This window comes from Sceloporus occidentalis, unplaced genomic scaffold, assembly GCF_023333645.1.
Source record: "Sceloporus occidentalis isolate IW3139 unplaced genomic scaffold, rSceOcc1.0.p SCAF_7, whole genome shotgun sequence".
Lineage (NCBI taxonomy): Eukaryota > Metazoa > Chordata > Lepidosauria > Squamata > Phrynosomatidae > Sceloporus > Sceloporus occidentalis.
Genome location: NW_028316987.1, coordinates 82,557,217 through 82,701,395, shown reverse-complemented (window position 1 = coordinate 82,701,395; position 144,179 = coordinate 82,557,217).

The window sequence follows — 144,179 nt, the reverse complement described above, 5'->3', positions numbered from 1 at the left end:
GGCTTTTAGTCCAAACTTTAGTCTAAGATGCAGAACCTATTTTTGAAGAAAGGATTCATCCACTTGGATAACTCTCTTTAAAGTTGGAACTAAAATCAGGAGCAGATTCGCTATTCACTATCATGGAAGCCACCCCCTGTCACTGGATCTTAACAAGACAAAATCCAAAACATCATAAAATGCAAATACTAAATAGGGCGCATGATTTGAAACACTGGTGCATCATTACAAGGCATCCAAATGAAACATCTCATAATACAGATATATCAGCAAATTATAAAGATATTGGTGAATTTAATAGTCTGTATTGTGAATGTTTGTCCACTTCATGAACAATGCACAATGCAAGGTTCGCTCTCTCGCACTCGCTTTTTCTCTCTCTCCCTTCCTTCCCCACCATCTACTGCTTTTCTTATTGCTTCCCCATTTCTTTTTCTCTAACATTTGAAGCACTAGGGGGAAGTGCTGTAGTAATTATTTCTCTGAACAGCTGTCACAGTAACCTTTCCCGCACACTGTGGGAAGCTGGTACACAAGAGCTGGAATTCTAGGTGTATTGTCGAGAGAATTTGCTAGCAGAAGGTAGTCTAATTCTGTAACATTTAAGCAATAAAGCAAAAAATTGATATGGTTTTTTAATGCTTTGTGTGTCCATTTATTTACATATTATAATAAATGGTTTGTTGGTTTGTGCATGTGTGTATGTGTAAAATGACTGGGGGAAATAATATAGTCCTGTGCAACTGGAGGACACCACTCTGGAGAAGCATATTCAATGCTGTGTGTACTTTGTTTCCCTTGTAACAAGTGATATTTGTCTTTGTGCTATGAGAAGAGTCACATTTTGATTTCTGAAGACCAACAGGCTGGTAAAAACAGACGGGCTGCTCAGTATAGTCAAGCTTTCTATAAAATGCCATAAACCAATAGTCAAGCTTTCTATAAAATGCCATAAACCAATCTCTCTCTCTCTCTCTCTCTCTCTCTCTCTCTCTCTGAGTCCTATGCACACTGCTCTTCCCCAAGAAATGTCATTAGTCTTATAAATAGAAGCTCTTTTGGATTCCAGTGAAATTCCCCAGATGTTTCACCCAAGCAACAACTGTCAAAGTTGTTTTGAATCTTGCTTAAAGTGAAATTTGAAGTATGCAGAACAAATAGATAGGACATGCTCTCTTGCTCACTCTCTTTCTCTCTTTCTCTTTCACACACACACACATACACTTTGAGATCCTACATTGGTGAGTGTAGTGTAAGAGTGCTAAGGCTTCCCTGTTACTACCTCCAAGAATCATTGTTGAACTGTGCCCCCTGCCCCTGGCAGCCATTCTGTTGCTTGTAGAGGGAGAAGTGGGATCAGAGAAATGTCTGGTTCCATTCCCAGGGCCACACACAGTTCCATCAACATTCACATCCATCAGCATCCACTGGGGCTGTGTGTACATCTCAATGGATTATGTCATTGGTTTCTGTCTCATTATGGGAACATAGCCAGATACTTCTCCATCCCAACTGCAATGGAATAGGAATGAATGGTGCTACACAGCAACATGGAGAGTCTGGAGTGGAGGATCAAGTATTTATGCGAATTCCCCCTGTCCATGCTATAAATTTTGGGATGCAACTAAAAACTTACTTATATTGGATAAAATTGTTTTTTACATAATATGAGGTGAGAGCCAGTATGATCTGAATGTTGGATTAAGACTCTGGGAGACCAGGGTTCAAATCCCTGTTTGGCCGCAGAATGCTGCTGGCTGACTGTGGGCAAGTCCTGGTCTCTCAGTCTCAAAGGAAAGCAAACTGACTGAAGAAACTGTGCCAAGAAAACCCCAAGAGAGGTTCACCTTAAGGTTGCCATATGCAGGAAATGGCAATGACAGTACAGGTGTAGGAAACCATTTTTGGGATGTGGGGATTTCTCCCTTCAACTCCTCATAAGAGATATGATATCCAAGGGAAGGCATCATGTCTCTGGTCAAAACACTGCCTGGAATTTCTCTAACCCATGACTCAAGCAACGGACCCAGCTTTGTTTTTCCTTTGCCATCCTTAAGCATAGAATAATTGTTATAGTGCTGATCACACTAATAGCAACAGGCAGTAGCTCCTGTGTTATTGGAGAGCAAATCTACTTTGAGTTTTAGTCCAAACTTTAAAGGACCTATTTGAAAGGGTGAAAGGTTCAGCACTTTGGATAGCTTCCTTCAAGTTCATATGAAAACCTGGAATGGACCTCCTTTGGCATGTTACCAGCTACCACTGCAAATTAATGATACAGCCGGCCCTTGGTATCTGCTGGGGTTTGCTTCCAGGATCCTGCATAGATATCAAAATCCATGGATGTTGAAACCCCATTAAATACAATGGTGTATAAAATGGCAAAATCAAGGCTTGCTTTTGGGAATTTATATATCATTGTGAACATTTCCAAACTATGGATGGTTGAATCCAAGGCTAAAGAATCTGTGAATACTGAGGACCAATGGTACAACTGATGCTCTCCCCCTGCCAAAATAAAACACAATACTGAACATGCCATCCCCAATTATCTTCATATATTTTTTAAAAAGGTAGACCAGAATGTTTTTGTCTTCCTCCATTTATCTATATGACCCTTACAGTAATTGGGTGAGACAGGATACTATTACACCTAATACATCAGCCAGGGAAAGCTATGCAGAGATTGTCATTGATTCAGACCAATCCAATTTAAAAAAAACAAAAACAAAAAACTTTTGATTTGAATGCAAAATGCTAAGTGTCAAATAAATGCAGTTGTTAAATAGTGTGGCTATGGCATAATGAAAAACATCTTCCCCAAGTCCAGTATTAGTCGGCTACTGTCATAAGTAGAGTTGTTTCAACATTATTATTTTAGAATAACAAGAAAGATGAGCACCTTTGGCTCACAAAGCATCAGCCTAATTGTGTTCATTTAGCATTTTCACAGGGAAGAGGAAGAGAGAACTAAGGAATCCACTTTGGTTGCTCACAGCTCTTGCTACTTTTTCTTGTTGAAGAGAAAAAGCAACACACCATCTAGGAGCGAAAGTACCTGTATATTTTTAGCTCTCTCCCACAGAGAATAACAGTGGTAATGTAGGGCAGTTGAAAAATATAACACATCAGTGGTCTCCAGCCAAAATGATTTAATGGGCTCAGGAACAATGTTGCCCGAGACAGAAATTGTAGCTTTGAGCATGGTAGAGAGAACACACACAGACATATACACACAGGCAACATATATTTACTTTGCAGGGAGGAGGCAGCATTACAGATCAAGACTGGAAACACTGCAGATCTAGGCTCGGTGTGCTCTTTGAAGCATGAGGAGCCAAGTCAGCCATGTTGTCCTAGTAGTGAGCAATGGAGAAAAGAAACACCCACAGAGAGTTGAAGGAACACATAGGCAAAACTAGTTACATATTAAAAAAACTGAGAAAGAAGAAGAAGAGGACGACGAGGACAAATGCATCACCAAAACGACAACAATAAAAGAGCAATGAAGGGCACATCCAGGCTGATTAAAATGACCAGAAAATCCAAGATTTTGTTCCTGTTCTTACTGATTTTATTTCGGAGATCCATACCCATTTTGTTTATCCGAGAATATTTTTTGCTATCTCCCTGAATAGTAATTGATGTTTTAGACCAGTGCCCTAGCTTGGCTTACTTTAACCTAACAGAAAATCAGAAAGAACAGGGAACAAAAAATCTGGGACTTTTCAATCAGTCTGAATCTGCCCACAAGTAAGCTAAGAGCAAAGGGGGAAAATGGAAGAAGAGAGGAATTGGGACATTTTAAAAGCAGCCAAAATAGTGGGAGGGCAGGGTATCAATTGGGACTGTCCCTGTCAAATTATTACAGTTGGAGGATATGTGATTTTGAATGCTGATGAAAATCCCAGCACCTGAAATTTTCCACAGCGGTGCATTGATTTGTTTCAAAGAAAAAGAACCATCAAATGAGCACATCGCCAAATGAATCTGGGAAAGGATGGGGAGGGGGAAAACTGTGCAATTGGAGCTTTTTATTGTGTGTGTGTGTGTGTGTGTGTGATGTGAGATGCTTGCACATAGTGAAGATTAAACACAAAGAGAATAGAGGCCTCTTGCATGAACCTTGATGAAAACCAAGCACCTGGAAACATTTTGAAGTCCAGCAGCTGTTGTTGTTTTTGTATTTTAAATTAAATGGATAGACAAAAGAAATTATTTTATTTTATCTTGGGGTAATTTGCCAAAATGGTACCCAGAGCATGCTTTTCAAACAGAGCCCCATCCAAATCAAAGGTGAATTAAAAGTTATCTAGCAAAGCTTGTTATCAACTACAATCCATTTGACTTGATTGCACATCTGGACGAAAGAGTATCTGAGACCTCTGAATTAAGAGCAGAGGTTTTACTGCAGATAGCTAATTAACCAGAAAATAGACTAAATGAACAAGACTCAATAGCTGAGCAAGCTGAACATCCAAATCAAATGTGGATTAATTCATAATTGCATTACACAATTGCAACTGGTTGATAATTTGCTCTCCGGAGCTTTTTCACATTCACATTTATAACGCTATATTCTACTTTTGATACTCCCACACTGCACAGTTTGATACCGCTTTAACTGCCATGGCTCTACTCTATCGAATCCAGAGATTTGTAGTTTGTTGTGGCACCAGAGCGCTCTGACAGAGAAGTCTAAATATCTCACAAAACTACAAATCCCAGAATTCCATAGCATTGAGTCATGACAGTAAAAGTAGCATCAAACTGCATTAATTTTGCAAAGTAGATGCAGTCTTTAACTCCCAAGGCAACGTTCTATGGAATCCTGGGATCTGAAGTTTAGGAAAGGGTGTAGAACAGTCTCTTCCAGAGAGCTCTAGTGGTTCACCAGACTATATGTGCCAGGATTCCATAGGTGGCATGCTCCCCTCTGGGGATAGAAACAGTATAGGGGTATAGAATAATAGAATTATAGAGTTGGAAGAAACCCTCAAGGGCCACCCAATCCAAACCCCTGCCATGCAGGAAGACACAATTAAAGCACAGTCGACAGCCTTTTCTTGATACCCTCCAAAGGAGATTCCACCTCTCTTTGGGGCAGTACATTCCACTACTGAACAGTTCTTTCCATCTGGAAGTTCTTCCTAATGTTTAGGCGGAATCTTTTTTCCTGTAGCTTGGATCCATTGCTCCATGTCTTAGGGGCTCTACAGATGGATGGCATGTAGTCACCCCTTTTAGCCCCAGATCGTTGCCATGGCAACCACACGCCACGGCAAAGATCCGCTCCCTCTAGGGAGCAGAAAGAAGCTGCTCTAAGCAACTTCCTGGAAGGAGCGTCATAAACGCTACGGCGTGGCATCATGATACCCCTTCTGTCTAGCACTGTTTGGGTGTTCTGCTTGGCATGTGCCATCATGGTGCTTGTCATGTGGATGGGCATGCATCATAATGATGGTCGGGTGGCACGGTAAGGGCTTGGATTGTGGGGATGCTCATCCCAGTCTTTAGAGCCCCTTAATCTCTGGATCTGTCGAAAATAAGCTTGCTCCTCATAAGGCTTTTTTTCCAGTCCTTTCACCATTTTGGTTGTCCTCCTCTGGACATGTTTCAGCTTCTCAACATCCTTTTTGAATTGTGATACCCAGAACTGGACATAGTATGGTGAGGTCTGATCAAAGCAGAATAGAGTGGTACTATTAGTTCTCTTGATCTAGACTAGTGATTCCCAAACTTTAGTCTTCCAGATGGTTTGGACTTCAGCTCTCAGAATTCCTGTCTGTTGGTAAAGTTGGCTGGGGCCTCTGGGATTTGAAGTCCAAAAGACCAAGCTTGGGGATATTATTGAGTATTTAGAGAGGAGCACAGCCCAATATTAGTTGCTGATGCCTCATCCATTCTCACTGAAGAATCAACCTGCCAATATAAAGCAGCCAGCAACAAGATGCTGAAAGCAACATTTATCACTCACCTTGTGTGAAAGATATCCAACCCATCTCAGAGATGTTGCCCTGCTTTCTAGACCTTTATAACTGGACCGTGGAGATCACATGGCCTTTATTCCGTTGTTTTCCCAATGGGATAAATGTGCATTTAACGTTAAAGATAGGTCTTACTGCATTCTCCCATCTGGTGCCTGTCAGCAGCCTGTATATAACCCATGCTTGTCCTGTGGTTTTTCAAGCATCAGATTTTCGTGTGTTTGAAAAGCCATGAGATAAGCCTGGGTTTTAGACAGGCTGTATATGGGCTACAGACAGGTGAATGTGGTAAGACCTGTCTTTAAAATTAAACACGTGTTTTATTCCGATGGGATAAAAGCCTGTACAATAGTCTCCATTGACTACTCTTTTGCACATTCATCTGGCCTATTCTATCTTTGTTTTCCTAGTGTTCCCTAACCTTTCTAACAGACAGCCAAAATAATGCTGCTTCGAGTCACAGTGGAGGTATGGTGTTTCAATGATGCATTGGGCTGGAACGTGGCTTTGGTGCGACTTCTGGACTCTTAGGACGCATGCATCATTGAAACACCATACCTCCACTGTGACTTGAAGTAGCTTTATTTTGGCTGTCTGTAACAGGCCTAAGTTTCCCACCCCTGTTCTAAATCCTGCTGCATTGCAAGACATGGAGATGAATATGTAATTTTATTCTATATTGAAAAATAAACATGTCCATGTTCATTTTTGTTACAGTGATCAAAACAGTTTGTGAGCATTTTTCGATTGCTTGCATTTTAATATGTCTACTTGATTTTTGTGTGTGATTTATATCTCTGAAATGCACCATGAGCCTTGCAAAATTTGGAGGCAAGGTCTGGGATAATGAGCCTCTGGAGGTAGGAAATAGATGTATCAAGAATCTTAAACCCAACTAAATTATTTTCTACTTGGAACATGGATGTTCTAACTAGCTTGCATCACTAATATCTGATAGAATTGATTGTGTGTCTTCAAGTTGTTTCCAATTTATTGTGACCCTAAGGGGTTTTCTTAGTAAGATTTGTTTGTGGGGTGGGGGCTTTGCCTTCATCTGAGGCTGAGAGACAGTGGCTTGCACAGGGTCATCCACTAGGTTTCCATAACTGAACTGGGCTTTGGAGCCTGGTCTCCAGAGTCATAGTCCAACACTCAAACCACTACAAAATGCTGGGTCTCTTTAATAGACATATGGTCCATTAATCGGCCAAACTGAGCTAACTATGCATTCTGAATTGCCTGTTTGCCTTGAATTCTGGGAGCTGTATTCCAAAATAGCAACTTTTCTAAATTCTGAGGAAAAAGAAAATTACACTATATACTGATTTAAAATTGAAGGCATGGATAATTTATCCCCCAGCCAAATTAGCTTAAAATTCATCCTTGCTAGTTAATCAGCTAAACGTTTAATTAACCATCATCCTGATTAATCTGAGTTTAAGTCTGAAATCAGACAAAATATGTCTGCAAGGAAGTAAGCTATTTTTCCAGGATATGTTCAGATAGAAGCATTTCCAAAAAGTGGTCCCAAATATGAATTATAATGGGTGGGAAAGCTTTGGCCCTCTAATTATTTGGTTTACTACATATACCCTTTTCCTTGGTGATCTGGATGGGTCTGATTTGAGTTGTAGTAACAAACATCTAGAAGTTTTCCACACCTCCATCATAAAGTGGCAGAGCCTGTCTTATTGCCACTGATTGAACTAAGAGCAAATAAAACACAGAGCAAGGCATACAGAAGGATGGCCTGTAGCAAGAATGTCTTGGCAACAGGCCTCAGGTTCTGAACACCTGGGTGCAATGAAGGACCTTGGACAGTTCCAACAGTAGCCAAGACTCAACTGAGAAGTCAAATACTCTCAGACCTCCATGTCCACAGATTCTTTATCCATGGATCCAAGTATTCATGGCTTGAAAAAAAATACATAAATTCCAAAAAGCAGACCTTGATTTTGCTGTTTTACAAAAGGGACATCATTTTATTATCCATTGTATTTAATGGGACTTGAACATCAACAAATTTTGTTATCTATGGGGGGCGGGGGTCCTGGAACCAAACCCCAGTAGATACCATGGGCGTACTGTAGCGATGTTAATTTGCTTGGTGCTCATAATCCACCCAGGAAGAAGGATGATGATGTTTTCTCTTAGAACTCTATATAAATTTAATTTATATGGTAGAAGGTGACCTGAGTTTTTAGTGAGGTGTTAGAGCTGCAGATTCAGATTCTTCAGCTAATAAATCAGGACCAGGGGCATGGAACTGATCTTCTTCCTTGGAGAAATTCACATACTATTGTTCGCCAAACATAAGGCCTTTCCACACTATGCACTTATGGCACTATATTGTACTGTAACTGCCATGGCAAGATCCTATGAAATGCAGGGATTTGCAGTTCAGTGAGGGGTATTTAGAATTTGCAGCCAGAGTGCTCTTGTGCCTCCTCAAACTACAAACCCCAGGATTCCATAGGATGTAGCCACAAGAGTTAACATGGAAATATTTTGGATTTCTGCTGACTCATATCTAGAGCTCAGAAATAATATTGTTGTTTGTTGTTATATTAATTTTATTAAAATGTTTATAATCTGCCTTTTGTCAAAAAGAACTAAGAGTAGATTGTTATTGTTGTTGTTGTGGTTGTGTGCCTTCAAGTTATTGCTGACTGATGGAGACCCTAATGGAAACCTACCACAGTGTTTGCTTGGCAAGATTTGTTCAGAAGAAGGTTTCTGCTTCCTTCCTTTGACTCTACCTAACTTTAGATGTTGTAGTTTTAAAAATAATTGTTTAACATTCTGCCCACATCTGTCAGGTTTCCTTCTACTTCAGAGTCAGTGTTTGGAATGTGCTAAAAGAGAAATATACCACATCTGAATTGATTAATTCTAGTAAGCATGAGACTAAAATATCGGTTGTGCCATCTACCAACTTCTTCCATTAAACCTGGTTTTCCAATGTGGCATAATATTGGCCTGTTACAGACTGCCCAAATAAAGCTGCTTCGGGTCTCTTTGGAGGTATGCTATTTAAATGATGCATGGGTCCTAAGAGTCCGGAGGTCGCGCCAAAGCCACACTCCATTCCTAAGCACTAGAGTGCAGCTTTGGTGCAGCTTCCGGATTCTTAGGATGCATGCATCATTTAAATAGCATGCCTCCAAAGAGACCCGAAGCAGCTTTATTTTGGCAGTCTGTAACAGGCCTCTATGAGTACAAGAATTTAGAGCACACATATTTTAAAAGTCATGTTCCCATAGTAGGCAAATCAAAGGTAAGGAATCAATGCGTTGTCTAATTTTAGACATATTCTTTAAGCTGCTCAGCCTTTCATGGAAATGAGGCTGCCACTGAAAGTCAAATCTATTCCTCTATCATTAATGTAAACTTATTTTTAGCAATCAACCTATCTTCCCAGCATGCGTGCAACAATTTGGGCAAATAGGTGTGCATTAGAAATGTGTGTCTTGTTTGGATCATTTCTCCCTTAGAATAATTTATTTCTAACCTTAGTTATTATGTGGTCTATTAGCGATGTTAATTATGGTATTTTGTCATATCCAGATGGAGTACAAAATCTAGCCTAATGGACCAGAGAACATGGGTGAATGCTGTGCAGAGAACCCGTACAGCGATTTCATGTGCTGTTCAGGTATTACTCCATTAAGAAAGCTGAGTTGAATGTTTTGGCAGATCAAAATCTGGAACTTTTTATGTCTGGGCCATGGTGATGCCATGTGAGGCATGTTCAAGTAGTTCTCAAAGGATGTGTTCACCAGAGTTCTTGGAAATGCTAGTCTTTTAGATTACTATTGCCAGATGGTGGGGGGACTCTGGGAGTTGTAACCCCAAAGTCCCTGTTCTAGGTTTTGATCCAAGATTAAATGCTCAGTGCTCCAGCAATGCTACGGCTTTCATCTTGAAGGTATGCTCAGAACCAGTGGTGTCACCCGATACAGTAACTCATGGTGTCACCCCCCATCCCATTGACCTCCTCCCATCCCACATCATACAGAATCCTTAGTACAGTGGGCCCTCTCCTTATGCATTCCGGAGCCCCCTGTGTAAGGGAAAATCCGGCTATGCTTGAGCCCCATAGGAGATAATGGGGCGTGTACATGTGGCGGCATGGTGCATGCGCATGTCATTATTCTTCTCCCTGCATGGCTTCTGCATAAGCTGGAAGCTGTGTAAAATGCATTCGTGCATGGCGCGGGCGTGCTGTAATGTTTTTGTACTAATATCATAATTCCCATATACCATTGAATCTAATGGTAATAGTTGTGACATAAACAACTAGCAAAATTAAAATTATACCTTTAAATTACAATACCGTATGCACAACCTAACTGTATTTACATATTCATAGTTTCATGTGATTAAAGTGAAAATTTGGTAAAATGTGATGTTTTAAAATAAAATTTAAAAAATAATTAAAAATTATTTTTTTTTAAACATTAAACATTTTAAAGATTTTGAAATTTTATATTGATTTTTTTTAAAAAAAAATCTGTGGCCTCTCCTTTCTTCTCTCACAGAGCCTCACCTCTTATAGCATTTTAAACAGAAACAGGTGAATGCCAGGGCCCGTTTCTGCCAAAACGCAGATATTTGAGGAGTGGTGGTGTCACCCCCCCTTTAGGGTATCACCTGGTGTGGTCCGCACCCTTGCACCCCTCTGAACCTAGTTTGAGGACCTTAGGCAACGAAATGCAATACTGCTAGGACTGGCAAAGGGGCTGTATGCATGGACCAAAAGGCCCGTCTCACTCCACGGCATGGTGTTGTCCTGTTTAGATGGGCCAAGAATAGGTAGACTGAATGCTATTTCGGTAAATCCAGCCCAACTAGTCCTTGACCCAGGTGAAGTTTTCCAGGAACTCCATCATGACAGCCGGTAGTGCAGATGCCTACACGTCCCGTTACTTGCCACCACTGTTGCTGTTCTCTTTGTAGGCCCCAGTTGCAGGTTATGATGTAAGAATGGGGTGCCTGGCCATGTGGGTGAGTGTCATGGCCAGCCAAGAACAGCTCTTGGAGGATGAGGAGGAGGATGAGCCTCCTCCAGAGCAAGAGCTAATTGAGGCTACACCAGGTGATAATCCTGCTCTGCCAGGTCCCAGCTGCGCTCTCCCAGCCCCAGAGGAGGAGGCCCAACCAGGTCTTAGTGCTAGTGAGATGCCTCCTGTGGTGCAACAGCCTAGTGGTGACTCTGGGGAGGAAGCTTGCCTGGATGTGCCTACTTACAAACAGACAAGGGCTGAGAGTGCTTGCAGGCGCAGATCCAGGAGGATTGCAGAGAGGCAATTAGCCAACCAGCCTCAGGTGGCATGGGGGAGAGTTTCCCTTACTTAAGCTGTAGAGAGGCCTCAACTCAGTCCCAGAGTTTATTGCATGATTCTTTGGTGTGATTGCTGCTGGCATTGGCTCCTTGTATCTTGACTCCTTGTTACTTTGATCTTGGAATGGACTGGACCCTTGTTATCTTCTTGCTGCTTTGACCCTGGACTGACTTGACTACTCTGACTCCCGGTATCTGACTTCGGTTTGGCTTTCGGACTGCTCTGACTTCTGCTATCCTGACTTCGGCTTGGCTTTTCAGACTGCTCTTACACTTACTCCTTGCAAGGTCTGTGCTCTGCTTCCACTTGCTGGGCTAAGCCATTCTTATCGTGTGTCTGTGTGTGCTGGCTGTAGTCCAGGACAGTGAGGCCAGGTGCCCTATTTCTGCCCTTTATGGGCCATGGCAAGAATGAAGAATGGTGGAATGGAGAATGGAAGTGATGGCAATGGGTGAGTCATTATCATCATCGTCTACTCCACAGCATGGCAGCAGATGGGCATCTGAACTCGATCCTGTTGCTGCATTAGACCAGGTAAGTGCTGGGGATGGGAATGAGCCAAATCCATGGGCAGAATGTGATGTGGTTGGTCCATTGCATCTTGTATCTGTGCATCCTTTTTCACCTGACCTCATATAAGAACTAGTACCCATTCCTTCCTTGAATCTGTATTTCCCCCATCTCACTGTTGGTTATGTTAGGACTTGTTTTAACAGAATTAGTAGTTAAATTTTATTGTAAACTATTATTGTTATATGTTGTGTATTTTACTGGTTGTGATCCCACCTTGATCCATCTGGGAGAGGTGGGAAAATGTAAATAAAAATTTATTTATTTATTTATTTATTTATTTATTTATTTATTATCCAGTGCCTAACTGTCTCTTTCTACTGAAAGAAGAAGACGTCATGGTAAACCCCTGCTTCCAATTTGGACTAGGTCATGGCAGTGGACAATGCAGGTTAAACTCTCTCACATCCACCCTCTACCCAATACAAATTGACTACCTTGAACTTGCTATTTGCCATGAAAACACAGAGATATTTCAATTGGCCTGTGAGCTATTCAGTGGTAAATGACAGATTTAGGGGAAGAATTTGCCTCTGAAAACAAGAGCCCAGAAGAAGATTAATTCCACCTTACAGTCCCCCACCCTATAATGGTCTTGAGAGAGATTAGGTTTCACAACTGCTTTTAGGAGAATAAAAAAGGCATTGGCCCTAATATCAGAGTGGGAATAGTGTGCTCTCCAGATTTTCTACGCTATTCTTTGTGAACTGCCCCTCCAGAAAGCTTTTAGGAGGAACAATTTACCCTTTTAGTACATTTTAGCCTCCTTGCATGCTTGAACCATTTTAAAATGATTCTACACCTTTCAAAATTAATAGCATCGTAATTCACTACCTTTGTGTTTTTACCCTTTTATCACCAGGTTTTTAAGCTTTATCTTGCTGTAGCCTTGTCCTTAGCCTCCTTGAGTTTCATATCAAGAGAAAGACAGGATATAAATGAAATAAATAAGGCATTGACAAGGCCATGATTGCCAACACCAGAGGTTGATATCTGGCTGCTGGTTTTGTTTTGCTTGCCATTTTGGACAGTCCATGTGGCTCCCAGAGATTCTCAGACACAAAAAGCTGGCCCTTGGGCACAACATAGTTGACCATCTCTTGCATGTCTGGGGAGAGGCAATTGAATGTCCCTTGCCAAGCTCCCCCCTCCCTTGCAATCCTGAAGTAAGAACTGAGTCTGAGAACTCAGGCTGCATTTGCACTACAGAATTAATGCAATTTGACACTGCTTTAATTACCAGGGCTCAGTGCAATGGGATTCTGGGATTTATAGTTTTGAGAGATATTTAACCTCTGTTAGAGAGCTCTGGTGCTGCACCAAACTACAAATCCCAAGATTCCATAGCACTGAGACATGGCAGTTAAAGCAGTGCCCAGCTGCATTATTTCATCAGTACAGATGCAGCCTCAGTCATCTGAGTCATCTATGCTTTCTGTTGAATAGAAAGGCTGTCACTTCAGACACACATCAGCTTTGGGCCTATTCAGATTCAAATTTTGAAATACATTTGCACATCACTAAAAGGTGCCTCTTTGAGATATGGAAGGAAGAGCAAGATGCCTTTCATTTGTTACATTGCAAGCGATCACTCATGACTGGAAAGGTTCATTGTTAGTTCTCTGCCCCATTATGAATTACAATAACATCTTGTATGGTAACATCCTGTAAACAATCATTTTGCAGAAGGGAGAGGGGAAAAAATCTGCCTTTTTCCTGCAGCTCTACCAATTAAAATGGTTGTCTACCAATTAAAATTGCCTCGACACAATTAGTCAAGAAAGGTTCTAGTTGATTAATCTACCACTTAAGGCATAACACTATGATCCCTGGAACAAGAAGATCACATGTCTCTTTACAAGACTGGAGGCAGAGGCCTAAATGTGATTGCTTAGTCCCAACTACAGTAAACTATTGAATGAATAACTAAATTGTCAACCATCAGTAGGTAAATCCTATTGATTGAATGGCTTTACTCTAAACTAAGAATAATTTTTGAGACTAGAGCTCCTGCCATGGAGAGAAAGAGCCAACCTGAAATGTCATTCTGACCCCACTGAAAGATCCTTACCCCAAACCCTTCCAAAAATGATTCTTGGATGACAGAAAGAAGGAGGTTTAAATAAAGGAGGGGCAAAGTACATGAAGTTTTGGATTTTCAGGATCCTATGCTGTTGAAAGCCAGTATGGTGTAGTGATTTGAGTATTGGATGATGACTCTGGAGACCAGGGTTCAAATCCCCACTTGGCCACGGAAAACCACTGGGTGATCTGGGTAGCCACACTCTCTCAGCCTCAAAGGAAGGCAAAGACCAGTGGCATCACTATGTTAACATGCCTAAATGATTAAAATTTGGAGCCTTGTACAAACTGTGTGCCATGTGGGATTGTTGTTTTCTGCAGTGTAGGACCTTCCAGTTGCTGTGTGCATCTTTGGCCCAAACATGCAGCACTTCAGCATGTTTTGTCAGAGGTTTCCAGGGCAAAAAGGCACTATTTTGCAATTGGTCCAGGACTTTGGAACAAGGAACACACTCCAGGTCTTTAAGCATGGATCAGCCACGTGGAATAAAGCTTTCTGTTGGTAGCCATGGATAGTAAGTCATGTTTAAATCTGTGTTTACACTGATTTAGCCTTTTCAAAGGCCAGGTGAAGCCCTGCCAAGGCTTAGTGCAACTGTCCTCTAATGTTTGCTCTCCTCCTGCAACCAGCTGCCTTGAAATAAACTCCAAAGAGCTTATCTGCATGGACCCTGTTTGTAGTCCATCCATGTACATACAGCAGTTCCCAGGCAATTTCCATACCTGAGCATTGGCTTCCACAAATCTCAGCTGAGTTCTGTATATAAACATAGACTCAGCATCTCCACATTCCAAATGCACTCTGCATGCACCAGAGACACTTCTGGAAAAGGCAGGCTTTTGTACCTTTGCATCAGAGCTTAGAAATGTCAAAGATTTGGGAATACAACTCTCAAAATCCACCAGCCAGGACTGGGAATACGTAATAGTTCCAAAACAGTAAATCTCCTGAGTTCTGCCTTGGATTATGCCCTTGGCAGTGCCAAGGAGAGTCTCCCTAATCCAAAATGCTTGGGACCAGAAGTGTTTTGGGATTTTATTTATTTATTTATTTATTGGAACATTTGAACATACATAATGAGAAAGCTTGTGACCCATGTTTAAACATGAAATTCATGTAAGTTTTGTAACAAGGCCAATGTGATTTTAGGCTGCATCAATAGAAGTATAATGTCTAGATCAAGGGAAGTAATAGTGCCACTCTATTCTGCTCTAATCAGGTCCCACCTGGAATATTGTGTCCAGTTCTGGGCACCACAATTTAAAAAGGATGTGGAAAAACTGGAGCGTGTTCAAAAAAAGGGCGACTAAAATGGTGAAAGGTCTGGAAACGATGCCCTATGAAGAATGACTTAGGGAGCTGGGGATATTTAGCCTGGAAAAAAGAAGGCTAAGAGATGATATGATAGCCCTGTTTAAATATTTGAAGGGATGTCATATTGTGGAGGGAGCAAGCTTGTTTTCTGCTGCTCCAGAGACTAGGACCCGGAGCAATGGATGCAAGCTACAGGAAAAGAGATTTCGCCTCAGTATTAGGAGGAACTTTCTGACATTAAGGGCTGTTCAACAGTGGAGCACACTCCCTCAGAGTGTAATGGAGTCTCCTTCCTTGGAGGTCTTTAAACAGAGGCCGGATGGCCATCTGTCGGGGATGCTTTGATTGAGAGTTCTTGTATGGCAGGGGATTGGACTGGATGGCCCTTGCAGTCTTTTATACACACAGCTTGAAGGTAGCTTTATACACAATATTTTTTAATAATTTTGTGCATGAAACAAAGTTTGTGTACTCTGAATGGCCAAAAACAAAGATTTCACTATCTGAGCACCCATGTGGGCAGTTTGGGAGTTTGGAGTATTTCAAATTTTGGAATTCTGTGTAAGAGAGACTCAACGTGTAAAATGACTTAGGATCTCACATTGCCAAGAATGTATCTTTAGGGGGTGGGTGGGAATGAGGGCATTGCACCAAGAAGAATCCTTTCCCCGTTAAACTTTCCTCCCATCCCCAAACTTCCAGCACTGCAAAAACTCAAAACTTCAGCCAAACCTTTAGAGGTACAGTTAAGACATGCACAGAAAAAGGGCAGGAAAAATTACCAAAGGAATGTGAACATAAGGTGCAAATAATTTTCAATGTCTAGATTTTGAAATGCTAGAAGTCTGGGAACTAAAGGAAATTTTCTTTTTGAAGGGGCAGAATTCTTAGTTGGGGAGGCAATGCCCAAAATCTGCCCTTCTTGTAGCTGTACCACTGCATTTTGTATACCATCCTGATATCTTTAGATGAACAATGGTGGAAAAATCTTTTTATATAACAATCACATATGGAAATAAATGTGAGATATTTTTGTATTTTACCTTGGGCCATTTATTTTGTTATTGCTTCTTGGCAAGTTTAATATGAAGGTAGAAGATAGGTATTATTTTGTAAGCAACTGTTATTTTTCTCTAGAGAATTAAAAATGGCACAATAATTGATTGTGGAATGTACACACACCTACCAGCCTTGTCAAATGGGCTGGGTAGGATTTTTCACTGCTTCAAACCCCCCCAAACCTGTTTGACCAAGTGGCAATAGTGGGAGAAAGATGTATTTCTATACCAGATTCTGAGAATGGCTTTTTGTCATGCCACTTTCTAGCTGTTGTCTTTGTCTCCAGACAAAACTTCAGAAGGTCAATGCATTGTTGTTTATGGCAGGCCCATGAGGGTTTATATATCAGTTTTATGATCAGAAAAGAAGTCTAAGGATGAATAAGAGCAGGAATCATCCAATTGTAAAAATAGCAATACTCATACATCTTTCTTTCTCTCCCTCTTGTACACACACTGAAACACAGATCATTTAATTTTGCTTGATACATTAGCTGTATTCTTTAATTATCCTGTGCAGTGAATTCCTTATTTGAATTATTTTATAACATTCATCCTGGTTCATCTTGAGCTGAATTATTTTAACTATTATTGTTGGCACTGATTCAGAGTCATTTTAAAATCTTTTCCTCCACTCCCTGCAACGTTTCCTTTCCTTGAGGAAATCCATTTCCTGGAGTTACCCATTGCATTGTTTCCTATTTTGTTTTAGACATTTACTATGAAATCATTCACACACAACACACACAATACACACACACTCTGCTGCTGGCAGATGTTTGGCTGAGAATGGGAAATGAGAACATGTTATACATCACAGGATTTAGCTCTTGTTCACAATTATGAATGACTCAAAAATATTGCTATTATTCTAGTCTAGTCATTGTTCTAGTCACAGAGCTCTTCCAGATAAGGCAAATATTTTAGGAGGTTGTGGTATTTGTTGCTATAGTTCTTGTTTTTTTATGTGAAGTCAGAGGCTTTCATGGCCGGCATCCAGAGTTTTTTGTGGGTTTTTCTGGCTATGTGGCCATGTTCTAGAAGACGTTTCATTTAAAAAAAATATCCAAGTCATCACCAGAATCCTATATCTGTTACAGTACATAACTTTAGGTATACCTAGCAATGTATCAGAGGCACCAACAAGTCCCTTTACCAAATTGCAAAGATGTATAATGAAACACTAGCAAGAATGCTTGATGGGATGATATTAGCATACCCTCCAACTATCCTGATTTGGCAGGGATAGTCCCAATTTATCCTCTTCCATTCCATTTTAGCTGCCTTTGAAATGTTCCAGTTTCTCTCTCCTTCTCCCACTTTCTCCCTTTCTCCTCAGCAAACTGAGTTCAAAGGGCGAAAGTAGTTTGCATTCAATTAGCTCAGTGGTTATCAGGGGGGAGAGAGTGGAATGGGCAGAATCTTGCATTTCCTCAAAGGCTCAGGCAAAAGTAAGCTGCTGCAACCTGTCTTTGTGTCTTCTTCCTCATTAATATCACCTTCTTGACCACACTCTGATGTTGCTTGGCTTCATGTGTCTTAGTTTTCACTTGTGAAATGCTGGAGGGTATGTATTACTACTTGAATGGAGGACCACCAAAGAATACTGATGAACCCACAGTAGAACTGGGAAATAATCATGCCCCCAAACCTGCAAAGCCATGGCTGCCAGTTAGCAGTGTCAATTGTAGGCAGGATACACCAATGATGTGACACAGTGTCAGGCAGCTTCCTACACTCCCCCTTTTATACCCTGAAGATAAAGAAACAAAGACACATGGCTTTGAATGTGGAACGCTTTCTTCATTTGCTGCAACAAGCAGGCAGACTAATAAAAGCTTTGACAAACACTATATGGGAAAAGCAGGTTACCTCTCTTATTCTCCCCCATCCCTGGCACACTCTTCTCCAAATTGGTGTCCTCAATATGCTTTGGATTACATGGCCATCACCCCCAGCCAGTTTGAAATAATGGAACCGATGGGCCAACACACCTGGAGGGGGAGCAAGGTTGCAGGAGGCTGCTAGAGAAGGCGATCAAAGCCATATTTGAACATCATGTGCCATTATCTTTGAAACCGTGGTATACTTCTGATTTTTGTATGAGCACTGCAAACCTTTTGTAAATCACAGAATATCAGATGGCATGAAACATATTCAGTATATTTTTTACAGGCAGAGAAAAAGAATAAAGAGTGTTATTCTTAGAAGGCACCATACATGGCTTGCCCTTTGATTCCTATTGTACTTCTCCGTTGCTGGAACAATTTTTTTTGTTTGTTTGTCTTATACACCACAGCTGCATATGGGGTGGGTGGGTGGGGGATGAGTGCTTTGGGATTTGTCTGTTCTTCTTGACAATGCCTTCAGCTCCTTCCTGGTCAGTATGTGACTGTACCTGAATCATCTACTACAACAAGAGTAATGTCTATAGCAGATATTTCCTGTTTCCAGTGTTTCCCCATTGTTCTTTCTCTATCTGCCTTGAACTGTGCTTGCTGTCATTAAACAAAAACATTGAAGTTATCAACAGTAATTGCACAATACTGCTTTTCTTTGCCAATGTTTGTGTGTAAGAGAGAGAAAGAGAGAGAGATGAAATGATCCCATTTTCAAAGGCACCTTGGTGCTCAAGCCCAAGCATCTGAGCTGGATATATCACTTTTTAAAATCCCTTATTGAAAAGAATTGGGGGGGGGGGGGGGAGTCCAGTTTTTCACGACTTTAACTGCCATGGGTCAATGCTATGGAATTCTAGGAACTGTAGTTTGGTGGGGCACCAGAGTTCTCTGACAGAGAAAATTGCATGTCTTACAAAACTACAATTTCCAGAATACCATAGCATCAAGCCATGACAGTTAAAGTGGCATCAATTTCTGCAGTGTGGATGCAGCCACAGTCATCTCCATAATAGGAATGACTGCAGATTTTGAATGTGATGATTTATGGAATTTATTAGAATTTGCTATTTTCTTCTTAAATAGATTGGAAAGAACAATAACATCCAAAATCCGCAAAACAATGATACCTCATATAATCAAAATGCACAAAATATATGATGCAAACGTACAAAACTGTACTGGCTTCTTCAACAGGCGGTCTTTTGCTGACATGAAGAAGTAGCATTAGTAATTTCATTCATACTTACAGTTCCCACACATGCCAGCATTTGTGCTTAAAGCAAATATTTCAAGAAATACAGGATGTACAGGTGTTTTCACATTTTTGCCACTATTTAGCATGTATCTTCGTAAACCATTAACAAGAACAGAGTAATGTGGTAGATTTCAAAGATGTAGCTGGGTTGGTCTGTAGAATCAGTACGTAGAGAGATCTTGTAGCACCTTTGAGACTAACTGAAAGAAACAAATTGGCAGCATGAGCTTTCATGGACTTCAGTCTACTTCCTCAAATGCATTAATGCTTAGTGTTGCCAGACCTGAGGTTCTTTCCCTGAGTGTACAGTTTTTGTTCCTCAACTCCAGGTGGTAGATGAGGATGCAAATTCTCCATTTTGGATGGGGGGAGAGAGGTCAACTCTCAGCAAGAGGAAATGACTGTGTGCAAATCTTCAGATCAACTAGCAGAGCAGTAGCTTTCTACAATCTGCAAGACTTTTAGCTGCGAATTGCCCAGACTCTCCAGGGGTTCTATATATTCACTAAGGGGCAGAGTGAAGGCATGGGGGCCGCATGACGCATGCTCTGACTCCACCCCCCCAAGCCACCGTCATTGACAGGTGGTGTCACAGCACTCCTTTGGCATGGCATCCCGATGACACACACCAAAAGGAGTTCTGGAAAGTGCTGCCACAGTGGCAAAGGCACCCTTTTTCCGGCTCCAAAAGGAGCAGCATTTTGCACTTCTTTTGGGGCCAGAAAAATGCCAGATCGGAGCCATGGCATGTGGTTGCTGTGGCCCCAATCCAGCATTGAAAGGGGTGGTGGGATGCCACTCCAAAAGTGTGGTCTCTTTCACCCCTAAGTTAGCTTTCTCCTTTCTTCCCAATCAATTTTATGCCAGAGCTCACCTTCTGTTCTGCTCTGGATCCAATGTCTGGCTAGAAGCAAGTAAACCAGATTAAACAGCCTTTATCCAATCTCCCTAAATAAATTAGAAGGAACAGTCCCTCCATTTCCCCTTGATCTGGGAACAACCCCTTTTGTTAAGATTTTTTATCTTAATTTCCAAATAGTAAAAAATTTTCTCTGTCTCTGTTTCTTTGAATGACTCCTAATGTATGACTACTACTCATATCACTGGGGGCAGTCCCTAGGTCTCAGGATTTGGCCTAGAACCCTCAGGTCCTGGTACAATCTTGAACTTGCAACTCTAGTAATGCTGGAAGCACTTCATTTGAAAAAGGGAAGTTTCGACCATTTTGAGTAAAATGTTTTAAACCTGTGTGCCTTCAGCTTACACTAACGGAAAAAAAATCAGATCCAGAAATGTCTTATGCAGAAGATAACATGAACAAACCCAATGGAAGAACAACTTACATCACTTGAAAAGTAACAGGAGAATAAAACTTTCTGGAAAAGCCATAACTTGGAGTTTAACTGAAACAAGGATTACACAGCAGTCCCATGAGACTGTCACTACTTCTTTTGGTTCCACTAAGTCAGGACTGGGATGTACCCAGAACTTACAAGATGTCCTTGGGCTTTAAGACAACAAAGAAACCTCCATCCTCTGTTGTTACGCTCCCAGGCCAAAATCAATGGGCAATATTAAGTTGTAATAACGAAGCTGTTACTGGTTGAAGGATTTACTGCCTGATAGCTTTATGGACAAGAGTTGGAAATCAGGGAAGAACATACAGAAAACCATCCAGGAATATATACAGCAGGCCAAATCAAGAAAGCAAACTACAGTCATCTCTCCATATTTGCGGCTTTGATTATTCACAGATTTCATTAATATGTTCTCTCTAGGACTTTCTAGGTCCTCCAGTGCAACTCTGTGGTCAACTTTAACTAAAAGTTGCACTGAAAGACCATTTGTAGCTACTCCAGTGCCATTCTATGGTCAGTGTATGTTGGACATTGACCACAGAGTTGCACTGGAGGACCTAGAGATTCCTAGAGAGGTGTCCTCTCAGGTAAAAACAGTGTTTTTGTTATTTGCGGTTTTTCCATATTCACGGGGGTCTTGTTCCCCTAACCCTAGTGAATATAGAGGGACAACTGTACTAGCCTTGCTGCAAGTACATGCCAAAGGAATAGACCTCACAAGGAAGGAGCTCAGTCTCAAAGGACATTATCTCACGAGCCCCATTTCCACTGCAATTATATTATTCAAACAAAATGGAAACATCATGGTTTGTGAGCAGCCACTATCACATGTCTTGCCAATAACACAATGGGGTCTGTCTCTGCTATCGACAATCCCTTGGACTCTCTTCACAATCCTTCTTAATCCCATCTCCCTGCCCTGTACCCTACCCAACATTCCCTTGTGGGATTCATTTTTATTTTTAATGCAACTCCCGATTTCTGCTAATGTGATTTAAATCAAAAAAGAATGAAAAAGAAAAGAAATGTCACCATGGCAGCGACATTTCACATAGGAGGTCTATTGACTGCAGCACAATTATAGGTTTATTTACCGTTTCCCCCATTAATGAAAAGGCTAACAATGTCTGATAGCAAAGTGGCAATGAGATGGAGAAGATATTGTGTGATAAGCATTGCCAAAAGTACTGTTTTCTAGTTTTAATAAGAATTTTAAAGCCTTGTGTAATAATCTTTTAAGTAGCAATCAGGACAAAATGGAGAACAAAGAAGCTCAACCCACTTTTATATTAACATTCAACAGTAGTCCAGGTGGGTGAAATTAACAAATCTGGAAGGGTAAAGGTCTGAAAAGTTCTTGGCACATAGATGTAGGTTCCCACCAAAAATTTAGATGAAGTAATCCTTGCTGCTATGAGCGAGTCTTTGATTAGCCTTGAAAAACTGCAAACAAAAGATAGCACAGGTGTTTTGAGAACATGGCATGATCTCAGGCTGTAAGAAAACAGAGTCCCTGAGCAGACAAAGAAGAGAAACATGATTTCTCTATTCATGGATTATTACCAACTATAACATCATAAAGAAATTACTCTGCTTCATAGCATGTGAATTGATCCAGCTCCTGTTCACTAATAATTTAAAAACCTCCTCCACATAGATCAGCAAAGCTATTTGCTATAAACTCAGGATCTATTCAGAGCTTCATTTGATAGCAGCAATAGAAGTCTCTTGAGTAAATATTTGTACAGGAGGCTGTTCTTCTCCCTCTCCATACACCACACAGCCTTGGACTACTAATGGCTTGGCTGTTACTATCAAAGCCTAAAGGCTGTATAGCTCAAGGCTGTCCATAGTTATCCAGAATGTAACTACAATACACACAGCAGTGTGATATACCTTGGAGAAATAGCCACCTTTCTCCTCTGACATCTCCACACTATTTAATGTTGCAAGCTGAAATTGGAATGGATTTCGTTGACACTGTTACTAGCTGATGTATACAAGATACACAACACTGGGAAAGTGAAAAATATTTTTATGTGCCACGAAGTAAGAGCAAACTGTCATTTATCCAATGCATAAGTACAGGTGTATTTAATCTGAGATCTTATAGCACTGGAATTGCATACAGGTAAGAATAAGATACATTCTACTACTGATGTGATTTCTGGAGGCAGTGGGTTTCATCAGAGCCTGTTTAGGTGTGACACAACTCAGGGGGCGAATACTAAGCAACCAAGAAGTGCCAGTTTGCTAACTTTTCTGCCACAAGAAAAATATTTTGTACTTTCACAATGCTGACTATCTTGGGTACATCAAGCAGCAGCAATGTCTGTTAAATCCATTCTAGCTCCAGATTGCAACAGAACAAAAATTCAAGAGGGTTGTGAGAGTATTTAAAATATAATTAAATAATAAAGTAAAACTTTTATTTGTATCCCGCTTTTCTGTAACGAGACAATCAAAGCGGCTCACAACACATTGAAATCCACAATTACAAAATTATGTCCCAATTTCCCCCCCTTAAAACAGGATTAAACATGTTACAATTAAAATATCTATTAAAAACACAATAAAAAATACAATGAGGACAGAGCGGTGGGTTAATACATGATGTGGGGGACAGTCATTCTGTGGCCGGGCACTTTTATTCAGGAAAGGCCTGCCGGAAGAGATCCGTCTTGACAGGTTTTTATAAGCTGTCCAAGCTGGCAATTTGACGGATCTCGTCTGGCAGGCTCTGGATTGGATCAAGTTTCCGAGTCGTATTCGAATCAGATCCATCGTTTCCATTACAAAAGGGAGCAAATGGACTCATTTTTTCTTGACCCATGTTCTCTTTTCCATTGATATTTCTCCATTGTATTTTGACGCAGGTTTTTTTGTTCCCTGTTGCCATTGCCTTTCTGGAACTGTTTTTTTAAGCTGTCAATCAAGCGCTTAGGCAATTAGATGTCACAGTGATGTCTAATCCCCCCTCTTTTTACTCCCCTTCTTCTTCAAACCACCCCAATATGCAGCAGCCAGCCACCCCTTTTCTATCTCAAAAAAGGAAACAAGGCTGGATGCAGGAACCACATTCAGGGTTTTTGGTTTTTTTCCCCCTCTCTTTTTTTCCTTTCCACTCATAAAAAGTTTTCCCCAGCCTCTTTTTCTTCTTATCCCTTCTCCTCTTTCCTTTCTTTTCCCTTTCCTCTCCAAAAAACCCAGTTTAACTTTCTTCTTTAAAAAAAAATGTTTTACAGACCACCGGGGAAAGGCCACATGAACGGGGGAAAATGGTGCTGGGAATGCCAGGAAAGAAGAAAGCTGGTGACAGCCCTAGGACAGCCCCTTGAACATTGCTCCTCCCCCGATTCAGACACCCTTGTCATTCCCATTAATTTGCCATGGATCCAACACAGCAGCTGGAAAAAAAAAAACAACCTTTGGAAAAGCGCAGTCAGAATAACCCAGGTTATCCACCGCTGATTCGGGTTTTAGCTAGAGAAATCGATCAGTTGGATCAAACGTGGATTCAAATGGGAATGATTTTCCTTAAACAAGGATCGAACATGAGTTCAAATGGGAACAATGTTCCTATAATCTGATTCTTGATTTGATTTATAGCCCAGTGGGAATGGGGCCTTAGCCTCTGGAGCAGCAGAAAACAAGCTTGCTCAATCCTCAATATGACATCCCTTCAAATATTTAAATATAGCTATCATGCCTCCTCTTAACCGTCTCTTCTCTCGGCTAAATATACCCTGCTCCATAGGTCACTCCATAAGACATGATTTCTAGACCATTCACCAGTTTTGTCATGATCCTCTGGACTCACACCAGCTTGTCCACATCTGTCTTGAATTGTGGTGCCCAGAACTGGACACAGTATTCAAGGTGAGGTCAGACCAAAGCAGAAACATGAACTCAGTAGATCTTAATCCCCTGTAAATACGTATAGCTGTGATGGCCGTGACAGGCAACAGGTTTTCCATTTTCAAGGTAGAAAGAAAGGGGAAAATCTTGAGGAAGTTCTCCTTTTTTCTACCCACAGTGGCACAAAATTAGTTGGCCATTGTTTAGAAGTCCAAGAAGTTATTCTCAAGATCAGGTAACTGAAAAGATAGGCAGTCGCTCTGGGCAACTTTATAGTATTTATTATCTACTCATTATTCTGCTTTATAGCTGGTTTGTCCCAAAGGCACACAGGCGGGATAACAGCATTTTTTACTGAAAAACAAAGAGAAAGAGTCCTGTCCCTTAAGGCTCATAATCTAACAATTTAGTAACTGGATAGTGTTTTTAATTAGCTTATTATCCATCAGGCACAAGACATTTATGTTTAGAAATCTTTAAAACAGCCACATTGCATTAGCAGCTTTATGTCTATATTGTGGCCTTGTGATTTGCCATTTCAGTTAACATTTCCAAAGGACCCTGCTATGTCTCTAAAAGCTTCACAACAGCGTCTAACTTGGGAAAGAAAGAAAAAAACACACCCTAAAGCTGTTCTGATTAACTCTGAGCTGCAGGATGCTAAACTCTGTGTGCATGTGTATTTTCTCCCTCGCTGCTCTTTCTCTCCCACAATACTAGAATCCTGGGTCATCCCCTGAAACTGAATGGTGGGAGACTTAAGATAGATAAAAGGAAGCATTACATCATGTAGCACATAATTAAACTGAGGAATTTGTTAACACAAGATGTAGCAGTGGCAGCCAACATGAAGACCCAAAAAAGGGGACTGCATATATTCATGAAGGTCAGGGCCATTCATGGCTATGACATACAATGGCTACGTAGATGCCTTTCAACACGTGGGGCCAGGTTACAACAGAGAGTGGCAAAAGTGATTAATCTTGAAGAACGGACAAGCTAGAAAAGGTTGCAGAAGTTTGCTTTTACTTTAGTCTATTGGGAAGAACAAAATTCTAACCCTTCCTCTCTTCTCCCATCCCTTTATGTTAATTGATCACAGACTACATTTGCACTTTGAATTAAGGGTGTATCCACACTGCAGAATTAAAGCAATTTGATACCATTTGAACTGCCATTACATTATGCTTTGGAATCCCTGGGGTTTGTAGTTTGGTGAGCTCTCTGACAGACCAGACTGAATACTTCACCAAGCTACAAATCCCAGGGTTCTGTAGGATACAGTCATGGCAGTTAAAGTGGTGTCAGACTGCTTTAATTCTTCTATGTGGATACATCCTATGTTTTATGCCTAGGGTTGCCATAATTCTCTAATAAAAACCAGGACAAAATGTAGGACAAAATTTAGACCAAAATATAGGACAATTGGATAAAATTTAGCCCAAAATGTAGAACATTTAAGAAAAATGGAGGACCTTAAATGTCCTACATTTTGGGCTAAATTTTATCCTACAATTGTCCTATATTTTGTTCTACATTTTGTCCTACATTTTGTCCTGGTTTTTAGTAGAGAATTATGGCAACCCTATCAACTGGAGTAAGACTGGGACAAAGGGGGAAAATAAAGAAGAGAGAGAAACTGCAACATTTTTAAAGCAGCTGAAAAAGTGCGATGATAGATCATAACATTTGGAAAGTTTATACAGTTGGCCCTTCTTATACACTGATTTTTTATACATGGATTCAAGCATCCATGGTTTGAAAATATTCAAAAAAGTATAAATTTCAAATATCAAACCTTGATTTTCCATTTTTTTAAAATAAGGAACACCATTTTGCTATGTCATTATATTTAATGGGACTTGAGCATACATGGATTTTATTATACATGGGAGATCTTGGAACCAAACCCCAGCATATAACAAGGGTCCAATGTATGTGTCACTCATAGAGACTGGAACTGGCATGTTGATACTACTTAAGTAATTATGCTTTTTTTATCTAAGTGCAAATGTGAAATACCCCCCATCATATACTGCAATTTTTTGAAATTTTCATAGGTGGGTTATAGACCGCCCATTTGGGGTGGTCTGGACCCGCCCCTTTCCCCGGAGTATCGGGGCCTCAGCGGCCAGAACGGCAGCCTCTGAGGCCCGGATCCGCCGCTTTTCAGGCTGCGGGGAAGCAGCAAAATGCCGCTTCCCCGCAGCCTGAAAAGGGGTGTCCCTGGGGCTTCAAGCCCCAAGGACACCCCGCGGCGGCGGGGAGAAGAGAAAGGGGCCACTTGGCCCCTTTCTATTTTAGTCCGCTGGGCGCAGCCGTGTGAAGGCTGCGCCCAGCGGACTAAACCAGGAAGGAGCTCCGAAACGGAGCTCCTTCCTGCTCCGTGTTCAGGGCGCACTAAGCGCCCTGGCGTGGAGCAAGGACGTCACATCCGCGCCGCCCCATCTAGAGGCGGCGCGGCCGTGACGTCCTCACGGCAGCGGCCGTATGGAAGGGCCACAGCCATTTAGTGCGTGACGAGCACGCACTAGGGTTAGGGCGGTGCGGAAGCACCGCCCTTTTGTAACCCTAGTGCGTGCTCGTCACGCACTAAAGTGCCGGTGTGTAACCGGCCTTAGAAACAATAGGAGAGCTGCCATTTTCATTTGCTTCATTTCACCACTTCTCTGTATCAGGAGTCATTCACACTACACTATAGATCAAATTTCAAACCGAATTATAAATGGGTAGTTCCCACTGAACATGGAAACCCGCTAGTTGATCTTGGGCAAGTCACACAGTCTCATCCCCAGAAAATCCAGTGATACATTCGCCTTCTGGTCACCATAACTCAGAAATTACTTGAAGGTACATAACAACAACAACAAGGCTTGCCTTAGGATCACCTGAAGAACCTGAAGGCATACATCAGCCCCACCAAGAACAATGCATAGAGGTCCAGTCATATAAGTTGTAATAAACTGTATATTATGTTCTTTGGTATATGTGAGTAAGACTGTTACCACAATGAACTCCTGCATTTCAAATCTTATCCATATACCAATGCTTAAGAATCTCACACATAAAGTTGCTTTCTCTTGGAAGCCTCCCATGAAACTCCTTATATAGCCCAGATGCTGTATGCTTTACGAGACTCAACACCCATTGGGAAGAATATATGAATTAAATTATTGTGTTCGTTCAAGCCAAACATACCTATAAAAACACTTTAGATAATAGGTGTTGCATTTCTTGATTGCCTGCTTTTATAGTTCAATAAAATAGAATGAAAAATACATAGATGAATGGTTCCACAGAAGATATTGTAGGAGTCTATCATAAAAAAAATTGTACCCAGGACTGAACATCTGTACATATAAAGTTCTTTTAACTTCTTTTAAACTTTCTTTGATCTTGGGAAGAAGGGAAAAGGAAGGCAGATTTCCCCCATAATTGGAATGTTTCTTTTTAAAAAAAGAAGTGGGGGCGGGAAGAATAATGAGCTTTCTCTCCCACAATGAAATTTGATAAATCTTGTCCAATCACCATGAAAATTAACATTCTCAACCTGTGGTAAGTTTCCAAAAGTTAGTCAAACGCAGCCAAAATATGACCACATAAGATGATTTTGTTTTGTTTTGTTTTATTGCTAATGTTAATGCTTGTAAATTATGGGTTTTAAATTGGATATATGCATGACATGTCACAATAAGCAACTTTCGGACATGGCTCATGACTTTGCCATCATCATTTATAAAATATATGAAAGGTTGTTTATGAAAACATCTTTTTTATTGGGCATTATTAAAACGCCATGTGTTTGATTTGCTTTTAGTTGGAGACATTCTCTCCCTGCACCCTGAATCTCATGAAAGAAGAAATAAATTCTAGCTTTTTGGATGGTCTCAGCAGCTGGGTAAATGAAACTGGGGCAATATAAGAGGAGCAGATTGTATTTCAAAGCCGTCATACTCATTGAAACCATTTATCCAGATAATGAAAAGGGAACCATTAAAAGGGGAATTTTTTTTAAAGGGGTGTTGAGAAACATTGAAACTATTTTTATGGTAAATACCTAAGCCTGGGGTGGAGAAAATCCAGCCCGTGGGCTACATCCAGACCTTGAAAGGCTGCTTTGTGGCCACAAGTGCAGCCCCAAGTTCTCCATTTCCCTTGCTCGATTTTTTCCCCATTAAAATTATCCTAGGAATTGTGAGGGACAATTTTGCCACACTTTTGTCTCTCTAGGCTGTTTTGGAGCAGGAAAGCTCTTAAATAAAGGCCCCTCTGGGCCTAAAAAAAAAAAAGCTGGAGGGAGGTAAATGTTGAAATTTCCAGTTACCTGTGTATATTTTTTAAAAGAATTTTTAAAAGTCTGAGGTTGAGGTTGTGGCCTTCTGGCCACCTGCAGGACCACAATATGCCTCCCTGCAGGTTTCTCACTTCAAATCTAAGGCCCGGTACAGACTGGTGCTTTGCGCCGGCCTGGGACCGATTTTAGGGCTCGGTAGGGCTGGGCGTCCATATGCACCGAGCCCTACTATTGGCACCTGTGCACAATCTGGCCATGCCCCTGTACACACGTGGCACGTGGCGATGATGTGCGGGCATCTGGGTGCCCAAACGGTGCTCACCAGAAGTGTTGTTGTCATGGTGCATGAGTGCCATTATGACACCATTCAAAAGAAGCCACCTAGAGCGGCTAGTTTTTAGGAAGTGTGTCCCCTTGAATGTCGCCCTGAATATAGGCCAATGCCTTAGAAAAGGAGGACCCTGGTCTCCCTGAATGTAGGCCAATGCCTTAGAAAAGGAGGAGCCTGGTCCCCCTGAATGTAGGCCAATGCCTTAGAAAAGGAGGACCTTGGTCTCCATGGATGCAGTCAAGGAGTCCCTCTGGGGCAGTGGTCCCCAATCTGCTGTCCTCCGCATCATTGGCGTGGCAACCAAACAGCTGTGCCAGTGATGTAGAAGAGAAAGGGGCTGGGGTGGCCGCCCTTTCCTCCTCTGTAGGGCCAGGAGTGTCTGGGGGCATGCAGCTCCAAGGACACCCCTTTTCCTGACCAAAGAGAAACGACATGGAAAAATGTCAGATTGGGGCCACAGGGCTGCCAGTGAGGTTGCCCTGGCCCCAATCTAGCAGAAAAAGGAGTGGCCTTTGGGGCGGTCTGTACCGTGCCGAAGTTACCTGGGACTAAATAATAATATGCTGTCTCATCTGCATTCAGTTACAGAGCCTCCCACTGTCCTGCTTTGGTAGAGGTAATCCTGACTACTGTTTGTCATCCTGCTTTTTTAGCTGCTTTTAAATGTTCCAGTTAGTCTCACTTCATCTTACTTTCCCCCTTTGCTGCAAACTAAGTTTAGACGGGAAAAGGGGATTGCTCTCAAAATATCCTAAAGGTACAAGATCCTATTTGATCTTGGAAGCTAAGCAGCCCTGGTTAGTACTTGGATGGGAGACCACCAACAAATTCCAGGTTGTTGGCTGTATTTGAGAGGAAGGAACTGGCATAACCCTTTGAATATTCCTTGCCTAAGAAAACCCTATGAAATTTGTGGGGTTGCCCTAAGTGGACAGGCATTTTTTTTTTAAAAGTAAACAGGGAGTGTCTGAGGCTGTGAGATCTCTGTTTCCACCATCCTCTTGTCTCCCTCTCTCTTTGTCAACCTCCTTCTTTCTCTCCCTCTCTTTTTCCCTACTTTTCCTTCCCACTTGCCTGTTGTGACCTAAATTGATGACCTGCATATTTTTTTATGAGAACAAGCAGGCCCTAGGTTGTTCAATGATAATCCCAAGGGATAGTGTGTGGACTCTGTCCTGTCGGAAATGAACAACCAGAAATTAGACAAGTAACTGTTGGGGGAGCTCCTACCTTTACTTGGACTAGCTGTTTTGAGTCCCATTTTGGGAAGAAGACAGGATATAAATGAAATCAATCAATGGATGGCCTGCTAAACTCCCTCCTAGCCCTGTAATTCTGTAACCTCTCTAAATGTCAAGGCTAGGTCACAGAGGATTGACCATTAAGATATATTTATGAATATTGAGATCTGGCCCATGCTCCCTCATGGTGCAGTGGAACAGAAGCAGTTAATGATATTTTCAGTGTTTATTTTAAAATCTTAACTTTGTGGTTTCAGAATAGGTCAAGACACATGCCAGTTAATAATCTGAGATCCAAAACTTTTTCCCTCCCTCCAATTCCTCGGGTTTAGTTTCTGACTATCTGTTAGGCTCATTAAAATCTTCCTGCGAAAGCTCCTGCAGGCACAGTAAATGAAAGATCATAAATAAGGGAATGGCTGTGGTTATATTTCTTTAGACAAAGATGGCTGCAGCAGCCTGGATGGATGCCAGTCCATCACCACCTTGTGCCTCCCCTCATTTGGATGGTTAATGCCAAGACCAGCACTATCTCTACATGAAGCTGCCTTTGTTCATGGAGGAGAATCAAGCCCTCTTCTTTTCATTACCCAATAGTTATTCATAAAGGATATTAACCCATTATTATTTAAATAAGGCCCCCCAAAGCTTCTCTTGACAGATTTGGATCTACGTATGCAGCGTTGCTTTAGGAATATGGATACATCTCGCTCGCTGGGTCTATATATAAACTGGAGATGTCAGCACAACATATGTGTAATGCTCTTGCAAATGCCATAATTACAACCCATTTGTCAACAGATGACAACTTTAATAACCGGCGCACACCCATCATCTGAAGTGTCTACATATTTCTTAAATAAATGTTGATTGAAAAATTTACTGTTGCGGCAATATGGCTTAGAATGGCTTGAGATCTCTAGTCCCCCCACCCATTCCCCCTGCCCTCGTCCAAACACCATTACCTCCTTCTTTTGGCTTGTTAGAAGCTATGAGATTCCCTGTAAAATGAAAACATATGGACTTAAGAAAACGTCCAGGCATTTGACGCAGTCCAAGTCTCATGGAGTAAATGGTGGATTTAGGTCTGCTCAAGCTAGGTCAAATGAAGTTCATTAGATGTGGGAAAATTACTTCATACCTGATGTTATAAAGCTCTTTTGATTTCCCATTGGCACCAGCACAAGGGCAAGCAGGGACAGGCTGCCGACTTCATTTCTGTGAAAGCCCCCAACCAGGACATGGGTCATGCACAGTAACAGAAATACCATGGAATTGCTTCCCATTGTGCCAGTGATACTCAAATGTTTTACCCTTGGGAGCCCCCCCCTCCTTTACATATACATGCAGACGTCATGTCCCCACTTCAATATAGAATATGAATAAAATAATTTGTATATATAATACAACATTTAGTATATTTAGTGTGAGTATTTTTATTTGCACATTCATGTATATTTTTATTTTAACATTTTATAAATAAACATCCATAAAATTGGAACAATTTTATTTAAGTAAATTTAATGTTTAATTCAATGCATATGCAAATTTTACACATAAAAAAGTTTGGGAAGAGGAAGAGGAGGGATCAGAGTCTCACCGCCCCCCCTTGATCATCTCTCATGGCCCCCCGGGAGGTTCTGCCCCACCATTTGAGAGCAACTGCATTGTGCATTTAAATGTATTTTGCAGCTCAGAGTCCTTTTTCCTGCTGTACTAAGCTGTACTTAGTATGATGTGCCATAGCATGCCAAATTTGTGTGCTGGTGCTTAGCTGAGTTCTCTGAAATTCTCAAATGCCATCAAAACCAAGTTTCTAGTTCTTATGACTGTGGTTAAAGCTTTGGAAAGAACAGAGGCAGGATTAAGGATTGTGAATGAACTGGATTATCCAATGTGAAAATAATAATGGGATTTTCATGTCGTGCAAGCTTTTCCTTCTCTTCCAGCTATCACCTGGTCTTCATTTTTCACACCCTCTGTGGCTGCTGCCACACTGCAGAATTATCACAAAACTACAAATCCTAGAATTCCATAGCATTGAGCCATGGCAACTAATGTGGTGTCAAACTGTACTAATTCTGAATTGTAGATGCAGCCTGTTTTGTTAACTGGCAAAACTGGCTTTTACCCTAAGGATAGTGAGTATTGTTTCATGATAGGAACACTGAACTGCAAAGTCCTGGGTTTAAAACCTTGTTGAGCTATGAAGCTGCCTGCAAATATTCAACCCTGTTAGACCCTGTGCAGACCAGCAATTTGGGCCAACCTGCAGGTTGGAGTCAGGGCATAGCGTCTACACAATGCATGCCCCAGCTCTGTCCCCAGGCGCTGTGACACCACATGCCACACCATACGGAGTGCAGCATCACGGTACTCCTCTGGCACTGCATCCACAAGTTGCAGTGCTGAAAGATTGCTGTATAGCTTCGGTGCACAGCTATTGCACACTTTGCAGGGTGCAAAAAGGAGCCACTTTCTGTGACTCCTTTTTGCACCCTGGAAAGGCCAGATCAAGGCCATGGCATGCGGTTGCCAGGGCTCCGATCTGGCTGAGTCTATCTCCATTTAATGTACATCACAAGAGTCTCATGAGGATAAAACTGGGCAAGACAGTAAAGTCTGTATAGCACCCTGAATTTCTTGGAGAAAATGATACTGGCTGAGATCCTGTATGGTGCTTACATAGTCGGAGGAGCTATACAGATGGGCGGCTGGACACCGCCTCTTTTTGCCCTGGACTGGGCTGCGGTAACCACATGCTTTGGCCTCCACAGGGAGCAAAAAGAAACCTCAAAAAGGGGCTTCTTATTAGCTCCCTGGAAGGGGCATCATAGCCGAAACGCTGTGCCATTTGGGTGCTCTGCGTGTTGTGCCATGATGCTGTGCACCATGTAGAAGGGCACGCTGCATCATGGGTGGATGGAGTGGAGTCATGGCATCCAGTGTGCGGACGCTAGGCTGTGACTCTGCTCATAGGCCGGCACAAAGTGCTGGTCTGTATCCCCCCTAAATCTACATTGAGATAGTTACATAGTAGTTGCACTGCTGAATGTTGACATAGAAGATTTTCACACGGCATCGTTATATCATTCCTTTATCGTCCCAAAGTGTAGTGGAATCGTCTTAACAGATAGACGATTCCAAAAGATTTTAACATGAGGCTGTTAGTGTTCTTAAATCATTGCTAAATCGTTCTTAAATAGTTGCTGTGTCCAGTGTGTGAATATAACTGTTTTGAAATCATTTTGTAATCATTTATTGCTGAATTCTGATATATCAACATTTCAAGAACACTAACAGCCTCATGTGAAAATCTTTTTGAATCGTCTATCTGTTAAGATGATTCCACTACACTTTGGGATGATAAAGGAACGATATAACGATGTCGTGTGAAAATCTTCATAGTGTAACTGGCTGTGTGTTCTGCCAGTTTACCTGCTGATAGTTCCATTGGCCTATGAGGAAGTCAAGACACCCCACCTTTATATCCATTCTAATAAATAACCTGCTTCACTCACTTGCTCCTCTGGTAAGTGGCTCTGAAAGAACTTATTTAACGGAAAGAGTGACCAATGGATTCATTAAAAATGCAATAAAAAGCCCAAAGAATGCACATCTGCAGCATCTTCTTTGTGATAAATATTGTGATAAATAATATATCATTTGTTACAGTTTTGTTCTGTCTACTTGGTAAACATTAGCAGTGTGGATGTTTATCACAGCTGCATCACCATCCATAAATCCAAGACAAACAATATAGCCATCATGAGCAAACTAATCAATGCACCTGATTTGTGAAGCATTTGATATCCTTAGTGAGAAACCATTCAATCTGGGTATAATTTTTCACAGACAAATTCAAAAAGTCAATGAAAGTTAGTGAAAGCTGGAAACCCCACCTATCGTTCGAGTTGTGGAACATTCCCATAATGGATCAAAAAGAAAATCCATATGGCTGGAGATCAGCCTTGAGTTTGGGATAATGGCTGTTCTCTACAGAAACTGGAGGATTTACCTTTTTGAATTATGGGGCTCTACAGACCAGCACTTTGTGAGGTGTTTACATGATGTTTACATGGTGTGCACCATGATAATGCTTGTTGTGTGCAGTGCCCAAACGGTGCTGAACACAAGGGGCGTCATCATGGCGTGTGAGCATGCCAGGGACGCAAAAAGAACCTGCCCAGAAGTGGGTTCTTTTTGGTCCCTCTGGAGGTTGTGGCATGTGGTTGCCACGGCCTCCTTCTGGGGAAAAACAGGCGGCATTTAGACGCCCTTCTGCACAGCCCCTATATCTCCCAGAATCTAGGGGATATTAGGTGTAGTAGTCCAAAGAAACAATTTTACCAAACTGATTTTCCTAAATTTCATATTATCCTTCTCCACAAAAGGTATAACTTAAATTTCCCACTGTGATTGCATCAGATGGGAATTAGCATTGTTCCCCAGGTACCCAATGAGCAACTTTACCTTTGATTTCAGCAGGGTTGTTGCCCAGAGTGCATGTCATTATGTCAGAAAGCAAAGGCTTTCCCAGGTGAAGCACTGTATAGACGCTGAGTAATGGAGTCTACAAATGCACATGAAGGAAACCTATTATGCTTATGACGAATCTTTCATTATATTATACGGACAAAGTGTGCTTAAATGAGGATGTGTGGAGCCCATGTGGTGACATCCATTCTTAGTAACGAGGCCATTTTACCAAGGACATGGAACAAAGCTGGAACTACGGCAGAATGAGCTCTCTCGGAGCAATTATTAAATGCCTAGCCTTGGAAACTCTCTGTGTGTGCATGTGTGTGTGTGTTTTAAAGGAGAGGGCCTATTGTGTCATTGTGTATAGTCTTTCATTCCTCTAAAGGACAGCCAATATTTCAAGCACCTTTAGGAACGCTAATGCACTGCATCCAGCTGTGCCCATTCAAGGAAAGAGAAGAAGGGGGGGGGGAAGATTGTAAGGTGTTGCAAGTGCCATTGTTTGTGTGGCAATCTTTATTTAGACTGAGATAGAAGAGGAGGTTGTAAGCCTTCAGTTAGGGAAAAGAATCGAGCTGAGCAATTTGTAAACACAGATAGGTTGTCATCTTCCTGATGAAGAGCAGTCAGGTGCTCCTCTGAAGCACAGTTAGCTCCACCATTAGGCAGCATGAGATAGCTGCCTCAGGTTGCAGATTTGGGTTGTCGTGAAAGAGGAAGAAATTGGTTGTTATTATTTGTTATCAAGTGAACTCCAACTTATGGAGACCTTGTCAATGAGACACCTCCATGAGCCCCAGTCATCAACTGCCTTGGTTTCCTTGTTTGAATCTATCCACCTATAATACATTCTTCCTCTTTTCCTGCTGGCCTCCACTTTGGTGAGCATTATCGTCTTTTGCAATGAGTTATCTTATCTTGGATATCTCCAAAGCAGGAAATTATTAGTCATTACCTTTACTGCTATCATTTTTTGGTCCCTAGGGGGCACAAAAATGTCTCATAGGCCACACTTGGCCTGCCAGTGTTTTTGGTGATGTAAGTTTCATCTGCACTGCAGAAATAATGCAGTTTGACACTTTAATAGTTTGTTGTGGCACTAGAGCTCTCCAACAGAGGAAACTAAAAATCTCATGAAATATTTTCTTTTTGTTCTTTCTGCACCAACAAAAAGGCAAATAAAGCAATTTGCATTGGCAAAAAATAAAATAAAAATAAAATAAAGTGGTCTAGGCCACTGCTTCTAAAACTATCTACCCCTGGATGTTTTGGACACCACGCCTAGAATTCCCAAAATTGGTTAAATTGCCTGGGGCCTCAGGGAGCTGAAGTTCAAAACATCTAGAGGAACAGAGTTTGAAAACCACTGCTCCAGTGTATTGGCTTTATCCATTCTAGAGAGCTGTTTTTCTACACTGAATGCAATAGCGACTGGTGTGAGACAGAAAATCACAATTTGATGCCCACCTTCCTGGAAGTCAACCCCACTGCTTACCATGGGGCTTACCTCTGACTAGATATGCATCAGATTATCCTATTATAGTCCAAACAGATATAATACATGAGAATATTAAATGCATGTACAGGTTGAGTCTCACTTATCTGGGATTCCAAAATACACCAAAATCCAACATTGTCCACATGGATGGCTGAGATAGTGATACCTTTGCTTTCTGATGGTTTGGTGTACACAAACTTTTATTTTATGCACAAACTTATTAAAATATTGTGTATAAGATTACCTTCAGGCTATATTTATAAGGTGTATATGAAACATAAATGAATTTCATGTTTAGACTTGCGTCCCATCTCCAAAATATCTCATTAAGTATATACAAATATTCCAAAATCAGAAAAAAAAATCTGTTCTCATGCGCTTTGGATAAGGAGGACTCAACCTATATAGGGAGTGGGTGCATAGATGAAATTAAAAGAAAGCAGTAGCATGAGGAAGGCGGTAAATGACCCTTCTTTTAATGCTTTTTGCCCATATTGGGGGGGGGGGAGGATACAGAAACCTCATGGTGGAAGGAAGCACTCTTGCTATTCTGGTACAATTTTCTCCTTCCCCCAAGCTGCAGCTGATTAACATTTTGCAAAAATGTCAAGAGATTCAAACACAGATTTGCAAAGGTCTGATTTCTTTGGGCCTGGAAAGATAGCTTTGTCTCTTAAAAAAGAAATCATCCAAAGCAGCAATAATTTTCATAAACAGAGGAATAAATAACTGTCAGAAAACAGGCATTGTTTACTTTTAGTACTGGACTGGACTTGTGGAAAAAGCAAACAAAACTGATATTTAGAACAGCTGTCCCATTTTCCACACCCCACAAATCTCCACAAGCCATAGCTGTCCCCCTTTTCTCTAAGCTAATTTTGGAAATAGGCTACAGTATATCTGTCCCCCACCATCAACCCTGTGCAGGTTGGGATGGAAAATATATTTGTAATTATTTGCTCCCAGGTTGAAAAATGGGGTACCTAACAATTTAAAACCCTGCTGTAAATAATAAAAAAAAATTGTGCAATTTTCTCCTCATATTAAAACACCACAAAATGGTGAAGAGGGATTATTCTGCAGAGCAAACATGTTAGTTTTTTGGTGCAAACCTCACATCAACCCCCTTGTGTTTTTCCTATATGGAAGAATTCCTCTGTGACATTTAGCAACATTTAGATACAGGGAAAATACCTCTGGAGGAATACATTGTTTCCCACATTTCACAGATGAAAACTAGGACATGTGCAGCCAAACAACATTAGAATATGGGGAAGATAACAAAAATATTAATGAGGATAATAAGAGCTGCAGCAGTTTGCTTTTACCTGTACCTATTGGGAAAGGCAATAGACCTTTTGTTCTTACATCACTCCAGTGAATTAAATGAATACAAACTACTTTTGCATTTTGAACTCAGTTTGCAACAACTGAAGTAAGCTGAAGACAAAGGAGGAAAGTGGGAGTGAGAGAGAAAAAAAGAGACATGTTAAAGACAGCTGAAAAGTGGGATGATAGAGGATTAATTAGGACTGCCCCCCCCCCCCCCACAAAAAAATCAGGACAATTGCACGGTATTGGAATGTCTATTTTTTCAGCCAAGAGAAAACTACTGAAATTACATGCCCTTGTATGTGAGGACTAAATAATCATTGATCTACACCCTTAGTGCAGGCAAAATAGTGAAATAACAGAAATAGTGTTAAAATAGAAAATTGCACACTTTGATGGCTTCTGGGTATACGATTGTTTGTTATCAGGAGGAAATGCTTTTCAGTGATGAGGAGCTGTAATGACTGAATTGGTGCTCATGGGGGGCTTGGTAGGCTACCTTTCAGCCTTTGGTCCTCTACATCTTGTATTGCTCTACAAACTAAATATTTACTTCCTCATAAGTCAAGGTGTCTTCACAGATTGTGTCTTCACAGCAGCAGAGCCCTTTGGGTTTGAAATCCTACTCTTACTGAAGTCGGCTGAAGTTCTGCTTAAACCAAACCCCTCCAGCCTAGAGGTGGAAAACCTAAGGCTCCATTTGCCCTGGCTTAGCCTAACTTGACTGTGCTCCTTATCTCACTATACTGTTAAAGCAATGTTATTTCACTTTAATTGCCATGGTAACATCCTTTGGAATCCTGGGATTTTCAGTTTAGGGAGGGGGATTTAGAATTCTTAGCCAGAGGGCTCTTGGGTCTTTGTTGTTTGTTGCAGTGTGCCTTCAAGTTGTTTCCAATATACGGCAATCCTAAGATGATCCTATCATGGGGTTTTCTTGGCAAGAATTGTTTAGAGGCGATTTGCCATTGTCTTCCCCTGAGGCCAAGAGAGTTTGATCTGCCCATGGTCACTCAGTGGGTTTTGTGGCCAAGCTGGGACTAGAACCCTGGTCTCCAGTGCTGTGGTCCAACACTCAAACTACAAGCCCTAGGATTCCATAAAATGTTGCCATAGCAGTTAAAGTGGAATATAGCACTATATCAGTGAATCTGGCAAAACTCTGTTTGCTATGCAGCTCACCGCTGTGTCCCCTTTTTGGCTCTTCTGCAGGCTGATTTTAGCTAGCAGAGAAGTTCTGCTGGCAGATCACACTGGCGGCATCAACCTGGATTATTTCTGCAGTGTAGATGCAGCCACTGTGCTCAAATCTCTGAGATCAGCCAGCCGGGAGTGGGGGGAAAGTAAGAGTGTGTTGGCAGAAGGCACTTGTGACTAATCGTAACCCCCTGGAGATGGTGTATCTTTCAGGTTCCAAATGAGAAGGGAGAAATTCTCTATGCATGAGGGCCATCTGCATTATTTTTTCCCTTCTTAGTCACCTGAAGTAGCTGAATAGGAGTGACATCATCTTTATTCCTCAAGGACAATGGTCTTCCCCTTTTTATCAGCTTGTTTTAGGCAGATGGTGAAGGTGATGTATAAATACATTAGATCACCAATTATTTACTTTCCATGACCTGCTCCCTTTTTTTCTGCCTTCACTCTCTTTTCTTTCAGTGAGAGTTTACTTTGCATCCATGCTGAAATTAGCCAACAAGCAGATCACCTGATGCTACCAAAGGGTTGGGAAAGAGAAGACAGTTGCATGATTCTCAAAAGATAAATATTTTCTGAAATACCTATTGTTTCACCTTCCTGGATCCACTAAAGAAAGAGCTCAAAAGCTAATAAATGATATCATCTTTTGTGGCACATTGGCAAGGTCAAATAGCCATTTACTTCAGGATAATTCTAAACCTTTGCAAACAGACCTCAGATTATAAAAACCTATTACAAAGAGGGCTTTCTGCTAAGTATACATATCAGTATACATGGATATTGAATTCTATGTACAGGGGTGGTCCAATGCATTGTGTTGCCTGGATTAAAAGCAATTGAATTTTCTTCAGTTTTTGCAATGGGACAATTGCACCTGAAGACAGTGGAGGTCTTTTGGAGTTGCTTAGAAGATACAGACATGGTTGTCTTCTCCAACACCTTGTTGCCATCTCCCAATATCTACTACCTGAAGCCACTACCTCATTCTGTGTGAGGTAGCGATAATAGGAAAAAGCACTCCAAAGGTCCATGGAGTGAAGGAAGAGACATTTCACAGACCATAGGTTGGATTACACTAGGGTCTCTTTCACACTGTTCAAGAAGACACCTTGATACCTCTGTCTGCACCAGGGGACTTTTCAGATTACACAATTATAGCAGAATTGATCCCATTTTAATTGTCCTGGCTCCATCTCATGAAGGATGCATCCACAGTGCATAAATAATGCATTTTGACATCATTTTAACTTCCATGGCTTCATCCTACAGAATCATGGGATTTGTAAAGCACTACTCTTTGGCAGAAAAAAACCCCATAAAAGCTAAAGACCATGTAAAACTACCCATCCCAGGATTCCATAGGATGGAACTACAACACTCAAAGTGGTGTCAAACGACATTATTTCTACAGTGTAGATGCACCTGAAATCTTGGTTTCTCTGCCAGTTTCTCTAAATATCAGGCTTCTATAGAATGGAACCATGATATTTAAAGTGGAATCCTAGTGCTATAGTCAAGTAGCATGAAAGAGATCTGATGTTTCCAAACATAGTAAACTGTTGTTGCTATTCTACAGGCATGGGTATGTTGTACAAACTTTTAAAACTGATCCAGGAAACACTGGTGAAACACTCTGGGGAAAAAGAAAACAAACACAAGCTATCTTTCCTCCCCTCCTTTTTTTTTTAAAGGACAGGTATATTAAAGAAAATGCAATACTTGCTCCTATTATTTTGAAAATTCAGAGATATAAAAAGAGTACTTGCAAAGATGCTTTTGGGGAAAGAACCACTGTTTTACACACAACTGATAAAAATAGATTAAAAATTAAACATTTATGACTCCAGGAACTGCTGAGAAGAATTTGCTCCAAAGAACATGTGTAACAATAAAAGGCAGACTCTCAGAATGGGAATTTGCCTATTCTATTTTCTTTTTACTGAGCATGCTAGCTTTTTTTTTTAAAAAAAACTTCTGATGGGGTAATGGGACAGTTGTCAAATATATTATTCCATTTGGGCATTTTCAGTATGAATCAACAAACCCTAAACTCTCATGTTTTCACAATGATAACATTAGACCAATCACCAATCCTAGCAAAGTAATAAGTTCATTGCTACTTAGGCACAAAGCATATGCATTATTAGAAATCCATAGTTTTGGTTCAAATGTCTCCATACTATCCATTACATCACAGGTGAAAACCAGGTCACATTGCCAAACAACATTAAAGTGTGACCAAGAGAGCAAAAGTAATTAATAAAGACGAACACATAAGCTAGGACAAGCTGCTACAGTTTGCTTTTGCCTGAGCTTCCTGGGAAGGACAAGACTCCAGCCTTCTTGTCCTGCTGAGTTTGTCCCTGCTGAGTTAATTGAGCTCAAACTATTTCTTCCCAATTTGAACTCAGTTTGCAGTAACTGAAGTAGGAGGACTTAGGGAGAGAGTGGGAGGAGGCGAGCGAAATGCTGGCCTTTTAAAAGATGCTGAAAAAGTGGGACGACAGAGGATTAATTGGGACTGTTCTTGCCAGATCGGGGCTGTTGGAGAGTATGCAAAAACAGCCTCATTGCTGTAGTCTAAGTGGGAAGTAACTAAGGAATGAACCACTGTGGTCAAAGTTACATTTAGGCAATATCTGAAGGGCCAGACTTTGCCCAAGCCTGGTCTAACAAAAGGGCTTAGTGGCTAGTATTTCTGGATAGGTGGCTAGTATTTTCAAGATATTACAAGAAAGACTGGGGGATATTCTTCTGTGGCTCATGAGATTGCAGCACAGAAGGAGAAAGTGAGGAAAGGAAGAGAATGAACAGAGTAAATAAACTCACTCTTCATTAAGGGCTGAGGCCTGAAGTAGGGAAGAATAGGTCTGAAACTCAGAGCCTCTGATGCAGGGCTAATCTACATATGATGAGAGCTTTGACAAGTTACTTTTTTCAGCTGTGCCTCCTAGGATCCCCCAGCTAACAAGGACAAACTGACCCAGTTGGTTGGAGGATTCTGGGATTTGTAGCCCAAACGTGTGAGACATCAAGCCTGCATATAATTCCTTATGGATCGCTGCATATGCCCAGTGCATGCCTCACAGATAAGGATGGGAAATTATTTCAGTAGCTTTGAGATTCTAATCAAAATTACCACTTCTGCACCTCCTAAGAGGCAATATGTATGATGTTTCAGAAATCTGTACAATTGTGAGGCCAGCAACATGTGTTGTACACATGAAAGCATGCATATGGCTTAAAAATATGAATAGTTAAACCTCTGTACATGCTGATGTGAGATAGATGAAATTATGACAACAATGTGTGCCTAAGGGGAAAGTGTGGAAATAACCTGCACATTTTATGCAGAAAATCTATATGTATTTCCCAAAGTCTCACAATCTGATATCAACGAAGAATGGAACTGGAATGCAAATGGAAATCAAAGCACATCAATAAGATAGAGATGGAATATTCCTTACATCCCTACTTGGAGGTCTTCAAAGATCTCATACATCCAAGATATTCCTGGTCTTGTTGCTGCCACCAGAACCAGTTGATATCAAGTATTGAAATTCTGATAATTATGTGTGAAACTCCATGGGCAATAATCTCCACAATGATTTCACTATCATTGGGGCCAAAAAAGTGTGGCAACCTTTACACTGCTGTGGGTATGTGTATATGTTTCTTCAAGTCACTTCAACTTGTGGTGACACCATTAATTCCGTAGCATTTTCTTAAGCAAGGAATACTCACAAGGAGGTTACCTGGAGTTAAAATTAACATCTTTCACTAGGACAGCAATTGGAGGTGTCAAGAAACAAAAAAAAACCTTTTCCCTTTAGCTGTGGCTATGCTTTATTTTAGACAAGCACAAACTGCAGGATCAGATGAAGCATAACCTGTATATCATCTCAAATCCATCAGATTCCCACCTCTGTGTGCCACCTCTGTGCTACTTCAGATAAAGCTTACAGATCACTTCAGACAGAGGCTGACCTTAGAAGCCATGTCTTAGAAGTCATGTCAATGTCAGTTTTGGATGGGTGATTATATTTCTGTTTTATATCAGTTTTGTTGCCGATTGCACATCATCAGAAAAAGGTGGAAGCCATTCTACCCAGAACAACTCTTGAGTGAAACTGACATGAAAACTGATCTGCTTCTAGTCACGTAAAAGTGACACAGAACATGGATTTTGTGACATGCCTCTTAAGAACAGCCAAGAAAGAGCAACTCTTTCTCAGCTGAGAAAGAAAGAAGACAAGTATGTCACAAGCAGTTCAAATTCAACATTTAAGGAGTTGTTTTGATTTTCTCCAGGTTTTGCATACATTAATCAAACCTAGCGAATAGGGATCCATTGTAACATTGTGGTTTCAGTGTTGGACTATGACTCTGAGAGCAGGGTTCGAATCCCTGCTCAACCATGAAATGTATCGGGCAAGTCACACTCTCTCAGCCTCTGAGGAAGGCAATAGCAAACCTCCTCTGAACAAATCTTGTCAAGAAAACCTCATGATAGGTTCACTTTAGGGTCACCAGAAACAACTTAAAGGCACACAACAGCAGCAACAACAACAAAACGGTGCGATTCATATTCAGATCATATGTCATAAGCAAGTTAACAAACTTCTGTTTGGAAGTGAAAATGTGGTATGGGAGATTCTCAATGATAAATATGTTTTTTTAATGAGCTTTCCTTTTTCTTTCTTTGAATTATATGCAATTAAATGTGCACTCCCCCAAAATGAGCACCTTTCAAAATTTGTTCACACCATTTTTATCCTGCAATGGATAAATGCATACAAAAAGTGTGCATGTAATGCCATTGATAGTGTGTACATTAGAAAATGTATATATCAAAATATTTGTGAATTGCCATACGAACCCCTATAAAGGCTGGACTCCTTTTGTTGTCTTTGTTGTTGTTGACTACTTTTAGATTGACTTTGACTTATGGTAACCTTATGGATGAGAGACCTCCAAGTCACCCTATCAGGTGTTGCAGATATAGGGCTGTGACTTCCTTGATTAAGTCTATCCACCTGTAATAGGATCTTTCTCTTTCTCTACTGGCTTCTAGCTTCCCAATCAATATTGTCTTTTCTAGTGAGTTATGTCTTCTCATTATATGGTTTATATCTGAATAAATTTGAGTATGGAAACAGGTAGACATTTTTGTGTGATACTGAATGGCTGCTTTCAGTTCATGGTTTTGGAAGCAGAGTTATACGTATGGTGCCTTTGCACATGGATCCACATTTGGACAGACATTTGGGTGTGGGGCCAGTTGCACAACCTTGCCATTCATCACAAGGGCCTTGGGTACCATATGTGGGCCGCAGGTCACAACTTTTTCTTCCCTGCTTTGGTGGAAACCACCCTGTGGGTCTTCCTGATTTTAGAGGATAATTTTGTTGGTTTGCTTGGGATTTTTAGAGCAAATCTCTCAGTATACACATTTCTGTTTAGCTGAGACTTTAATGAGTGTTGGGAGACACTAGTGGTGCTGATGTCTGGCCCTAGCGAATAAACATAACATCTAATTACGTCAAACTGCAATTCTCTTTTTGCTTACGTAGAAGCAGGAACTACTAACTTCCATGGCTGTATATCATGTTCACCTCAAAAGGACTGTGTGGCAGATGCTTAGCAGGCAATCTGAACTGTATAGCACAAATATATATTGGAGTTAATGGATACTTAATTCAATATTATTCATTACATAAATAAATGCCATTTGAATCTGACATATTTAAACAACATTGTCAAGATGGGGGAATGTTATAGTTGCCTAGGGAAGTTTCATTTTATCTGTTTACAGAATTCTGCTGGGTTTTTAAAATTATTCCATTATGCTAAAAATGCCTCAGATTAACCTTCCTGTGTTAATCACAGTCCCCTACATAGCTCCTTTGCTTTTCCTACTGTATTTACTCATAACTGTTCATAAAAGTTGGCATTTTTTTTGCTTCTTCTTTTAACGATGTGTAAACAAATGGGGGCACCAAAGGCCTGCTCTGCATTCATTTGCTTTGTCAACAGTTGGTGCAAAGATGATCCTTTAGCAAGGCCAGATAATGGTAGCTTTGGCTCTGAAGGACTTCATCATAACTAGCCCTCTCTCATTGGAGGGCCAGCTTTGCACAAGGTTAGATCAGGTTTGACAGAGTTGTTAGGCCAAAAGGAAATCCCCCTGGAGCCAAAGCTAGTTCTAGTCTTTGAGGCATTGAATGGCTCTTGCTACATTCATTGTGGTGCAGAAAAGACCAGAGAAGAGGGGCAGCCTTGTCCTCTGCTGCCCCAGAGGGTAGGACCAAATCTAATGGTTTGGACTGACAGGAGAGTAGTTTTCAAAAGTAGAGTAGCATCTCTATTGGTATGCCATCTCTGTTCCTGGTAATGTATTTCTCCCAAGTGTGCTGAGTGCAGTATCCACTTCACTTTCTAAAACTGGAGGTTTGTCTTCATATTGTTCTTCTTTGAATGAATCTGTCACCCTTTTATCTCTTCTATACAGATCTTCAGTGTATTGTTTTTGTGGGTTTTCCGGGCTGGCATCTTGAAGATGCCAGCCACAGATGCTGGCGAAATGTCAGGAATAAACTCTTCTAGAACATGGCCACATAGGTCGAAAAACTCACAAAAAATCTATGGATGCCAGCCATGAAAGCCTTCGACTATTTATTTGGTTATGTAATGTGGTCCCCTGCTGGTTGTATAGCATCCCCACGGTTGGGTTAAATTTCCCCTTGATTTTTTCAAAGAGATCTCTTGTTCTTCCTTTTCTGTTGTCTTCTTCTATTTGTCTGCATTGATTATTATAGTTATTCTCTTTGTCCTTTTGCACAAGTCGCCAAACAGTAACATGCAGGGTTTCTCACGCCATTTCTGCCACCTTTTAACTTTTGCTTCTCATCTGTCCTTCAGTACTTGAAGTATTTCATCTGTCATCTGACTGTACCAAGAAGCAATTGCAAGACCAATAGATATGTGCAGCCACTTTCAGTCCCATCTGGGGGGAAATGGGATATAAATCAAATAAATAAATAAATAACATACAATGCACAACAAACACCCATGTGTTTAGACATCTATGTACAATGTGCATGCACATCTATATACAGTGGGATTCTGCATGTGCAATGATCCTGCATGGACAACATAATTTCTGCAACCTGGAACTGCAGGTGGCGATTGCACTTTGGACAAAATGTGCAGCCACTTCTGCAAGGGAAATTAATGTATGTAGAACATCAACCGTATGACAAGAAATGGTTTTGTAAAATAAACTATTTTCTGATTTTTTTTTTCCTTTTTAAAAAATCTTTTAGCTACTGGTTTTTATATCATCTGTTTTTATTGTGAACTGCTTTGTGTTTTTTTCAATTGAAAACAGCATAAAAATGTTCTGAGAGCTAAGATAAGTAACCAGTTAATTAACTAAATAGATAAATGAAAACAAGACATATGTATTGTTTTTGGTCACATTAGAGCTGTATAAGAGCCCTGAGCCTCACCCATCACAATTTTTCTGAAATGTTCTCTCGATGTTAATTTTTGGAAAGCAATTTCTTCACTATGAAACTAAAAAGGAATAGTCTAAAGGAGAAGGGAAAAATTCTGCACAGTGCTACTGCAATCTTATGCAGTCTGCCTTTCCTTTACACGGGGGATCTGTTCCGGACTGCCCCGCATAAAGGGAATTCCACCTATGCTCGCGCCCCATTTAAATGAATGGGGCTTGTGCACGCAGCGGCGTGCTGGCACTGCGGCACATGTGCACCATGGGCACATGCCCCATTATTCTTTATGGGACGCACCACCCCTTCTCCCAGCATGGCTTTCAACATAGGCTGAAAGCCACGTATGACATGGTCACACTGTATAACACGTACATGAGCATATGACCCATGGGATTTGGTGGAACTTACTTCTAAGTTAACAAGCATAGGGTTACACTCCTGATAAGACTTGGAAGCCATCTGCAGTTGTCTGCCTCTCATTGAACATGGCTCCATTCTTAGGCAAGTGACAAAGCTAATGGTCCCTTTTGTTATTTATATGGATTTCCTACTTACAAAGCACCTTATGATTTATTGCAAAGGTTATTATTAGAGGAGCCTGAACCAATCAATATCTCATTACAGGGATTCGTGTTGCTTCCCACTCACCCCATCATACCACCTGATTTCAAGAAGCTATTTGAAAATTGGAAGGATGAGTCCATTCAAAAGGCACCTTAGAGTGCAATCTTACACCCCTACACCTATTTTGGTGGCTAGAGATTGGAAGAAAAGTCTAGGTTACAGGGATCATACTACTCCCCTGTGACAGCATCTCCAGTGGTTGCCAGGATGTTTCCAGGCACAATTCAGAGTGCTGGTTATGGCCTATAAGGTCCTATATGGCTCAGTCAGATCCAGCCTGTATCACCTCACACAAGCCTCTGCTGGTACTGGGATTACCAGGAAAGGCCCTTCTGTCAATCCCACCACCATCACAAGCACAGTTGGTGGGGATGCAAAATAGGGCCTTCTTAATGGTTACTCCTAGACTCTGGAACTGCCATCTCCAGGAAGCCAGAATGACCCCCTCCCTGCTGCCCTTCGGTGGTCAAAATCTACTCAAAGACCTGGCTTTCAAAACAGAAGGGTTTTAAAGAATGGACTGAGGGTGCTGTACCATTTTAGACAGATTTGTTTTGCTTTTATCTTTTAATGACATTTTATCTTTTTAAGTGTATTTTAAAACCATTTTAATATTGCTAATAGTTTAATTCTATTTAATGTTTTTCCTTTTCTGTCTGTTTTTTAGCTGTACTGTTGTGTTTTTTTTTAAAAATGAAAACCACCTGGAGTCCCAATTATGAAAGAAAGGCAGGAACAACAACAACAACACAGTAGGGTTCCCATAAGTCAAAATCTACTTGAAGGTACATTAACAAGAAATATACAAATGGAAGTTATCATAAGTTCATATTTAAACCAATCATTTGATAGATTTCTCATAGATTAAACACAGTTTCTTGGCCTGTAACAGCTTTATCACAATACAGCATCTATTCATTTCTATAAATAAGGGGATGGGGAAATTGTGTGGCTTTACCCATGCAACCTCCAGGCCCCACTGCATCTTGTGCCCCACTTGCTTCAGAATGGAAAAATCATTACTGCAGTTGTTGCAATTGTGCAGTTTAAGGCTATTTGGGAAAAGATATCTGAGAACCAAGAATGACCATCTCATTGCTTTCAATACTGAAAACACAAGGGGGATAAAGTCCAGGAATTGTCCAGAATTGTTACAGAACGGTGCATATGCAGCACCTCTGTCCTTCTTGGGCTTTCCATCACTGAGTGTTAGACTATGACTCTGGAAACAGAGTTTGATTCCCAACTTTGCCATGAAACACTAAGGGGCACCATCAGTGGGAAATGACTTGAAGACACAAAACAACAACAAATAATATAGCCATTATATGATCTTAGGAAAATATGTAATATAATATAATATAATTATAGAACTTTGGACAACTCCTTTAAAATTCAAACAAAAAAAGCCAGAGCAGATTCCACACATGAAAGTCACCCCTAAATTTCAATGTATGCTATGTCACATCTGGGACACTTCACACTATCCCAGCCATTTTTTTTAAAAAAAAAATGCTTATATGCCCTATATATATTCTTTGAGACTCCACAAAGACAGCTATCTGTTCACATCTTAATTCTTATTTCTGAGTAGGTAATTGCACTGCAGTGAAATATTAGCCCCTTCTATGCTATGGTGAGTGATAGTACAAATTAATTGGTTTTCTAGTTTTCTAGGGGTTCTTTGCACCCCCACCCCACCAAGAAATCATTAAATGGTTAGATACCTCTGTCAACTAATCAATACAAGCAAAATTACTAGCATGATGCATTTTAATAGTGACAATTCAGCAAAGCTAATTTAGAATTTGGAATAGCAATATTTAACCCTGTGTACTCCGAAGATGGCAGGGCTACAAGAGAAACACATAGATTTATCTAAAAGATATACAAATTCATCAGTCAAAGACAATGGGTCTGAAAGAGTCAGTTTGTACCTTATGGTAGAGATGGCTGCAGAATATGGCCTAACCGTATCAAATTCTCTTATTATACTCTCTGTTTTCACTTATCCAAGAGAGAATGTTTGGGGAAAGATAGGGAAGTTTAATTTTGGACTTTGTTGTTGTGGGCCTCCAAATCATTTTTTAACTTATAGAGATCATAAGGCAAATTTATCATAGGGTTTTCTTGGCAAGGTTTTTCAGAGGGGGTTTGCCATTGCCATCCTCTGAGGCTGAGAGACTATGACTCACCGAAGGTCACCCAGAGGGTTTTCCTGCTTGAGCTGAGATTTGAACCCTGGTCTCCTGAGTCATAGCTTACTTGCTAATTAGCTTACTTGCTCTTCACCGCTATGATCTTTGGAATAGCGGTATATAAATAAAACAAATTAATTATTATTATTAGTCCAGCACTCAAACCACTACACCACAGTTTTTGGACTAAGGCTTCCCAGATCATTCATTTGGCATGCTCAGTGACCACAGTGGCTGGGAGATTCAGGGAGCTTAAGTTCAAAAAAATCCCCTAACTCCTTGGAGCTTGGTTTAATACTCCCCCCCCCCCCATGTTGAAAGGAGATGTGAGGGATCTGCAGTCCTTCACAGCCCAGATTCAGGACTGTCACATGTATGCAGTGATGCCTGCTGGTTTCCATGTCAATGCAGTGGTTCATCCACTCCAGGTCTTAATCAAAGCTTTATTGGAGCAATCCCCAAAATAACTTCAGCACTTTGTAGAAGACCTTTAAAGTTTCTTTAAAATTCGGATTAAAATCCAGATTAGATTGACCACCTCAGTGTTACAGAAGTCCCTGACTGCTACTGCATCCTTTTTCATCCTGTCCACTAGCTACATGTCCTGATATGGATAAGAAGGTGTCCACATATATTCAGGGACCAAGACAGGCACAGTGGCTCTTGGTATCCACTGGCTTTTGACTCCACGATGCTCCATGGATACCAAAATCCATGGATGCTCAAGTCCCATTATATACAGTGGCATAGCAAAATGGTTTCCTTTATATAAAATGGCAAAATGAAGGTTTGCTTTTTGGAATCTCTTGTTGTTGAATATTTTCAAGCCACGGATGGCTGAATCTGTGGATGCAGAATGGGTATGGAGGGCCAACTGTATATACAGATTTCCCACAATGCTCTTGTTGCACAACAAAAATATTGCACAGAACTGCACAAAATCAGTAATGTTACACACACACACACACACAAACCACATGTGGCTGTAGCTTCCTGTTGCATAACATTTGGTTTGTGCACTTTTCCAGCCTGCAAAATCTCCAGCCACAACATGGAACGCTTCACTATGTTGTTTGTGCAGGGGTGTAGTGTGGAATTTAGTTGTACAATTTCTGCACTTTCCCCAGGGAGTTAGCAAAAAAACCAGTGTAAGTTCCCCTTGGTAAACTGTGGGGGGGAAACCCAAAAGACTGTGAGTGTAGTTTTAACTGCAAGGCTGCACAGTTTCTCAAACTCTTACACAGTTCTCAGAAACTGCCTGGTTTACATTGTACCAGTAGCAACAATGAAAAGCTCCCACAGTTTGCAGGAACCTTTCATATGCCTGGTTGATTCCCACCTAACTTTCTCAAGGGATTGGAAACTTGATGAATTTCTGCTCTATCCTTATTCTACATGCATAGTAGGTGTTTTGTTTCAGAAATCTGAATAGTAGCTGGAATCTAGGGGACACTATGAGAAACAGGAGGCTGGGTTAGTAACCTCCAAATCACGTTATATTCACTCCTTGTGTGTTTCACCAGATGGGCTGCTTTCATTTGCTCCATGATTTGTACAGTGCTCTTTGTCAATATTTTTTTTCACACTAGTGGATTTTGGGCAGAAAATAATATGCAAAGTGATACACATTTTTCAACTATGTTCACAATACACATTTCTACACACAAAAATGTGCTTTGTCTCCTTTCGCTTGTATTTGCTTCTCTTTCATCTTGGTCCATCGCTTTCAAAAGCAGCCCAGTATTTTCCACAGGCATATGCATAAATATCGCCATAAATTTCGAAGGCAGTTGATCCTTCTTGCGTTGCCACAGATTCTGCTGAGACAGGGCAGTCTGACATCACAAGAACAGGGAAAATTCAATGCCAGCAAATTCTATGATGGATTTCACTGGTATTCATATTCTGGGTTAGAGATTTATTGAAGCTGATCTCAAGTTGCCAGCTCTTCAAAATACAGTGAGACAGAGGCAGGGCTATATAAAGACCACCTCAAGTCTTGTAGATGGGGACAATTTTTATGACATCTCTTGGCTCTTGTAAGGTTTCAGATCTCGTGAGAAATCTCAAACACAGGTATTGTAAGCACATTGATCATTGTCTGGATGCAAGGAAAATAAGCTTTCCCAGTTGGCAGCATTGGGTATGTAATCTGAAGTTATTTTGGCGGGTTACAGACCACCATTTGGGACGTCCTTAGGACGTCCCAGTTTAAAAAAGGGGCATCTCTTCTAGACACCCCTACTCCTGTTATGAACTCTGTCCATAACAAATGGTGGCGGCCGTTCCACATGGCCGCCGCCATTTTGACATCTTGGACGCCTAGCGTCCAGACGTGTTGCGGCGGAAGTGACGCTGCGAAAGCGTGTCTTGTGCTTTGCGGCGCCACTTCCAGGGCCCAGGAAGGAGTGCGATTTTCGCACTCCTTCCTCGCAGCGTCCGGGAGTCCCGCGGTTTCGAAGCTGCGGCTCCCAGACACTGCAAGTGGCGCTGGCAGCAGACCGCCGCAATTCGGCGGTCTGTAACGCACCCCTGTTACCAAATGCTCAACATTAGTCTGTTGTGAGTATGGCTGGCACCCACTGTCCCCACTCACACTAAAACAGGTAAATACAGGATTTGGGACATTCTGTATAGTCCCAATATGGAACAAGATTTCCAATCTCCAAATATTGGCTGTCCCATACAGAATGAAATCCCTGGGAACACTACACTGATCCAGCAGACTTCTTAGGTTTTTTTTTTTTAATAGATGATGAATCTTACATTGTATAACAAGATGTCCTACATGTGAATCAAGCTTCCAAAGTAGATTGGAGCAAATGTGACCCTACCATTAGGCACAATAAAGTTGTTGCCTTGGGCAGAAGATGAGAAAAGGCTGCATGATGCTATAGGATATATTTGTGCACCATGTTCCCATCTGACACCCCCTTAATATCACCCACTCAGCTCTTCCACACTGTGGAAATATTGCAATTTGAAACCACTTTGACTGTCATGGTGCCATCCTGTGGAATCCTGGGGTTTGTAGAATTCAAAGACATAGCTGTTGTAGTCTGGAAAATCAGTATGCAATATGACTTTGTAGCACTTTTGAGATTAACTGAAAGAAAGAAGTTATTAGCATGTGCTTTTGTAGAATTGAGCCTACTTTCTCAGATGTCTGGGATTCTTAGTTTGGTTGAGATATTCAGCCTGGTCTGTTAGAGAGCTCTAGTGCCTCACCAAACTACAAATCCTAGGATTCTGTAGGATGGAGACATGGTAGTTAAAGTTGTGTCTAACTGCTTTATTCCTGCAGTGCAGATACACCCAATGTTTTCAGGTGCAGTAGATGCCAGTATGCCATTGCCAGCAATGAAGAAAATTCGACTGTCCATTTTGTATGTGAAAAAGAGAAGGATGGCATCATCTTCCTTGCCTCAGGCAGACAAATGTCTTGACCCAGCGCTGAGTTCGATACAAAAGTTTCTAATCCATAGTGAACTTGGAAGGGGTTAAAGAAAAAAATCTCATGCCACTGTACAGGGATGAATGGAAATGAACCACATTACATCAGCTGAGAAGCATTTCTGTCTGGCGAGCAAAGCAGGAGGACCATGAGCTATTCTGTTTTCTAAAACAAAGCTATTTCCTGTGAACTGCCATTCACAACTGTCCGGGGGGGGGGGGGGAACCATGTGATGGTGCCAAACACTTGGTACCTTGTTGTCTTGCACAAGGCAACAGGAGTTGACTGTGTTCTTCTTCTGTTTGCTTGTTTACTATGTCGAGGAGATAGCTGGAGAACCCCAAAATAGAAAGAGGAGAGAATATCAAGGTCCCTATAGGCCCGTCACAGACACTGCATACTTGTATCTCCGGTGGCTCTGAATTCCATTTAGTCTGCAAATATTGACTCAGCACCGGTTGCCTTGTCTGCTTGCACTACGACACAATAGCTCTGGAGATTATTAGGCTTAGTTGTCGGTTCTCGCCTGTAGCATGGATCGATGACTGCTGATAAGAGATCCACTTCGTCATAAGTTTTCTTTTGTCAGCACCAACTTGTGCACCCTTCTTTGCAAAGTACAGACTGCCTTTTTCTGACAAATGATTTTTTCTTTCCCCTCCTCCCTCCTATTTTTATTAGTAGGAGAGGGGAGTGGAGGGGAAGGTAAAGAAAAGCTACGTATGTGCCTTCAGGTCACCTATTGACTTATGGTAATGCTATGAATTTCATAGGTTTTTTAGGCATGGAATCTTCAGAGGTGGTTTTGCCAGTTCATTCCTTTGAAATAATAAGTTCGAAACACACTGCAGAAATAATCCAGTTTGAGACCTGGCAAAATGCTAGGGAAATCTGAGAACTGTATTTTTTGTGAGACATTTAGCCTTCTCTGTCAGAGAGCTTTGGTGACACAAATAAACTACAATTCCCAGGATTTCCTAGCACTGAGCCAGGGCAGTTAAAGAGGTCTCAAACCGGATTATTTCTGCAGTGTGTTCTGGTCTATAGCCTACAGATCTTGGTATTCCTTGGTGGTCCCCTGTTTAAGTAGTAACCACAGCTGACTCTGCTTAACTTTCAAGATCATACAGAGAAGGCTAAATATCTCACAAAACTACAAATCTCACAATTCCATAGCATCAAGCTTTGGCAGTTAAAGTGGTGCCAGACTGCTTTATTTCTGCAATGCAAATACAGTGTAAAATGTTGTAACTGGGCTTGGGATGGGGGGAAGCAGTTTTCTGACTATATTTTCCCCCTGCAAGCTCAGTTTGCCATGCCTAGATCCCAAACTGCCAAAAGGAACTCACGCATTATTCTGTGAATAAATACAATAATTAAATAATTAAGACTTCCTTTGAACCAAAACGCCTTCCACACCCTTTCCTCTCAAAAGGAATTCTTTTTGGCCTTATGACTTAAGGGTACATACAAGAGTTTTAATTCAGAAAAAGGAAAGTGCTCTCATGAGAAATTTCAGGAAGCTCTGCTCCAGAAATAGGCAAAGAAGTTACCCTGCAGAAGTTTTGGACTTTAACTCTCATAAGCCCCAGTTAGCTTGGAAAATGGTCAAGGATGATGGGACCTGTATTCAAAAACATTTGGAGGGCACTATGATAACAGATGAGAGTCAGTGCAGTATAGTGATTTGAGTGTTATGAATTATGGCTCTGGAGATCAGGGTTTGAATCCCCACTTGGCCATGGAAAATCTCTGGGGGACCTTGGGTAAGTCACACTTTCTCAGCCTCAGAGGAAGGCCAAAATCTTGCTGAGAAAGCGCCATGGTAGGTTTGCCTTAGGGTTGCCATAGGTCAGAGATCACATTACATATTCCTGTAATATGCCCTAAACACAATTAGAAACTCCAGTAGTGTAGCAAAAGTATTATTCTGGTGGCATCCACACAGTAGAAATAGTCCAGTTTGACACCACTTTAACTACCATGGCACAATGCTATGTAATACTGGGAATTGTAGTTTGTTGTGGTACTAGAGCTCTCTGACAGAGAAGGCTAAATGTTTCTCAAAACAACAATGCCCAGGAATCCATAGCACTGAGTCATGGCAGTTAAAGTAGTGTCAACCTGGATTATTTCTGCAGTGTGGATGCAGCCTGTCACCCAGTCTAAACTATATCAGTCACAAGAGATGCCTCAGTGGAAGGCAGTAGAGGTGATTCCAGAGATGACCCTAGATCATCATTTGATAGAAATCAAGTCAAATGAAAATAGCTTTCCCTAACCTAGTGAGCACCAGGTGTGCTGAACTACATCATCCATCATATCATTTTGGTTAGTGAATTTGGCTAGTTGTAATCCACCATATCTATAGGGCAACAGATTGGAGAAGGTTTTATTTTCCCCCATTTCCAATCCTGGATGCAAATGAATCCTCAAAGACCCCCCCCCCCCCCCGCATCTCTTTGAAACATAACGTGAGCCTAGTGGACTGAGTTGTGGGTACATCAACAGATAACTGGCTGGCCTCCCATTTCTCTTCATCTGTTGCCCAGAAGGACTGCCTTATATTTTCCAGCCATTTCTCTTGAGGGAATCTGCTGTCATTTCAGCTCCCGCATGCCTCAACAAATGGTAGAAAACTGTTGATGTAAATCCCCCAAAGAACAGCAATGCATCTTCATTATGCTCATTAGCTGTTTTATGGCTCCCCCCCATCCCTACCTCCCCCATTCCTTCCTTCCACATAAAACAGTTTAGTTGAGCTTTAATTGAAGTTCTAAAGAGCAAATCGCTTATGGCAAATATCTTGGGGAATTCTCTTGATTGAAATACAAAATTTCGCAGGAAGCATGTTCAGACTGGATAAGGCCACCTGAACAAGATTATAAGAGTTTTCTAGCTGTGATATCTGATGCAGTCTCTCACCTCCTCTTGCGAAGGAGCTCCAATATGCAGAACCCCAAGTTATCCTTCCATGGGTTGTAGGAGGCATTTCCCCCCATAAATAAGAATACAAACAACACAAAGATCTTGGAAGGCAATTTTGATGTGTTTGATTAATGGGGCTGCACACTTTAATCAGTTTAATTGGCATGACCACTGGTTAATCGGTAAGGATAAGACGATATGCAGATTCATGTAGTGCACTCTGTGAATCAGTCAATTAATCATTTGAATGGTAGAAGGCTATTCAATTAAAAATCTTTAAATAGTTGACATCCTTACTTATTAATTTTCATTCCAGATATATAGAGTAACTATAACATATCTATACATGTGCTCACCCCCCTGTATATAAAGCAATCCCTTAATACTTAGTAATATCTTCTGGTTTAATTAGCTGGCTAAAAGTTGTACTCCTCACTACTAGTGATGGGATTTTAAGACAAACCTAACTAATTTGCACTTTTCTATTCAGTGTGCAAACTGAAATTATATTATATTTATATATTTCATTCTTCACATTTTTCTGAATATTTCAATACAGTCAGATCTCCGTATCCATGGATTCTGCATGTGTGGATTCAACCATCGACAGCTTGAAAATATTTTTTTTTAAATCCGAGAAGCAAAACTTGATTTCACCATTTTATACAAGGAATGCCATTTTACTATGCCATGTTATATAATGGGACTTCAGCATCCATGGAATTTGGTATCCATGGGGTTTGTGTTTGTGTGTCTTGGAATCAAACTCCAGCAGATACCAAGGTCCCAATGTACAGTTCTCCAGTTAAAGAATATATCCAAAACCAGATATTTATTAGAAACAGCACAAAAAGGGGCTATGTAAGTAAAAATAGTGCATTAAAAGCTTAGGGGAAATTGCATGAATAAAATTAGGGAAGAATACCTTGCTGAATACAAATATGAGGAGAAATATTTGCAGATATGCACAGTGTTTTGTTCCCTTTTGTGAACAGATGTAGAAATTAGATGAAACAAAATTAAAGATGGAAGAGGAAAGACAAACAAACTTTAAAAAACAAAGTTAAAGATCGGGAAACTGAATGAAATTAAACGTAGTCCCTAGAAATCCTAACTCTCCTTTGAAGGGCAGGTATGCATTTATTATTATGTTGTCATGGTCAGTCAGAGCTTTCAAAAGATACTTTCTTGGACTACAATGCCTAGACTTTGTCAGACAGTATGGAAAATGGCCAAAAAGATGAAAGAAGTAATTGCCAAATCGTAATGGTCAAGGTAACAGCTAAATAGAGCAAAGAAGCTATGTCTCAGGTTTTGAAGTTTGTTTGTGCACCCCCAAGACCTATGTCAGCTACAGGAGCAAATTCTCACCTTCTTTCTCAGCCCATTCCAAACTTGGCAATGTGGGAAATAATTTCATCCCTAGGATGCTCCATGAGCAAAAACAGGAAAGAAGCAAGAGCTCTCACTACAGAAAGCCCAACTTATTGCTTGTTGGGTCTTGGGTGCTGGTTTTGAATGCAAACAGACCTCTCCAGGGAGTAGAGAGTGAGGTTGGGTGAAGGGAGATGGATAGGCAACTTGGCCAATTAACATTCAGATTTTATAATACTATTGACACTTGGCCAATCATTAGATCTTTTAATGCCTATTGGCTGTGGAAACCTGGATGGGCAGGGCTTCTTTTTTTCTTTAAAAAATATAAGCACAGTATTATTATTATTATTATTTACAATTCATACAATATAATAATACAACAGGGGTAGGCAACCTGCGGCCCGCGGGCCGGATGCAGCCCGGCGACGCCTTGGGACCGGCCCCAGCCCAGTCCTGCCGCTGATTGCCGCCGGGGCCTTTGGCCTCTTGCGCGCAGGGGCAATTGTCTATAGAAGCCTCAAAAACATGCATTTATATTAACATTTTTTTTAAAAATCAGCAAATTTTTTCACGTGTCCTTCACTTTTTTAAAAAAAGTCTCCACCATTTGAAAATTTTGTCCTACATTTGTCCGGGTTTATTTATTTATTTAATTTTTTTAAAAAATATTTAATTATTTATTTTTTGGCTTCGGCCCCCCAGTTGTCTGAGGGACAGCAACCCAGCCCCCGGCTCAAAAAGGTTGCCTACCCCTGTAATACAACAATAGGCCATAATCTAAGAGCTTCCTTTAATCACAACCATCCTTCCTACAATTATATACTTCTACAAAACAAACACTTCACTATCAGTCCTCTTACTTAAAAATACCTCTATTGAATTACCTGTTTTCATTTATGTTAATCGTATCTTCCACGAGTCATTTATCCAAAATTTCACCTGAGCCAACTGTGTTTTGAATCTCCTATTACTTTGACACATATAACTGATAAATGGTTTCCACATGGCCTTCAATATGTTTTCTTTTATTTCTCTTCTCTCTAATCTTACTTTATATGTTAATTTTCCAGATAAAGCTATGGTCCATATTTTGTTCAACCAATTCTGTATTGAATGTTTCTCCAAATTTTTCCATATTTTAACAATCTCCATCCTTGCAGCACAGATAAAAAATAATACAAGACATTTATTAGTTAAATTCTCATTTTCATTTTCAAACAAAGTAATAAGAAGTAATGCTCCTCTAATTGTGGGTCCTTTCTTCTATTACATGGCTCATCCAAGTTAGGATCTCTTCCCACATTTTTCATATCTATGAACATAATAGCCATATATGATTCTAATCTCCTTCTAATCTCCTGCATAGTTCCATCTGCAAAGCGTGACAACAACCATACATGGAGGACACAGGCGAGTGGTCTACTCTTCCATGTGTTTGGTATTCACAAATTTAATAATGGCTTAATAGGTCTTTACTCAAGACAACCATTATGGTGTAGTGGTTTGAGTGTTGGATTATGACTCTATAGACCAGGGTTTGAATTCCCATTCAGCCATGCAAACCCACTGAGTGCCTTGGGCAAGGCACTTTCTCTTATTCTCAGAGGAGACTAAGTGCAAGATTTACCCCTCTGAGTAAATCTTGCCAAGAAAACACAATAGGCTTGCTTTTGGATCACTTTAAGTTGAAAACAACTTCAAGACACAGCAGCAACAACAAGGTCTTCCAGGAGGAAACCCAGGCTTCAGTAGTTAAAACTCAGAAAATCTTTATTCAGTAACTATAGATCCAATCCTGATACATTCATTGTCAGCAAGCATTCACATTGTGTAATTAAACTATACACAATTTCAAATTCATAATAGACTTAATTTTCTTTCATTACAATTAATAAGCATAGTTGTCCTTCTTTGGGATAGGCTTGACTCATGCTTGCCTCCTCTCCGGTATTATCTTAGCACCTGTTTCTGTGATCATCGTGTCTCAACAGCAGCTGTTACTACTGTATAACCCATCACAAAAACTTCCCAACATTTTATGATAGGCAAGGTGCATATGCAACTCCTCATACTTGGAGTACTATGATACTGTTTCATTCATCTTCTTTCTCTTCATCAGCCTTTCTCTTACAGACCTTTTCATCTATATTTCTTCTCAACTGCAGCCAGTGTAACCAATAGCAAAGTAGGGTGGGAGTTGTAGTCTGCAGGCCTCCAGTATGGGAAGGGCTGTTTTACATGTTACTGGGCAAGAAAGGAAGATAAATCAAAGGGGTTCTACTTTTGACAGCAATCAAGTACACACCTTGTCTTGTTCCATAGTGAATCTGACCATTCATCTAAAAATACCCACATCTGTCTTCTCAGACTTGCAGTAATTTTCTAAGTACTCAGCTTATTCCTGGTTCTGCTGCCTGAAATTTACTTTAAGTAGAAATAGTAAGAGGATTACATTTGTAATTGTATGTGAAACATGTATCCTTCCACTGAGCTTTAGGGGCTCTAAAACTGTGAACTTTGGGTGAATTGTAGAATGACACATGGAGTCAATATATTATGGGAGGACTAGAAAAACATCCACCAACTTGGCTGCTAGTACCTTAATTTTGAGTCTAAATTCTCTTTAAGATGGCCACTGGGTAAAATGCAAGGGATCAAATTACTTTGAAACTGGCATTCACCATTGACCTTCTGCTTAGTTTCTTCCTACTAAATTGTTAACTTGACTTCCTCAATGTGTTGTTGTTTCTCTGGGATTTCAGTACAAATCAGTTTGTTTGCTCAGTATGACATGATCAACATAAAGACAGAAGGATTCTTTCTCAGTATTTCAAAGGTAATTTTCAGGAGAGATTGGCAGAGACCATAATGAAGTATTCAGTGCCAAATAATTTGTTTCTGAAATCCAGTCCTGTTATCTCCCTGTTTGGCTCGCAACGTACAAGACCCATTCCCCTGCTCTTTGTTACAAAACTGTGAGGTCAACAAGGAAAACATAATGTATTTCAGTATTTTACAACACCGTAAAAATTGTCTGAGCCTCACCTTCACTTGTATGCAATCCCAGCATGCAGCTTTGTTTTTTAAGTCACGATAATGAGAGACACAATGTAAAATGAAACACACAGATGCCCTGGCTGTAATGAGAAATTATTCCAGAAAATGGCTAATATTAATTGCTTATTAACCAAAAACCAGCCATGTTGGTCAATAAGAAAACTTTCAAAATCCGTAACCAGTCCATAACTGATCATCTACGCCATTTGTTGTTGTTGTTGTTTACCGTCCTTGAGTTGATCTTGACCTATGGTGACCTCATTGATGAGACATCTCCAAGATTCCCTCTGGTTAGTTCCAAATTTCATACCTGTGGCCTTCATCCATCCATCTAGCATGTGGCCTTCCTCTCTTTCTACTTCCCTCCCTACACTGAAGGCACCGACAAATAGATCCCTATCTCAGGATCTCAATACTTGAGGAAGTGCCATTCTTTATATACGGCCTAGAACTGAGGAGTGAATTGACTCTTCTTCTCCTTCTCTTTCTCCTTCTCCTTCTTCTTCTTCTCCTTCTTTTTGGGCTGTTGCATCTCATTGTTGTCTCATGTTTTGTTTGTGGTCTACTAAGACCTCTAGATTTCCCCACCTTGTACCTCTTCAGATATCTTGGAGTACAACTTCCAGAGTATGATAGGAGCTATGCAGATATTTGGTAATCTAACGGATCTGGAAGGTATCAGACTGGGAAAAGCTGATGAAGACCAATACTATTTCAAATAGAAGTATGCAAAATCTTATTCTCTACCTCATCTTTTTGGTATATACAGTATTGTGGAGTGGTTTAAAAACCAAATACAAAACTACATTGTCTCTCATCTTAAAAAAAAAAAGAAAAAAAAAGAAGTTCATTCCAGTACCCAGAATGGCCATGCTTCATTTGAAAGTGAATGTATATGAGAAAAATCAGGATTTGTTCCCCTTCCGACTTTAATTACATCTCCATTCATCACAGCCATCTTCATCACCCCATGTGCCACTAATGATTTGGATGGAGTGAAAAATGAAAAGGGAAGGGAACTATGGCAGAAAATCACAAGCTCTTAAAAGGTCTGTGCACTGGAGGTTTTTATTTTGTAGCAGCACGTACTGCTGTGGAGTAGGTCTGTATACAGTGCAGCCTTCCCATCCAAGGGGTGTTGGTTCTGCCTTCCTGGATGGGAAAAACTGTGTGAGCCCAAATCTGTGTTAGTCAGTGGATGGCAATGTATGCATGCCTGAATCAGCACTCCCAGCACATGGGAGCATAATAGCATTAACTAATATGAGGTGGGGTGATCTGTAGGAGCTCCAATCTGCAGATGGCTAGCCCACTGACATGGCAGTCTCACTGTACCTTGTAATCCAAGTGTCCTATCAACCAGTGCCTCTTAAGCTATCCGATGTGTGGGACCAACAATTTTGTTTTTCCAGTGTGTCATGAGCAGGCATTATATATATGACCATTGTCTACAATTATTTCTTTCTTTCCTGAAAGCTCTCCAGATATTGGCACAGGAACTGGTCCTCCCATGAAAACTCCAAAATGAAACTCTGGATGTAGGATGGGCCTAAATGCCAGAAAACTCTGCTTCCGATCTAAAATAAATAAATAAAGGTTGTAAAACTTCTCCCATGTTTGTATTCTGTCTCATTACTAATGGGAAAGAGCGGAGGGGGGGGGGGACCCATAATGATGATAAAGCAATATCATTGAGTTCTGCCCTTGAAGAAATGGTGTGCTTCACTGAATGTATTCATCTAAGTCATCTTGTTGGTTCCAAAATTTATTCTTCTGCCAAAGAATGCACAAAGTTTGTGGCCACAAAGGAAAAAAAATTCTGCCCTTCCATACTTTTCTAAATAGCACTTTGATTATTCTGAAGCAGTAATTCATGGTTAAAAACAAACTGGCATTGTAAAAGCATTTCACAGGCAATTAAAGAGTACACCTTCACCAGTGTTTAAAATCTAACAGCACAAAATAGCTCTGAAACAGACAAAAATCAAGTAAGCATTCCAAAGTGTTGCAAATGGTAGGAATATGCTTGCACTCTTTTGCCCTTCAGTGGAGATTTAGTTCCACCTCTTGCCTGAAGAAAGGGACCTCATCAAGTAACTAATTGTCAAAATAGCTCCCACAGTAGTTTTTGCAACACCAAGCTCAATTAAAGGAGAATCATGGGCAGGACATCTTTCATTGTCATTTCAAACAGTGAGCAGCATGGCGCTATAGGAAGAGACCTCAGGCCAGAGGTGGAGCATCTGGTTTGCATGCAGAAGGTCCTGTAGGCAATCCCTGCTATTATTAATGAAGAAGGATCATGTAGCAGATGGTGGAAGACAGCTCTGTCTGAGATATTGGCAAACTTCTTCTTCTTGTTGTTGTTGTTGTTAACTGCCTTTGAGTTGGCCTTGAGTCATGGCAAGTTGGTGTATGAGACATCTCCAAGACCTACTGTCCTATACTGTTCTGCTTAGGTTTTGTAAATCCAGGACCTCCCTGACTGAGACTACCCATCTGCTGTGTGGTCTTCCCCTCTTTCTGCTGCCTTCTACCTTTCCTAGCATTATTGTTTTTTTCATGCTTTCTCTTGATGTGGCCAAAGTGTGACAGCCTCAAACTACTCACCTTGGCTTCCAGGGAGCGTTCAAGGCTTGATCTGTTTAAGGACCCATTTGTCTTTTTGCCATCCATGGTATCTTCAGCACCCTTCTCCAGCACTGCATCTTAATACTTAAATAGATCTAACCATTAAGGGGGGGTAGGGACCCTGCCTGCTTCACTTTTTCTCCACATTTGATTGTTTTTTTAAAGGAAAAAACTCATCCTTAATAGGAAGAAATTTATGACTTTTGGTCAATTCTTTAAAAATGAGATTCTCTCCCATGTGCATTTGGCAAATTAAACAGGTACACCTGTTCTTCACATGGGCTGCATCCAGTCTGCAGAAATAATCTAGTTTGGCACCACTTTAACTGCCATGGCTCAGTGCTATGGAATTCTAGGAAGGGTAGTTTGTTGTGACACCAGAGCTCTCTGGAAGAAGGGAGCTAAATGTCTCACAAAAGTGTAATTCCCAAAATTCTTAGCATTGAGCCATGTCAGTTAAAGTGGTGCCAAATTGGATTATTTCTGCAGTGTGGATGCAGCCATGGACAGGAGTACGTTTTACTTGCTTATCACATAGGTGTTGATGATGAAGAACCTCTCTGGAAAAGCAGAATCCCAGTTCAGCACTGACATAGTGGAATACACAGGGATTCAAACACAGACTTTTAATAGTCCCGCTTCTATGTTTAGATGTGCAAATGTAAGCTTGGATAAGCACATTAAAGCCCCGGGTTTAGATGGGCAAATCTTTCACTTTTGCTTTTTCACATGTTCAAATTGTTTGAACTTCAAGTTCTTTCCACCCTGAATATGAAGTAATTCGCTCATTCTGGTAAATTCTTACTAAAAATGAACTGAAACAAAATTCTCACCCATCCCCACAGCATGCGCTAACAGCTAATAAACATTCTGGATATTTTTTTAAAAGCCACAGCGGCTCTTGATACTCTTTAGATATTTATACTTCTGCAGAGCACAATGACACATATAGAACTCTAATTTTAAGAACAATTATACATACAGGTGTACTTCTGCAATGTGTTGTAGCCACAGCTCCGCTCAGATCATTAGATTAGATGTTGTTAATGTGCTGCGATGCATATGTATAAACTCTACACACACTTATCACATTAAAGCAACATCTGTAAGCCATTCCAAGTAATGGAAATGTTACACACGGCTGAAAGGAAACTGAGTTGCATGTGTATATATCACAGCTGTTCTTACAGAGGCATGAGTGTTCCAGTTTACTAGGCAGCACTTTCTTGAAGTTTCCTGATAGGTCATTAATGTTAACCGTAGCTCATTAAAGGCCAATACAAATACAATGAGGCAACTCTATAATTTAGCCACAGTTACCAGATATGCTTTGAGGTCTGAATATTATTACAAAGTTTTTACAAGTGTTGCTGCAAATCAGTTCTATTACTTGCTTAGTACTCCAAAAAGGGAAAATACAGGCCACAGGCCATTAGGCAATGTCTTATATTTCAGACAAGTCATGCAGAAGAAAAAGTATTTCAGTGAGAGAGCTGGCAGAAGTCCTTCCTACTGTATTATGTCCATGATTTCCAGTACAGCATCTTTGAAATGCATGCAGACTTATAACATGCACTTATAGTAGAGACTTCAGCTGTTTCAACAAATGTACTAGCAGATATAGGTATGTCACCATAGGTGTCATCAGTGTATGGTGTAATTTAAAGACATGGACAAATTTCATATTAGAGGCAGGTGTTTAGAGAGTGTGGTGAAGCAAGTAAGGCAGGGAAGGTACCCTAGCCATGGCTATCTTGATAGAAACACACACACACACACACACCCCAACTCATGGCTTATAAATCTACTGCAACCCATGGTGAAATAGTACATTTTTATCAAGAGAGTAAAGAGAGGTATAAACTGTGATTTGAATCCATGGTTTGCAGTGGATTTACAAACCATGGTTTGCATGAGTCCTAGTAAAATAATACATTTTTTTAAATCAGGAGAGTCAAGAGAGACATAGACTGCGATTTGAATCCATGGTCTGCAGTCCTAGTGAAATGCTGTGCAAACTGTGGATTCAAATTATAGTTTATACCTCTCTTGATAATCCTGATTAAAAAAAAAACACCCTACTGCTTTGTCATGATTGATGTGATCCATGGTTTGCAAATCGACTACAAACCATGTCTTGTAAATATCTTTAAATATCTTCACAAGAGGGTTTCTGCCTAATACTCAACCATAGTTTTGTATTGAAACTGAATACTTCTGTACAGTTATTGAAAACAAATCATGGATAAAGAGTCTTCATAGTCTTCACAGCATATGGAACTCTGAAAATCCCACCCACAAATGGAAATTCCAATCCAGCTATGATCAACCAGATTTAGCCAGAAAAAAAATGACTGCAAAATATCTATCCCTTTTAGTCATACTCATTGTTAATTACTTTAAAATATATACTGATTCTGTGTCAGTAATATATACCTCACAGTCTTTTTTTTTCCATTTGGGAATGAAGATAGTTTAAATTACATTGTCAAATGCACTGAAAAAATACTGTATTATCTTGACATAAGTGACTTAATTAATCTAGCTCATTTCACAACTGCATTAATCATCCTTTTAAGCACTTTATTGGGAAGGGGAGGAAATGTCTCTTTGGGGGATGATCTATACTGATGCAAATGATAGCAATGGTCGGGGAATGCTTTGTCTGAAACTGTGGCATGCATTATTTGGCAGCATTAGCAACAGAGAACCTTTGTACTGAAATGTGAATATATATCATAGTTCTAAAGATACCATTTAAACACGAGAAGAGTGTTTAAGCCAAACTTGAAATTTAATGGTCAACATGACTGTTCAAACATGTACTCCACAGTGCCATATTTGTGTCCAATTCAACCTAAATTTTAATAAATTCAATGAGTAAACATATATATGTCTCTTAATTACAAAACCTGGCTCTTTTACCTTAATTTTGGTTATATCCTTCCCAGAAGTCAGGAAGTTTCTTTGTTTAGGGGGTTCAGGGTAGGGAGATTCTAACAACTTGTGGATTCTAGCAACTGTAGTTCATAAAAATAGGTATCTCTGACTTTTGATTAAATGTTACTGCTTGGATCACCCATTTATGGGCTGGAATCATGAGGCTTAGTCTCAACTAGAGTAGACTCATTGAATCAATTGTTTAATGGTGAGTCAACAAGTAGGTACATCTAAACTCAATGGCTCTACTGTAATTGCGACTAGCAATAGGCCCTCCCTTGGTAGGTAAAATCCACCACTAGGGATGCATTGGCTCAAGTAGTTAAGTCGCTGACTCTGTTGATTGCAAGATCGGCAGGTTGGCAGTTTCAGGCCTGGGTGCCACATGTTGGGGTGTTGCCCTCCTCCCGACCACCATCTTGAGGGGAGAGAAGCAGGCAAGAAACAACAGGCCTCTGCCTGCCAAGAAGAAAAGCCCTCCTCCCGACCACCATCTTGAGGGAAGAGAAGCAGAGTCATGATGTGTTATGTATTGTTAATCTGATATTGGAAACCGCTTTGATCATCCACGGAAAAGTGGTATACAAAATTATTATTATTATTATTATTATTATTATTATTATTATTATTCAAACCAATATGCCACACTGAGTCTCTTTCATTAACTATCATGTCTTATTTAGATTGCAAGCCTGAGGACAGTGAACTGTCAAATTAATGATTTGTAAATTTGCTTGGGAGGCTTTTTTGGGGTGAAGTGTAGAATATAAATGTTCTACATATATAAACAAGTCAACAAACAAAAGTAAATAATGAGTTCTCCTCTTGTCCATTTGAGGTTTTGGTCAGATATAAGGTAAGGTAAAGGTATTCCTGAAAATGAAAATGAACAGAAAATGAATTCCTTGTTGACAAGGTTGGCAATTCGTGTTTGACTATAGTGGTTCTCATCTTCATTACTAAGCCAAAGAGCCAGCTTTTTCAGAGACCACTCTGTGATCAGGTGACCAGCATGATTGTACAGAATGCTGTTTACCTTTCCAGTGAAGTGGTACCTATTTATCTACTTGCATTTGCATACTTTCAAATTGCTAAGTTGGCAGAAGCTGGTACTAGTGATAGGAGCTCACCCCACCATGCGGCACCCAGGCCTCAAACTACCAACCTGCCAATCTTGCAATCAACAGAGTCAGCGTCTTAGCCACTTGACCCATTTTGAGTACCCAAGAGTTTGAATTTTGTAATTGTTACAGTTATCATGTGTGTGTACCAGTTTGTTTGTTTGTTTGTTTATTTATATCTGCCGTTTCCTCAAGGAACTCTAAAGACAGCCTGTCTCTTTTGTCCAAATGCATACTGGCAATATAGTAAAAAGAATGGATTGTTTTGTCCAGCATGTCCAGAGGAGGGTGTCTCAAATGGTAAAAGGTGTGGAAACCATGCCCTATGAAGAGTGGCTTAGGAAGCTGGTATGGAGAAGAGACGGTTAAGGTGTGACATGTTTAAATATTTGAAAGGATGTCATATGGAGGAAAGGCAAGTTAGTTTTCTGGTGCTGTAGATATTACGACATGGAACAATGGATTCAAGCTACAAGAAAAGCGATTCCACCTAAACATTAGGAAGAACTTCCTGATGATAAGAGCTATTTAACAGTGGAACATGTTGCCTTGGAAAATGGTGGAGTCTCCTTCTTTGGAGATTTTTAAACAGGCTGGATGGACATCGGTTGGGGAGTGCTTCGATTGTGTGTTCCTGCATGGCGGAATGGTGTTGAACTGAATGGCCCTCTTCCAACTCCTTGATTCTGTGATTCAATAAAAGAATAAAACGGAATTAAAAGGGGAAAAGGTTTTTAGAAACAGTTAATTTAAAACAATACACTACCATCTAGCTCATTTCTTTAAAACTTTGTTTTAAAATCCTGTTGGAGTAAAAAGGTATTAGGCTGCCACCAGAATGACAACAGAGAAGGTCATTCTGGCCTCCTTGGAAAGGGAATTTGGGCAGTCACTAAGAAGGCCCCTTCTTTTGTCCCTGTCAACCATACTTGTAATGGTGGGGACTGAGAGAATGGCTTCTCTTAATGATGAAACACCTGTATAAATTTCAGCACCTTGGACAGTTCCTATAAAGTCTGAACACAGATTCAATTCCACTGGTTGGGAGAGAGAAATGAGATGCATTGGGGTGGAAATGCACATCAGTAGGAAAAATTGTAGATAAATAAATAAACCTCGAGAAAGTAGACTATTAATAGTAGTGATGGCAAACTTTTGGCTATATAGATCCCCCCCTCCATTAAAAGAAATGTCTGCTTTAAGACATTATACATCCCTTCTATGCATACTCAATTGGATTGTGCATTGTGGTTAGCAATTCTAAATGTGTCTGCTCAAAAGCAAGTCTCATTTAGTTTACTGGATTCTGCTCTCCTAGTGAGTGGTGTGCTGTTGTTTTTCTTCTTTTTGGTGGATGGTTCCCAGCACTACCAGTCTAAAAAAATAATAATACTGGCCTAAATTCTGTTGGATATTACCAGCTACAATACACCAAATGAATAAGTTGCTGAATGGTGCAACAATACATAGGTAAATCTTATTGAGTCATCTTACTCTAGTTAAGACTAATGATAGGGTTCACATTATTGTGTGCCAATTCTCCCTCTCCTTTAATAGCCTTCTTGTAGTCTTGTGCTAATGGGGGGAAAGATGGGAAAATGGTCAGAAAATATGTTCAGCCTCTTCTTGCAGCATTCTTTAATTGGAGCCTCAGCAATATACTGAAACCCCCACACACTAACAGATGCACCTTTCCATGAACAAGGAAAACTGGTTTGCCTTGAAAGCCATGGACTACATTTCTGGACAGTTTCAATCCAGAAAAATTCTGCTTCCTTTTCACAAGTTATGTCTGGTGGACAAGATTCCATGCTCTGTTTATTAATTAATTTTAAATACAAAAGAAAATGCACCGTTTCCAAGTCTTGTACATATTTACTCAGAAATAAAATCAGCTTTGGAAACAGGATTCAATTCCATCTATAGAGGATTGGATTGTGGAATTATTGGACGTGACTGAGATGGACAAATAAAGCCATCTGTCAAGTGAGGGTAGAATGGGAAATTTTTAAAAGAGATTGGGATACAGTTAACAAAAACTGTTACTATTATACAGGATAAATTAAGAGTTTTTGGGTTGTTTTTAAAAAATTGAAGCTGATAAATTATAATGGATTATGAAGTATATGAGGATAAGAACAGCTTCATAAACCTAAGGTTAGAGTTAATGATTAATTGTAAGATAAGAGATATGATGTAATATATGTAATACATAAATAAACAAGTGTTGCTAAGAGGAAGTTAAACAGTGAACATTGTGCAAGGCATGAAGAAGAGGTGGAATATGTAGAAGGTTGAAGAATGTGTGGAATGTCATATGCTAGCATTTGTTTTGTTTTAAATTTAATGTATGCCATGTAAACTAAAATTAAATGTATGTCATGTAAACTATTTCATCCAGTGGATTTCTTTATGTTTTTTAAAAAAGAAACAAAACACTATTTCATCCACTGGCAATTACTCCAAGGAATGTTTGCATAGGATTGCAAGTCTTAAAGTTCAACGTTACAATGTTTAGTCAGAAATAAGTAGCACTCAGGCCAAATGGTTTGACTCTCAGGTAAGCACTCCAGCTACATTTGTTGGAGAAAAGCCCATACCAAGTACTGTTTTGAGCAGATATATATGAAGTTACTGTATGGAATAAATTTTTAAACGTGTACAGATGATTAACCTTGATTTCTTTGCTCAGGAGATTATGCTACATATTACTTTTGGTCTGTTTAAGAAATCACAGGAATAAAGGGTCAGTAATGCAGCCTGAGTGATTAGACACACACAACCCATGCAATTACTAGGTAATATCCTTTCTTCCAGTTTCAGCAGCGTTTTTCTGTGTAGTCTATTCATTCACATCCTCATATTGATTCTGAAATTGTTGTCCCTAACAGTTTTGTGGCTTGCTGAGTTGGTTACTATACCACTTCACCAATAATAAATTTGACTTAAAGACCAATTATACTGGTAGGCTGTTTTCAAAGAGTGGAAAAGATAGAGATAAAAGACATGCGTGAGCTGGATTGCCTGCCCACTTCCCACTTTTTGAAATATGCTAAAAGGCAATAAAGTGGCTTTGCCATAATAATAAAACTGGAAACTGTGAAAGATCGAAGATGATTCTCTCACAAGCCATAAAGTCTACAAGCCAATAAAGAAACACACATTTCCCAGGAACTTGGCAACTGAGGTAATAAAGAAATAAATTGGGGGGGGGGATCCAAATAAGCTTTAATCAAAGCTGCTCCATGGAGAAGACATCTGGCTCATTCCAAAAGGGTGAAATTTGCCATCCTTGGTCTGTTGATTCAGTTTTGATGATGACAGTAAGCTCTGCTCATTTCAAGTTGCCCTTTTATTTTAAAAAAGGGCATTGGAGAGACCCTCCCACAATGCATTCAGATCTCATCTTAGAATACAGAAGCAAAATACTGTGTATGAAACATAGAGTCAGTAAAGGTTGGTTACTTTACCACAGTAAAGTACAGTACTTTCTGCTTTACTGTAGAAAGATGTGGTTATCTCATTCCAAAATGCAATTGACTAAGCTTTTTGAAAGCAATATTCTAGTCCGGTGGATTGTAAGAGCAAACAGGAAAGGTCTTATCATTTCCATCAGTGCTCCTTACTTGCTCATTTTAATGGTTACTATGACTATGGTGGGACTCTGACAACCTAAATACCCTAAAGACACCAGATCCCATCTGATCTTGGAAGCTAAACAGGATAATCTCTGGTTAGTACTTGGATGGGAACTGGCAATGAATACCAGGTGCTATAGGTTATATTTCAGGAGGAGGAACTGGCAAAACTTGAAGACACACACAGTGAGACTGTATAGGGATGAGTATGAATTTAATTTTGTATGCTCTAAAAGTACAAACTATAACTATATTTTTTGAAATATAAACTTAAAGTATTATTAAAGTACACTATTATGACCTTTGGTTTATATTTTAGAAAGCCATAACAGTACTTATTGAACATTCCCTGGACTCCAAGACTCAACATATATGAGTTGCTCTTATTCTAAGAGTAATTGTTCTGTATTTCCATTCAAAAGATATCAAGAAATGCAATTTTTAAAAATTTATCAGCATATGATACCATCCATTATTAGTTTTCTTAATCTGTCTCTCTCGTAGTAGATCCGAGTTGATTTTCCTAAGCCAGTAAGTTCTAGTTTGCTTTCAGCAGATTGCTCTCCAGTACTTATCACTTGTTAATCATAGGTTCTACTACCACTGGAGTTCTTAGAGTGAGAAATATCAGTGTTTAAAACCTGATGTGATTTATGGATGCACATATACTCTGTGTATGTAGGTGTCAAAATCACCTTATTACATAAGGAAGCCAGACAAAAGGTGTGGGAAAGGGGAAGGAAATAAATCAAAGCAAAGTACTTTGGCTTCGATTCATATTTCTGACACTTGCTCCACAATTCCTAGTCTACGTATTCCACATATCAAAGTTTGGCCTGCAATTCAGTTTGGCCTCAGGTTAACCGGTTGCTAAGTAGTTTTTGCCCTTTATAAAGGCAAGTCTGGTTATTACTCAGACGTTTGCTCTTGGCTGATCTCCAGGGTAAATCACAATATGTTTTGCATCCTGGCTCAAATATTTGAGGAGAGTCTGAGTTATTTGGCAGTCAATTAAGTGGAGGTAAAAAGTCTAGCGAATGCATACCCTGAGGACATTTATATGATGGATGAAACTTAAGCAACTAAACAGTGTCAATCACACCTGGAGTTAACTTTTGATCATTGTCACTTCTGTGTGGAATCTTTCTTGGCTACAATTGCCTTTGTAGTGATTACAATTAGATGGATTTCCCACTAAGTTTGTTATGTTCTTTAGACTATTCTGTCCAATGGAATAGGGAGGCCAGGTGATAGCCCAAAGCATCATTCAGAAGCTGCCTGGATGCTAAAATGACATTGATGCCCCCTGTATCTCTCATTGAAACAATGTCTGGTTCCAAGAGCTTCCATTTTAAACGTATCACTGTGCTCCAGAGTATAGCTATGCATCAGGGCATTGTGCGTAACAGTTCCCAGAGGCAGTCACTGCTGCTGTTGCCACAGAAGCTGGAAGGAACCCAACATTTTGTGCTCCTCAAGCCTGAAGCTCAGCTGCCATGACTGTCCACTCCTAGAAGGACTGCTGAAGGAGTGTGATGCGGCAGCTAACAAGGCCAATGCAATTTTGGGCTACATCAATAAAAATATAGGCCCGTTACAGACGTCTTGGGCCGCTGCCAGTTGCAGCACGGGGAAGCCGCTGCAGCCAAACTGCGCAACTCCCCCACGCTGTAAAAAAGGAGCACAAAAATCGCGCTCCTTCCGGCAACCCGGAAGAGACTTGCAAGTGCCAAAGCGCGCACTCGTGATGTCTCTTCCGGGTTTAGACGTCTGGACGCTGTGCGTCCGTTACGTCAAGATGGCCACGCCTGTCTGTATAGGGCGCCGCCATCTTGCTGTACAGAATACGCGCGAGGGGCAAGGCATGTCCGGAAGCGCCGCCCCTTGCGCATATTCCTGGCGCAACGACGGCGCCACTTAGGCCCGTCTGTAAGGTGCCATAGCGTCTAGATCAAGGGAAGTCATAGTACCACTCTATTCTGCTATAGTCAGGCCCCACCTGGAATACAGTTCTGGGCACCACAATTCAAAAAGGTCATTGAGAAACTGAAGTGTGTCCAAAGGAGGGTGACCAAAATGGTGAAGGGTCTGGAAACCATGCCCTATGAGGAACAACTTAGGGAATTGGGGATGTTTCGCTTGGAGAAGAGAAGGTTAAGGGGTGATATGATAGCCCTGTTTAAATACTTGATGTCACATTGAGGAGGGAGCGAACTTATTTTCTGCTCCTCCAGAGACTAGGGCCTGGAACAATGGATGAAAGCTATAGGAAAAGAGATCCCACCTCAATATTAGGAGGAACTTCCTAACAGTAAGGGCTGTTTGACAGTGGAAAACACTCCCTCGCAGTTTAATGGAGTCTCCTTCCTTGGAGGTCTTCAAACAGAGGCTGGATGGCCATCTGTTGGGGATGCTTTGATTGAGATTTCCTGCATGGCAGAATGGGGTTGGACTGGATGGCCCTTGCGGTCTCTTCCAACTCTATGATTCTATGATGCTATGCAGTATTGGCAATCAAGAAACTTTAGCTTTACAAAGCCTTGCTGTCAGTAGATATTTAAAAAAAACCCTGCTATAACTGGTTTCCTGGTATGCATCAACACGGTTACCTGCAGTTTTGGATTCTTCTTTGGGATATGGCTATGGGGATTGTCATGGTGAGTGCCACTGAATTTTAGGATGCATTTACACTGTAGAAATAATGCAGCTTGACACCAATTGTTGTATTTCATCCTGGCATTTGTACTTTTACAAGGCTTTTAGCCTTGTCTACCAAGGAGTGTTAGTGCCTTACAGAACTAAAAATCCCAGGATTCTGTAGGATGGAGCTATGCCAGATAAAGTGCTGTCAAACTGCATTGTTTCTACAGTGTAGATGTACCATTAGACTAGAATAAAAACCATCCATATGGAGCCATGGCTAGATGCTAAAATATGAGCAGATGGGCATGGTCTTGTGAATGCTTTAGACATGAACTGGGCTTCCTGGAATGTGGTTCTCCATTTTTTAGATTATATATATATATATATATATAATATATATATATATATATATATATATATTTAAAAAATGTAAAATGTGGTAAGGTCATGTGGGGGAGGAGATGGTAGCTGAACAGCAGTTTCCACATCTTGCATAGCTTTCTCATCTTTCCTGAGCTAGGAGAAGAAGATAAATTATTCAAAATAATTAATCAGATGCAAATTTTCTTATTTACATAATATACTGAAGTTGCAGAGGCTGAAGAATTTGAATTGCTTTAAGCCAGCATCTCCTCCCCTCCTCTCACCCATCCTTTCTTCCATACTAGCAGAATGTATGAAGAAGGTTTTGGAACACTGTGTTCAACAGTTTCCATGGTGAGGCTGCATTTACACTGCAGAATTAATGCAGTTTGATACTGCTTTAACTGCCATGGCTCAGTATTATGGAATTCTGAGATTTGTAGTTTTGTGAGATATTTAGCCTTCTCTCTCTGAGAGCTCTGGTGCCACAACAAACTACAAATCCCAGGATTCCATAATACTGGATGGAGTCATTACAGTTAAAGTGGTGTCAAACTGCATTAATTCTGCAGTGTGACAGAAGCCGGAGTGTCACAGCCACATTCATGAGCTGGGTTACATGGGATTCTGCAACTCCGAATACAGAGAAACAGTGAGCACATCCAGACTGTTTGAAAAAGCCCAGCTTTTATTCCTGTTCTTTCTGATTTTATACTGGGCTAAAATAAACCAGCCTGGGCACCTAGCATATCTATAAAAAACCTATGGTTATACCAGAACCCGAGATAAAATATTCTGGAATAAAGAAAATGTGTTTGGATCTCCAAAATAAAATTTGAAAGAAAAGGAACAAAATCTGGGATTTTCTGGCCTTTTAAATTAGTCTCGGTACATCCAGTGAATTGCAGTGGAGAAGATTTTAAACAAAGATTTTAATGAGTACAATGTCTCCCCTCCCACTGGTGATCACATAGGTTTCATTTTGCTTGATGTTGATGCTACTGGCAAAGAGTAAGGAGAGGCACCTATCTGTCCTTTGGAACACTACAGTCTCTATAGACCAGACAAAGAGCAATGGAAGATTGGATGTAGCCTATGGATTACAAAAAGAGCTTGTAAAAGTTATTGTTTGAGGATACAGATCCCTCAGACTATGCTTTCAGGGGATTCTGGTACCTGTATAACCAAAAGCTCTCCAAGCTCCCATTATAGCTTGCCCACCTATATGTCAAGTTGTCATTGTGATTAGATGGATAGACCTGTGTTCCTCCTCACTGTTGTTGTTATCCCGCTATTTTCCCCAGTTCAGGACTCAAGAAAGCTTATGACTCTTGAAACAAATATAGCTCAAAAGTCACAAGGCGCAAAAGTTAAATATGTGATTAAGCTGCCCAAAAAATAAAAATCAAAACTTGTTAAAAACATAAATCACTGAAAGGAAAACAGCAAATACAAAATCCATCACATCATACAGGTTCCTTAAGCAATTACTCTTCCAAGGCTTTCTGCAACAAGGTGGTCTTTACATATTTGAGGAAAGATGAGGGTGCCAGTCTAACCTCCCCTCTGGGAAGGGAATTCTAGAACCTAGGAGCAGCCACCAAGAAGGCCCTCTCCCATGTTCCCACCATATGAACCTGTGAAAGCAGTAGGAGGGAGAAGGGCCTCCCATTAAAATCTTAGAATATGGACAGGTTCATGAATTTTTCTGAACACATGAAATCAGGAAAGATGTACCCAGAAGTGCTCTCCTATCTTTTTTTTTTTTTCCTTTTGTGGGGTGGTGGGTGAGCAGAGTGGTAACTCAGTTCTACAGAAAGTTGTCATATTTCACAGCATATTGCAATCATTTTGTTTGACAGATTGCCTTAATTTTTAAAAAGTGTACAGAACACAAGAGGAATTCACATAAAACAGATCAAATCCCCCCCCCCCCCCCCAGTTTGTCTTAGGAGAAGGCTCACATTCTCCTGACCAAATGAAGAGCTCCATAAAGCCAATAAAACCTGTCATACTCTCATCCTTTCTGTCTGATTTTATTGGTGGGTTGGGTCCTCTATAGGAACATTTTGCTTTCCCTTTAAAAAAAAAAGAAGGGAGGAAAAAGCAAATGGAATTCAGCTGGTCTCAAAATGTTCTGCTTTGTTTGTCATTGTTGACAATTTGCTGCAAATAAAATTGTTAGAAGTGTCAAGTCAAAATAGGCTTTATTTCATGTTTGCAAAAATGACAAAAATCATGTTTTTTTTTTAAAAAAAAAACAGCTTTAAAAATATCTCTGGGTGTGAATGATTATTCATACATTTGACTTGAGCTCGGGTTTGTTGTGGAAAGAACACATTTTGAGTTCAAATGCAAGCTTTGCTCATGGCAAGCCACCAATTCAAATATTCTGCATAAACAGATCAGTGCATGGAAAAGTTATATTTTGGACTATAACACCCAGAATCCCCCAACCATGCTGGGTGGAGGATTTTAGAGGCTGTAGCCCCTAAGATAAATTTCACCATAGAAGACCTTCCTCTTGTGAGGAGGGAATCCACAAGCTTAACAAAAACAACAACAATGATTGGTGGGGATGTCCTGATAACAGTCAGCTCACAATGGATGCGCCACCATCCCCAAGTGTTATACTTTTGACAGTGCATCACATTGGCTTTATATGAGACTCTGCACAGCCAAGGTGGATAATGGAAAGGAAGGGACATTTGCAGATGGAGTCCCATATTGGGCAAAAGATGGGCCGTAAACAAATTATATGCGGGCGCACTTTACGAGGTCTTGAGCGTATGTGCTCAAGCCACGGGGAGCACACGGGGTGGAAGGGGCAGCGTGTCCCATTCAATTGAATGGGCGTGCGTGCCTGGGGCGCCCCGTGTGCTGCCGCGCCACCGTGCACAAGCCCCATTGTTTCCAATGAGGCTTGAGCATAGGCGGAATTCGCCTTACGGGGGGGGGGGGTCCGGAACGGATCCCCCGCGTAAGGCGAGGGTCGACTGTACAATATGGCTGGCATAATATTGGGCAATTACAAATATGTAACCTATAGTTATGCATTTGTAATTGCAACATATTGATGATCACAATGGAGCCCTTAAAGCTATAAACTCGTAAATTGTAAATGCCCAAGATTATTCCAGCCATTATATTGTAAGGACTGTGAAAGTCCCTCAAACCCACACTTACCAATAAGCAGCCACTGGGATTGTTGGGGCATCCATTTCTCTGTCAGTCAAGAAACAGTTCCCTGATGTACCTGTGCGAGCCTTGCACTAGTGACCTCTGGCATGAGAGGTATTGGCAACAGGGGTCCTGCTTCTGCCTGTTGCACTAGAGACTGCTCACAGGGAATGTCAGGTAGCTGCTTCTCAATGGACAGAGGAAACAGATCTCTGTCTATCCCAGCAACTGCTTACTGGTAAGTGATTGGGGGGGGGGGGGGGGAGTCAGGGGCTCTGGCTGAACTCCACAATGTAGCACCATAGTTACAATGCTTCATAGTGTGTAATGGTCATACAGGATTCTAGTGTAGGTATACAATATAATGTACAACTTTTTCTACCACCACCAAAATCCATTTCCGATCTGTTCTGTGCCTTTTCTGCTCTGCTCTCTTTTTTTCCCCTGTATTTTTAAGCGATTCAGATAGATGATGTTCAGGGTAATTAAGCTGCTGATCACTCTATCCATTTCCCAATAAAACGCCGACCACAGTTAGTCTGCTACTTCTTTGAAGCGATCCAATATTCTTGGAAGTCACGTTTTCGCCAAATTGGTAATAAGGAGCATCCATTCTCCCCTCATCCCCTCACCATGCACTGAGATTATTAACATGCTTCCATAACTCTTTCTTTTATTAGCCACTTAATACTAATAGCATTCTGTTGTTCCATTTATTGAATGCTAGCTAGACGAGCTCTGGAACATAACAGCCAGGAACAGAAGAGTTTATTGGGAGTGCATCAATTACATTTGCAAGAGGGGGGAAAACATTTTGCTTTTGGTCCGATTTCAGTAGTTAAATGCAGAAGTGAACAATGGAACAGAAATTAATGCTGCAGAAAATTTGTTTCACTTGAGCTGGGCAGGCTCCTGGGTTGCTGAAGATATTTATCTAGAGTGTTTCTACACACATGTATCTCTCTGCAGCAAATGAGAATCTGAAATAATTTCAGCTCCAAAACAACCATCAAACCTAAGTCCTATTGTTGTTAAAATCCTGTTGTTAGCCCCCACAGTAATAGAGCTGTTGAATCAGTTGTTGAACAATAAATCAACACATAGATAAATCCAGCTGATCCAATAGCATTGGTACTAACTAGTTGGTACTAACTAATTTCAACCCCAAACTCTTTTTGTTAAATTATATTTTTATTTATTTATTTATTTATTTATTTATTTATTTAGGTATTTATATCCTGCCCTTCAGCCCTAATGGCTCTCAGGGCAGCTTACATTTATTATTTTTTAACCAGACAGTTCCCTGCCTGCAGGCTTACAGTCTAAAAGACACGACACAAAAGGAGAAGGGAATGGTGAGGGGGGGGGGGGGGGAAGGGATCAGGTCCAGCATTCTTCTCTCCCTCTGAGGCCTGGACCAAGGCAGACGGACCGGATGGAGGATTCTGCTTCTTCCAGGCAGGCCTGTTGGACCTAGCCTGCCTCTCTCCCCTTCAAGATGGTGGCTGAAGGGAGGGCTAGTCTTCTTCTAGGCAAGTCGGACCTCGCCTGCCTCTCTCTCTCTCCTTCAAGATGGTGGCTGAAGGGAGGGCTAGTCTTCTTCTAGGCACGGCAGTTGGACCTCGCCTGCCTCTCTCTCTCTCCTTCAAGATGGTGAATGGAGGAAGGGCTAGTCTTATTTATTATTATTATTATTATTATTATTATTATTATTATTATTTTATATCACCACCACCTACTTCCTCCTCCTCCTCTGCATTAAAATATTATTTTCCTTGGGGCATTTTGTACAGATTCATCAAAATCATTAAGTCAAATTTATTAAGAGCTAGGTGATTTACACTGGATTTAATCTAGATGTAGGTATAGGACCTTAAGATCTATATGAGTCACCCCTCTTGCACGCACATGTATGTATGCATACACACACACGCACAAACACACGCAGAGCTCCTCTTTACATAGAAATGGATAGATAGAAGCCCTATAGATTAGTTTACACACTGATTTATTCATTTATTTAGATAATTTGTACCATGCTGTTTATAAACTGCCCTTCACCCAAAGGAGACAGCCAACATGGTGTAGTGGTTTGAGCATTGAACTATGACTCAGGACACCAGGGTTTGAATCCTGGCTCGGCCATGCAAACCCACTGGGTGACTTTGGGCAAGTCACACTTTCTCAGCCTCAGAGAATGACAATGGCAACCCCCCCCCTCCCCGCTTAGGGTCACTATAAGTTGGAAATGACTTGAAGGCATACAATAACAGCAACAACTTCACTCAAAAAGGGTTCCAAAGAGGCTTACAAATTGTTAATTTGACAATCCCTTGTCCTCAGGTTTACAATCTAAAAAGACATGAAACACAAGGAAAATGGGATGGTGGTGGGGTAAGAGATGAAGTCCAGCAGATGCTGGTTGCTCTTTTTTCCCTCAGAGGCCACAGCAGTGGCAGTTGGAACAGAGGGAAGGTCTCTCAGCAGCTGCTGGTACCAAAACATGATGAAACTGCCATGAGTTAAATCAACACATGTAGAGTCAAAAATGCTTTGTTTCTGCTTGTTTTTTCCCCCCTTCATATAAACAGAATTTTCTGCTTAAATATAGTATGGTCTTGGTATCAGCTAAGGGTTGGTTCCAGGACCTCACACTGATACCAAAATCCATAGATGTTCAAGTCCCATTAAATACAGTGGCACAGTAAAATGGTGTCCCTTATATAGATAGCAAAATCAAGGTTTGCTTTTTGAAATTTATATCTTTTGGAATATTTTCAATCTGTGGATGCTTGAATACCATGGATAAAAAAAAAAAAAATCAGTGAATATGGAGGGCTGGCTGTAATCAAATGTGGTAGAAAAATAGAAGCTGGCAGATTTATCTATTTCAAATGATATAACTTGTTTTTCAGGGCCAGTCAGGCATTTCACACTCTACAATCAGAATCCTGTTGGACAGTTACAAGTATGCAACGAGTTACACACTTGTGACTATTTTATAGTCACGATCCCCATGTAGCCCTAGTTTAGGGGCTACATAGAGACCATGAAATTCCACAAATGCTCCACTTTCCAAGAAGGTTCCACTGTGATTAACAAGGGTCTATTCCCTTGTTGATCGTGAAGCAGCTGGCTGATTGTCCCACCATCTTGTGCAAGCAATATCCAGTGAGAGAGGGAACTGCAAGAGACTCCTCTGGCCTGTTACACTGGAGATCACTTATGGGAGAGGATGGAACTGTCAGTCAACTGCCCCCTGATTGACAGGGGAGTAGACCCACATCGATGACAGTGTCCTGCTTACTTCCACTGAGGGCAGCAAAGCAGGGGAAAATGCAAAGAAGTAGTCCAGAGTCCAGTCCAAGGGTCACACAATACCAGTCAGTCAGTCACAGCAAAGGGCAGAGGCAAGAGTGTAGTAACAAGGCAAGTCCAGAGGTCAGATAACTTGAATCCAAGAGCAAGAAATACAGAAACAACAAGGCTGCAAGACTGGTTGTTGACTGCAAAGAATGTTTGCAGCTGGAGGTCTTTTAAAAGGCCTCAAGTTCTCTCAGCTGAAACCCATTAGCTCTCCTCTTAGCTGCTAGCCTGGAAGATTGCCTCACAGACTTCTTGACCTGTTTTCTCTTCACAGGTCCTAGCACTTGCAGCCTAGACTCCATAGAATCTGTTTCTCCTTCTGCAGCTTCCTGAGCCTCCTCTGAGACTGCTGAACCAGGCAGCCCCAGATTTCCCCTGCCTCAGTCTCCTCTATTTCTTCAGAGTCTGAGTATTCTGACTATGTCTGTAAATCAGGCCCAGGACAGTCCATGACAGATAGCAACTGCTGCCTAGCAAGTGAGGATTGGGAGTATGGGGGCAGGATTTATTGAATAGCACCATAGTTATGCATTTGTAACTCCTCAACATGATTCCAGCCTTTTTTTCTTCTTTCTTTTTTTGAGGTGTGACAGTAAGGCCAATTGCAAGCCAACAAGGGATTTTAAGCAAGAAGAGTTAACCATAAAAATATGGTTGACTACATAATAAAATACAATGCATGTAATATAGCTATAAATAAACCATAGGAAATGAATTTATATTAGTTTTTTTAGCTTTTATTTGGTAACGTCCTCAGTTCTTCTTGAATGTCCTACATTTTGCAGAGTCTTGCCCTCCTTTCTGGTTATGACATCTGGTCACCCTATACAAAAGGTGCCCTGTTCCCAGATCAAAGTTCAATGTTCCCAAGCTGGGCAAATTAGTTTGGCTCAAGAGGCAGAAAATCCCACAAACAGTTCTTCCCATCCCTAACAGTTAAAATGAAACCATAACTAATTAAATAACTAACCATCTGCTGTTCCTTTCATCATTTCCAATATCAGCTGCCTGAGGCAGTTAGCTTACCTCACCTAATGGCAGAGTTGGCACTGTCTGGGTGCTTAAGTGACACTTTCAAGATGGGGATTGTGTGTGTCATACTGCTGGCTACATTAATGAGAAAAGGGACAGGGCTCTAATCATGTCCTACATGCACATTCCATCATTTTTGGAAGATTAGGCAATGATAAGAAACTTTATCTGTTTGCCTAGGTGTATATTAGAGGCCTTTGCTTTTTCTAGGGATGTCCATCAGCTTGAAACTTTTCCTCAACAAATCTTTCTGAATGCACAAAGACATGACATCTTCCTTGATACAATCTGAAGAGATCACAGTCTAAGGTACCAGAGACAGTGCATCATCCCAAATTAACTGTCCTAGCCTTTTGATGCTTCTCCTTAGATTAGAGATGTCAGCTGCTGCAACACAGATCCTAAATGGACCATTCCATGTATGGGTTGAGTAAGACTGGAAGGAGAATATATGCTACAACCAATGTTTTAAACTGACTGTTTTGTATTGTAATTAAGACAAAAAAGAGAGAGACCACAATCAACATTTTCAACACATTAAAAAAAGGAGACAAAGCAGCTCAAAAGGGTCCCGTAATTTTAATTACCCCACAGTGATGTTATTCGTCTTTTTATATTTCAGTTAAATAATGTAGTATTTCTCCATCCTACTGATAGACAGAGACTGTAGGGAGTCCTAAAATGTACAGCCTTGAGGGACAGTTAATTTAAGTGTGTGTCTATTTCCCCCCTTCCCAGTTTTATCAAGGTAGTGCCTTTGTGTCAGCTTTTAAAATTACATCTGACAAAACAGAACTGTCTAAAAATATTAACACTGCTGATGTTTCATAATTGCACTTTCTTGGCCTCCTTGTATGGATTCCAATGATTTTCTTTTGAAATGTTCACAAGTAAAGAAGGTGTATATTTCATGCTCATTAGATTGCTCTAAATAGCTTACATTGTTTCCTCCTTCAGGTGTTGGAGCATTAGCTGCTGGAAATATTCAGATGATTCAGGTGACCTTGTTAGAAAACAATATTCACCCTTAACACCAGGACTGGCGCATGCAAAACCAAAGTATTATGTTAGTGATATTATACAGCTAATTTCCTCTCCCTCTCTCTGCATGAAGAAGCTCACAATTATTTTGTTACCAGTACTTTCAGAGTGGAAGTATAGTCAAATAACATTGTTATTAGACTGATACAATGCTATTGAGATTGAAGGCCCATGCAAAACATGGCCCTCTGTTTTACTTTGGACAGAGGTATTGGTATTGCAGGATTCTAGCAGCAGCAAGATGGGCCTCTGCCACTGTGCAGATAAGTTTTAGAGTCCGTGGGGCTGTACAGACTGGCGATTAAGGCTGGCTTGGGGGCAGAGTCAGGGCATGGCATGACACCACACAACATGGCACGTGGTGTCACAATGCTTCTCTGGCACTGCGTCTACTTGACAAAGTGCCAAAAGAGTGTAGAAAAGCAGCACACTGATGGCTATGGTGCACTTTCCAGGGTGCAAAAAGAAGCCGCTTTTTGCAGCTTCTTTTTGCACTACAGAAAGCCAAGATCAGGGCCATGGCAAGTAGTTGCCATGGCCCTAATCTGGTGCTAAAAGGGGGGTCTGTCAATCCCCTGAGTTAGCATCATGGACAAACATTAACACATATCCATGGGTAGAAAAGGGGAATTTGTATTAGTGACTTTGGTACTTTTGCATTAGCTTGGCAGTTTGAGACTGGGAAAATACACAAAGGTTGACAACAAAGTGGGGTGATTTTTCCTCCGCTGCTAGCTGCTTGTACAGTTCTCTAAGGGGATTATCACACAGAGCCTTACCGTCCCTGAAATGTGGCTAAATTGTCCATAAAGTGTGCCCGTGTGATAACCAATTACGTTTGCCTCCCATGATTTAATTGTCATTGAGGTATCCCAGTCCTCTCCCATCTTCAAAGCATTCGTGGAGCAGCCATATTTCAGCAATGGGAACTTCCATTATTGGAGAAATGGCTGCTCCGCAAACACTTTGATGACGGGAGAGGAGAGGGACGCCTAGGGATGCCATAACCCGGCTGCAGGTGGGGCAAACCCGCTTTTGGGGTTGCTGGCACGGTCACGGTCCGGTTTCATGCCAAAACCGTGACTGCCCTGCCTGCAGCCACCTCTGCCCCCACGTGTGCCTTCCACCCACTTCCGCGTCCGCCTCCTCTGTCTCCTCCGCTCCCTGCGTGCTCCCTCTGGCCACCAGCCACCTGCCTCTGCCTCTGCCTCCTTCTCCAACCTCCTCCTCCCCCCGCACATCGCCCTGGCCTGCAGGGCTGTGCGTGGCTGGCTGGCTGGCTGGCTGTCCACCCACCTCTTCCTCCTCTGCCTCCTCCGCGACTGCGCCGAGGAGGCCCGCTTGCATGCCTGGGCCCTGGCTGCATGCCGGCCTCAAAACGGAGCTGGTCCCCTTAAGGAGGCAGAGCCTCAGAAGGGGAGGAGGAGGAGGAGCCGCGTGCAGGGCTAATGAGGAGGACTTCCTCCTCCTGAGGCTGGGGCTGAACAGCCCACCCCTTCTCCAGGCCTGAGCCTGTGAGGGCTGGCAGGGGGCGGGGCTGTTCCAGCCCCAGTCTGCCGCCATTGGCCAGCCAGACTCAGGAGGTGGAGCTCCTCCTCTGTTGGGCCAGGCTGCAGCCAGAAAGGGCCATTTCCTTTGCCCGTTTTTGGCGCCCAGGAGGAGGAGGAGGGGGAGGAGGAGGAGGGGGAGGAGGTGAGTGGCCAGTTCCAGTGTTAATGTTTTTTATTTTTTAAAGTCTATTTTTAAAGTCTATTTTTAAAGTCTTTTTTAAAAGTGCATTTGTAAATTGTATATTGTAAAGAGCATATTTTAAAGTGCATTTTCCCAAGTGCCTTTTCTGTGTGTTTTTGGTGCTTTTAATGCTAACAAGTCTCCCTTGTTTTGTCAATGATAGTGTGGTGATGATGATGATGATGATGCAATAAGCCTTTGAAATATGCAGGAGGCCACGTTAAGTAAAGCCATGTGAAATGCCCAAATGTGCTGTTGTGTGTGTTTTGGAATGGAGGTTGGGGGTGTTTGGCCAGAAAGGGGAGTACATTTCTGTCATCTGTCTAGGAATAATGCCAAAATGACCTCCATTTTGATGATGCCTAAGAAACATGCATTTATATTAACATTTTTTAAAAAATCATCAAATTTTTTCACATGTCCTCCATTTTTAAAAAGTGTCCTACATTCGAAAATGTTGTCCTACATTTGTCCTACATTTGTCCCGGTTTGGAGGTCCTGACTTATGGCAACCCTAGGGACGCCTCAATGATAAGGAACTTCCTGACAGTAAGGGCTGTTTGACAGTGGAACACACCCCCTCTGAGTGTGGTGGAGCCTCCTTCCTTGGAGGTCTTTAAGCAGAGGCTGGAGGGCTATCTGCCGGGGATGCTTTGATTGAGATTTCCTGCATGGCAGGGGGTTGGACTGAATGGCCCTTGCGGTCTCTTCCAACTCTCTGATTCTAAATCACAGGAGGCAAGCATGATTAGCTATCAAACCCATGCACTTTACAGATGATTTAGCCACGTTTCAGGGATGGTAAGGCTCCATGTAATAATTGCCTTAGTTATGGGATGGGGAGAGCTGGGTCATGCTCACATACTTTGATTTTCTTTGTTTACTCCTACACTATATAAACCTTGGAAGGTAATCTCCCAATGGCTTTGACTTGGGAGAGTAGACAGATTATTTTTTGGGAGGGTACCTTTGCCTTTATCTGAGGCTGAGAGAGAGTGACTTGCCCAAGGTTACCATGGCTGCGCAGGCATTCAACCCTTGTCTCCAGATCCGTAGTCCAGTGTTCAAACCACTACACAACATTAGCTCTTCCAACTTAGAGCAGGCCCACTAAATTCAATGACTACAGTTAGTTTTGATCAATAAAGCTGATCACTTCTATTCTTTGTAGGACTAATGTTAGATTTATTCCAGAGGTAGGAATTTTGTGGTCTTCCAGATGTTGCTGGACTACAACTCCCATGATCTCTTAACCCCTGGCTAGGCTGGCTAGAACTGCTAGGACCTGCAAGAGAGATGGGTATCAAATGGAAGGACTTGCCCTCTATATCTGGACATCATTGTCAAAAACATGCCCCTTTCTCAAAAACATTTACAAAAGCATGCCCCTTTCCTGGCACTCAATAGTAGTATAGTCGTCCACATGCCTCAGTATTCCACTTCTGCCAGTGTAGAACAGGCCTAAGACAGATATTGAATTACATAGTGTCACTGCAGAGATGCTTTCAAAATGGTAGTGTTTTTTATATATAGGCCCAATACATACCTCTTGGTAAGTCCGGAGCAGCGGCGGCTTTCCCCCCGCCAAACTGCTCAGCTTCCCTGCAGAGGAAAAAGAACCCGCTTTTTGCAAAAAGCGGGTTCTTTCCCCCCATGCCAGTTATGTCACAAATACTCCAATGGCACACGTGATGTAACTGGCGAGGCATGACGTGCGGACGCTATGCGTCCGTTACATCATAAAGGCCACACCCGCGTACACTGCAAGTATATGCTAGGGTTAGGGAATGTGCGGTTGCCGCGTGGTCCCGTAACCCTAGCATGGCGTGAGCACGGCGCTTTACCCCTGTGTGTACCACACCATAGTTATCAATGGCTTCCTATGTGAACGGTTGCATTCTACTTTGCAGTCATGTCTGGCAATACCACAATGAATTCTGTATACTTTTTGTAGCTTGACTGAGACTGCAAATATTTTTAAAAAGTCACATACAAATTCAGTGTGCTGAATTGAGGTCTCTGCATCATTAAGGTATGAGTCATAGAGCTTATTCTCAAAACCACCATGAGCAAACAAAGTTCATTGATATATGTTACTACTTTTGGAAAAGCAAGAAAAAACATGGTATAAATATGTCTATGGTGAAAATCTGTTCACGTAGATGTTTGTCAGTCACCAGTTCCAGAAAACAAATGGAAGGATGCCAAACTGACATGAAAGGATCTTGGCAGCAAAGATTTGGAGCCTGGCATTCCAAATATCTGAAGGCACCATGCCACCTTTTTTGTTAATAAAAGATGTTTCCATTTGCTTTGAAGTCCCTCTCATGGGGGGTGGGGTGGAGGAGAAAGGAAGGAAGGATGGATGGAAGAGTAAGGATGAGTGAATTTTTATGTGTTCATTTTGAGTCATTATGTGCAAGTGTTCATTCTTAGGTTTGCTCTGTTCCACCCTGTTTCCATATTAATACCCACACACTTGTTTTTGTGTATTTTTTAAACTATAGGAATACAATCTGTCTTTGGACATATCTATATCTATTATCTACCTATATCTATATCATCTATATCTGAGAGTCAGCATGGCGTAGTGGTTTGAGCATTGGCCTACAACCCTGCAGACCAGGGTTCAATTCTCCCCTCAGCCATGGAAACTCACTGGGTGAACTTGGGTGTCACATATTCTCAGCTCCAGAAAACATGATAGGGTCACCTTAGATTCACCATAAGTCTAAAATGACCCGAAGGCACACAACAACAACAAATGCGCACACACCTGTATAGACATATACAGTGGGCCAGTTGTATCCATCAGAGCATGGATCCAGGACTCCCCATGGATAACAAAATCCATGAATGCTCAAATCCTTTTATATGCATGGGGTAGTAAAATGGTGTCTCTTATTTAAAATAGCAAAATCAAGGTTTGCTTTATAGAATTTAAATATTTTAAAAATACTTTCAAGCTGTGGATGAAAATACTTTTGAATCTGTGGATACAGAGGGCCAACTGTACAAGTTACCAAAAGAGAGTGGGAACTGTTTCAGCAAAGTATTGGAAGTATGAATGTCCATACCTTACCATTTATAACTGAAAATGATTTTAGATGCTTTAAGTAGAAGTAAGTCCAGGGTCTCTTTCAGAATACAGCTATACTACAGATACACCTCAGTTAACAAAGCCTCTGTGAAAGACTTTTTTATGCCTGCCCATACCATTTCTCCCTCCTCTTCTGTCTAGCTACGTTTCCATGATGTATTGGTTTTCTATCTTCTGCCTTTCTTTTTCTTGGCAGAAAATTCAGTAATTTTTTTTTACCCTTCTTTCAGTCTAAAGTGGTCCAATCTAGCAGAAAGGTGTGCAGTTTCTGTTGGGCTTGCCTCCATCTTTGATCATCTCTGCAAAGCTAGTTAGAACTGTCAAGATAACAAAAATATCAAAGAAAATATATATGAAAGCAGCTTTCTAAAATTATGCATGACTGCTTCTTGCAATAATTGTTTCTATCAGAGGAGCAGAGGTGGGGATAGATGTATATTTAGTGCTCCAATCTTTTTCCCCCCCTCCTCCTTCCAGAAGCTTTCCACAAACTGAAATCTAATTTAATCAGTCAAACACTATTATCCAAATACCATTTATTGTACCATTATGATTTATATAGGTTTTTAATTTCTAATAGCTTACAGTAATCTAATTTTTCTGAGAATTTATTATGCTTTTATCTTTGGCCTCTAACCTATCCAAATGATTACTCTAATTCTATTCAAACTGGCAAGGAATATGCTCTGACTCTGCACTTTCCTAGTCTTTCTCAGTCTTGTTTCAGTCTCTCTGCTATTTATTTTACTGTCTTTCTAATGCAGGCTCTTCCTTGGTTGGACTACAACTCCCAGCCCACAGCTAGTAAACCAGACGTAAGATAATGATATATATAGGTCAGCACATCTGTAGGGTGCATGACTGGGGAACGCTGGTCTAGAATTTTTTTTTTAAGAGGCATCTGAAGTTGTATGAACTCTGGATGCTAGGTATAAGGTGAGGTGCAAGTCTTAAAGTGGTATCAACTTGCATTATTTCTACAGTGTAGATGCAATGTCTGTGCAACTGATGTACAAGTGAATGTGCATCGACACAATGTGAGTAATTGTGTTTCTGCAAATTTAAACTGAACATGGACATTACAGTTGTGCAAACAAACAAACAAACAGGCCCTCATAGTGTACAATGATTTGCAAAATATAATGGCTGAGATCATTGCATCACAAATGTTTTTTTCATATGTTCAAATTCTAATTCATTTGTCACTTTATGTTCTGAAATCTGTCTTGATCTGACGTCACAGTTTGCAATTCTCTGACCTCACACCATGGCAGGAATCCCATTGGTTCATCCCAGTTAGAGCAGACCCATTCAATAAATTGTCAACACATAGGAAAATTCCCAGTTATCCCAACTAGAGCAATCCCATTCAATAAATTGTCAACACATACATAAATTCCATTGATTCAGTTATTCTACTTTAAGAAAGATTAGCAGCAGAATTCAGGCCAATGTTCTTATATTCTTGTTAGTGAGAGCAATGCTTAATGCATCAAATGAAGTGGATGTTTACAAAAGCTTATGCCACAATAAATGTGAGGACTAAATTCAATTGAATTTAACTTGAATATTCATTAATTCAATGGATTTAATCTCATCAGGAGAAATAATTTTGATTTCCAAGTTTAGCCTTTAAGGTGCCATGACATTCTCCCTTGTTTTGTACAGAAAAAAAATTTCAGAAAACCACTGATTTACATGATCATATTGGGGAAGGCCAATATCTGTGCTGAAACTCATTTTTTAAATGAAAAAGAATAATATTTGTGCAATTATAGGAAAATGAGAGCCAGTTTGGTGGAGTAGTTTGAGCATTGGACTAGGACCCTGGGAGACTAGGGTCCAAATACCCACTCAGCCAGGGAAATCAACTAGGGCTGCTGCCGTGCTGCAGAAATAGTGCAGTTTGATAACACTTTAACCGCCATGGCTCAATCCTATGGAATCTTGGGTTTTGTAATTTATTGTAGCGCCAGAGCTCTCTGGCAGAGAAGATTAAATATGTCACAAAATTACAAATCCCAGAATTCCACAGCATTGAGTCGTGACTGCATTTATTCTGCCATGTAGATGCAGCCTAGGTTACCTTGGACAGATCTTACCTTTTCAGCTTAAACAGAAGGCAGTACAAATCTCCTCTGGATGAAACTTGCCAAGATAGGATTCCAATAAGTCAGAACTGACTTGAAGGCACATAAAAACAGTAACAATAGGTTTCTAGGAAAGTCAAGAAATTTGTGCCTTGAGTCCTACCCAAGCATGCTTTCTGTTACCTATCAGGGTTGTAAAATGCACCCCCATGTCTGTTCAGAAACCTGCTTTATAATGAGTGTCATGCTCTGGCTGGCAAAGGGAACAAAACAGCATACTGCCAGTTGAGCTAATTGCCTCATTTGCTTTTTGTTGGAAAAAAATGTGAAAAGTGGGGTTATGTAAGCACTTATGAGTTATTAAAACACTACTGCCAAGCTGATGCTGTAGTGCCTCAGAAACAAATTGAAATATTTATAACAAAAAAGGAAGAAAAGAGCAATGGTCACATAACGTTGACAAAGCAAGCTATCCAGAGATACTGATAAGAAGCATACATTTGCCTGACATTTGTTTTGGTCACTGGAAGAGAAATGTTGTGCCATGCCTTCTGGACACAACTCGATGACAGCTGGTGACACTCATGTGATCGCATCTGTCACTACAAAGGACCACAATTGCCAATGACCACCGGTCTTATGTACATCTATCTGAACCTTGATATCCCCTTCGGAGGCCTTTGTCCAGAAGCCACAAGGAGGTGACTACCTGGGAGGCAACAGTAGCTGTGATAGTGGCCACAGTTATGAAATGCCCTCCCATGAAAGGCTCACCTGGAATCTTCCTTAAGGCAATTTCAGTACCTTTACTTGCCCAGGCATCATGTCTCATTAACAGTCTTATTGGATTTGTTCTTATCAAGGGGTATGACATGAAAAGAGAAGGTAATAGCTGGAGGCTACATCATCCTCAAGAGAAATACAAGCTCATAACTCTGGTCCAAAATGAGAGGAAAAGGGGTGAGTTGGCAAATTATTATTAATCACTTAGAAGGACATGAACTTGCTTTTCCTTGCAAGGCAGGAGGTGGCTTTCATGGAGAATTTCTTCACAGCTTACTATATAAAATCTCCCCACAAGTGGAAATCTAACACAGCAAGAACTAACAGAGCCTTTCTTCCGGTAATTTACTACTTGTAGGTTTGTTGAACCTGGGTAAACATTATTAACACATTCCCCACATAAGTGTACAGTCCATTCCACTACTCTAATTGTAAATTGACTGTAAATACTTTGCGGGTGGGGGAGAGACTTGGAAATATTGGCTGGTGTCCATTAAGTCACCTGTAGAAGTGGAAATCCATCTTACATTTGTTTATGTACTTTGAGGGGTTGTTGTGGAGGTTGGTGTTCTCTTTCTCTCTTTGCAACATCAAAAGTCCTTCCCCACCAGCACTCACTGTTTTGCTGTGCTGAACTCCACCTCTAGGCCATCCCATTGGTTGTGGAGAGCAGAGGGGATTGGAGAAGTATCTGGCATCCTACAGCCAAACACAAACCTAAAACAGCACCTGTTGGGACCTCTGGAGGACTCCAGTGGATCTTGGCAGAAGATGTCTTCAGTCTACTTCTATGTCTACTTATCAGGACACAGCCAGACACTTGTCCAGTCCTGCCTGACCATTGTGAAACATGTGATAGCTGTGTGGGGGTGGGGAGAATTCAAGAGTTTTACAGTATTAGGGAGGAGGCTTTGGGAGAAAGTGGATATCAATCCCTGCATCACTGAAAACGGACATCAACAAACATAAGGGATGCTTACCTATATGAAGATTCCTAAGAAAATTCTGGCCCAAGGTAGCTTTCTAGACTGGTTCCAGTCTCAGAACATCAGGGTCCCAAAAGCACTACTGAAAGCTGCATTCAAACTGCAACTGGTTTCTCTACATTTTTTGTAATGTCTAGTCCAAGGTGTAGGTGTCAGTGTAATGTACTGGCCTGAGTAGCACTCTAGATTCCAGGGTTTGAATCCCCACTCAGCTCTGGAAATCTACTGGGTAATCCTGGACAAGTTACACAATTTCAGCTTTAGAGGAAGGCAAAGGCAAAACTGCCTCTAAACAAATCTTGCCAAAAAAAACCCTGTGATAGGGTCACCTTAGGGTCACCATAAGTTGGAAATGACTTGAAGGCACACAACAACAAAGTCAAGGGTGTAGCTATTGGGAGAAGGCAAAATGAAGTTTTCTTTCAGTCCTCAAACTTTCAGCACTGCAGTAAGTTAAAACTCTGTGTGTGTGTGTGTGTGTGTGTGTGTGTGTGTACGCGCGTGCGCGCGCGCGCGCATGCCTTCAGGTCACTTGTTGACTTATGACAACCCCATTAATTCCACATGCCTTTCTTAGGCAAGGAAGATTCAGAAGTGAGTTTGTCAGCTCCTTCCTCTGAAATATAGGAGATTATCATATGGGGACGGGACAGGGTAGGGATCACTCTCCTGTCCTTATCCCGTCCGTGACTGCGATCATGCAAAAACCTTTCATACACATAGTATTGATCCTGTCATTATCCTGTCACTGAAATGGAATTGTATTAACGCGAACTCCCATTAATACAAAATGCCATGACAATTTCACTTCAGTGACAGGACAATGACAGGATCAATAATATGTGTATGAAAGTCTTTCGCGGGATCACAGTCACTCGTGCTTCCCGGACAGGACAATGTCTGGATAAGCATGACATTGTGTGAAAGTCCTTCCCACAATCATGTGGGAAGGATGGGAAAAGGATGGGACAAGGATGTCCTTTTCCTGTCTGATATCTCCATAGTATCTCTCTCTCTCTCTCTCTGGCTTTGCTTCGCGAATGAAGATTCAGGAAGGACTCATCCCGCACTTTGTACAAGCGTTTTGGTGACTAAAAAGGCCAATCCCGGACAAACAGTCCAGTTGCAGAAAGCACAGCGGAAGGTCTCTTTGGGTGATGTTTCCGGGTTGCGGTTCTTTCTGCGTTGTTGTTTCTCTTCGAGACTCATTCGGCGTGAGCTTTCAAAAAAGCTGCAGCATTGTGGATAGTGCGTCTCCATGCCTCCCGATGCCATTGTTGGTGATCAATTTGACCAAGCCTGAGATGTTGTTTCAGGGAGTCCTTGTATCTCTTCTTTGGGGGCACCCCTCTTATGCTGACCCATGGTGAGTTCACCATAGAATACTATTTTTGGGAGGCGATGGTCCTTCATCCTAGAAACGTATCCTGCCCAGCGCAGCTGCGTCCTCAATAGCATGGCCTCAATGCTAGTGATCCCTGCTTGCTCAAGGACAGCAACATTTGTCACATAGTCAGTCCAGTGTATATTTCGAATTGTGCATAAACAGCGCTGATGAAAGCATTCAAGGAATTGTAGGTGTTGGCGATAGGTGACCCATGTTTCAGACCTATAGAGGAGAATAGACAGTACAATGGCAATATACACACTGATTTTTGTGCTTCGCCTCAAGTGTTTGTTACTCCAGACTCTTTTGTGAAGCCTTCCGAACGCACTATATGCCTTTGCTAATCTGTGATCAATCTCTTTATCAATCTTGGCATCTGAGAAGATGATGCTTCCCAGGTAGGTGAATTGCTGAACAGACTTGAGCACAGATGTGCCTACAGTGATGTGGGGATGGTAGTGTTCTTCCTGTGGTGCTGGCTGGTAGAGAACTTCTGTTTTCTTCAGACTGACTTCCAGTCCAAAGAGCTCTGCAGTTGTTGCAAAACAAGATGTTAGGCACTGCAGAGCTGCTTCCGTATGGGCAACGAGGGCAGCATCATCAGCAAAAAGCAGCTCACGGACTAGATAATTTAGAGTCTTAGTGTGGGACCTCAGGCGGCTTAAGTTAAACAGGCTACCATCAGTACGGTAGCGTATATAAATGCCGTCTTCATCTCCATAGTATACAGCACCTACTATTCACTGGCAGTCTCCCTTCCAACTACTAACCAGGGCTGAGTCTGCTTAGCTCCCAATAACAGACAGAATCTGTGGCTGCTAGGATATTAAGGCCCAGTAAACTGAACATTTAGAAATACAGTTTGGACATCCAAAGAAAAGGGGCAGGCAAAGTTACCCAAGGAATATTGACACAGCAAAGTTAAGAGGTCTAACTGTGAATAGATTTCAGTGTCTCACTTTCTGTAATGCTAAAAATTTGTGGACCAAAGGGAGGGCAGAATTCCTATTTGGGGGTGCATGTTCCTCACTTTACTCCACTCTGTAGCTATAGTCCAGTTCCTTGTTCTTTGCTGTTGGCATATCATATCATTCCTTGCCAGCACCAGAGGAAAAGAAAGCTAATTCAAGAATTAGATAATGAAGAAATATGTGGTGATTAATCAAGAAGCCTTATCCAAGAAGGCACTTTCAGCTAAGAAAACAATCATGGAAATTGGTCTTTCAGAGGTTGTTCTGGAGGTATCTCATGGAACTAATGCCTCCAGTGGGAAAAGGAACATAAGGCAGTTGATTCATTGGCAGAGTGGATTCTTTTTATTTTTTCCTTCTCATGTGTCAAGTCCATAAGAGCTTTCTCTTCCCCACCACTCGGCATGCTCCAGTGCAGAAATGCTGAAGGGGCAGAAGAGATGCAGCCTCCAGGGAGAGCTTCTTTACAACCAGCAGAGAAGGGATGACTCGCAGTAGAGTCAAACCATTAGACAAGGGGGCAGGCAGGGAAACAGAGCATCGCATGCCACATTTTAATTTAGCGCTTTAATTATACCAGCAAAACTGCCCTAACTTGATGTACTGTAGCTAAATCCAATGCTGATTTCCATATCTGAGACATCTGTTTATTTGTGTGTTTTTTTTAAAAAAAAACAGTTTCTACATATTTATAATAAAATACATTTAAAACAAATTAATATGCACATAACAACAAATTGAAAGGTATTGCAGGGAGAAATTGTCGTCCACAGATTTCAGGTAATGCTACAGAAGCCTATCCTGCTTTTGCTCCTTACTGTATGCATATGGGTGCAATGCACCAAGGCACTGCAGGGGCCTCTCACATTATGCAGATATTGCATTGTGATACTACTCTTCACTGCCATGGCTGCCATCCTATGGAATCCTGGTAATTGTCATTTAGAAAGGAGCACTTAGAATTGTCCACTAGAGAGCTCTACCAATAATAAAGCCCAGGTTTCCATAGAATGCAGCCATTTGAGTTAAAGTGGGATCACAGCACTATGATTTTATTATATATGAAAGAGCCCAGGGTATTCTAGGCACATTGTGCATTGAGATACATTGTAGATCAGGACAGGTTGCACACTGGGACTTCTTGTGCATCCAGACTGTTGTGCAATGGACACTGCTGGTTCTGGTTTCACTGTGTCTCAACTCTATACCTACATCTCCACAGTCCTCTTGAGAATATGAACGTTGTCCAATGATTAAACTTTACATGGTTGTTAAGTCAGTTCATTATGATGTAACTCCTCAACAGGATGCTAGCCAATAAGCTAGGCTTCATACTGAGGGGTAAAGCCAGTTGCTAGTACTAGCTAGAGAAGACCTATTGAACAAACTGTTGGCTGGTTAGGCAAGACTTAAGTAGATATAATTGCTTCAAGGGGTCTACTTTAGTTTGGGTTAACAATTGGTTTGAGAACTGAGAGGTTTCTTCTTTTTTCTCTCCAAAGTTTTCTCTGTCTACCACAGAATGTAACAAAGGCACTAGCACAACTTGGAGAAGTTAGCATTTTGGACTACAAAGCTCTCAGACACTCCCAGGCAGTTCTGATGCAGAGGACTGAAACATAACTCGATGGATGTTTAAGGAGCAGCACTGTATATCAACTTAAAGCATAGTTACAAGGAAGAATTCTTGCTATTCTTCTTTTAGTTTGCAACAGGCATGTTAAAACACATTCATGGTGTGCTGCTGCAAACACTGAACAGATGAGCCTGTGCCAGTGCATGAAACCACACGTGCATGGGAATACATTTTTACAACCTTATAAAAGTCAAGGAGAACATGACAGGCATTAAATTGACTCCTCTCTGTTAAACGGGGTAACCAACTGGAAAAGAGGATCACCCTGCCGACAACATGACAGATGAGAACAGTTAAAGAATTTATAGGCAATAAAAAAAGAATAGATCAGCTTTGGTCCTTTTTGTAACCCTCCCACCCAAGTCATCAATTATTTATTGATTTAATTCATTTTTGTTATACAACAACATCAAAGTGATATTTTGAGTGTATTATTTAAAGTGCACAATAGTTTAAGAAATGGCCATGATGGGACACAGGAACAGGAAATTAGTTTGGAACAGAAAAGGAACTTGGGGAAGTTATCTTTTTACACTACAGTTCCCAGGATCCCATAGCAGTGGCCATATTGGCTGCAGCACTCTGGTGGTTGTAGTGCTGAAAAATACCTTTTTTAGATATTGGTTTAGAAATAGCATCTAGAAGCACATCATGCATGTACATGTGATGTACATGAATTTTGTGTGGTCCTTCCTTCCTTCCTTCCTTCCTTCCTTCCTTCCTTCCTTCCTTTCTTCCATAGATCCCTACATACCTACATAAAATGTTTCAGATCTCCTTAACCATTGCCACCCACTCATCCTAAATTACTTACCCAATCTAAGATCCTTTAAGATTTTTTAAAATTGGGATTATAATTTGAAGTGATGTGGGAGCCATGAGCCATTGCTGGGTACTTGTGGCTGGTAGTCATTTTTCTGACTAGATATTCTTTGTCCTCTTCCCCTGCAATATTCAGTCTTCTGTGGCTACTGAACATGTCCACTGGAATGAATTTGTGTTTTGTTTTTGCCCCTTTAGAGTTATTTTCTTGAAGATTCCTTCTGTGTCCCTTTCCTTCTGCAAATCATCGGATTCCCACGGCTCTACACCCGCATTTTATGTTCACTGGGTTTAAATGTTGTTAATGTAGCTAGCCTTCTTGGGCTGCCTGTGTCTATCCATCAGTGGAAGAACTGAAATGCAGGGGGTGGGGTGGGGAGGAAGAGGGGGAAGCCAACTTGAAAGACATGAGTGATTGGTGCATTTCAAAAGGGGTTTACAATTAGACTTTGGGCAGAGCACAAAAAGAGACTTGTTTCACTCCTAAGAATGGCGCCTGCTTTAGAATTCCCTGTTCTTTGCCAGATTGCATGCATCACTGTTCATGCATTTGCTTGACACTGAACAGAGGAGTTCAGAGCAACAACTGTCCCCCGCCCTTTGGAGGTCTCCTCCCAAATTATCCTTGACTCTTTGGTTCTCTTTGGCATATTTGTTCAGAGGGAAGTTGGAATCCTGTTGAAAATGGGCACTCTGATGCAGCTAAATTCTGTTCTTTTTATTTGTGGCTAATTTTCATCCTCCCGATCTGCAACACACAAGACTCTTGTGTTTTTTCTCAGCAAGTGGATGTGTTTGTCCCTCATTTTGGTGTGCCTTTCATGACCCTTTCAGCCGCCTCCCATTCCCTGTTAATACTTTCTTTGAAATTCATAGACTCCTCTCCCCTTTCCTATGCTCTTCTTTGTGTTTTCTTATGGTTGTCTGTAAATTGATGAGACATTAGGTGTTTAAAAAAAAGATAAAAATCCCATGTGATACGGGAGCACTGACAGGTGCATGTTGATTAAAATATTAGAACAAAGGCATAGTCAGTAGTGGATTCCACTACATTCCTGGTCAGCAATCCACAGATCCTTCAACTGTACAGTTATTGCATAAATGAATTTCTCAGTCAGCACAAAGCCTGTTCCATAGTTATGAGAACAGGCTTTACTTTCCAGATGCTGACATCCCACCATCCTTCCTTTTATACCCTCCAACATTTACAGATTTACAGATCAAAACTGGGTCACATGTGGCCAAGCAACTGCAGAGTGTGGTCAAGATGGTAAAAATGATTAATGACGAAGAACACCCAAGCTAGGAGAGAGTGCAGCAGTTTGCTTTTGCCTAAGAATCCTGGGAAGGACAAGATTCCACTCCCTTCTCTCCTGTCCCCTCTGCTGAGTTTTGTGAAAACTGGTTTGCACTTTGAACTTATTTTGTAGCAAGTGAAGTAGGATGAAGACAAAAGGGGAAAGTTGGAGAAACAGAAAGAAACTGGGACATTTTAAGAGCAGCTGAAAAAGTGGGATGGCAAAGGATTAATCAGGACTGTCTCTGCCAGACTGTGATATTTGAGAGTATGTCCCTGCCTACTTCTCTGCTCTACGCCTGATCTACAGATGCAACATGTTTCTTTGTGTTCACTAAGCTGTTCACACAAGGTTTTTCACCTTGCAAGGGACAGTTCAGGTCCTTATGACAATGTAAGACTAAGGAGTCTGTTCTCAAAATAATCAGGGAACAAATCTAACTGCACCACACATTTGAAAATTGGGGATCACATTTCGAGACAAATCATTCTCTCTTAAACTAAGAAGGCAATGACAAACTGGGGCTAGGCTGGTGTCAACATTTACAGAAGGCATTCCTCTGTCTGAAAGGCAGTCAGAAGAGTGTACTCTTTTTGAGAGTGTCCCCTCTTTGAAGAACTGTCTAGGTGAAGTCTGACTTTAAAAATAAAAAGCAACTAGAATGAAGATTGGGGACTTTGAAGCTGCCCATCAACCATAAGTACTCAGACAGCAGACTCAGGAAGCAAACAGGTTACCTAGTCACACTCTTCTGTATTATAGTGAAAGCTATGGTGATTCTGGAGAGGGAGTGTGATATAGTGATTTGAACATTGGACTATGATTATGAATACCAGAGTTAGAATCCCTGCTCAGTTATGGAAAGCTACTGACCAACTCTGGGCAAGTCACAGTTTCTCGGTATCAGAAGAAAGCCATTACAAACCCCTCTGAACAAATCTTGCCAAGAAAACCTTGTGATAGATTTGCCTGAGGGTCATCATAAGTCAGAAATTACTTGAAGGCACACAACAAGAACAACAAGGACAATTCTGTCTGAATCATTTAAAAAATAATTTTTAAATTTGGATGTGGTGATTTCCATAAGGACTGAAATGAAAAAGCTAAGAGCTTGTGTTCTGTCGAGGTAGTGCAATTTAAGAGTGCCTTATTTACTTTGGCTTGGCCCCAATGCATTTGGCTCAGATCTTTTTCTTTTCCCTTTTTCTCTGCCAGCAATATAATCACGTCTGATAGCACAGCTATCTTTGAGTTGCTAGAAAATCTGACTCTCCACTCTTTGTCATTTCATTTCCATCTCAAGTGCCAGCATCTTTCTTAAAGGTATGAGTTGTATAGGGCTAATGCATGTGTGATGGTGGTGCGGAATGCTTCTTTAATGAAAGTGGAAAATCTGGAATGATAATGAAGGTAGAAAACCAAAGACTAGTTTTGTCTGCTCTATATGCTTGTCTAAACCAGCATGAGAGTAACCTGTGCTCCAATCTGGAGGGGGAAAAAATAGTTTGTCTTATCTGTAAATGTCATCCAACTCATAAACACAGCATTTAGCCAAATAAGGTAATTCCCATAGCAGGAGCAGTTTTGCTTAGAAATACAGAGATTTTTTTTTAAAAAAACCCTTCCCTTGTTATTCAGGGTTCTTTATATACCAGCCAAGATAAATGATTTGAAAGCAATGACAAGGTTGGCAGAGAGATTTTTTTGTTTTTCCTCGGCTTAAATTTGTTTTGAAATCTATGGCTAAGATCCTACATTATGGTTGTGTCACATAAACCTCTGCATTTGGAGTTACACATGGGCCAGAATCCAAGTGGTGTCTTAGGCATGTGCAAGTTCTCCTACAGAATTGGTTGGACATCCTTCCCCGTTGTGGCTGTATTCCCTTCAGGATTGCAAAAGTGGAGTTTACTATGCTCCTAGAAGTTATTAGATTTGTCTAGGGGGTGGGAAAGACCAAAAATGGGGTCAGTTCCTATCACAGTTGGTCTTCTGTATCCACAAATTCTACATCCACAGATCTAACCATCCACAGTTTGATAATACCCCTCCATCCCAAAAGCAAACCTTGATCTTGCCATTTTATATATGGGACACCATTTTACTACACCATTGTATATAATGGCACTTGAGGATCCATGAATTTTGGTATCCATGAGAGCTGGCATTAGCTTTCCTAACCACGACTTTCAGGGCTTAAGAATATTCAAGGAGCATCACTTATAGCAAATGGAGAAAACTGAGGAGCAGTTTGAATCGCATCAGGACCTGTTGTGGACCATTTACTCTTCACAAATCAGGTTCTTTGAAGTATTTTCAAAATGGGAAGTGACTGGAAGTTCGTTTCTGGTCTTTAGTATCTTCCATTAATGGAGATAATTACTTCCTTTGGAGAGAGTTGCAGGAACATCATTATTTTTGTTTAAATCATTATCATCATCAAAAACAACAAACTATTTTTAGCATAGCCGGTTAGGGTGTGTCTTACTATGTGCAGAAAGAAAAAAGGTAGTTATCTGCATTCTGCGAAGCTACATGTTTTCAACAATTCTCTACAGTATCTTGATCATTTTATCAACCACTAAACATTCTATACTTTGTATTGCAATATTACAGTTCTGGAGTGTGCAAACCCTGTTAATCTAACCTAATGGGGACAAAACATTTGAGATATTTCATTTCTGTGTGCAGGAATGATAAAAAGGCAGAGTTCCACCCCTGCTCCCAAAATGTGGTTTATTAATTGTTTTCCTTCATGCATCCTCTTCCATTGGAGGGGCTTAATCTATGCCAGAACCAGAGCTGGTGTCTACCACTTCTTCTGAAGCAGGTTTGGAGAGCCACAATCTCCCTTGGCATGTTTCCTGACTGATTTTCTCTCCTTACCCCCTTGCCCACCTCTGACACTGGAATTCTGACTCATGTCAGCAAGGCAGAAATGGGCAGAAGTAGTGTTTCTGTTTCCATTTGCATCTCCAATAGGAACGGGGGAAAATATTTGCATTTATTCTTATCCATGTTGTGAAACACCTTTCCAAAAGAATTGTCTACTTCCATGAAATTCAGCAGTATTAGAATTCTGATAGCAGAAACAAACTAGTCACAAACAATTTTGTTGCTGGTGGTAAGGAGAGTTTGAGGTTAGATCTATCCCAGTACGACTGGACCTCTCTCTCTCTCTCTGCCCTTGGAAGGAACATTTTCTAATATTTTCTATGATCCCTGGAATGCCTGCCCAGAGACCAGAAATCTATTAGCTATAGAGCTCTCAGAGTTCTATATCCCACTTTGATTACCATAGCTATATCCTATAGAATCCTGGGATATGCAGTTTTGAGAATGGTAAAACAACCTCTGAGTATTCTTTGTCTAAGAAAATACTATGAAATTCATGGGGTTGCAATAAGTTGACAGGTGGCTTGATGGCACACAAACATTCATGCAGAATTCTCAACCAGAGCTCTAATGCCTCACCAAACCCTAGCAACCCATAAGGTTTTGCTGAGACATTTAAAGTGGAATTGTTGTTATGCGCCTTCAAGTTGACTCTGACTTATAGTGACCAACATAGGGTTTTCTTGGCAAGATTTGTTCATAATTGATTTCCCATTGCCTTCCTCTGAGGTGGAGAGAGTGTGACTTAGCCAAGATCACTCAACTGGTTTCTGTGGCTGAGTAGAGATACAAACCCCAGTCTCCTGGAGCACAAGTCCAACATTCAAGTCACTACACCACACTGGTGGAATATAGCAGTGTACTTGTACAGTATGAATGGGACATGAATCTGCTCTGGATTTTAGTCTAAACTTTAATGGTATTATCCCAAGTGGCAAACCTACATGGGGATAAATTACAACACTTTAGAGTTCCTTTAAGGATTTTGACATCCCACCTGAGATCTTTTGCAATGTGTGGGAGAGCAGTGGAGCATGGCCAATGAAGAGGATGCAGAGGAAGGCATGGGACCAACAAGTATGGCATCCCCCAAATGCAGTAGCAATCACATAAAGTGGTGAATGCCTGAATAGGGCTTGTGTGTGAGAGAAGTATTTTCATGCCTCTGAAAGATGCTCTTGAGTACTAATTTGCCTCCTGAAATGCTCTCCGAATGCTAATTTGTCATATGATTAAGAATTCTTTAATCAGTTAACAGCCCTAATAATCATAAACGATTACTGGTGCCTCTTTACATGCAGCAATAAATGTATAGCCATAAATACTGAGAAATCTGGAGAGAGAGATGTGTGTGTGTGCACGCGCATATGTGAATCTCACTGTCTAGGAAAAAATATTTTATCGGCGTACAGCTCCCAGTATCTTCCAGCCAGCCTAGCTGTTGGTTTAGCACCAGTACCTTTAATGGTAAGATTAAAGGCCAGCTAGCTGGGAGATTCTGGGGATTGTGTTGTGTGTGTGTGTGTGTGTGAGAGAGAGAGAGAGAGAGAGAGAGAGATTGAGAGAGAGAGAGAGACTTTTCTTTAGACATAAACCAGCTCACTTTGATATCATGCAAGATGATTGTAGCTGGGAGCCTTATTCTGCGGTGGAGCCAACATAAGACATCCACTGTCTGGCTATACCTATGTGTAACATACAAAGGATTAGGGAAATCTGAAATAAGATAAATACCCCTGCATGGATCTGCATCTGGGTAAAGGATGAATGACTCACTCCAGATAACAAACAACAAACTCTGCTCTTAGACATTTGCCCATTCATGTTATCTTCACCTAACTGGTCATCTTTAACCAATCAAAAATATTTCACTTATTCCCCTCTGGGGAAGACACTGCAAATGTAGTGTCTGTAGATGCAGCAGCTGGGCGCCAGAACACAAAATGGAGCTAGTTGTTTAAAAAGAAAGAAAAGGCAATATAATCTTAATGAAGAAAGTGATGGATAGGCCTCACATGGTTTGTAAAAACACAAGGCCAGCAAACTGAAAAATTGCAACCAATGCTCTGTGCCAGATCTCTCTCAAATGACTCATAGAGCAATCCCGTACTACTCAGAAACAAGTTCCATTGAGTTCAATGAGGGCCTAATCCTGAATCAGTGGGTATAAGATTGGAAATGCAACCAAGCACAATAAACAAGCGTGTATATTCATAGTTTGTTATTAGTACTGTATAGGTATACTGTATGCTTCAAATAAATTCCCAAAGCAGCCTACAGTACAAAACAGAAAGGGTAAAACAGTTAAGGAAAATACTGTTGCAGAGTGAAACCAGAACAATCCAAAATGTAAACTTTTTGCTTGGATTGTTACTAAATTATTTGGTCAAGATTAAAACATTTCTTTTGAAATGGTGTGCTCCATTTTCAGTTAATGTCTCCTGAATACTGTAAGGAAGGTAGCTGAACTGCCTATGATTTGCTGTTTTATCTCATTGGAAACAAATTGTACACATTTGTATGGACATTATTTGTCTGATTGCTTCTTCTCCTAATGTATAATGGATGCTAGTTTATTTAGCTATTTGAAAATGTGGACATTGGATAAATCCAAAGATTGGAAAGTTCCATTCTGTGTAATTAGTTTCAGTAATTCAATAAAGTGCTGAATTCTCATCTTGTTTCCCTTCTATAAAATAAAAACCATCTGAGGTTGTTGTGTTTTTTTGTTTAAGAAAAAGGTTTCTGTTTCTAACTGCGTTTTTTAAAACAGTTTAATCACTTTTTGATTTTTGCATTTTGTGAATTTCTTTTTTAACTGTTGCAGTCGGGCTGGATTCTCAAACTAGGGAAAGATGGGATGTAAATAAATATAATAATAACAATTAGTAAGGACTGGAATTCCCAATTGTTGTTATAAATGTGTAGCCTAGAGTTAAGCGTTTATATTTATAACTTGTATGATTTATATTTTATAACTGATTTGTATTTGTAACCAATTCATGATCCCAAGCTTTGGACCTCCCACCCTAGAGAGGCCAGGATGGTGTCATCCTTACTATCCTTCTGACGCCAGGTAAACACATTCCTTTGCAGTCAGGACTATTAAGTTGAGAAGGACTGGGTTTTTAATGCTGGGCTGTACAGATTTTAATTATTTGTATTTTAATTATTATATTTTAATTTATAACTGTTTTAATTCTTTAAATTGTTTTATTGTTTTTTTTAATTTTATATTTATGTATTTTATCTTGTTTTTAAAATTGTATTGTTTTATGTTTGTTCACCGCCTTGAATCCCTATATCGGGAGAAAGGTGGGATATAAGAAAATAATAATAATAATAATAATAATGTATTCAATAGCAGAGAATATGCAGTGATTGTAAAGGTCCTGCAGTCCTGCTTTATCAGGTAGCAGCCACTGTAAGCAATGGGGGTCTGTTCAAGATTGGGGTATAACAGACTGATGTTTCCAACCCACAAAAGTGATCTCTGGAGTGAGAAGGGATTGTGACAAGGATCCTGATTCTATTTGTGTAAACATCTGTCTGCTACATCCCAATTGACAAGAGAACAAACTCGGCAATGGTTGCTGCCCAGTAAGTTAGGATTGGGAGTCATTGGTCTGAGAGATGTGTCATAGCTATGCAACTAAGGTAGTTAATTTCTAAGATAGTTATGCAACTACGGTAGCATGTAGAATTCAGTCCAATGTACTCAGTGCAGCCCCAGACCTGGGTTAAAACTGCTCATAACTTTACAAACATATTCAATACTGCAGCCTAACCAAACTGTCTTTTCTAGCCTCACCTGCCTGCCTTTGGCTATTTGTGTGTGTGTGTGGGGGGGGGGGGGGTGTGCGAGATAAATAAATAAATAAATAAATAAATAAATAAATAAATAAATAAATTGCTTACTCATTTCAATTTCCTTAATTTACCTTTAATAAGATTATACTATGAATAGTACATGTAACATGTTCTTTGGTTTAACCAGGCTTGCCATGGGAGGAGGGGAATAGGTGGGAGAAATTAAAATAAAAGAAAAGCACCAGCAGGAACAATGAATGTCATCTGGTGTTGCAAGAATCCCTGCAAAAAATAAATACAATAAAACAAAAGCACCTCTTTGATTTGCTCATTGTTCATACAAGCAAAGGGTGTTAAACCTGAGCAGATGAATGGCAATTATAGCTTGAACTGTTTTAAAACATCCTGACCTAAAGTACGAATTTATCTGCCATTCATTTAAATCGCTTCCACTTGTGTCAGCACTATTTAAAAAACAAATCAATAGAGGCTTCTCCCAGGAGTGCAGAGCCAGGGAGAGAGAGGAGGAAGAGTGAGGGAAGCCTTGTCATCTGCTATTTCCAAATGGACTGCATTGATTCAACTGGCCAGAGCCAAACCTATGCCTCCTTTTTATAGATATTACTGATTCGTCTGGATTTGGCATCAACATGGATACGGACAATGATGCTATGCCAACCAGGAACAAACAGAGAGTCCTCCTTAATTTTATAATAGATGTTTTTCGATTCAGTCATTTCAACAAGTAAAAATAATCCAGGTGCATCCCTGTTTCCTGGTGAATGCACACACATGCACACACGCACACACATTCAGTATTGTGTCTTTGTACCATGAAGGCTTGAGTCATCGTTCCCGGAAGCATGACCTGAAAAAGACAGGGTCATCTGCAAATGGTGCTAATGTGTCAGCAGACTGATTCACTGTGATGGGATATGCTTCCCTTCCTCTGCCCTTGGCCTGGTCCTCTTTGCCTTCTTTTCATGCCCTATCTATGACAAGCCATTGGGTTTACAAAGAGTGAGGAAATTTCTCCAGAACAAGATGAAGATTGGTTTTAAAAAAGAGGGGGGGGGGGGGAAAGAATATTGATCCTACAGTGCTGGAATGCTAGAACTGAACAGCACCAAAGTCCTGTCTTGTTCAGCCTGCTCCTGAAGAGTTGCTGATGAGATGCCCCTTGTGAAGCCCATAAACAGCACATGAAGGCAAAATTTCTTCTCCCATCATTGCCCTCTCCCATAAATGATATTTGATGGCTAACTGTTTCTGAACCCTGCAATAGACCTGGGCAAAGGAATGTGTTTTGGGCTACAGCTTCCAGAATCCCCAGGCAGTCTGGGGATTTGGGAAGTTGCTGTCTCCAGATTCCAAGCTCTATCTAGATGTCCATTAGCACTAAAGAGAATATTTAAAAATATTCAAACAAAGGTTGAAAAATAACCCCAGCTTTCTTGAGTGTGGGAAAATGCTAATGAGGACAGTCTGAGGAAGATAAGAATCCTTGTAGTTCAGGACTTATTTAGCATTTATTTTAATTTGTGTGTGTGCGCGTAGAAAAACAGCATTCTCTGTACAGAATCTCGTTTTTTCATGCGATAGCATACACAAAAAAATATCTGCATTTTTCCTTTAACCCTCCCCTTGACGGAAGAAAGCAAATTATTTCCACAGTGTTATTTTCTACACATAAAAGGATGTGTTTTTCCACACAAAAACACATATAACAGACAAAAATATTTTCTGCACAGAAAATGTTGTTTTCTGTGCAGACAGAAACATTTATGTGTGGGAAACTTGTTTTCTGTGCAGAAAATGACATTTTTCTGTGCAAAAATCCTATTATTTACCACTGAATAAGTCACAAACTGAATAATCTCAAAAAAACTGTGCAGTTTTAGATGACTTTCTTGCAGCAAGGAAAAAAATGACAAAATTATTCATTCTTACCTGTAAGAACAAAATGTATGAGTCAGAAGGGACCATAAAAATCATTCACTCCAACCCTCTACGCTAACCCTCTATCATGCTGAAATTCACTGCTAAAGCATTCAATTTCTATTTTAAAATCTCCCATGGTGCAGAGTCTACACCTTCCAAAGTAGGTTCTTCCACAACTGAAAGCTTTTTACTGCCAAGAAGTTCTTCCTAATGTTGGGTGGGATCTCCTAATCTTCTTTGGTGTCTTCAAGTTGTTTCTGAAATATGGTAACTCAAAGGGGAACCAATCATGGGTTTTCTGGGTCTGAGAGTATGTGACTTGTCCAAGGTCACCCAGCAGGTGACCATGGCTGAGTGAGGAATTGCTCAGCCTCTGCTTAGCTGCAATCTTACTTTTGCATTTTCTTCCTCACCTCATAGGGACGTCTTATTTTCAAATCAGAACTGTGGACTAGATTGGATTCCAGCACTTTGAAAAGAAAATTTTCATCAGCTCTTAATTACGAAGCAGGCAACATTGAGGAGAACTTATATTTTCCCACTACAGCCTCTTATCCACTTAACCTGGAAATATGTCCTACTGAACTCATTGGCACTTGCACAGCAGTCATGCTCTCAACTATGTCCTTAAAAAGAACAACAAAAATACAGACTGAATGTACTGACTCCCAGTTGCTAGCGGCTCCAACATATAAGCAACTGAACTGAAGCCAAAATAAGGAGGGCTTTTTGTATAATGAATGGTTACAACTTGGTTTTCTCCAGTTTCCAATCTGAATTGCTTTAGACTGCATTTTGTACATTTCCACTTATTGGTTGTGTTATTTTATTTGGTTTGATGTGTGGGGGTGTTTAGAGAGTTATAGACACAAATTGCTAATATAAATATAGGCTGCTATAAATGAAAATTAGTTGTGGTACTAGCTGACAATTTGATGCTCTAGCTAGTAGTCCTGAGGACAAGAGCAGTGTGGATTAGCTTTCAAGGGCCAGAGCAGAGCAGGGTTCTTCCATGAGAACAGTGGACAGTTATATGGGACTTTGACAACTCATGGTTGAAGCAGGGGACAGCTTATCCCACTGTTTTAGAATGATTCATTGCCACTGGGGCCCTTTCACATGATACAGTTATAGTACTAACCCCAGGTTCCTTTTGGCACCAAGTAAATCATGAGGTCCAAATGATTTATTCTAAAATAGGCACGCACATGTCTTTTTAAATGCTTCAACATTTTAAAGATACCTTTTCAACTTGTCCTAACTTGTTAAATTGTTTTTACACTAGCATCCTTTTAGTCAACTTAATTTCATTATTGTTTTAAATTATCTTGATCTGCTTAAATTGATTTTACTTGTACCCCATCATGAGATCTCATGGTATAAGGTGGACTATAAGTGAGTAAATCGAGTCAGTCTTCCATATCCACAGATTCGTTATACAGGGATTCAACCATATGTGGCTTGAAAATATTCCCAAAAAGTATAAATTCCAGAAAGCAAAGTTGATTTTGCCAGTTTATGTATGAGACACCATTTTACTATGCTATTGTACACAACGAGACTTGAGTATTCGTGAATTTTGGTATCCATGGATGTATCCTGGTACCAAACGTCAATAGATACCAAGGGCCGAATGTAGTTAGTTAGTAATTAAAATCCACTTATTACATTAAGTCTATCTCATGCTGGCTATTCTTCTCTCCCTCAGAGGCCATAGCAGTGGCAGTTGGAACATGGAGGAAAGAGATATCACTAACTGATGGGCCAAGGCACTGTGAAGTTGTGCCTGCATAAGCACAACTCCAGTTCTGCAACCTTGGATTAAATTCTGCATCAAATAAAAATATTAAACCATGTCTGAGGAACCAATACATGTGCAAGACACTAACAGGATTACAGTTTTTGTTTGTGTGGAATTTTTTAACCAATAAACTAGATTTTATTCTGGTGTGCATGGATTTCCTCCTGGATGGAATAAAAGGAGTCTGGGAGGGGTGTGGAGTATCTATGAATTTAAAAGGACACCCTTCTGATTCCGTGTCATACCAAGTTTCCTCCTGACATCACTGGCAATTGACTGCACCCAGTTGACTGTGACTGTTTATCAACCCCATCACTTAAATGTTACAGCAGAGCTGCTTCAATAACTCTCAATAATTCCTTGTTTAAAAAGCTCTGATATCTCTGTTCACCTTTATTTATTGTGTGCAAGGTAATAATGCCCCTTTCTAGGCTAGCTTAATGAAGCACTTTTGGAAGTCAGTTGGCTCATTGTGAATTTGCTTGTTTTGTCTGGGAAAGCCATGGCAAACTTAGCAGAGCTGTATTCTAAACATTCTGAGAAACACACAATCCCATTGCAGCGAACATGAGGGACATCTTTATTTTGCCATGTCTTACTAAAGCCAACAGAGAACTGGCTAGCCAGTGGCGCCAACAGAATTGGACTTTGAGGCAGTTGTCTAGGTTCCCACTCAGCAGAATAAGCAAGAGGAGCCATTGAAGCAGCCAAACTTGCTTTAAAAAGGGGTATGAAGATTTCCCAGCTTTGTTTTTGTTGCATTTCTCAGGAACCTCATAGCAGCTGTGTCCTATTCTGGTCTCTTATTGGCTTGCAAACTCCCCTCTACAAATATGTGAGCATTTGAAATGTGGTCCTGGGAGAGTTCTGTGGATACTGTCAAAAAGACAAATAAAGGGGTCCCAAAACAAATCAAGACTGAATTCTCCCTGGAACTCAAGATGACAAAATTGAGACCGTCATATTAGACATATCTACTGTAAAAATCCTGTATCAGCTACTTAGTTAAGCACTTCTAAGTACTCTTAGCTAATTATCCTCTCCTGACCCAATCCCCCCCCCGACATGGAAACATCATTCACCCATGCTCCAATAGCTGGCAGAATGGATCTCCTTCTCCCCATGCAGTTGATGTCTAGTAAAGTAGGTCAGAGGAGGAGTTATGATTATTGCAATAGTGTCACAATCATGATCATGTAATAGCAATAGCAAGTACATTTCTATACCGCTTATCAGTGCACTTAAGCACTCCCTAAGCGGTTTACAAATTGTAAGCTAATTGCCCCCAACAAGCTGGGTACTCATTTTAGCGACCTCAGAAGGATGCAAGTCTCAGTTGAGCTTGAGCTCTTTCGCTGGTATTGAACTCGCAAACTTATGGTGTGTGAGTGAGTGGGTGCAGTACAGGCATTTAACCACTGTGCCACCGGCGTACTGATTATGAATACAAAACAGTCACTTCGACTTACTAATTTGTAACTGTTTTGTACCCACAATTGCTACGTAGTAATGATTGTGACACTGTTGCCACAATCTACTTTACTAGGCATCAGTTGCTTGGAGAAGAGATGCATTATGCTGACAAAGGAGCACAGGAGAATGTTTCTGTCGGAGAGTGGGGAATTGGGCCAGGAGAAGTTAACTTAACTAAGGCGTGGAACAGACCGCCTGAAAAAGGCAGCCTGCTGGTGGCCTAATTTCCTCTGGAGAGAAACCACAGCTGCCAAACCACACGGCTTCACTCCAGAGGAAAAAGAACCCGGAAAAACTGGGTTCTTTTTACACCACAGGGCCAACGTAATGAGTGCACACTCATTACATAAGCAATGCACAGTGACGTGCAGATGCTGTGTGGCGCTTACATAACAATGGCGGCACCCATGTGCACAGGACGCTGCCATTGTTACGGCATCACGCTGTGCTAGGGTCAGGGACCTTGCGGTTGCCGTGCAGTCCCTAACCCTAAAATTGGTGCCAGCACAGTGCATTTGCATGGTCTGTACCACACCTAACTAACTCCTGGCCCAATTCCTCTCTTAAGTGACTCAGTAATTAAAGGCCCAAACAGACAGGCCAAAATAAAGCTGCTTCAGGTCACTTTGGAGGTATGCTGTTTAAATGATGCATGCATCCTAAGAGGCCGGAAATTGCACCAAAGCCATGCTCCAGTCCTAAGGACTGGAGAGCAGCTTTGGTCTAGCTTCTGGCCTCTTAAGATGTGTGTGTCGTTTAAACAGCATACCTCCAAAGTGACCCAAAGAGCTTTATTTTGGCCTGTCTGTTTGGGCCCTAAGTACTTAACTCATCCCAGGATTTTGGCCTTAATAAGGAGATGTGGCTTACCAGACAGTAATGCTTGGTAAACTGAAAAGCAGTACAAAAAGAGGAATATGGTATTATAGGTGGATGGACTCAATCAAGGAAGCCATGACCTAAATGTGGCTATTTCAGGCTTTTGTGGGACTTACAGCAGTCTCCCCAAATATATATTAAGTAGAGTGTGTGTGTTTTATATTTAGAAACGTCTCATAATCTGAGGCTCTAAATCTCAGTTTGCTTAGCTTGTACCTAGTTATGCCAACTTTATATCAATTCACACACACACACACACACACACACACCCAAATCACTGCAAAACAGCAGTGGCAAAGAGGAAAAACAAAAGGAGGTGCATAGTGCCACTGTATGTCCCAAATGTCACCCAGCATTGTGCCCATTGTTACAATATCGAATGTTCACCTCAGCAAATACTGGGGTCCTTGTTAATGGTGAATCTTGGTGTGTTATCCTATTTAAATGCAGTGTCATTGAGCCCATGACAATGAAAACTAATACAGCCATGAATACCACTCTTTAAATGCAATGCATTTTAGAGGAACATAAAGAAATTTCAGCACTTGTGCTTGGGGGCTTGTTTATACTGGTGAAAATTGTGTACTCTCACTGGAGCTGGTGCTGGATGATGTATGGCAACTTTTAGGGAGGATCACTGGGTTTTCCCTCCTCAACAAAACTTTGTTTCAAACTAAGCAAAGTTGGGGAAAATCCTGGTGTTTTCCAGAAACTCCTGAATGACCTCAGGTTCTTCTGCATATGAACAGCTGGATTGGGTCTGATTTGGCTTGATCAAGTTGTCCATAAGCCAAGAGACACACCATCCTCCTTCTCCAAACTAAGCATCCACTTCTGTCTACAGCAGAAGTGGTGGCAAACCGGGAAGGCTTTACATGGGGTTTCTGCTTACAAGGAAGCAGCAGTGGTGGCTTCAAAAATGAGGGCCAATGTAGTGGGGCCAATATGGTATCAGCTCAGCTGGCTGATATGTACAATTACATGGTATTACACCAGACTCAACCTGGTGTGTATGGTTGCTATTGTGGTCAGTCTAGAGCCAGTCTGGGGCATAATGCTCAGACCTGTCCCCAGATTAAATAGTCAATATAGATGCACCCAGAAAGTTGCTTTTTTGTTTGGACTGCAAGTCTCAGATTCTGGAAGTTGTAGTCCAAAAAGTAACTTTCCCAAGATCCCAAATGGTAAACTCAGACTGTAACATCTTTTCCTCTCCTCTTTCTTTTACTGAAGAAATTGACTTTGAATAGTTGGCAGTCGTTCTGTAGAGTGGTGACTTGCTGCTATATTTAAAAAGGCTCCAGGGCACTTTTGCTCACAAAGGGTGTGAAATATGCTCATTGAGGAGTGGAGGAACCAATTGGCTAATGTGTAGGGAGAGAGTGAATGTGGCATAATTCACCATGTAGGCTGCCTTAATTGATGACAGGAGAATGGCAAACGTGATCTGATAGTGGCAGAGGACGAGAGCACGCTGAGTTAATTAATGGCTACAGGCCATCGCCTGATCATAATGAAGAGAGTAATAAAAAAGATAATTAATTATGTACTCAGGACTTTTATTTATTTGTTATAGGAGCAGCGAAGAAGGAACCCTGACAAATGGATTGGTAGCTGGGGAAGGCTCTGCACCAAGCTCTTCCATTAATGAGATTCAAAAGAAAGTCCACCTCAAATGAAAGGGTAACAATATGACAGCAGCCAGTAATTCCCCTGTGGGAGGGAATGCCCACAGGGCAACCCAAGTAAGCATGGTGTTATTGGCATGCTAAATGCATGAAAAATTTGCATGACTACTTCCCAAGCAGAGGAGAAAATAATAATAATTTGTTTTATTCCCGTCACTCTCGCCCTCTCTTTTTTGCCATGAATTTGATGTATGGCAGACAGGATCTTATAGAAGGGTTTACAGTTGTTCCTGAATGATAGAACTTCTCCAAGTGGTCTTTTCAGCTCTATCATATTAAATATGGGACCCGGCCTTGGGAGACTCAAGTTGACACATGCTTCTTGAATAGCCCTGGGTCTATTTTACTGTCTTGCAATAAGAATGAAAAACAAAGAGTGAAACAGCAAACTTTGCCTTGGGTCTTAGTAAAAAATGGAAGTTTAAGATAGCACCCATAATTGCTACATGTCCTGCACTGCATGTGTGTGTTGTGTGCCCAAGCTGTTTCTGACTTCTCATGACCCTAAAGCGAACCTATCATGGGTTTTCTTGGCAAGATCAGTTCTGAGGAATTGCCTTTCCCTGAGGCTGAGAGCATGCAACTTGCCCAAGGTCATCCAGGGGGTTTGATGGACAAGCTGAGAATCGAACCTTGGTCTCCAGAGTAATAGTCCAACACTCAAACCACTATGCCAAGTGCTCGTCCAGGCAGCTTATAGATCTCCGGCATGCTAGAGCTATCTGAACATATAGGTGAGGCACACTATTTTAAACAGTATGCATAATGTACCAGCTTGCCTCAGCTAGTAAAGCTTCTGACAGCAAAGCTCCTTCTAACAAAGGCTTAATATGCCTACTCCTCCCTTCTGTTCCTTCTCCTCATCTATCGGGCCTAGGCTTGCCATATCCCGGTTCCGGGCAGGACATTCACGGTTTTTCAACTGTCTGGAATGTCCTGTCCTGGGTATGGCATCCATCCCGGAACTCCCGGTCACCACCTCCTCCCTCTTAGTAATGCAAGGCCTAGCTCCCATGCTAGGCCTTGCTGGGAAAGAGAGCTCGGGATGGAGCCGCAGGGCCTAGCCAGTGGACTGGGCTCCAGAGGAGGAGGCCACAGCCGCGTGGCTTCCTCCTCTGGAGCCGAGCCCACTGGCTAGGTCCTGTGTGGCTCCACCTCCGAGAAGGCTTCTCACCGAGCTGGGCTCTGAGAAGAGAGGCTGCTGTCGTGGCTTCTCTTCTTGGAGCCTAGCCGGACTTGGGAAAGTCTTCTCTGAGGTGGAGGAGTGTCCTCCGTCTCCGAGAAGGCTTCCCGCCATTTATATTAATGCTTTTTGAATTTATTATTTTTTGTTTTTTAGTTGTTTGTGTCCTCCATTTACAAAATATGTCCTACATTTGGGGGGCAAATTTTGCCCTACATTTCCCTACATTTTCCCCATTTGTCCCGGTTTGGAGGTAGACGGTTATGGCAACCCTAATCTGGCCAGACGTTTCTTACAGCATTGGAATCAGAGAGATGGTGAAGAAGCGCTGGAAAAACTCATACTTTTGGTGTTAGGCTGCAGCAGCACACCTGCAGGAAAGAATACAGTAAACAATGGCTGAGATGAGGAAAGTGGGATTCTGCTCCAGTCAATCCTAGTCTAGCCATGAGTGCCAGTTTACAACAGGCAAGATATATGTCAGCCATCTCCAGAATCCCTTACTGAGCATGTGTACCTAGTAGAAAAGAGAAGAGCAGATAAGACTGCCTCTTCAGCTACCCCTAACTTGTTGAAAAAAGCACAGATGTGACAAAACCTGAACTTGGAACATGTGGGATTCTGCTCTAGCCAATTCTGCTGTAGCTTCATTCACATGCCTACAACAGGCAAGATGAACAGCAGCAGTTTCTAGAATCCCTTTTGAGCATGTGTGAACAGCAACACAGACAGGAAAAGGGAAAGAAGATAAGCCTTCCTTGCCAGCCCTCCCCAGAATAAGTCCATAAATTTGGCCACCAAAACAGAAATCATTTTAGAGATAAACACTGGTGAAAGAAAAAAATCATCCCTGTATGCATTTTGCAACAAGTTTTCAAGTGGTCTCCAGAAGGTTTCAAATAATTTTCTTTACTTAAGCAAGAATTACCTGATCTGGTTGTTTCAATTCACATGTGCAGATTGACAATTTGGGGACGGGGTGGGGGTGGTGGAATTTGCTGAAATGTGTTGAATGATTCTTCTTTTTGTGGAGGAACCCATTAGCAAATTTCCAAAGACCCCCTGTCCTCAGCCACTCTGCTCAGGTCCTACTAGTGCAGGTCTGCCACCTCCCTGATTGAGTTTAACTGTCTGTCATGCCATTGCCTCCCTCACTGAACCCTATTTTGGAACCATCTAAAGCCTGCTGTGACGAGTTTAACAACTTCTTCGCGGATAAAATCTCTCGGATAAGGGCTGATCTCGACGCCAGTATTTCTTCAGAATCCAGAGTAGACGTCTCCAGAGCTTCTGTGGTCTGTGTTAGACTGGATCATTTTGAGTCGGTGAGTACTGAGGAAGTGGACAAGATTCTTCAAAGTGTTAGGAAGACGACTTGCTCTCTCGATCCCTGTCCCTCATGGCTGGCAGCTCAAGGGGGGGACGGTTGTAATCTCTATGTTACACCGTATAATCAATTCATCTTTTGAGGAAGGGAGGTTTCCATCTAGCTTAAAATTGGCCATTGTAAAACCACTGCTGAATAAGCCCTCCCTAGACCCCCTGATTCGGAATAACTATCGGCCTGTTTTGCTGTTGCCTTTTTTGGGGAAGGTAATCGAGAGGGCGGTTGCCTTCCAGCTTCAAGCGATCTTAGATGAAACGGATTTTCTAGACCCATTTCAAACCGGCTTCCGGGCGGGTTATGGAGTTGAGACTGCCATGGTCACCCTGGTCGATGATCTCCATCTGGGCATGGACAGGGGTAGCGTGTCCCTGTTAGTGCTTTTGGACATCTCAGTGGCTTTCGATACCATTGACCATGGTATCCTTCTGGAACGCCTGAGGGAGTTAGGTATCGGGGGCACTGTGCTCCAGTGGTTCCGTTCCTACCTCTCGGGTAGATTCCAGATGATGCAGCTGGGGGACGTTTGCTCCGATAAGAAGGAACTTACATCTGGTGTCCCTCAAGGAGCTATTCTGTCCCCCATGCTATTCAACATTTACATGAAACCGCTGGGAGAGATCATCCGGAGACACAGGGCGCGGTGTTATCAGTACGCTGATGACACCCAAATATGCTTCTCTGTGTCTCCAACTGATGCAGTGACCAGGGATGGCATCTCTCCTCTAAATGCTTGCTTGGAGTTGGTAATGGGCTGGATGAGGGAAAACAGACTCAGTTTGAATCCAGAGAAAACGGAAGTGCTTGTGATAGGTTCCCCTGGCCCGGGGATGGAAATTTGTCCACCTGTTCTGAATGAGGTCACGCATCCCCTGAAGGACTCTGTTCGCAGTCTGGGGGTGCTTCTGGATTCGTCGCTCCACCTTACATCTCAGGTGGATGCGACAGTCAGGAGCCCCTGTTATCAGCTTCGGCTGATATGCCAGCTGCGACCCTACCTGGGCCGGGGGGACCTTGAAACGGTGGTACATGCTCTGGTAACCTCTCAGTTGGATTTCTGTAATGCGCTCTACATGGGGCAACCCTTGTACCATACCCGGAAGCTTCAATTAGTACAGAATATGGCAGCTAGGTTGGTCACTGGATGTTCCAGGGCCAGCCATATAACACCTATCCTGCAAGATCTACATTGGCTGCCTATTTGCTTCCGGGCGCAACACAAGGTGATGGTTATAACTTATAAAGCCTTAAATGACTTGGGCCCAGGGTACTTGGAGGACCGCCTCTCCCCATATAATCCGCCCCGCATGCTCAGATCGGCCGGGAAGCATTTGTTAAGGGTTCCTAAGTCAAAATACACCTTGACTGCACAAAGGGCGTTTTCCATCTCGGCCCCGCAGCTCTGGAACTCTCTTCCTGACGAGCTCCGCTCCGTCACCTCTCTTGATCTCTGTAGGAAGGAATTAAAGACCTTTCTCTTCCGACAAGCTTTCCCCATGTGTCCTGACTTCATGCTGTTCTCCCCTGTTGTACAATGGTTTTATTCAGTTAGTCTGTTTTTTCTGTTCTTTTATGCTGTTGTATTTTATAGTGTTTTAAACGTAATGAGCTGTTTTTATGATGTTTATATTGTATGTCTTGTATTCTGTTTTTGTATTTCTTTTGCCTTGTTGTAACCCGCTTTGATCTACCCTGGAAAAGCGGGCTATAAATAAAAATTATTATTATTATTATTATTATTATCTTCCTTTGTCTCTACTTCCCTCTATCTTTCCCAGCATTACTGTCTTTTCTAATGAGTCATGCCGTCTCAAAATCCACAGCATACAAAAAACAATTTTGTGTGTGTGTGTGTGTGAGTATCAACAGATACATGTTGCGTTTCTGGTATTTCTTGGTGAGTTATGCCATAGGACTGGTAAGAGAATGGTATAAAATGGGAAGATTCAAATATCTCCAAAAGTGTCCCTTTAAAAATAACTAGGAAATGCTATTTGTCACACACGCATATAATATCACCATTCCCACCTGAGAGTAATTTGTTAAAGGCAACTGTACTGTTTGAAGGTCTACCCTCCTAATGAGAAAGCCCCCTCACTTGTAGTTACAACTACCCTGAGATGGCTGCAAACCTCCTTAAAACAAATCATCTCCCTGATATATCTATCATTTGCTTAGATCTTCCCAAGATCAATTGTGCCGATTTCAAAGTGGGCTGAATATTAAACAGCTAATAGCTCTTTTGCAGTGCCTGCAAAAGACTAGATCAGCTTACCAGTGTACTTCAAAGATTTAGCCACCTTAAGCTGCTATAAGCGAAGTTATTCCCTTTGTCCCTCCCTCCTTCTCCTGCTGTGCCTCTATGTCTTGCATACATAAGCAGGCGGGATCAGAAATGATAAAAAAAGGGATGGTGCAGGTTATAGGAGCTCAGGTGAGGCTAAATTTCATTCCAGCAAAGAAAATGGAGAAAAGTGAAGGATGACTTTCCCTTAGATACTCCACCAAGACACACTCAGATTTAATGGGAACATTTCAGATATTACCTACTTGGTACATAACATCTAGCACTCCTAGCCAATCTTTTCTTTCTCCAAGTTTCTGAGTCTTTTGCAGATCTAATGTAGATCCTTTGACACTGCACAGTTAGAGTACCCTGATACTGTTTTATCTTCTGTGGCTGCATCCTACATAGTCTTGGGGCATGTAATTTATGGTGCATCTACACTGTAGAAATAATTCAGTTTGACACCACTTTAACTGCCATGGCTCCATCCTACAGAATCCTAAAATTTGTCATTTTGTGAGGCACAAGTCCTTGCTGCAGCCTTGCTTGCTGGTGAGAGGGTGTAGAAATTTCACCTTCCTTGAACCCAGGCCAAGTTGAATGGACCTTCTTCACCCGGTTTGGGTGTTGGCTCTTAAGGTAAATGGAGGGTTTACCAGACTAGGGCATGTTAGTTATTTTTGTGTAACTGAGTAGTTTATTGAGGGCTACATCTACACTGAAGAGTTAATAGAGTTTGACACCATGATGGAATTCTGTGGTTTGTGTTTTGTGAGATATTTAGCCTCCTCTGTCAGAGAGCTCTGGTGCCACAACTAGCTACAAATCCCAGGATTCCACAAGATGGAGCCCTGATGGATAAAGAGGTGTCAAACGGTACTAATCCTGCAGTACATATGCAGCCTAATAGTGTCTTAAACAGAAGTAAGCAAAATGTTATTTTCTATCTCATCCCTTTGGTATATCTAGTATTTTGGAGTGGAGCCAGTTAAAGCAGTGTCAGACTGCATTAATTTGACAGTGTGGCAGCAGTCTAGGATACCAACACAGGTTTCTTATTATGAGGAAGTTTTTATGTGGATGAGCATTAAAAATACGGCACACCCTTTACATTCTGAAACAGAAGAATCCAAGGGTACTATGTACTATGTGCTTTTTCAAGCATTTAGATCTGTTCTTACTTGCCAGAACATCTGGGGCAGGAAACAATGACTAACATGTCTGTTATTACACTGCTGACCACACACATATTTCAGTTTAAGGGCTTGTTTTACAGCAAAATGCCAAGTGCATATCATCTCGCCCTCAGAAACGTGCACAAAACGTTTGGACAATGGGCACCATCAAATAACCAAAAATGCTCCTTATATAGCCCTAAGGGCATTCAGCTCTCTAACTAATGCAAGCCAAGGGCACTACATTAGACCCTGTGTTTAGATCTACAGCAGTGCTGTTATTCCAAGGCAAAAGGGTTAATGGGGAATATTGTATAATGTCAAGTCACAAATTGACACAGAAGTCCGCCAAGAACATTCTTTAGATAAAAGCATCAGAAAGAGGTCTTAATATTTCCATTTGCATTTCAGAAATGAGGTTTTTAGTCATGGCACAAGCCAATTTTCGGAGTCACCCAAGCACAGCAGTAGATACAACACGACCCTTCTAATGTTCAAGCAATTTTGGCCATGGGAGGGAGGAGAGAATGTAGTTTCATATTATTTCTTTTAAAAAAGAAAAGACAAGAGTTTCTTACAAGAACAGATGGATCTGAAATAGGAATCAGATTGATGGGGTGTAGAAATGTTTTATAATATATATTTAAATGGGAGTGGGAGAGACAACTCCCATATGTATATTTGTGACTTGATGAAGAATGAAGGTATTGCCATGAAACACCACAGGTAGAACTCTCATATTAGAGTACAGTCAGCCATCCACATTTACAACTTTGACTATTGCAGATTTGATTATTTGCTGATTCGATTAATACATTCTCTGTAGGAATCTCTAAGCCCTTCAGCCTGACCCTCTGGTCAACCTCCACTGAAAGTTGATCACAGAGTCATGATGGAGGACCTAGAGATTCCTAGAGAGAACACTTCTCTAGGCATTTGTGGATCCTCCAGCACTATCTATTCTGGTGGAGGTTGACTATGGAGGATCTACAGATTCCTAGTCAGGTATTCCTCTCAGGTTAAAAAAAATAGTAGATCATCCAGCACTATCTATTCTGGTGGAGGTTGACCAGGTTTCTCTCCAGTAAAAGAAAAAGAAAAAAAATCAAGGGAGTCCTACACTCCAACTCCAGAGAATGTGAAGAACCCACTGTATACTGTTCACATGGCTGGCTCTAACCTTGGGCAGAGTGAAGTGAATGCCTAGGGGACAAATGCATGGGGTTGGCAGCCAGGTGTTGAAAAAGACAGCTGTGTATCCTCAGGAGTGTGGCTAAAGGGATGAAATGAGAACATTGCCATTCCCCAAAAGAATCCTGTTCTTTGAATGTGATTGTCCTTCAGTCTCTAGATTTCTAGTATAGTGAGACATTGAACTTGCTCACCACTGGAACTCTTACATTTGCTGTATTCACATTCCTTTGGTAACAGTATTCAAACAAACAAATTATTTTCCTTCTAAAGGGTATTGTTCAATGAGGACACAATTTTCTCTCTTTTGAATAATCACTGAGTTAGCATGAGATTGTACCATGCATTTTGGTGAGGAACTCAGCTTCAAAAATGAGCCAGAAACCTCAGATCAAGGGGTTTCTGAAAAACCAGCCATGTCAGTTGCTTCTAGATCATTGAGAGTTCGGTCCAAGGGGGGTGTATCTCTTGAGGGAGGACCCTCTCCAAGCCCAAGAACATCGGAGGATAAAAGCACAAGCTGCCCATCTACATAAAAGAACTCCTCTTTTTCCTCCTCCTCTGAATAGGACCTTTCCTCAGAATGCCTAAAGTTGCACTGTGGGTGGGACTCAGGGAATAGGAATGTAATTCTTCACTTATTTTCTTCTTGAAAGATGTAGCAATTTATTTTTTGCAATATTCTTCCTGCTGTGAGAAAGTCTTTGAAAACCATACAGGTCCCCCCCCCCCATTCTTTTTAATTAAAATTATATAAAAAAATAACATGTCATTGTTGTTTTCAAGTTATCACCATATTTCATACACAAGGGGAAAAAAATCAAATAAAGACAAATATTTCCCAATTAACTTCCGACCATCTAGAAGTTGATAAATCTCACATATTCCTAGTTACATTTCATTCTCTCTTCTCTCGCCATGTTTTTTCTACTTCTTTATCTGTTCTGTTCATCAAATATATATTTAATCTCTCTCTTTTTTCTATCAGTTGCATATATACCTTAATGTCAATATTTCTGTATTATTCCATATATTTATCAGTTTAACTCAATATTTTTCCTTTCCATTTTTTTCTTGTCCTTAATATGCCAGTCTATTATATATGTATGTGTGTGTGTGTGTTCTGTCTTAATATTCCTCAAAATTTAAAACATATGTTTAACCCCATTTCTTTTTTTCAAAATTCTGTTACTTTTGATTTGAGACCCCTAAAGTGAAAGTTTTTGTAGAACCTCTATATCACTTTAGGGGTCTCAAATGATGGAATCAATACAAAACTATCTAACTGTTAAATCTAGTTAAACCTATTTTTGTACTGGCTTGCTGGTCTGCATTGACACTTTTACAAAATCATTTTAGGTCTTTGCTCATCAAGATTCAAGGGTAACTAGAAAGCCAGAAAATGTCTTTCCATTAGTCATGCACTGAGCTCCTTCTTACACAACCAGGGTGTTAAAAAGATCTTGCTGCACATTTTTCCTTGTATACCGATTTGCAAAATTATTAGCATTCAATAGATAAGCTGAGAGTTTCCAGCAGCCCACAACCATTGTGCTGCTTCGGCAGGAATTAAATGTTATCCATCAAAGGCAGCGGCATATGAAACTCGTTTGTGGAATTCCAACAAGAAACTATACTGGCTCCCAGCAGAAAGCATGGAGAGGAGGACTGCCCACATAGTCAATCAATATTTGCACACAAAAACAGGCCTTTGCTAAACTAGAGCAATTCATCTTTCACTGAAAAGCCAATTGTTCTGACAATTTTTGCTGAACTGTCCTCCTTGGTTTGCTCATTCTTTCTTGTTCTGGTCTGTGAGATGATACCATTCCCCATCTCTTGATACCCCAACCAGCAGCTACCTGCAATGCTACAGCAAAGGACAAAAATTGTTGCCAGCATGGTGCTGGAATCAAGGGATCAGCAGGACAGGGCAGTTTCCCCACTGCATTAGCTAATTTGTAGCCACTATCTTAGGGTTATTTCCATGTTGCAATACCCTGAAGGTACCAGATCCCAAAGGAATATTGCTGACATTTCCAGCAGTAACAGAGAGATATGCTTCAGCCAAAGATGCACATGCACTTGTGCAAGGACATTGCAGAAGCAGCTCAATATCACAGGAATGGTTTCAGATAGCCTTCCCCCTCCCTCCTTCTTTCTTTCTATACTGTATGTGTTTCTGTGCACGTGCATGAGGGTTGGGGGGTTGTTTTGCTGTGCTTGATACTACTTTGAGTCAGACATTTCCCAACAACCTATGTTTCCACTTTACATGAACCAGCGATGAAATCTCCAACAGCACATTTGTGATCTCCCAATTTTATTTCCATGGCAACTGGTTGCTGTCACAGAGATAGAACCCTGGAGCCTGTAGGCCTGGAGCGATAGGATCAGCAATTTTACTCCATCCACTGAATCCCAACCTGGCAATGAGACTTCAGCAGCGATGAGAGAGACCAGCATAAGAAGCTGGGTGCTAATCAAGTTTCCTTGTAAGGAAAGTGCGAATAATGAACTCCAATCATCTGGAGCTAATGAACACTTCTTTTACAATGTCCTTCAAAATGATTTGGGGGGGGGGGGGAATCCATGTGCAAGAAATTGCTTGTGGATGTAAATTTACCTTATCAAAATGCTCATGTAGGAAAGGGGTAAAAAAATAAATAAATCAGCAATCTCATACTCGCCAACATTTCCCAGATGAAAACTGGGACATATACGGCTAAAGAACATCAGACTGTGATCAGTGGCAACCATTATTATTAAGGAAGAATGCACATGACAGAAGAAGCTACAGTTGTTTGCTTTTGTGTGAATCTACAAGGAAGGGTAAGATTTGCTTTTCTCCTCTTCTCTCGCCCCACTAGGTTAATTTAATGCAAACTACTTTTATACTCAAACTGAGTTTGCAGCAATTGAAGTAAGTTGAGGACAAAGGGGGAAAGAAAGAAATCTTTGGGGAAGGCCTTTGTCCCACCGTCTTCACAAGCATGTTTGGTGGGAACACAAGAGAGGATCTTCTTGATAGTTGCTCCCAGGCTCTAAAACATTCTATCTAAGGAGGTTAAATTGCTTCAAACCTCATTGTCTTTTGGTAGGCAGTTTAAAAAAAAAAAAGAATATATATTTATATAATTCTTCCTGTCATCTGGAAAATACCCATTTATAAGAAAAGAGCTTTGAAAAGTGTGTGTTACTGTTCTGATTTTGTGCCTTTTAATGGTTTTTAATTTTATAAACTGTGGCAGGATACAGACCGTCAATTTGGGGCGGGCTGCAGCCGCCCCTTTGCACCACGTATTGGGGCCAGGGCAGCCACAGCGGCAGCCCAAATGCCCCAATATGGCACTTTTTGGGACCAGGGAGGAGCACCAAAATGCCACTCCTCCCTGGTCCTGAAAAGGGGTGTCCTTGGGGCTTCATGCCCCAGGACACCCTGGGAGCCGCAGCCAGGGGAGAAAGGGGATGCTTAGTCCCTTTCGCCCTGGCCCCGTTCCCGCAGCAATCTAGTTGCTGCGGACATGAGGCACCCTCCAGGAAGGAGCTCAGTTTTGGAGCTCCTTCCGGCGCCACTGAAAGGGCGGCACAAGTGCTCTGCGGTGGTGCCAGGACGTGACGGCCACGCCGTGCCATTTGGACATGACGCGGCCATCACATAAAAATGGCGGCGCCCATGTACACGTACTAGGGTTAGGGAGCGTCTAAAAGGATGCTCCCGGGCAACCCTAGTACGTTGCCAGGACGTACTAAAAGGCCCATCTGTACAGGGCCTGTGGTAACAATAACTTTCTGTTTGTTTCAATCTATCTGTATTTTTATCTACATCTGCTTTAATTTCTGTAAGCCTTCCTGGTTAAGTAAATATAACAACAGTCTACTTGGGGGGGGGGGGGGGAGCCAAAAGGATCGGCTAGAAACAATAAAGGCAGGACTTTTCCCATTGCTCTCATCATCTGCTGTCTGAAGTGGTCACCCCACTCTGTCCCATGGTAAGGCCTATGCACGTTTACTCCTGAGCAAAACAAAACCTGTACAAAGCCCTGTATTGTCATACTGTCCTTCCCCTATAGAGTTCAGGGGAGAAAATAATCCCTTTCTGAGCTCCTTATCTAGTCTCTTGTGTTATTGTAGAATAGAATTGGAGGACATAACATGGAGGGGAGAACCTCTCTCTACTTCTTCCCTGCCACTTGGCCAGAACTTTGAAAAGTTACCTTGGGGAATTCTGAGAGCTGTAGCCCACAAAGAACCTTGATTGATATGATTACTTCCTTTGATTGTGATCTGAACATTGTATTCCTGTTGATGCACCCTAGGATTGCCTTGGCTTTTTTTGGCCACCGTATTACACTGTAGACTGCTGTTTAACTTGTGGACTTCTGAAACTTTTATATTGTGATCAAACCAGGTATCACCCATCTTTTTTCTTCTTCTTTAATCTTTTTTTTAATGTTGAAATTCATTTTGTTAATTTTGGCTGGCCCACCTCTCTATATAATAAGGTCATTATAAATTATGATCCCTGTCCTCTGGAGTATTGGTGTCCACTCCAAATCTGATGTCATCTGCAAATTTGATAAGCATTCCCTCTATTCCCTCCTTCAAGTTACTTGTAAAAATATTGAAAAACACTAGACCCAGAATCCTGTGACGTTCCATTGTCACTTCTGTCTAGGATTCCTTTCACTTGTGGTTCTGTGGCTGTAACCAGGTCTGGTTTAGAATATAGGTGCACATTATTTACAATTGTTTAAAAACTGTACACTGAACTGGGTAAATATCACAAGAGTCGGCACCACCACTAGGAAAGGCTGGCTTCAGGGCAGGGGGAAGACTGCTGCAAACTTGTTAGGTAGTGAACTAAGTCATTTGTCTCTTACCAGTAAAAAAAAAAAAGTCTGGCCAGGAGTTTAATATCTCCAGGAGCAGCTGTGTTGGTTGTGCAGCAAAATACAACAAAATGCAAAATCCACATGCAGTGATACCTTTATTGCACCCACTCCAAAGCTTAAAATACATACATAATGTATTTTATGCTTTGGCGTTGTTCCCATAAAGCAATAGCTGCTTGTAGATTTTGCATTTTATTGTATTTTGCCAAGACTTTGAGGCTCTGTCAAACACACCATACCCTGCAACATTTCATAGATGAAAATTAAGACACATGTGACCAAGCAATGTTAGACTGTGGTCAAGATGGCAAAATAAAAATATTCTGCAAGCAACTTATAGAGCTACTTTTTCGAAAATACCATGATGGCAAAAGTTATTCATAAGGAAGAATACACAAATCAGGAGAGACAGTAGCAGTTTGGTTTTGCCTGAATCTACAAGGAGGGGAAATAATTTGCCCCTTCTTTTCTCTCCACACCCCCCCCCCCCCGCCGTCCAGTTAACTGAGTGGGACAGTCCCTGGGAAATCAGGATGGTTGGACAGCATAACATATCTCTCAGGCAGTGGATGTGATAAAAATGCTACTTTATGTAGGTAAGATAAGTCTTACTAAAGAGTCAATAACTGGAAGGCTAAATGCTGAGTTAGCCAGTCGTTATCCACAGATGAAATCCTTATGCCAGTCAAACTAATGGTTCACTGAGTTCAGTTGGGTGTAACACAGGATAGGAGCATGTAACTTGGCATTCTGTTGACTCTTAAGATTAGCCCAATATTTACAGCTTGTAAAACCACTGAGTCACTAAACCTGTCAAAGAATGATCCTGTGTTTTTAAGCCCATAGGTAGGAACCTCATGTTTTACAGAGTAACAGCATCCCAGATATTGAGTCTATTAAACTCTTGAGCCAACCTATAGAATCTGATAACAGATATGCTATGACATTATTGTGTTCCTTCATTGATCTTTTACACCTCTGTTTTTACAATAGGTGTTTTTCCTGTTTATATATATTTTTGCACTGTTTGTACTATATTGGGGGGAAAGGAGAAATAAAAGGATAAAAGTACCACAAATCTGCATGAGTACTATTTTCCTTAACAGGGATTCTTGTTGCAAACGTTGGCAACAGGTAAGAGTAGCTTGACCATCTAGATCAGTGGTTCCCAACCTGTGGGTCGGGACCCCTTTGGGGGCTGAATGACCCTTTCACAGGGGTCGCCGAAGACAACTGGAAAACACATATTTGCATGTGGCAATGAAAATAATTGTATGGTTGGGGGTCACCACAACATGAGGAACTGTATTAAAGGGTCACGGCATTAGGAAGGTTGATAACCACTGATCTAGATGCTAACAAAAGATCAATGTTAATCCCAACTACATCAGACCCACTGAAATGAATGGGACTTAGATAAATTTTTCCAACAAATCTGATTCATTTTAATAGGTCTCCGTTATTTAGGACTAACATTGGATTTACTCCATTCCTTTAAGCAGCTGGGGAGCAACTGAGCTGCATCCAGAATGTGGAATAATCCCCCTGATTAAAATACATTTAAGCTTTCCAACTTCCCATGTGTTGCTGATCTATCAAAAATCCAGTTTCTCTAGTCTTCCTGGTAGTGAAGTATTTTCAGATTTAGCACTGGCTCCCACTCATTCTGATAGAGGTTGGGTCTGCTTCAACAGCAAGCAGTATTAAAAAGAAACATCCTTCCAGTCTGGATTGGGACTTTGCCTTGACCAAAAAATATCTTTAAGAGAGGAGTGAGACTTATGAGGGCTTCCAGATGTAATCATGCTGCAACTCCCAGAAGCCCTAGCCAGCAGACCCAATGGTGAAGAATATGAGAGACTTTATCACACAAGGCTAGCCAAGTGAAATTGTAGCAGGATAGTAGAGTTTGTGGCCGTAACTTATCACATGATGGCATATTTGTCTTGGAGCTACTTTCATCTTCCTTCCATTCCTGGAGCACGCCTTTTCATTGATGGACAAAATCCATCAATGCCTCTAAATCCACTACTTTTCCACTATTAATTCATGTGTGATAAGTTCCTTCTGCTGCAGTTCCAACACGAAGATGGTCACATGGTCTGAGTGGCCATGATTGTGCTCCTATCCCTCTCCCTCTCACTGTTCCCAATCAGGCTTTCTTTCTTTCTTTTGTATAAAAATATTATTGTAAGCTGCCCCCAAGATTGTATGATATAGGATAAGATATAAATATTTTAGATAGTTAGGTAGGTAGTTGCTGCTGGTAGCTGATACTCCAACAGCACTAGTTTCTCAGCTGGAAAAGCACTAAGATGACCAGGGAAGTACTTGTACTTCCTTTGATGCATTGCTACTCATAAGGCTCTGGTGTCATAATTAGGATGTTGAGCACTTGCTTCATTGTTAAATCAGACAGCATACTGAGCTGGCAGCCTCTCAGAGAAAAGGCACATGCCTAGTTTTATCAATGATTTATTTACAATCAATAACACCCTGACAAGAGAAGTGCTCTTCCTTGCTCATGTGGAAATAAAGATTCACAATAGGAGATATATAGATAAATATTCTTTCAATGCAAACAATAATGAAATGGTTTGGGAAAGTTATTGTTTTTGTTGCAGGCAAGAAAAAAGAAAAAGTGGCTTTCCTCCCTGCAAGGCATCACACAAGGTGTTTTTTCTCTCTAACACTCCAGGAATGGAGTCTAAAGGTAGCTGCGTTACAGACTTACATCAGTCTCATAACACTTTAAACTGTTGTGGCTCTATCTGACAGTGGACCCTTGTTATCTGCTGCGGTTTCGTTCCAGGACCCCCAGCAGATGCTCAAGTCCAACTGAATAAATGACATAGTAAAATGTTGTTCCTTAGGATGGCAATGGCAAAACTGCTTTGAAGAAACTTGAGAAGAAAACCCTGTGGTAGGTTTGCCTTAGGGTTGCCATAGGTCAGAAATGTTTTGAAGGTAAACAACATATACACTATATAATATGGCAAAATCAAAGTTTGATTTTTGGATTTTTTTTAAGTGTTCAAGCTGTGGATGGTTGAATCCGTGAATGCACAATCTGTGGACATGGAGGCCCAACTGTAAATATATTGGGCTGAATCTACACAGGCTAAATAATGTGTCCTTACCTCAATAACAGCCCCGTTGGAGCACACAAAGTTCTTCTCCTTCCAGTGTGAAAACACTTCTTTGCAATGCCTGAAGGTTTTTAAGGCTTTTTAAACAAAACAAAACAATTCCAGTTTATTCCACTTTTTTTGAGAAGACCACCCCTTACCCCAAACTGGGATCAAGGTGGAATCAGGGAATTGGAATCGTGGTCCAGGTTGATGGGTGGTCAGGTGGTCACCTGTGTCACTTGATCATTCCCATCATGGAAGTATAGTTCCTTTGTTTTGTATTGGTGTTTGAAAAAGGTGATGCCATGGACAATCAAAATGAAGGGAAAAGAAATGTGCAAAATATGCACATGTATTGTGGGAATAATTTAAAAAAAACAAACCCAACCCCACAGCTGATAGTAGTGATGTGACCAGACATAAACTGATATGGGGAACAAATACATGAAGCAGAAATGCCCCTTGCATCAAAATGGCTATGTAATGGTGGTACTATGGGTGATTTCCAGGTGTGTGTAAGACAGTAAAGAGGTCAAACAACCAAGGACACTATGCAGTGGAGCTAGGATACAACCTGCATGTTGACTAAAACCTCATCTTACGAAAGATGAAACAAATGCTACTCACTAAATCTATTCTACAAGGATGAAAGTTGGCATCACCATCCACATGAATTCTACAGGCTCCTTCACAAGTCAGCTCCAGTTGATGGTTAGCTATAATGTCATTTGAAAGTCTGCAAGAAATGACAAGAGTCCTTCAGCATAAGTCCCTGTTAAAAGAAAAAAAAATTGCAGCCAAATTCCCAGCAACATAAAAGAGCTCCATTCTCATGCAGCTGTTTGAAAAGAAGGTTTAATTAGCAAATGCTGATAACATTTACAGCTTCCAAAGAACTTCAAAGGCTATCAAGGAAATCAGGAGACTTCTGAATGAGAGAATTTGACTCAAAGCATTCTATAACGTTTCCAAACCTGAAAGCATTATTTTCTCCCTCCCGCTTCAGACGCCTAATTTAGATTATATACCAGAAGCCTGTAATAAACCTCCCACAAAGAAATAATAGTACTTAGTACTACTGTGGGCTATTCAGCTCTCCTTTTAAATGCTGCACTTGGTCCTCTGCCAGAAATAAAGCAAACAAATGAAGGTAAATGCTAAGATCAAGACACATTTTTAAAAAGACCGAGAGAAAGAGAGAGAAGGAATGGACAAAGTGCATTTTTGAGGTCACAATTGCCCTCAAGCTGCTTATATAGACTTGAAACCCTCTTCACACTGCTCTTTTGCAGACAAATAAATAAACAAACTGGTTAAATGGTCTGTCTTGGAAGTTTCTAGGACCACAGCATCATTGTTTGAATAGGTTGAGGGGGTCCCTTTGCAGTATTTAACATTTAAAAAGAAGCAGAAGCAACAACAGGAAGCATCCATTGGAATACAGAGTAGAAACGAGAGACACATCTTGTGATGCTTAACAAATGGTTGGTCCCTGTCCTCAAACATTTTGCAAGATAAAAATGGGGACATGTGAACAAACCAATGTTGATACAAATACAGGAAGAGCCCCACTGAATCAGACCAAAGGCCTTTCCGTTTAGTCCAGCCTTCTGTTCTCACCAGTTAAATATGAGTAGAATATGAATACATGTCTGTATGTGCCTTCAAGTCACCTTTCAAGTAGAGTAACAGAATTATAGAGTTGGCAGAGACCACAAGGGCCATCTAATCCAGTGATTTCAAAACTTTGGTTCTCCAGGTGTTTTGGAATTCAGCTCCCAGAAGCTCCAGTCAGCTTGGGCAACAGTCAGAAATTCTGGGAGCTGAAGTCCAAAACATCTGGAGGACCAAAGTTTGGGAATCACCACTGATCTAATCCAATTGCTAACTATACAGGAAGACACAATCAAAGCACTCTTGACAAATGGTCATATGGCCTTTGTTTAAAATTTTCAAAGAAGGATTCCATTACACTCTGGGGCAGTGTGTCAGACAGCTCTTACTATCAAAAAGTTTTTCCTAATGTTTATGTGGAATCTGTTTTCCTGTAGTTTGAATCCATTGCTCTGTGTCCTTGTCTCTGGAGCAGTAGAAAACAAGCTTACTCCATCTTCAGTAATGACATTCCTTCAAGTACTTAACCATGGTTATCATGTCACTTCCATATCACAACCACAACAACAACAACAAATAATAATAATTTATTTGTATCCCACCCAATCAACGAGGAATCCAGGCAGCTAACAACAGTGGAAGTACAATAAAGTAGCTTCTCTTCCATAGGCTAAATATACCCAGCTCCCTAAGCCCTACAATTTTGGTTGCCCTCCTCTCTACATACTTGTCAATATTCTTTTTGAATTGTGGTGTCTAGAACTGTATACAGTATTCCAGGTGAGATCCGTCTAAAGCCAAATACAGTGGCACTATTACTTCCCTCGATCTTGACACTACATCATATTGACTTATGGTGACTCCATGAATTTCACAGAGTTTTCATGGCAAGGAATACTCACAGGTGATTTGCCAAATCTGAAATACCAGCCTACAGCATCTGATAATCATTTGAGTACCGACCAGAGTTGATCCTTCCAAGATGAGATGGAATCTGATGCCTTTGGGGTATTTTACTAGTATTTTGCAAGTGATAATAAAAGGCAAAAATCAAGGATGGCTTTGTATCTATTTCATTAAAGTTAATGAACTGAAGCACTCCATCTGGTAGACTGCAGTGGATTTAGTTAAGAGAGTAACTTTTACAACAACATAGGTTTAATGTCTTATTATAAATCAGGAATGGAATTCAGTTTCCTCACTGAAATTGTTGTCCTCTCTGTTGTAAGTAAAACTGAGGAACTGTTTTGATACAGTTTGAATCTTTTTGGACTTTCAGGTTTACTGCATATAGTGCAACAAGAGGGAGAACAATCAAATAATGGCTGACATTCTGTTGGTTAGCCCCAACTAGAGTAGACCTATTCAATCAATAGTGAGTCAAGATGTAGCTAAATCCCATTGATTAAATGTGTCTATTCTAGTCTGTGCTAACAGCAGGATTTAAGCAAATGTCTCAGGTGTCAGGGATTAAAGAAAAAGCAGGTCAAAAATGCAACAAGAATGATGAATGAATTGGGATATTTCCAGAGGTCACTTCCAATCAGACAAATGGTGCTCCCCATGGTACTTGGTTTCAAGTGCCAAAAACTCACCATGATGTGTGATCATAATTTGTTTTCTTCTCAGATGATCAAAATCTAGATAGATTAGAAGGAACCCGATGTTGTGTTTTAGGTCTTCCTCCTCCTCTTCTTCTTCCTCTTCTTCCTGCTTCCTCCTTCTCCCCTGCATACTTGCACATTCTGTTTGCTCTTTTCTGTGCCTGCCATACACTACACTGCTCCAGCTAGTCAGTCAAATTGCTCTTTGCTTCTTGAATCCTCCCCTGCCACAACTGGCAGGCTCACAATTCATGCTTCTTGGTTCTCCCACCAGCTGTTATGAAACTGCAAAGGCAGATTTCTGCATCTCCTTAGCCTTTTCTGGTAGCTCAGATCACAAGGATCAGGCAATCATTGTAGCAAACAACAAGGCAAGGTTGAATCAAAGTGTTATGTCTTATAGGTATATACAGAAGACATATTCAATTCCTTACAAGTGCATGCCCAACTCATAGCAATGTGTGCTCAGATAACAAGGTGATATAAGACATGTGATGCCTTACCAGCAATGTTAATTATAAACTGTATTCCTAGAGGATGAAAAGTCTATGTTCCACCCAAAGGGGAGGGTGTATATGTCTGTCTACAATTTTGTTCAATTTAATACAATAGCCTAAAAGATTATTAAACTGCCTGTTCATTCTCCTATGTTAATACTCTTCAGATTTCAAGGCCGAAGAGTGTTTTAATGGGGTGTTGGTGCTAAATCTGCCTGTTTGGACTATACTGTTGATCATGAGCTGGGAACCCAGGCAAACAGAAGCTGATGAGAGGGGCCTCCAAACAGATACAAGTTATCTGACAATGGGAGCCACACACCACCATTCACAAGCATGAGAGCTGAAAAATCTACATTTCAAGTTACTGAGGAGGCATCTACACTGCAGAATTAATTCAGTCTTAACACTGCTTTGACTGCCATAGCTCAGTGCTATGAAATTTTGGATTTGTAGTTTTGTAAGAATTAGATTTCTGGTGCCACAACAAACTACAAATCAAAGGATTCCATAGGGTGGAGCCATGGCAGTTAAAGCACTGTCAAACTTCAACAATTCTGCATTGTGGCAGCAGCCTGAGAGTCACTAATGGCCCCTTAAGTGTTTTAGTCAGTGTGAAAAACTGCATAGTGTTTAACATATGTATGAAAATAATCCACTTTTTAAGAAAAGCGCAGAAAAATATGTACACATTTTAAAATGGAAACTGCTTTCCCCCAGATCTCACTGTACTGTACCAACCTGAGCACTGAGGTGGATATCTGAAGAGTATCAGCTAACTTACATTTTGCAGTTTTACAAATGCCTAAGCATTAATCCAAGATATGCAGATCTGTAAGAACCACTGATTCTGAGATTGATCTTTTCTGTTCTGGTAAATCTATCTAATAATGGGGAATCTTAAAATCCAAGGAAGCATCCAAGAGAGATGTTTCCTGATAAGTCTATTAACAGGAGAAGATGACATTGTGTTAATAGCGGCCCTGAGAGTCATCCTAAGCGAAGAAACTTAGCATGCTTGCTGGTTTCGTATGGGTCATTCCCCTCCATTTCTTTTCTTTTGAGGGAAAAAAGACTTGAGAAGGTTGAACTGAAAACTTGGCAAAGAAGACTGAAGCTGAAATAACTTGTTTTTTTGGCCAGCTCTGTTACCATGGCTCAAATATAGATGCTTCTTACACAACATATCAAGCAAAACAAGTGGCTCTAATAACATCACACTCATGTCATTTGGGCTTTGAGCTGAGTTGGACTCACAAAATAATTTTATATTGTACCGAGGGCAAATTAGAACACATCTCTTTTTAGCATTCTTCCTGTAAGCAAGCTTTTGGATGTTCTTTCTTCCTTGCCATGTTTATTAAAAAGAATACTTTTCCTACTATGGAGATCTGAATTGCTCATCTAAAAACTTTCCAAGAAGAAAAGCTTACTTCAGAGTTATTTTCAGAATGAACTTTTCCTCTCTGGCAGGTATGCGACATCTAAACTTAGTCAGAGTTGGTACATAGGATGACATAATATTTTGACAGCTGACATGCAGTAGCTGTCAATATTTGACAGTATATATGATAGCTGACTTGCAATGGAATCTAGTAAATTTTCTGTTAACTGCTTTCATTCCACCAATCAAAACAGAGGAATTTTGAACACTGGTGTCAAATCTGAATGGCAGCACTTAACCATTTCTGAAATCAGGTTTCGAGATTAAAATCTGACTTTGGAAATCTGAGTATTTAATGGTGGGACATGTGAGTTTTCTGAATTAAATTTCCACATTAGCATGAGATAGTGGGTTGAAGTGCTAGATTTAGGGATGTGCGAATCACACAGTGACTGAGTTTCTGTATGAAATTGCATAGCATACTACATTATGACATAGCAAACAGAGTGGGAGAGATCCGAGAAGAATCTGGCTATGTCCCTGTAACCAGATGCAGAATGAGTACATCATCCATTGAGAATCACTAGTGTCCTCCAATGATGTAAGTGGATGGTGTAATCTTTCTTTATCTGGCTATGCGGACATAGCCAGATGCACTTTCAACCAACTCTAACTTTCCACCAGCCATGGAATGACAATGAGATGCTACAGAGACACAACAGTAAGTTAGGTGTGTATGTGTGTGGGGGGGGGGCATTTGATCATTGCAGACGGAAGAGGAGAGTACAAACAACAACTACTACAAGCCTCCAAAGGCATGCACAGGTATAAGGTGGACTTAGGCCTGTGTACCCCACTAACAGGATGCCATAGTCTGTCCATTTGTGCTTTCAAAGACAGGTTGTGATGCCCTTAAAATGATCTAAACTACCATTAAAATTTACCCTCTCATCTATGTTTTTATAAGAATCTCAAAAATATTTTCTTTTCTATGGCATTTTTACAAATGGGTTTTCATTAGGCAGCTGATGGTTTTAGCTGTAATTGTTTATTGGATTTTAGTATTTGATAGGGTTGGCTGTTTGTATTATTATTGCTGGTTCTTATTCACAGTTGTTTTGTTTTTTAAAAATACTGGTATTTGTATTTGATGCTGGTTACTGGAAGTTGCCTCAGAAGGGTTTTTGACACTTAAAGGTGGCTTATATTATTATAAAATAACAGTCCACGGCATAAAACAGTCAGTTAATCATATACCAGAAATACTGCCCACACAAATTCATAATCTTGCAAAAGCCTTGGTAAATTAAAAATCAAATTAATAGGTGTCTTTAATTGAGTCATTTGGCAAGATGCCCCGAGAAGAGTAGTCCATACTGCACCCTGTGAACCATCTACTGTAGTTATGAAGGTGGAGGCACAAAGCTGGTTTATATACCAGGAACTGATCCTCTAGAGATTCTGATTCCTATCTAGGTCTCAAGTAGATTTTCTCCAAGGAAGTATGGTTGCATCCATACCTCTCTCTGTGGATTGCATAAAGCTTCAATCAAATTTGGGCCATTGCTGGAGCAAAATTGCAAGCTCCTTACAATTCAATGAGTTTAGCCTGCTCTTCGGTGGCAGCCTCCCTTGGAACCTACCAACAATACTGTAGCCTATCTCTTAGCACACTCTGGTCTAAATCCTGGCCAAGATTATACATCAGATCCACAACTGTGTAAACATAGTTATGAATGCCCTAAGGTTTTGACCCCCCCCCCCCCCGAGAACAAACCTTAATCTTTAGAACCCTCAAGATTAAGGTATGTTCCAAACATCATCACATGCAATGGAGATCTGTGGTGTGGTTGAATGGGGCAACTCAGAATGATGTGGGTAGATTCCCTCCCATCCCAAGACACAGTCTGATGAGCCTCATTCCATCCTTTGATTGTCAGGGATAGTGGTGACAAGTTGGTGGGAAGGGGCTAACCACATCATTCTGAAGACTTAAGCCTCCCTTAAATTTAAGGTGGGCTCCAGGGGGTATTTGCAATCATACAACATTTGTTGTTAACTTTCATCAAGTTGATTCTGACCTTTGGTGACCCTATGAATGGGAGATCTCCAAGCTGGAGGCACAGGGCTGTGGCTTCCATGTTTGAGTCTATCCATCTATAATGCAGTCTTCGTTTTTTCCTACTGCTTTCTGTCCTACCAAGTATTATTCTCTTTTTTAGTGAGTCATGTCTTTTCATGATGTTTCCAAAATACAGCCTCCGTTTAGTCATCTTGGCTTCTAGAGAGAGTTCAGCCTTGATTTGCTTTGGGACACATTTGCTTGTCTTTTTGCAGTCCACAATATCTGTACAATTCTTTTCCTGCACCACATTTCAAAAGAGTTAATACCATTGGTGAATACAGAGCAGTTACATATCTATAACTCATTGTTACAAATCCGTATCTGCAGCCTGATTTTTAATCCCAACTAGAGTAGAACCATTGAACTGTATTATTTCTATGGTGCAGATACACTCCTAATTTCTGGAGCAACAGCTTTATCTTCTTCATGACTTCCCTTCAAATATCCAAAGATGGCTATCATATTACCTCACAGTCATCTCTTCCCCATCATTCAGATGCCCATAAAAAGCTCATAAATTTTGGAGAGTGATGAAAAGGAAATGGGGGAAGTGGCTCCATAGAAACACACTGGAAGACAGTTTTGGGAATTAGAGAAAATGGGTTGAATCATTTCAAGGAGAGAAAACCCTGGGGGAACTGAGGGTGATGGAGATGGATGAGTGAAGGTCACAAGACTGATTCAGTTTAGAGATAAAACACACAAAGAAAAGAAGGAGCAAAGCAATGGAGAACTTTGAAATAATGACAAAAAGCTTGTGCAGGATCTTGGAGCAAAAAGGAAGGTATTTGAGGTGTGAAGTCATATGGGTCAGGAGAGCAAAATAGCTGAATAGTTGTTTTTAAAAAAACAGTGCTGAATGGATTTGAATGGCCCAAGGTGAAATCAGAAAAGGTGAAAAATGGCTTTCTGTCTCTTTCATACTGAGAACCAGCATGGCATAGTAGCTTGAGTGTTGGGCAGTGACTCTGGAGACTAGGGTCTGATTCCTCGCTTGCCATCTAACCCAGTGGGTGACCTTGGGCAAGTCACATACTCTCAGCCTCATGGGAAGGCAATGGCAAACCTCCTCTGAACAAATCTTGCCAAGAAAACTACATGATAAGTTCACTTTAGTATTGCCATAAGATCGAAACAACTTGAAGGCACACAACAACAGTGGACCAGAGTGAAACTTTCACCTTTAGCGTCTGACACTGGGAAATACCTCCCCATCCATTACTGGCTGTTGCTTCCCTCCAGGCTGGGAAAAAGTGCAGGGAAGCCTAGGAAAAAGAAGAATCCAGACTGATGATGAAGATGATGGCTTAGCACAGCAAACACCAGTGTCACAGCCAGCAAATCTCTCCCTCAATCCAATATGCATGCATGTCCATGTGAATCCCTAAATGTCCATGTGAATTCCTCTAAAATAGAGGGAACCTGCTTGAGACCTAGATTTTCGATTTGGCATTGATCTGGCTTTGACAAACAGAGTAGTAAAGGTGGGACTGAAGCTAAGTGTGCTTGCCATGGAGGTGGGAGCACCAATTGTTGTGCCAATGTCTAATGATAAACATGTTTTTGAGGGTTATTATGTAACCACATAAGGCTATATATCCATGTCACGTTCCATTCATCTAAAATTCTTCAGTGGAATAAATTTTCATTTTACAAATATTTGCTTCAATAAGAGCGTTTTGGGTTGGCATTCTTACGTTTGTTCACTTCTCTCTTTTTTTTTTTTTTTAAAAAAAAAAGGAAGAACAAAGAAAAAAGAAAACAGAACAAACAGAATTCCCAGTTATGCAAGTCATATATCTGAAGAAGCATTATAGAAGGAGATGGCAGATATACAAGGTAAGGGAATAGAGGAGAGTCAAGACACTGTAAATTATGGCTTACAGTAAGTGTGTATATACACTGTTACTATAAAAGTTATAGCAGTGATTTATTTTTAGCTTGTTGTCCCATCTTTCCTCAAACAGTTCAGTTGTTAATCTAATACAGGCTCTGACTCATTTCATTTCCCCCAGATCCATTGCCCTGGTCACCCATGGGTCTCAAGTGGATTTTGTTTTTGTTTTTTGTGAAAACTGCACAAAACAGAATATTTCCTTAGGATAAAAGCCAGTGGGGAGTGTGGGATAAAATGCTGGACCTCTGATCTGGATTCAAATTTCTTTTCAACTTTATTCAACTACATTGAGCCTTGTGGTTATTTCTCAGCCTGATCTACTTCTCTTAAAGGAAGCAGGACTGAATATAAAACGTGCTGATTTTCAAACGGCTGTCAATCATGAATTCCGAAGCATCAGCGCACAAGCCATCTGCCAGATATAAGTCACAAATCATATTTGCAGGAGTCATTTTGAAAGAGACATTTCAGCCTTGTAAATTCAGTCGTTGTGAGTTTGCCCAACTCCAATGGCAGTATCATTTCTTTGGTGTATGTGTATGTGCTTTCAAGTTGCCAGTCGACTTATGGAGACCCCATGAATTTTATAGAATTTTCTTAGGCAAGGAATACTCAAGAGGTGGTTTTGCCAGTTCCTTCTTCTGATGGCATGCAGCACCTGATATTCATTAGTTGTCTCCCATCCAAGTACTAACCAGGACTGAACCTGCTTAGCTTCCAAGATCAGATAGGATCTGGTGCTATATAGGGCTTAACAGATCATAAGCAGAAATTTGACTATGAGCTGTGGTGTGCATTACAAGGGAGAGGACAGACTCCTTCTTTGGACCTTTTATTGGGCAGAAAGAGCACAAACCTTCCATTATTATTATTATTATTATTAAGCTTTATTTATAAAGCGCTGTAAATTTACACAGCGCTGTACATACAATCTTTTTAATTGGACGGTTCCCTGCCCTCGGGCTTACAATCTAAAAAGACATGACACAAAAGGAGAAGGGAAAGATGGTGGGGAGGGGGCCTCTCTAGTAGGATAATACATATAAAATACATAGCAATACAGGAAGTGATTCAATAAAACAGACAACAAAAGAACATCAAATAGAAGGACAGCTTGAAATATAAACTTCTGTTTGAATGTAACCTTGTTATTAGAGTTACCTTATTTGGCTTAATAGTGGCAGTTTGACACAGTTTTAACTGCCATAGCTCTATCCTATGGAATCCTGGGATTTGTAGTTTGTTATGGCACCAGCTATTACCAGCACAAAATAGTAGTTTGAGCATCTGACTACAACTCTAGTGAGGCAATAGAAATTTGGCTTAGAATTCTCAGTGCTCCTCCCCAAACTTCAGATCCCAGGATTCTCTGGGATGTTGCCATGGCAGTTAAAATGGGATCATAGCACTACAGTTGTGCAGTGTGAACTGCCCCTGGTCATGCTGGTCATGGTGGCTAACAATGCAGAAGTATTTTGATCTTAAGGAAAACAAAGAGAATGAAATACTACTAGTTGTTAAGAAGATACAATTTTTTTTTCAAATTAAATGACATCTTTTTGAGCATTATTCCCTCCCCCCCCCCCGAAAAAGGGGAAATCAGACCAATATGTAATGCAAATACTATTGCTATTGCTAATATGAATATGATAAAAGTAACAAAAGGTGTAAGGAGCAATTTGGTTTATTAGAATGTGATGCTGAAGATTGGCAGATGGGCAATAGGAACGTACAACAGATATCTGAGTCTGTTATCTCTGCTAATATAAGCTTTGCCCCCCTCCCCTGCATACTATTAAAGAACAAAAGGGAGAAGAAGGGAGGGGGGAAATGAGCTACTTCTTCAGCAACTTATAAAATACACTGAAGAAGAATCCTTGCCCTTGACAAATGGAACATGCCTATTGGCACTCAGCATTCACAAATTCAAGGCCAGGAATACAGAACTGAAAGTGAAACAAGGCAACTTTGAAAGGGACCTTGACTTAACAGGAGAAGCCTGCCCATAAATGTCAGTGGACAATCTAAAGAATAAATTGAAAAGCAACTGCACATGCAGGGATATAAATGCAAGGAAACAGTAATGAAATCACTGGCAAGGTTTCCCTTAGCTTTGCATGTTCAGTCCTGCTTACCACATCATAAAACAAAACAAAAAAGGAAACAGATTTCCTTTTAAAAAAGAGAGGAGGGGGGAGAGAAAGATATAGTGAGTGTGGGAGCACTGATCCTGAAAATAAAATTCACAAGCCATGAGGACAAGAGGTTGGAAAACTGGGTTTCAAAAAAGAGGTCAAATTGAAGAGGTAGCGTACACGGAAGAATGGCCTTCCATTCTCTTGCCCAAAACTTGAGAAAGTGACTTTGGAGACTATTTGGATGCATGACCATTTTTTGCCCCTCGCCCCTGGGAGTTGTCTCTTTCACCCTGCACAATTATAGCACACTCTAACTGCCATGGCTGCATGGAATCCTGGGGTTTGTAGTTTGGATACTGGGGCTCTCTGCCAGAGAATTCTAAATAGCCCGTAAAACTATAAATCCCATGAGTCCATGATATGGGGCCTTGACAGTTAAAGTGCTATAACTGAGTTGTGTGAAATATTTGTTGTTGCTGTGTGCTTTCAAGTCATTTCTGAGTTATGATGACCCTAGGGCAAACCTATCATGGGGTTTCAATGGCAAGATTTATTCAGCAAAGGTTTACCATCACCTTCCCTGAGGTTGAGAGTATGTGACTTGCCCAAGGTGGCCCAGTGGGTTTCATTGCCGGGCTGGGAATCCCTGGGGACATATAAATCCAGGGAGCGTCTGTTCAACAAGGCAGTCATGCTTTGACTGCTTTCTCCTCCACCTTTTCCTGTGAAATTCTGTTTGATCTGATTGTTAATGCATTGTTAGTCATTGTTGCTTGCACTCAGCAATTTATGTTACCTTGTTACAACTTTGGAAGTGTGGCATAAGGGCAAGATTCAGTCAAAAGGGGAAAGCTGGGTTTGAATGCATCATTCCCTGTGGAGCCTCATCTGGAGAGGTTTGTCCAACTTGGAGATGGGACCTTCTCACCCTCAGATGGCATTCAATCATACAGTGGCTCTATACCCAAGAGCCTTCTCAGTTGTTATAAATCCATGGTGCCTCCTGCGTTGTGCCAAGAGACCAGAGTTTTGAATGCACTGGGTCATCCAACTGCTGGATTAGACAACTTATGCCAAGCCAGCCTATATAAACTTCACTATATTTACATATTTTCTTCCATCCCAGAGTGAGTGTGTGTTTGTGGCAATTGGGAATCTCCTTGGTGCATTAACTCCTAGGACAGTAACAATATGCAGCTCTACATGTAGGTGCTATGTGGCCCTGATGTAAGATCTTGGCCATGGTGTGGATTTCATTAACTACAGGAAAAGAGATCCCATCTAAACATTAGAAAGAACTCGACAATAAGGGCTGATCAATAATGGAATACACTGCCACAGAGTGGAGTGGAATGAAGTCTCCTTCTTTGGAGGTTTTTCAGCAGAGGCTTAAAGGACATCTTTTGGGAGTGCTTTGATTGTGTCTGCCAACTCTATGATTCTATGTTGTGATAAAGATCAGTGCTTTTAAGAAAACTTTAAAAATGGATAAGTAAGCTAGAAACCTCTTAGATGTCTTGGAGTATATCACCCATTAGTTTTGGTTAGAAGTGCCAATAGACAGATTGTATATAGTGCAGGGCATGTGGGGAGCACCAGATAATGCTGTGATGGGTTTTGGGAACCCAACCGTGTGCCAATAAATCCCAGTTGTTGGAGGACAAGAGCAGAAAAGAGTGTTTCCTTTGTGTCTTTGCTTGTAGACTTCCTGGACACTTCTGTGAGGAGCAGGATGTTAGATTAGATGTTCTGATCCACCCGAGCAGTTATGTTCTTTAGAAGGGATGGGCAACTGACTTTCCAAATTTTTTGAGGGGGTGACTACAGCTCACATGATTACTGAACATTTGCTACCCTCGGTAGGGCTCATAGGAATTGCAGTCTAACAACCCCTATAAGCACAGAGTAGGCATCTAGGTGGACAGCTGGATCCAACTAGAAATCGACAGGACTTTAGTAAGGAAGTCACAACTTGTGGAAGTCCCATTGCTTTTGATGGGCCTATATTGGTCATGAATTCCTCACTGAAGTCCTATTGATTTTAATGGACCTGTTCTAAGTGTGAGGACCTAAATATCTTGAATGCATCCAATCTTATCTGATCTTGAAAGCTAAGCAGAGTCAGCCCTGATTAGTAATTGGATGGGAGACCATCAAGGAATACTGGTTTGTAGATGATATTTTAGAACAGAGCAAACCACCTATGAGTATTCTTTGCCTAAGAAACCCCCATGAAATTCATGATGTCAGCAAAAGTGCACAGGCGACTTGACAGCAATTATATATACATTCCAAGTGTAAGAAAGTGTGGAACCAAACCAGAGCATTGGCTAGAAAGCCAGAAACAATAATACGGAATGGGTATTAACATCGGACCAAGTAGCTGCTAACATTCTTTCAAGCTTTCACAACTGTAGATCTGATAGGAGAGAATTTGTCACCACTTTTTTTTTTAATGAGGGTGACTTGTTTTCAGAGGGCTCCAGTGAAAAGAACATGCATGTATCACAGTGCTTTGCTTCCATTTCCTACTCTCTGGAACATCCTGCAAGTCTATTGTTTAAAAGAAAAAAAAATCACTCTTGACAAAATGTTCCAATAATGTTCTGAGAGGAAGATAAAACTCACTGACACAGAAAAAAAGGGTGTCGTGCAAATAAAAGGAACGCTTCAGTCCTAGCAATAGAGCAAACTAATCAGTGTCTAATGCTGTGGTTCAGAAACATCTTGTGAAAGGAAAGCGACGGTGACAGCAAAGAGATGGATTCATGAAGCGCTAATTGCCATAAGATTCTGTAATGCTAAAAATACCACATGGGTACAAATGACTTTCCATTGAATATCCAGAGAGCAGTTGCAAAATATTAGATTCATGTTAAATGATGGAAGGGGCAGTGTCTCCCCTATCCCAAAAGCAAGAATTATTTGATCCTTCCTGCCATAATAATTCTTGAGAAAATTCCCCTTTGTAGCATTCATCATTTCAAAAAGGGGGCTTTGATTGCCCTTCAGAAGGTTTTATTACATAAAAACTAGAGACTGCCAAAATACACATGTTATCTACCCACATAAAAAAGGATAGCATCTTTTTTTTCTGTTATAACATCAGGCTATTTTGGTCTGTAGGGAGGGGAGATCCAAAAAGGCACAACAAATCATCATTGCCATTATTAGTATTAATGAAAAGGCCATAAAAATATTGAGCAGACTAATGCAAAGATTAATCATTTCATCTCAGACTTCACTGTTCTCTTGCTAATTCTGACACTTGTCTAATAATTAATGTTTGATGAAACCAGAAAAAAAATAATCAATCATCTAAAGACCAGACCATTTGCCTCATACTAGTACCATTGCAGCACATTTTGTAACCTCAGCTGCTGGTTCTTGTCATTGTCCTTCTTCCTCATCTTCAGCTGTGTCCACATGGGTCAAATACCATCTCCTCCCCTTGTCCCCAAGGCAATCAGTTCAGATGACACAGGGCCCAGAAGACATCTGGCCAGTTCAGCACCAAACTTGTTCGATACCACCCTCAAAACATCTTTTCATCACATTTTGCTCCAAATATTTTAGAATAATCCAAAGTCCTTTGTAGCTATACCCAGTGGCTATTTGCAACTTGGGGGCTGAACAGACCGCCCCTTTGGAACAGCCTGCTGTCACCCCTTTCAGCACCAGATTGGGGCCACAGCAACTACATGCCACATCCCCAATCTGGCATTTCTGCAGTGCAAAAAGAAGCCGTAAAAAGCAGCTCCCTTTTGTGCCTTTGCCTCCAACGCATCATCTTCTGGTACTCCTTTTGGCGCAGTGTCATCTGGACACAGTTCCAAAGGAGCGCTGTGATGCCACCCGCAGTACGGTTGGGTGTACAGCATGACAGCAGCATCAGTGCAGTGTTGGGGTGTCCGTTGTGTGGATGCCATGCTCCCACTCTGCCCTGAAGCTGGCTTACAATGCTGGTCTGTACAGTCTCTTGCTGTTTGCTGCTTCCAAACAGGTGAAAGTTGCATGCTTTGCAGCCAGAACAAGAAGTCCAGTCATGTGGTTGATGCTGGGTGCCTCCTTCTGACCTCTGAGCAAGTGACTCATGCCAGTGGTGATGGCACCAGGTGGCACAGTGGAACACACAAGTTAACAGCTACTAGCATCTATTAGAGGACATCACTGCATCTTCAAGGCCTGGGTATTCCAGGCTGCTCCCAGAGTATTCTCACCCAGACATACACCACCTTCATTGCCCTAACAAGAACACAAAGTGGGTTCTGCTCAATTGGAATAAAGGTCTTTCTCAGACACAACAACCAAATCAGTGAATAGGGATAGCCATGGGGTGACATGATGGAATACTGGTTTAGACAGGATTAGCACATCAAATCCACCACCAAAATATCAATGTAGGATAAGAAGCAACAGCAGAACATGCCTGTAGTCTACAGATACTGATGTTTCCCACTGATGGAGCTTCTTCTTTAGCCATGTCCCTTGTATAATGGCCATGAGTCAGCTTGCCATTTAAAATTCCCACAGTTCTCCAGATGTGACAGTACTGTTTGTCAGCATTCTGGATATCTCACTATGCAAAGGGATCTTGCAGCACCTTTGAAATTAAAGAATGAAAGATAGAAATCCAGAGCATGAGCTTTTGTAAACTCCTCAGATGCATGTGGACCACTGAGGAAGTAGGTTCAAGTCTATGAAAGCTTCTCTCTTTCAATTAGTCTCAATCCTGCAAGATCCCTTTGCATACTGTTTTTCCAGATTAACATAGCAATGTCTTTGAATTCCACCACCTTGGGTACCTCGCCACTGCCAATTTTGGTACTGTTGGTGCTTTCTGATACATTCCACTCTGGTTGTGGTCTGTGGTTATTGATATGCAAGCCCATGGAAGGCAGAGTTTATCGCTCAATAGCAATTTGTCAGAGGTCACCCAGAATCTGGCACTATATTGTTTGTCATAAATTTACCACAAAAACACAAGTAGTGGCAAAATCAAACTTCTGAAGACTTGACAGCTGTGGATTTTCAACTTGAGGCTGATGGTGGCCTATATTCCATTCTTGGCTGAAGTATCCTAAGGCCATTTCAAGCCTCTGTTTCAAAGCCAAACCCATTGTTCTTATTAGCTGGTTCTCTGTTTCTAGCTGGCTTGAGCTCCTTCTGTTTAAATCCAAATCTATCCCTCATATGTGTAGGCTGATACAAGAAAAGAGCTAAAATTTGCAGAGCTGTCAAGACACCCATTAAAATAGGAAGATGCAGCTACTCTGGCATCAGCATTATGGAATTAAGTCTCCAAGGAATTCATTTTCCTAATAAGAAGCAAGAGAGCAAAACAGTGTTGGATGGTAGATCGAACTACTTGTGAATGTGAAATAAAGGAAAACTAAAAGGTGTTCAGCAGCACTGACAACAGAAAAATCTGATTCCTCTTCTCCTCCCATTAGAAATACATAAGACTTTCATATTTGTGAATTCTCATATGAACTGTCAGGACCTGTTTCTCCTGGAATAAAATGGATTTTCCTTTCTCCAAATCTAGTATTCAGTTTTCAGTCCCAAAAAGTACTCAAAAGCATTTTTAAAATTGCATTTCAGGATAAGATGTGTTGAAAAATGCCATATACTAATAAATAGATATTTTATGAGATGATATGGGGGAAATAAGTATATGTGTATACATGTATGTGTGTGTGTGTGTGTGTGTGTGAGTGTGTGTGTGTGTATAGGTATGTGCGTGTGTGTGAGTGAATGAATGAATGAATAGGATATACAGTGGATAGAATTCGTGGATAAGGAGGGCTGAGTGTATGTATACATATATTTGAATAGCCTTGCCTAAATATTCCAAAGCAGGGGTTCCCAACCTATGCTCTGAGGAACCCTTTGGGGCTCCGCATGCACTTCCCAGGTGCTCTGCAGTCACTCCAGAAAAAATGAAAGAAATAAAAATTGAATGGAATTAAAGAATAAGAATATATTCTTATATATACTCCTAAACACTATTACCTTATAAGACATAGGGCAGGCCTCTCAGGGGCTCCGCCATTGAAATAAGTCAAAAAGGTTGGGAACCTCTGCCTAAAGACACCAGATTCCACCTGATCTTGGAAGCTAAACAAGGTTAGCCCTGGTTAGTACTTGTATGTCAGATAGTCAA